This window comes from Taudactylus pleione, unplaced genomic scaffold, assembly GCF_031769625.1.
Source record: "Taudactylus pleione unplaced genomic scaffold, aTauple2 ptg000731l, whole genome shotgun sequence".
In the NCBI taxonomy this organism is placed as follows: domain Eukaryota; kingdom Metazoa; phylum Chordata; class Amphibia; order Anura; family Myobatrachidae; genus Taudactylus; species Taudactylus pleione.
In genome coordinates, this window is record NW_028285133.1 from 2,588,589 (window position 1) to 2,732,767 (window position 144,179).

Consider the following 144,179-nt stretch of genomic DNA (forward strand, 5'->3'; position numbering starts at 1 on the left):
AGTCAGCTGGCGCATCGTGGGTGATTACTATCACAACCAGCTTTCTCCCTGCATTGTCCCAGTTACTTATAAGGTACAGCACCTACCACGGGGCGTCAGTGACTATTTACTGACACGACCCGCTCACTGATTGGATACATGGGACTTCACCTACAGTTTGTAGTGCCCCGGTTTCAAGGTGTAGTACTCATCACGGAGAGTCAGTGATTTATCCCTGACACTATCCCGTTTTGCAGAATAGATATACGGGACTTTATTTACAGCAGTTGTGACAATAAGGGATTGTCAATCATCTTGTGACCTACCACAGATGGCATAATCACCCACTACTGCTACCTTGTCGGGCTACTGTTACCATCTTAATAACTATATATAGGAGAATTGTCACATACAATTTAATTGAAAAGATCTCCGGGGATACCACAACTGTTACATTTCAGTGTATCAATCACTTGGATACAAATCTATCTGAAGACTTTGTAGCTGTTTTTTACATATTTTTATTGTTTCCATTGTTCATTTTAATTTTTTTGAATATTGTTCTTCAAATCTAATTTTCTTTTTCTTTAATAATGCGAGTCTGATCAACTCCATTTTTATGTATTGTATATTAGGCTCATTATATATTTTTATGCATATATTGTGCTGATTTCCAGCTTTATATTCAATAAAATTTATCTTTCTTATTTATCGATGTGTGAGATACTAATGTCCCAGCATAGGTATTAGAGCACAGTATTTTTCTGTATATATATATATATATATATATATATATATATATATATATATATAATAGCCACAAGAAACAGGCGGCACTCGGAGTCTAGTAAACAGAATACCCTCACCGGAGGGATTTAATTTAATTGGACCAATTAAATCCCTCTGGTGAGGGTATTCTGTTTACTAGACTCCGAGTGCCGCCTGTTTCTTGTGGCTATTATAATTTGGGGGTGCTATCCTCCTTGGAGGGCACCGGAGCAAGTTGGGCTATATGCCCCATCACACAGAGTGCAGGAGTGCCGGTGCATTGGATTGTATATATATATATATATATATATATATAAAAAAATATATATTTGCATTGGTCCGGCACTCCTCACTCCAATACTCAGCATGCCTCCGTGTCCTCCTTAGTAGAAAATGATAATGGAAGATCGAGGCAGCAATGAAGGACTTGGGCCCTCATTCAGAGGCGGTCGAAAGAAGCGACCGCTCGTATTTTTTAGTACGGCGTCCTGGTCGCTAGCTAAGCTGTGGGTTACCATCCACAGCTTTAGCAACCAACCAGGTTGATGGTCACGATGGTCAAGACCATCGCGACCATCGGGGCTTGCGACGAGACCCTAAGGTTGGGCCTCCGCAACCGCAAGCCCCAGGGAGCTTCCTGCTCTGATCGAGCAGGAAGCTCCCCACTGACATCACTGCTGATGTCAGTGGGGCCGCCCACAAAATGGTAGACGTTCCTTAGGGAATGCCTCAGTTTGTGTAGCCACCCCCCTGCCCTGCCTACAAAACGTGGCGAGCTGTCGATCAACATCGACAGCCACCCCTTTTGTAGAGAGCCCCGAAGCGAGAGAATTTCTCTCTCGCTCCGGGGTTTGCGCACGCGCAGTACGGCTGCTGCGCGTACGCAGGGCCTTAACATTGACCCGGTTGCGAGCGCTCAGTGCTTGCGACCGGGTCTGAATGAGACCCTTAATCCTCTTTATTAGTAAATAGTAGCCAACGTTTCAGGGCTTCAGCCCTTTTGTATATGATTTTGACAAAAGGGCTGAAGCCCTGAAACGTTGGCTACTATTTACTAATAAAGAGGATTAAGTCCTTCAGTGCCGCCTTGATCTTCCATTATATATATATATATATATATATATATATATATATATATATGACCGGTGAGTGCACCCCATTTTGTCTATTTTTGTGATATGACTAAGATTGGTCATTTTTGGGTTAGCTACCCCAGCGTTTATAAATCATAAGACGTGAGTGTGGACACATCTCTATCTAATATATATATATATATATATATATATATATATATATATATATATATATTGTGATAGGATCACTGGTAAAGTGGTCTGTGGCAGGTACATTTGTCCCAGATTCCTGTCCTATGTGTTTTAAACCCCCAGGAGAAAGTCTGCAGTGTAGCAGGCTTGAGTTTCGGCTTTTTGAAAAGCCGGTTTGGGACCTGGGGGTTGTGGGTGAGAGGAGAGGGAGGGCTCCACCCATGGCCACTCCAGGTTTTGGTTCTCGCAGCCTGGTAACAGGCTTGTTAGGGTTTCCACCTGAGAGTGGCCAATATAAGCCTAGTGTGTTTAGGGCTGAGTGTCTCACCTGGGAGAGCAGGCAGGGAGTTTGCTCAGAGACACTTGAAAAACCTATTTGTGAGTACTGTGCTGTGCCTTGTTGCTGGTGAGGGCATTAGGCCCTGCCAGGTTCTTGTAGTGAGGGAACCACCTGTAAAGTTAGAGCCCAGCCAGGGCTAGGATTTACGTTTATGATTTCTCTATGTTATTTCTGTTTTGCACAATAAAGACTGGCGCCAACCAGCTTGTACTCGAATCCAGTCTGGCGTACTATTTCCCAGCAGCTGTGTGTGTAAGGAAGGAGTCCTCTACCCAGGAGGGGAACCCCTAATATGACTGTGTCACAATATATATATACCAAACGAAGAAAAGTGGCACGCCAAGACTCTAAATCAATTGGAAACAATTGGTGTTTGATTCAACATTTCGGGGTCCAGCACCCCCTCATCAGGACACATACTATACTATACTGTAACATGCACAAATATAGAAATATCTATCTATCTATCTATCTATCTATCTATCTATCTATCTATCAGATAACCTTGTTTTACTTTCATCCACTGTACGCCTATTTAATCCTTATGTACTTGTCTGTTAATAGGGACTGCTGCAGTTCTATAGGAGTCAGCCTCTATCTCTGTGCTGCAGAGCCTATGGATGTGTTTATACCTTATTACTGTTAGGTACATCACAGGCATACATACTAATCATGTTCCAGCCTGGGTCAGAGGGGGAGACAGGTCCAGTAAATTGCTTCAATTAGAATCCCAGTGGATTTTCAGCTTAGGGACCCTTTCACCCATAGGGCTAAATGAGACCTTGGGTTTACATGCAGGGCCGGATTAATCCTTTGGGGAGCTCAGGGGACTTAAGACAGAGGGGCCCTGCCCCTCCTGTCAGCACTGCCCCCTGGCTGTGCCTGCTGTGTACTACTACCCTCCCTACACTTTCATGAGGCAGCAACGCAGACTTCGAAATCTCCTCCAGACCGCCACCAGCAGCAGCATGTCAACTATTGTCATGCTGCTGCTGAGAGAGCTGATGCTGGCAGCTGAGACTGGAAAGGAGGAGAATAGTCCTTGAACCTGGGGCAAACACAGGAAGGAGAGGGTTTCTATAAATTATATATATATATACACACACACATACATGAAAAGTCATGCACACTGATTGGCTACAAGGTATAATATAATGTATTTAGCTGCAATCAGGTTGGGTTTGATGATATAGGAAATTCTACAGCACATAATTCATTCTAGAGAAGAATTATGGAGCATATTGTAGGTAGTGCATAATGCAGCAGCCATTACCCTGGAGGGACCTCCACCTCCCAGACTGACAGCGGAGGAAGGTGCCCACATTACTCACCTCCTGAATTCAAATGGCACTGTGTGCCGCCTCCCATCAACACTGGCTGCTGCATGCGAGTCACAGTCTCTCTGCAGGGTAGACACAGAGGAACTGGCATTCGCAGTGGGTTGATGCTAGATCCGACCTAACCATCAGCCGTCCTCAGGAGCCGGCTGTGATTGGGAGCTTCATTGCTGACATTATCGTGCAATATTGTATTTTTTTTACTGTGCTATTTTCTAGGAGATTTTGTATTAGGTTTATATGTCAGTTAGTAACATTTTGTATTAGATGTTTTTGCAATATCAGTATGCTACTTTACATTCATTACAGACAGTTGTACTAATTGTTCTGGTGGTGGGTTTATTCACGTTCATTGTGCCTGCAAGCTGTGGTTCACACAGACTTCCGGGAACGTCACACATGGAGTTATGTATATAAAGTGAGCACTGTTTGTTTGTCAATTATCCTGATTTATCCTGACGACAGATAAAGAAATACAAGTTCTGAAACGTTAATACACTACAGGTCTCTGTGGCCTTTTTTTGCAAAGCCATCTGAATGCCACCTCTATCTGTGGATTTCTGTGTGTATATATATATATATATATATATATATATATATATTATATATATATACTATAACATGCAGAAATAAAAAAATAAATAAATATATATATCAGATAAGCTTGTTTCACTTTCATCCACTGTACGCCTTTTTAATCCTTATATACTTGTCTGTTAATATGGACTGTTGCAGTTCTATAGAACTCAGTCTCTCTGTTTGTGCTGTAGAGCCTATGGATGTGTTTATACCTTATTACTGTTAGAGGCATACATACTAATCAAACAGACAAGATACAAAGCTCATGTTTTCATTGTAGAAGGGCTTTCTGAAATAGTTAATTTAAATTCCTTCAAAATCAGTTCAATATGGTGCATTAACTCATAGGAGGCTTGTTCTAGAAGAGGAACACAGCCCTCTCTTTTCCACCAATAGGAACTTGGAAACAGGTCCAACTCCCTTTTTTTGGGACTATTTTATGGACAGTTGGTGGCTAACCTGTGATTCATCTTGTCAGCTGTGTGTTGTTGGAGCCCCGAGGGAGGTCATATTGTCTAATCATTTAATTACAAAGGTAAAAGAGTTATAATTTTCTATATTAATCAAACCGTTTGAACATTTAATGTATAAATTGCAAATAAACAAACATTTCATTATATATATATATATATATATATATATGTGTTCCATAATGGTAAAAATGTTATTATTTGTCTCTATGATAACTGACATATTCATTTTTAAAGTTTGCTGTTATTTTTTTTATTTCTGTATTTGTGCATGTTATATATAGTTATATATAATATCACTTTTAAGGGACTGAAATTGCAGTTATTATATTGATTCTATTTTATTTAATTGTATAGTATATATACACTTATACAGTGTATATATATATATATATATATATATATATCACTTTTAATGGACTGAAATTGTAGTTATTGTATTTATTCCGTTTTATTTAATTGTATACGTTATTTATTTCCTATCAAGTTTATTCTAAGCTAATTGTATATGCTATTTAACTCCTATAAGATAACTTTTTCTTGCAATATCTGAATATATTATCAGTTCTACAACAGATCAATTTTAAAACTCTTCTATTAGGTAATATGTATGCAGAATTTATTGCTAACGTATTAGATTTATATAACTACTATAAGTACCTCAAGTAGTACAGATGCAAGGCTATCAATTAAGTAAACTGTAAATGCTAGCAACATAGGAAGCCAGCACTCATTAAAAATTTAGTTTATTACATGTTTGGCATACATAGAATAAAATGCTTTCAATCTTTTAAATTTGAGTGCTGGCTTCCTACCCTGTTAGGATGGACCGTTTATACTGTATATACATATATATACTGCACAATTGTGTTATTCCTTTAAATTATTTTTGTAGCATAACGTAAAAGAATACATTTTTTTCTTAAATTGAAATAAATGTTGTCACGTGTAATATTCAGTTGGACTAATATATGCAGTAATTCAAGGCTTACAAAATGTGCAAATCCATCAATTTGTCAACAAATAACAATAAAACAATAACAATAACAACAAGCAACACAGGCATTATAAGGAATATTTTTTATTACTGAAAAAACTATTTTCAAAAAATTTGATGGTGTTTGCGGGTTAAGATTACTAAAATTTTGAAGGATTTTTCAATGCGTGTTTCCTTGTAGCATGACTATGTGATGGCATGTATGCTGTTGTTGATTTTATTATCTTTTTATATTTGTTTTCTATACAAATTTGCTAGTCAACCTAATGTTTATAACAAGGCTTATTATGCACCAAGAAAATGACTTTGTAGTAGTTCTCTCATTACGATCGTTTTTGGTGTCACTTTAGGAGAAATGCAGACAGATTCCTACGTAATCCAGGTTAATGGATCTTCAGTCCACCCTAAGGTCCTAGACGTACACGTTAATATTCAAGGGCCCAACGGCATCGAGAAGATCAAAAGTCGAAAACCAAGATGGGGGGTTCGGGCTTCAGAAATGTCGAAGAAAACATTCAATCCAATCCGAGCCATTGTGGATACCATGAAGGCCAAACCCAATCCCAACAAGCCAATGATCTCTTTGTCTATAGGTCAGTATCAGGGGTGTTCTAGGTCAGTATCAGGGGTCTTCTGGAAGTTAAAGCAAACTTTTAATAGCATATGACTGAGAAGTTCTACACAAATATTTTTGCAAAATCTCATGGATGAAAATAATATTAGATATAAATTACTTTATTGTTCAGTATTACCAATCTGGCCAGCTACTGACCCCGTCAGCCCAAGGGTGAGATCGTTGATTGACCTAGGAGTGGTAAAGGCCCCTTTAAATCTACCCAATTTGCCATTGCACCTGTATAATAGAATTGTACACAAATACATTTAAGTACTGGGTCATCAGCCTTGTGTAGGCACCATTAGCATACTTATTGGTATTTTATGACTGATGAGAGCAGTATATCTACTTAAGAACCATGTATATATCATGACAATCCACGTCCTAACAGCATATATCATTTATTCTAGGAGACCCCACAGTATTCGGGAACCTGCCGACCGATGATCAGGTCACTAGAGCTATGAAAGACGCTATTGACTCCCAGAAATATAATGGTTATGCTCCAAGTATAGGTAGGAGAATAAAACATCCATCTGCCAATTTCTGTTCCTATGTGATAATGCGCCTCCAGGACTCGCCAAAGGCAGCAACTGAAGTGGTCCTCATACAAATGACCCTAAACATCTGTACATGTATTGTGGACACTTTAAAACCCTTATAGCTTAAATGTTAAGCTTTTATAGATTGAATAACTTGATAAAAATCTGTAATTTAAACTTTTGCATTAATAAATGTGACATATTTGAAAATAATTACATTTCCCCTCTCTTGGCCTTCCAACATTTGCTGACTGATACAGCTGCCCCCGTTATCCTAATTATAGCCCGCCCCTGTGCATTACTCACATGTCCGAGAAACAATTGAGTAAGCATTATTGCCTGATAATGTATTACCAGAATCTGTTCATGATACTGTAACTTGACCACTGTGTTACACTGCTCCATAGATGTCTGCGGTTAATGATTCAGGGGGGTTTGGTATAAAAGATAGACAGGAATTAGATAGAGAGTGTCTAGATAGACAACAGATGTTAGACAGGCAATAGGTCAACAGGGACAAAAGGTTGTCACAGAAAAGGTTGATATGGATAAAGGTCGACAAGGTCAAAAGTCGACACGAAAATGGTCAACACATGATTTATTTTGTTTTCTAACCCTAATCTTCACCCTAACCCACCCCTTGGTGCCTAACCCTAACCCTCCCTCCTGGTGCCTAACCCTAACCAAAAATAAAAAAACCACGTGTCGACTATTTTTATGTCGACCATTTGACCCTGACGAGCTTTTGTACCTGCCAACCTTTATCCATGTCGACCTTTTCTGCGTCAATCTTTTTCCCCTGTCAACCAATTGCCTGTCTAACATCTGCTGTCTATCTAGACATTATCTACTTACTGTCCATATATTGACTGGAACCTGATTCAGTGCCACTGGTATCACATAGCTTCAACTCTCATTAATGTTGCTAATTTTCAGGGAAAAAAAAGCTTTACTCCTCTATTTTAATGATCACAGTAGATGTAAAATGTTGCAGACAGCATATTTGTGCCTTACGCATATTTACAATTCTAATTGTTTTATTTGTAGGATACCAGCCTAGCCGGGAAGTGATTGCTAAATACTACACATGCCAGGAAGCGCCTCTGGAAGCAAAGGTAGGTGTTAGAAAGACATTACAGGAACATTACACTTTAATATTTAGCATTTAAGTATACAATACATGGATTGTAAAACTGTGCTTGGTAACTAAATAAAAGTACTCTTAAGTCTGACAGATACTTTGTTCCAAAGTTATTATGTGGCACATTTAAGCAAGTCATTTGGCCACAAGGGGACACTCCTCTTTTTGTAGCCTATTGCTGCTTTTGGGCATTACCTTGGCAAGGATGCAATATGACTTGTGTTATCAAATGCAAATAAGTAGAATATACAGGATAACTATAATATATGAACTGCTTAAAGACTGATTGTTAGGTGTTCATTTAATATTCATCTCTGTCGGCACTAAAAGTACAGCCCAAATGAACAAGGATAATGTGTGGTCCTTGCAATATAGATTCCTTATCTCAACACCTTTAGGTGGCCATGATGAGATGTGATTACAGCCTTACTTTTCTCTTGTGCTGGTCACATGTGTTACGACTTGTAACCTCTGCGACTATTTCCAAAAGTCAAACTAATTTAATTTAACTGGTAAGAAGACAAAACCCTAATGGTATATGACTGCATGGTCATCAGTTGAACACATTGCACGGGCCTCCCTGTGATCATTCTCCAAACTCCAACTTTTTACATGCTTGAATAAATTGGTGAAAGATCTGGTCATGCAAAGTCCTGAATGACCAGACCATCCACCCACTCGTACATTGTGTTAGGCATCATAGACAGTTGGAGGGGGCAGGTGATGATTCACTGGGGACCCCCTACAAAGAGGTGGAAGACCCACTTTTTGAAGCCACCTTGGTCTCCTCAATAGCTGACATAGAAAAACCTGAAATTAATAGACAAGACACAGACATAGCTGTAAATAGGACAGGATTAGGCGGGCAGCAGAGGTACAATGAGAGGGAATGAGCTGAAGATTGGGGTCCCAAACAAACAGGAGGCTCGGATAACAAGCTGGGTCAGAAATGGACAATCTACAGCACCACAACCAAAATAGTCTGTTGTTCAGGCACAGTGTTATGCACAAGCTAGTTTTTGAAATAGGCAAGAGCTGACCACTTACTGGCATGGTATGTAGGACAGAAGAGTGTGCAAGCCTAAGCAAAACAGAGGCATACCAGGCATTGGGAAAGCTACCACTGAACATTGTGCTATGTGACAATAACACCCTTCATGGATGGTCCTTTACCTGGCTTCAGTGCATACACTAGATGGAACCTTTGGATAAGAACCCAGAATTTGTTTTACTTCAATTCCTATTGACAGTCGATCAGAAGCGGTATAAGAGGAGATTTCCTAAAGCACAAGTTTAAGTATTAGTAGAAGTAGTGACACATGAAAGACTGTTGGAATGCATAGACTAGGAGGTAACATGGTCCTAAAAGGATCACGCTTAACCCTTTCTGGTATCCAATGAAGCAGGGAGCAAGTTTGAGAGAAGGTACTTGGAGTCAGTGTCAGCTCTGTTTTTGGAATTCCGGCACAAAGTCAAATCGATAAAAGTAAAGTAGCAATCTACAGTATTCTGGGAGGGATTCAAGCATTTTGTTTACAGAAGATATTACAGATTTGTATGATCTGTGAATACGGTAACAGGATCTTACAGCAAAAATGCACCTTACAGAAAATCTCTCACTTCTCCCAGGCATAATTATTTTCTGCAAGAGCAAATTTCTAAGAAAAGAATACACTTGGATAGTATCTGCCAGGTGACACTGGGATACCAATATTCAAAGTGAGGGGCCATTAACTTCAAGGAAGAAAGTTAGGGTGATATGGTAGTATCAACAAGGAAGTGTCTTTGATAAATTACTGATAGTACTTCGCAATCCCCAGGCCAATGGTTTGTGGCCGGTCCAATGCCACGGATACTTTCTCAGGGTATTTTTGAAGACTGGATTCATAAACAATGTATTTTTAGGACTGAATCCTTCAACACATCTTGCAGTTTGGTGTATTATCCATTATCACAAAGAGCTGCATGGTTTGGTTGAGAGAAGAAAGTATTGCATTCTAAAAACTATGAGCCAGACAAAGAGACCTCCTCCTCTAGGTTTGTTATCTTACCTGATAATGCTCTCTATATAGGATTAAATCTATTTTGTTACTAACAATAGTAAATGCACTAAAAAATTACTGGAACATCGTGGCCTATAAATTCAAACTGTCCCTGCTAGAAGGTGGCTACCAGAGATCTGTTGAGCATTATACATACTAGGATAGAGGTTCAGGCCAAGGAACAAAGGGGTACACACCCAGCGTCAAGAGGAGAGCATGAATATCTATCTCATACTTACCAATATATAAGTTGTGTGTAGCTGGATCAATGACACAGCCCATGAAGTATGTTTTAACTACCCATACCATGTCATATGTCTTTTATTTAGGATAGAAAAACACTGTACATCTTTAAACCAGTATACTGCTTCCTCTATTATAGTGATGATAATAATTTCTGTTTAGGACGTCATCCTCACAAGCGGTTGCAGCCAAGCCATTGAGCTCGCATTGGCAGTACTGGCCAATCCCGGTCAGAACATTCTGGTCCCGTGTCCTGGTTTTTCCCTCTACAAAACATTGGCTTTATCCCTTGGGGTAGAAGTGAAGCTCTACAATTTAAATGTGAGTTTGTTTAAGACTTTGTTTATAGGGCTCCAGAAAATATCTGCAGTACTGGACAGTGGGCATGAAGATAAAACATAACACAAAGACTTGCACGGTAAATGATATGGGAAGCAAGCAAAAAGACATTGGGAAATGAGGGCCCTGCTCATGAGAGATTGCAAATAAGTTTTGCTTTTAGTATAATCTGTGTGTTTTAGCAAAAACCTAATTCAGGGCGTCTTTGGACGCAGTTGCTGTGCGAAAGCACTTAAAAACCGCAGGACGCGTCTGCATGCTTTTGTGATTTGCTGCTGCCTACAAGCAGTATTGCTTCATCTCCGTGAACATCGGTCAACTGAGTAACCCTCACCCTGCCGGAGACAGTGAAGCGGCGTCCAAGGACGCAGTCACTGGCCTTGGCACACCCAGAAAATGGTGGTGTCACCTGGTCACTTTTCACTCTGCATTTAAAGTGCAGTGTCTAATTGCTCCATATTGAAATAATTCATTTCTAGAAGTAGAGCAGAGGATTTCAGGAGTTTTTTTTAAAACAGCAACAACTTTTTTTTTTTACAAGTGTCCAAAGCACTCCACAAATACCCCAAAAGCATGATATTTACGCAGAACCTATCACACAGAGGGGGAGATGTACTAACGCCTTGGAGAGTATTAATGTGGCGAGAGATAAATTACCAACCAATCAGCTCCTAACTGTCGTGTTACACCTATTTATTTGGTACTTTATATCTCTCCGGTTTATTACACTCCAAGGCTTGGTACATCTCCCCCAAAGCATTCTAAGGGGTCATTATAAATGGTGAGATTTAAAAGTGCTGCCATTTTCCAGCTGCAATAAACACACTACTAAAGTAAAAAGCACTTGTGTGACACTACCCTGAGCAAAGTTGTAGCAAAGAATCTACTCGCTGTTACCTTTGTAAGGTCAGTCCATTTTGGAGGATGTTGGCATCTTTTATCTGCCTCAAAAACATGAAGTGGAAAAAGTCCACTTAAAAGATGAATATTTATTAATTTTGGCCCAAGGCGTGACCTTATGATCTCTCTATACTATACTAATATCTTGTATATACTGCAACTAAGAGATTCTAGGGGGTAAATTTACTAAAGTGAGAGTTTTTAGAAGTGAGTTTTAAAAGTGATGTTGCCCATAGCAACCAATCAGATTCTACCTAACATTTAACTAGCACCTTCTAGAAGATAATAGCTATAATCTGATTGGTTGCTATGGGCAACATCACTTTTAAAACTCACTTCTAAAAACTCTCACTTTAGTAAATTTACCCCTAGGAGGCCGGACCCCAACGTCTGCATTACTGACATTACTATGCTGTATTTCCAGCCAGAGAAATCCTGGGAGATCGATCTGAAACACATGGAGTCCTTAGTGGATGACAAGACAGCTTGTATCATCATCAATAACCCGTCCAATCCCTGCGGCTCTGTGTTCAGCAAGAAACACTTGCAAAAAATTGTGGCCGGTGAGTTAACGATTTCTGATAACAGAGAGCGCCAGAGACTAGTAGGAACATGAAGTCATTCTGCTGGTTTCTCTGTGATTGACTGGGAAAGATTTGTAGATCAACCATCATAAATGATGGCTAGAACCAAAATGTTTATGTGTAATAGTTAATTAACCTTACTGGTATGCATATTGGGTTATCTTATGTGTAGTTGCACAATGTACCCAACAAAATGGCAGGGAAAGCAATAATAGGGACAAAATAAAGCTTCTTTTAGTAAGTAGATTCAATTTCTGGGAAATCCTATGCCATGATTTATTTGCATACCAGGAAGGTAAAGAAAAATATGACCTTAATGATAGGATGACATATGATAGACAAAAAATTAAGATAGCGTGCAACCACACTGGGGAAGCCGCCATTATACCCATCTCAGTATCTATTGATTTATTCTACGTTGGTCTTTAAAATGTCAGATTCTGCTTAATTTCAATAATCTAATTACTTTTTTATTACTTCTTATTGCAAGGAGCAATTTTCAACATGTCCGATCTTTGTTATAAATGTACTACGCTTCTCTCTATAGAGAAATAACCCTTTATTAATAATCTGGCACCAATGTCTTCACAGTGGCCTCCAGGCAATGCGTACCCATCCTGACTGATGAGATCTATGGTGACATGGTGAGTATACTTTACATTAAATGTTTCAGCCACTTTTCATAGGGCCGTAGAGAGCTGTACTAACGGGGGGAGAGCTGTACTAACGGGGCGTGGGCTAATCGCGGGAGACGTGGCCACTCCACCTTAGAAAAAATAAAATTAATTAAACCTCCAAGAAGCCTGGGTAATTAGTACCCGCTCCCCCTCCCCCTCCTCCGAATTGCTCCGGTAATTACGTATCCACCGCTGCAACTTGCGCCAAGTTAAATACTTAATTATTGGGGGCCACCTGGCCCCCGATGATGAATAGGCCTCTAAGGCGTCTATTTACTAAGCTGTGTTAGGAGATAAAGTGAACGGTGGTAAAGTACCAGCCAATTCTCTCCTAACTACCATGTCACAGGCTGTGTTTGAAAAATGTCAGTTAGGAGCTGATTGGCTGGTACCTTATCACCGTTCACTTTATCTCCTAACACAGTTTAGCAAATAGATCCCTAAATCTCTCTTATAAAGACCTTTGCACTATAGTATTATAGAGTCCACTGTTCTTCTGCCCCCTCACTTCCTCTTTTGCATGTTGGGTAAATTAGCATCCCTTGCTGATGTGGGCTCCACCCCTTCCTGTTATTTTGACTGTCCATATGTCACGATGACTTTGCAGATTGCATATCTTTTTGATGTCTTTTTTCTTTTTGTTTTTTGTTTTAATAGGCCATGATGTTCATTTGTTGATCCTCTAAACATTTTCAGATGTGTCTTGATATTTCCTGCAGACAGAGTGACTCACACTATCCAGAGTCTATTAACTCCTATGCACCCAGTCTCACATTTGGTACAAATCACAGACAGTAACTTTAGAAGGACCAACAAAATGAGCTAGCAATGCAAATATGCCTGTAAAAAGTTGTAGTTAAAACTCGCAACGCCCTGCAAGATAACACTAAAGTGCTATATGATTTAAAGTGATTTATCATTAGAACATTTCCTAAATGTACTACAGTACGTCTGCTTATATTTTTAGAACATTTCTCAACATTCTTTGGATTTCTGAATGTGAATAAAACTAGTGATCTGTATAGGCCGCACTTGCCTTTATTACATCAGAGTACTCTGGCATTTATCACTGTCATACTGCAATAGCTGAGGAATTTATGTCTTTATACTGTACGTGAAATGGAGCTTGTTACGTGGCAGGTTTTCTCATTTATCTGTGTTGTCCTGAATGCAGTGTCCTTCCTCCCTGCGGTGACACCCGGTGCAGGGAGTGCTGACAACAAGGGGGGTGTGGCCTTATGGGTAGGGGGCATGGCCTGAACCCCCATTGTAATCACTTTGCTGGGGATCCCGGAGGAGCGGACTGCCCCCGGGGACCACTCTGTGTGCAGCGCTGGCTCCCTCACTGTGTCAGGAGCCGAGTGCTGCACGTAATGCAAGGGTGGGCAATAAGCGGCCCTCCAGCTGTTGTTGAACTACAAATCCCAGCATGCATTGCAACATTTTTAGCATGGCCACATAGCAAAACCGTTCGGCACCCAATCCTATAGAAGCCCAGTGGGAGACGTCCAATACATTGAATCGCACCCTAAGTGTTTTCAACTCTGTTATTGTGTGATGACTAAGATTCAATGAAATAGCCCAGTAAAGATACTCAGCGGTAAATGCAAAAATAAAAGTGATGTTTTGGTAGAAAATTTTATCCAAGTTTAGATTTTATATTCTCATCCTGACAGGTTTTTGAGTATGGAGCATTTCAGGCTCTTGCTCCCCTGAGTACTAACGTACCGATTCTGTCATGTGGCGGTCTGGCTAAACGCTGGTTGGTTCCCGGATGGAGAATGGGATGGATTCTAATTCACGATCGAAAAGAAATCTTTGGCAAAGAGGTGAATAAAATATATGTATACACAAAATGTATAAAAATGAGTGTATTACCATCCTGAGTCCCTGACAAATACAAATGTAAAAAAAATAATTCCATGCTTACAGCAGCCAGTGGCAATACCGTCCTCTAGACCAGTGATTCCCAACCACGGTCCTCAAGGCACACTAACAGTCCTGGTTTTAGTGATATCCATGCTTAAGCACAGATGGTTAAATCAAAATAACTGAGGTAACTAATTAAGTCACCTGTGCCCAGCTATGGCTATCCTTAAAACCTGGACTGTTAGTGTGCCTTGAGGACCGTGGTTGGGAACCCCTGCTCTAGACTGTCACAAAATATAAAGCAATTATTGTTATTATTCTTTATCTATAAAGGGACATTACAATAAACCACACAAATAGTACAAGTTATGCTACACATAGCCAAGGCCGTAACAGGTTATTTCTGCGTCCTGTGCCGGCCACGCCCCCTGAGTGCATGACGTCATGCGTAGGGGGACGGGAGCAAGAGCAGCGGAATTTACAGCACTGGCCGGCTGAGCAGCAGTGTGCACGTCTGGAGTGTCATCGGACGGTCACGGTACCCTAACAGCCAGATGTAGGGGATGTGGGTTGGCGGCGGTGCAGCCCACAGGGCTCTGTGCAGCGGTACTTCTTGCACATCCCTAGTTACGGCCCTACACGCAGCAACAAATCAGCTTCTAACTATCATTTTATAGACTGTGATAGATAAATGATAGGTAGAAGCTGATTGGTTGCACTATGTAACGTCTCCGCTTTATCTCTCTCGGAGGTTTAATACATCTCATCTCCCATGTCTATGGAGAGCAAACAGACAGGTTCAGATCCATACCTCCCAACATGACCCTCTCCAGGAGGGACACAATGCTCGTGTCCTGGACTTCCCTGGTAAGAGGAGGGGCTGCAGCGCAGTTCAAAATTCAAATAGGGGAGTCACGCCAACTCCCCTATTTGAATTTTGGACTGTGCTGCAGCCCCACCTATGGAGCCGCCACCAATCATAAGTTACCAGGGAAGTCCAGGACCAAAGCATCGTGTCCCTCCTGGAGAGGGTCATGTTGGGAGGTATGCAGATCTGCTGAGTAAATGGGGTGCACTGAACACCAGTATAGTACAGAATGAGAATCATGTTGGTGGAGCAGCAACGTTGACTTACCACACCAAACTGAAGCCATTTTGTGTAACAAAAAACAAACAGAAGCCATTTTGAATTATGCTACATAGCTGTTGCAGGCCTATGGGAAGCTCTGTACCCCAACAAGAAGAGGCCATTTTGAACTATGTTCCCTAGCTGTTGCAGGCCTAAGGGGATTGGGGATTACTGAACCAGAACAACAGTGGGTGGCTATTTTGAATGATCTTCCATAGCTATTACAGGTCTATGGGAATTACTGTACAACTACAGAGGCCATTTTGAATTACGTTCCATAGCTATTACAGGAGTATGGGAATTACTGCAGAATAACAAACAGAAGCCAATTTTAGTTATTTTGCCCCAAAAATGGATAAAACATGTTTAAGCACGAAAAGATATTATAAGTACTTAAAAGGCGCCCACACACATACCGATCTGCCCACGATCAGCCGATGTGTACGATTTGTGTACGATTTCCCTTGAAACTCTCCCCGGCAGCTCTGCACACGATCTCCACACAATTTGCACACAATTTGGTGCCCAGTCTTCAAACGATCTCTCCTGCATCCAGACTTTCACAGTGCATCGTGTCCAAGAATGTCAGATCTTCCCTACTGCACGGCAGATCTGAAGATGTGATGTGTGATCAGCGGGTACGTGCATCGCATTGTGATCGTGAGTGGGGACTCACGATTTGGCCATATTTTACACGATCTGTCGTTCCAATGCGTCGGAATCGGCCAGATCGTGTAAAATACCGCTATGTGTGTGGTCACCTTCAGACAAACTGCATATGGTGTAGAGGTCTAGGTAGTTTTGAAACCATGCAATATAAATCTGCTCAGTTAGATCATAAAGGTTATCATTTTAATTTCATTTGTTTCTGTAAAATACTCCTAATAATGTAATGCTTTTTTATTCTTTTATTTTAGATTAGAGAAGGCCTTGTACGACTTAGTCAGAGGATCCTCGGGCCATGCACCATCGTCCAGGGGGCACTAGACCACATAATCAGCAGGACACCCCAGCATTTCTATGATAACACCATAAACTTCATCAAGGTACTTTCCAAGGCTGCTGTATGTCTGCTCCATTGTTCATAAAGGTCCCACATTGACAACATGTATAATATGTGCAAAACATGAACAAATATGTATAGTTAAAAGATATACTGATAGGTTATTTGGCTTTTGACAAAATGAACACAAGTGTCTGTCTGTGTGGTAAGGAATAGACATTATGGGGGCGGGATGTACTAAGCTGAAAAATGTGGTAAACCGGATCCCTCCCATCTCACCCCCCCGCGACGCGCGGCCTTCTTAGCATGCTCTCTTAAAGGGAGAGCCGTCCTTTGCGATATTATAGCCGGTATGTACTTGATAATTGCCGATATGTACAGCATTATGGATGCAATGCTTAGTATATCCTGCCCTATAAGCTCCACTGGGTCAAAGATTGATATGAATGATTAAATATGCTCTGTATAGTGCTGCGGAATATGCATGTTCTAAATAAAGAAACTTGTCAATAAATTAATAATTAGTTAACGTGTGCATTCCAGGGAATTACACCATTACTTCTAGCGTGAAACACTCCTCCTGCCTTCTGGGAAATTACTAGTATATGTGTAGACAATAATGTTTAGCTGAGTAAACAATTCTCTTATCAGTTCCCACTGCTTTTTTTACGGTAATTACACTCATCTTATATATTAGTTAGAAGTTAGAACATAAACATCTAGAACATAAAGGCCTATCCTAAACTTTCAAAACATAAAACCAGGTATTTTTAGTATTTATAATCCCTTAGGCTACTACGTTGTTTCTTGCAGAGACAAGTTCAGATGTTGGGCCACATGTAATAGGGTGAGAGATTAGACAATGTGAGAGTTTAGCAGCAAACTATCACACTATTACATTGGTCAAGTTGTATCCTAAAAATGGGAAAAACATCTGGATGAATTTTTTTAGTCTGGAAAACATGCGAGTTTGCTCTGTTGCTTTGTTCTCAGACTTTATTACATTGGCTGAGTTTAATAAGTATAAGCAAACTCTCCCATCTTCTAAACTCTCACCCTTTACATTTGGCCGGTTACCTTCACACTTAAGGAAAACCTTTAACACATGATGGTCTTGTCATTAAGGCTTACTAGTTATTGAGGCTTAACTGCTTAGCCCTAGTCATCCATCTTGTTGGCCAACTCTGGGGGAGGTACACATAGAATGTAAGTCATTTGTTAGTGGGTTATAACGACCAGCAGCTCTGTTATTAGTATTATCTGGTCCACTCTTACCTCACTGTGTAATTTGGCTTCTCATTGTTTTACGTCAATGAATTTCTGGAACATGCTTTGAAATTAGTTCTTTTTTGTGTACTCTATTTCTGCAGTCTAATGCTGACCTGTGCTACAATACACTCTCCTCTGTCCCTGGACTCTGCCCCGTCCGCCCTGCCGGAGCCATGTACTTAATGGTAAGCAGTGTATTGGCCAGACATGACTATGTCATATTCAAGATAATGTTTGTTTAGGAAGAGATAAATAGTGTAGGCTGAGTTTAAAATAAATGCAAGAATCAAGGCTAATGCAGATGATTAGACAGACAGAGACAGACAGACAGATAATCATATAGTACAGCATAGGCAAACGCAGGGGGGGTTTCCGTCTGCCTGGAAACCCCCCTCCCCAGCCCACACCATTACCACAATAGAAATAGTAATATAATAGAATTTTACTAGTGCTGCATGTTCTTGGAATGGAGCCCACATATAAAATAAAAACATTCAGCTCAGACAGGAAGGACCTACTGCTGCATCTGATGGCTTACTGTGATCACTGGTCCTGTATATGCTAGAATTATGACACACAATACACTTTGTATGACACATTTTAAAGCTGGTTAAGTGCTAATTATGCCCTCTTCACGGACTGGCCACACTCACTCTAAAATCAGGCATTTGGAAACCCCCCTCTAGAAATCCTGCGTTTGCCACTGGTGCAGCTCACTCCAGAAACTCCTTGCCACCAGAGTAGAATGATTCTGAAATAAATGGATACAGGAGAGTGCACTCAGTAATAATTTAAAACACACTCTTTATTTGTGTAAATATCCACATACATTTAAAGTTTAAAACAGCAAGCGTGAAATTTCGGTAGTCACACAGTCCCTGGCAGATAGCAGCAGCTTCAGGAATGAGACCTCTTCCACGAGTTTTGTTAACATGTTTCGTCACTCAATGACTTCATCACCACACCTCCTGATGAAGCCATTGAGTGACGAAACATGTTGAGGTGTGGCTTGTGATGTGGACGCTGTAATGAGATCTGCCTGTGTCCAGAGAGTCGGCGTTACTCGTGGAAGAGGTCTCATTCCTGGAGCTGCTGCTATATGCCAGGGACTGTGTGACCACTGAAACTTCATGCTTGCTGTGTTAAACTTTAAATGTATGTGGATATTTACACAAATAAATTGTGTGTTTTACCTTATTACTGAGTGTGCTCTCCTGTATCTATCTATCTATCTATCTATCTATCTATCTATCTATCTATCTATCTATCTAGATTCAGTGTATATAGCAAAATACTAGCATACCAAAGAGATCACTTAAGAAAGGATATATACCACACAGCCCATTGGGCCCGTATTCAATTATTGCCAAAAAGTCAGAATCCGCAGAATAGTATCACGGGTGACATCATTTCGCCAGGCGGAAAGTTTCCTCCGTATTCCATTCCAAAGACTTATCGCGTACGCGGAAAGTCAATGCAATGTAATCAGCGGAAAAGTTTCGCCTATGAATAGCAGGCGGAAAAAAGAACAGAATTGCGGTTTTGGGGTGCAAACATCGGGAACCCCCCCTACACCCTTGGGACAGTACCCTAAAGATAAACTGTGTCAAATTTTTTTTTTTAAAAGTCTTTAGGACACCTCATAAAAGTACTGTCATTTTGGGGGCGAAAAAGTGCAAAGTTGGGGGACAAACGTAAAAACTAGCAAAATAGACTTCAGGGGGGTCCCCAAGTATGGGGCATGTGTTTTTTTATTTGCAGGTGCTTGCAGCAGGTGGATTTTTTTTGTCATTTAAAATTTCACTTTAGCAACCTAGCACCCATTTTCAAGTACCCCAAATTTACTGGGAGTAGTTATTTTCACCTAACAATACTGCTTAATGCACTAATTGGCACCATTTGTCACATCTTAAGCAACCCAAATACCTTTATTAAGGCTAATCGGGGGCATCTATAGTGATCCTCAATGTTAGTGCATCTTTTGGGGGGTGTCAGGCTGAGTTCCCCATTTTTGACAGGACTTTTCGCCTGTTTCAGTTTTCGCCGGGTGTCGTTTTCGCGTCCTTTCTAATTGAATACGGTGAATTGAGGGAGCGCGCCTGATACTTTTCCGCGTGCAAAACACGCGATGTAGGCAAAAAGTGCGGCAGGCGGAAAAGTATCGCGGGTGCAAAACTAATTGAATACGGGCCGACATAAATAAAATGTGTGTCTCTTTTTAATGAGTGCTCTTGGTACCTGTTTGACAGTATGGATTTCTTGTTTTCTATACACAAAATATTATGTCCAAATGCAGATAGTGTTTACTCGCTTATCCACTCCCTATTTTATCTCATTGGATGACCCACAGCCTCTGTCACCTCCTTAGTCAGGGCAGTGGGTGCTCAGGGAGCCTGCCTCCGTGGCATTCCTATTAGATCCTGCACTCAGGAGATGAAAGCTAGTTCTGTTAATGCATCCCCTAAGGTCCAGGACCCATTGCCTGGACTCAGTGGATGCAGCTATTTTTTGGGCCAAACTAATATTTCTTATAATATAACATCTGTGAGAATACAGCCTATTAATTTACTAGGATCTAATGACATCATTGTGAATTCAGCCTTTCAATTCACTATGGTCTAGTGAAGCAGCTGCTTCTACCCTCTTAGACGAGGGGGCTGCCGCTGTCAGTACAGGTCAGAGGAGAGGAGGCGACTGTGCACTGGATCTGACAGGCGCCAGGACTGGCACATGCGCACAAGCAGTGGTGGTTCTGCTTAAGCTTATAACACCGGCTTCTAGGAACTACATTGGCTGCAGTCCCTAGAAGCCTGGTAAGACTGCCCGATAGGCAGAGGAGCAGCTTCCCACTGGATGCACACTTTATGCTAATCACAGCCCGGACTGGCAGAGCCAGGGGGAGAAAACATCTTTCCTGTGTGTGATTGGCAAGTAGCGCTTTCAATGGGAAGCCACTGCCAGTCACAGTGTAGCCAGTGCAGTCACGGACTGCAAGTGGCTCACTGAGGTGGCAGATTTTACTGGGGGGATGCAGCCCTGCAGCCCATATGTAAAATCCACCACTGGCCTAGTGACATCACTGAGAATTCAGCCTATCAATTCACTATGGTCTAATGATTACACTGAAATTTCAACCTATCAAATGACTAAGATCTAGTGACATCACTGATAATGCAGCCTATAAATACACTAGCATCTATTGACATCACTGAAAATGAAGCTTATTAAGTTATAAGAACTGAGGACCTGATTCAGACCAGCTCGCTAGATGCGTTCGCTCGCACGATGCGTATGCAAATTTGGGACGGCAGGCAATCGCACGGCAAGGCATTAGCACGCCCACTATATCTTGGCGTGCGATGGCTCTGTGTATGCAGACGCCCACCAGCCTGTCTTAAGATGCCCACTTGCGCACGTCATCTCCAGGAAGTGTATGCAACCATCGGTACATCGGGCAACATCGGATGCGATCACAGTGCTTGTGACTGACCATACCCTACCGCAAACACTGCGAGCACTTCAGTGTAAAGACTAGCCAGGTGACATGTACTATAGACGCTGTCTCTAAATTATCCCCGACCTCTGAAACGGCTTTGAGACTCTCAGGCACGCCTGCGTTTCACCTCCACTCCCCCGTTTTTAATGGCCAGTCCCTGTCACCACCCACAAATGGCTTCTCCTGTCACTCACTCTGCTGGGCTGTCTATGCGCAGCGAGCAAACTCTTCCCAATCTCTCACAATGGTTCGTGCATGCACACTGCAATGCGTACGCATGCGCACAATGTGAAAATTGCGTGGCTACGAGCGAACGCTTCCTAGTGAGCGGGTCTGAATCAGGTCCTGAGTGTGATCACTAGGAATGCAGCCTATCAATTCACTAAGTACTAGTGCAGTGGTACCCAAATTTTCTTGAAACACGGCACCCTAGAGTATCAGCATTGTTTTCACAGCGCCCCTAGGCCAAAATATCTTATTGACAAATTTATTATTGAATTAAGTAAATTGTGCTCATCTGTCATCCTTAGGGTCTTGTGGTGGTGGACAGGGTTGTGCTTCTGTTTGTCCAATTTTTATTATTTGCATAATTTGATTTGGTCCTGGAACCACCAATCCCTGCAAGTACTCCGTGGCCCCCCAGGGTGCCATGGCACCCAGTTTGGGAACCACTGGACTAGTACATCACTGAGAATGCAGTAAAGCAATTACTTAGACCTCAATGACATTGCTAAGACACTTTGTGCATCCTTTATGTTAAGTACATCATTAATGTAACTGGGTCTCAAATTAATTGATATTCTGAGTTCTAATTAACACTTATCCAGCCTACAAAATGGCTACCTTCGCTGTGTGTAGGTGACAGATAAACATTAAGGCTAATAGTACAACATTTGCCATACACAAAATAAACCATGTTCTTCTGTTCTGTTGTGTAGGTTGGGATTGACATGGAACATTTTCCAGAATTTGAGAGTGATGTTGATTTTACAGAAAGAATGATCTCTGAGCAGTCTGTCTTCTGCCTTCCTGCTACTGTAAGTATTTAACTCTGAATCTTTAGAAAACAGTTTCCACACAGCCAGCAGTGTACAGTCCAACCTTCATGCCCCAAGTCTACATTCCAGCTTCCATGACCTAGTATCCCCGGTATACAATCCAGTTTCCATGCCCCCCATATACAGTCCAGCTTCCATACCCCCATATAGATGGTAAAGCTTTCATGCCCCTAGTACAGCTTCCATGCCCCCAGTATACAGTCCAGCTTACATGCCACTCATAACCAGTCCAGTTCCTTTGTCCCGAGTATACAGTACAGCTCCCATGCCCCCAGTACACAGTCCAGCTTCCGTGTCCCAGTATACATCCCAGCTCCCATCCTCCAGTATACATCCCAGCTCCCATGCCCCCAGTATACAGTCCAGCTCAAATGTCCCCAGTACACAGTCCAGCTCCCATGTGCCCAGTATACATTTCAGCTGCCTTGCCCCCAGTACACAGTCCAGCTCCCATGTGCCCAGTATACATTCCAGCTGCCTTGCCCCCAGTACACAGTCCAGCTCCCATGTGCCCAGTATACATTCCAGCTGCCTTGCCCCCAGTACACAGTCCAGCTCCCATGTGCCCAGTATACATTTCAGCTGCCTTGCCCCCAGTATACAGTCCAGCTCCCATGCCAGTATACAGTCCAGCTCTCATGACCCCAGTATATAGTCCAGCTGCCTTGCCCTCAGTATACAGGTCCTGATTCAGCAAGGATCGCTTTTCTGCTTATAAGTACGGAGCACAGATGTTAATATCAGCGGGGATATGTAAATGTTTGCATTCGCATTGCAAGTGCAGCCTTTTCCCAACATAGCAAAATAATCGTTAACATCGAGAACCATCGGACCCGCACAATATTGACTGACCAGACCTCACTCATAAATTGCTAAACTTCCTGTGTGTATCTAGAGTTCAAGCTGCGTCCTCCGTCACATGCTCTTGTAACAGGGTTCGAATGCACTGGCACGCCTGCGTTTCATTGCCCCCCCCCCCTGTCAAACCCCCGAATGCTCACTTCCTGTCAATCAGTGTATAATGTGGCTGCATGCTTACTGCGATCGCAAGCCGACCACAGTGAAGGGTTCGCGCACGCGGACTGCGACATGGACGCATGCGCAATACTCAACAATCGGCCAATTGCGTGCATATAAGCAACTGTGTTCCTTGCTGAATCAGGCCCACAGTCCAGCTCCCATGCCTTCAGTATACAGTCCTGCTCCCATGCCTTCAGTATACAGTCCTGCTCCCATGCCTTCAGTATACAGTCCAGCTCCCATGCCCCCAGTATACAGTCCAGCTCCCATGCCCTCAGTATACAGTCCAGCTCCCATGCCCTCAGTATACAGTCCAACTCCCATGCCCTCATTATACAGTTCAGCTCCCATTCCCTCATTATACAGTCCAGCTCCCATGCCTTCAGTATCCAGTCCAGCTCCCATACCCTCAGTATACAGTCCAGCTCCCATGCCCTCAGTATACAGTCCAGCTCCCATGCCCTCATTATACAGTCCAGCTCCCATGCCCCCAGTATACAGTCCAGCTCCCATGCCCTCATTATACAGTCCAGCTCCCATGCCCTCATTATACAGTCCAGCTCCCATGCCCTCATTATACAGTCCAGCACCCATGCCCTCATTATACAGTCCAGCTCCCATGCCCTCATTATACAGTCCAGCTCCCATGCCCTCATTATACAGTCCAGCTCCCATGCCCCCAGTATACAGTCCAGCTCCCATGCCCTCATTATACAGTCCAGCTCCCATGCCCTCATTATACAGTCCAGCTCCCATGACCTCAGTATACAGTCCAGCTCCCATGCCCTCAGTAAACAGTCCAGCTCGCATGCCCTCAGTAAACAGTCCAGCTCACATGCCCCCAGTATACGGTCCAGCTCCCATGTCCCCAGTATACAGTCCAGCTCCCATGTGCCCAGTATACATTCCAGCTGCCTTGCCCTTAAGAGAGTAGATTTTTTTTACCAGCTGTATAAAAGACATTTCTTAAGTATTATTGAAGCCTAATAGTGAATGCCTATTTCGCAAGTAAAACAAAATTGATAAAGCATGCATGCACCTTCCGATAGTTCCACTATGTGTATACATGCCAAGGTATCTGTATTTAAGTGAACACATTTTATGCCTGCTATTTGAGGGCACTAATCCTGATTTTAGATGTAGTATAAAGGGAAATGTTGGTACTGTATTTCTCCAAATGTTGATATGATACAGGCTTCATATAATAAACAGGGTTCCCATATGTTCCAGTTTTCCAAGCACAGTACCTTTTAAGCTGCATACACACACAACGATTTTTTGAACGATTATCGTTAAACGATATCGTTTAACGATAATCATTTGAAAAAAATCGTTCACTTTCTGAGTCAAACGATGAACGATTATCGTTCATGCGTGTTCAAGTTTGTAGTTTGTAGTTCAGTCAGACTTGTCAACTCAACGATTTTCATTAAGTTAATATGCAAAAATCATTTGTAGTTCAAAAAAGTCGTTTATTACACTTTAAAAAATCTGACAGATAATCGTTCATAAAATCTTTCATAAAATCGTTGGTAACAAAATCGTTGTGTGTGTATGCAGCTTTATACAGACTAAGGGCCTGATTCAGAGCCGGACGCTCTGACAGAGCGCTCGCTCTGAATCAGGGCCGGCCTTCTGTTTTTTTAGAGCGGCCTCCTGGCCGCTCGCATAGCTGTGGGTGACCACCCACAGCTATAGCGAGCAGGCAGGAAGATGGTCGCGATGGTCAAGAACCATCGGGATTGCGACAAGACCCTTGTGGTAGGGTCTCATTGCCGCAAGCTCTAGACTGCTTTCGGCTCTGACAGAGCCAACAGCACTCCCACTGACATCACTTGTGATGTCAGTGGGGCCGGCCCCAGATGGCAGGCGTTCCCATGGGAACACCTCCGTCTGGACAGCCACCCCCCGGCCCGCCCACCAAAGGGGGCGTGCTGTCACTCAACATCAACAGCACGCCCCCTTTGGTGCGAGACCCGGAGCGGCGGATTGCCCGTCGCTATCCGGGTCTCGCGCATGCGCACGACAGAGCCGGCTCCATCGTGCGCATTCGCACTGGGCCACCATCGACCCACATAGCCCTCGCGAGCGGGTCTGAATCAGGCCCTAAATCTTTAACTCTGAATATTTATGTTCCCTTGTGTGAAATGAGATCACATAGTTGTTTCAGGTTCTCATTCCAATAGTATGGGAGCCCTAAATAAAAAAAACAGGAGAAGCTTGCTTAGTCTCCACCGCTGATGTTGGTAGGTTACACCTGTCTCAGTGTGGTCCTCCTACAACCCTCTTCTTTATTCCTTCATTACAGTGTTTTGAGTATCCCAACTACTTCCGGGTCGTTCTCACAGTTCCAGAGGAAATGATGGTTGAAGCCTGCCGACGTATCCAGGAATTCTGTGAAGAGCATTATCAGGGTGGAGAGGCCACGCAGGACCTGGAATGTGACAAATAGAAGTGAAGCTGGAACATTCACTATATGAGCTTTCTAGCTGATCCTCAATAACTCCATCACCACATCCCAGGCCTACATCAGCTGGCATCCCAAGTGTCAGTGTGACATTGTTCTGTGACCACCAAGTGTCAGCATGCTATCACTGTGGCACACCCAAATGTCAGTATGACCTGGGACTCCTAAGTGTCAGTGTGCTATCATTGCGGACTCCAAGACAGGCAGTTCCATACTGTGTACCGGCTTTAAACCTTAGGTCAGCAGGTTAGACCTCTCTAGATTATAACTAAGTAAGCAACCTATGGAGCTCCAGCTGCTGTTGAACTACTAATTTCAGCATGCCCTTGTTCCAGAAAAGGTGGAGAGCTGTAGGATGTCTACCTCTACCAAGAATTGTCTTAACTTTACCCACGTCTGATGTTAGTTGCTAAAATACGTTAGTATTAGGTCACAGGACAGCATGTGTTTTATTCAGCCACTTATTATGTAGCTCTCATGTGCCTTTCTTTTATGCTACCGGTTATATCTCTAAGTGGTTTATTACCAGTATATTTATTGCAGAGTGAGAGAAATTATTTTATGTTATTTTGCCTGCTGTCCTGTCTGCTTATCACCCAGCAAGCAGGACATTAGCATGTAGGACATAATATTCTATACAATGTAACTCTTTACATGTATGTGTTATATCACATTCTATAAATGCATGCAGTATTCCTATACTGTATATCTATTCTAAATTAAATAAGTTATTGTGTTTTTTTAATGAATAAATATTGTTTTCATTGTCAATGGTTCATGCGCCCTTCTTGTATCCAGCAATAAAGTAAAAATCCAATAAGGATCAAATGAAAGGTGATATGACGGGTTCCTTAGCTTCATAGGCAGCCATCTCAGCCCACAAAATGGCTTCCTTCACGTGGTAGAGAAAACAGGTGTGATATCCACAGTAGCAGATTTAGCAAAGTAAACATGTCAGTTATCACAATATATAAAACTGCATAGCCGCTGGGTGACTATATATCATGTACATCATTTTACTGACTTACACTGAAACCCAACCAGGCCTCACATTTCACATAAACTTTCTGTGAGTGTCTAGCAATAACTAATAAAATAATTTATTGCTACTGTGATACATATTTAAGAAGCAAGCAACACCAGAGCACATGTAAGCCACTTACTAGGTCGCAGAGCTATTTCATAACTACAAGTGGCAGCATGCCTTGGCATCCAGTGCCTGCTGGGACCTGTGACGCTCCTTGGAAAAATGCTAAACAGAACAATAATAGACACAAAATTCTAAAGACACAACCCTCTTTATTTAATGGGGTACAGATAGTCCTCTTCTTGCAGTCTGCCAAGCATTCCAGGAGTTTATTTACGTAGTCAGGTTATAAAACCCAACACTTCTGTTTGTGTTTGTGCCCGATAATTAAAAGGAAAAGACACGGCTGGTAAAAGCATTGTCCTTTTAAATATTGGGTGCAAACACGAACAGAAGTAATAAATAAACCCCCAGGAGTTAATTAACAAAAAAAAAATCAAACCACATAGGACAATATATGATTTTCTATATCTATGGCTGTTTGCATAAGAATGACTGTTAAGCTGGATACACACTTCCCGACGGAGCAGCTGACCGGCCGTCGCGCCGACCAAGCGGCCAATTTGGCAAGCTATATACACATTTACCAATTTGCCAGTTGAGCATTTAAATTTGCCTGTCCAGTTGTGATGTCAGTGGTCTCTGCAGCAAGTGTACCAATATAACATTCGGCGTTTGAACGAACGATATATATCTATTAGTGTGTACCCAGAATTACAGTGGAGTCCATTTATTTTTATAAACTGGTTATTTCCCACACTCTGAAATGATAACTGGCAGCTATCTATGGCCATTTTGGGTACCACATTTCAGTTATTTGGTATAGCAGGCTATTCTGCTACATTATCCAATAGATGTCCTTGGTCATTACAATAAGAAAATCAAAAAGAATCAAGTGCTAATAAACAAAAATACTAACATATACAAAAATAAAGTGATAAAATTATACAGAATAAAATTTAGCAGCAGTTTCAATAGGAGTGTATGTATCACTCAGGAGGGGCGCCTGGTTCTGCGTGGCCGGCTCCAGGACGGGACTCATGCGCCTGTTACATGTGTGCAGCGAATATGGGGGCATGCCTAATAACCATAGGCCAACACCCTAAATGCCGCTATTTGGGGGCGTGCCTGTATGGCACGCCGCCCATTAACGTCAGGCTGGGGGTGAGCCCAGCACTATGTCAGAAGCTGGGCTGCCCCCAGCACTCTTCCTGCACTGAATGGATGCCGCGGCATTCCTCTTCTCCGGGGCTGGCACTGGTGGAGGTGCCCAACCTCCCGACTGCTTGTGGGACACTTTGTGAATGTAGCAGTCGCTTTAAACTTACAGTACATAGTAGATTCCACAAATTGACCAGATTGGCTTGGTATGGGATGCCAGTGCTTGGGATCCCGGTAGTCAAAATCTCGATGCCGGCATCCCGACAGGGTTAAGATACCGACACCTGACGGTCGGTATACTAATCCTCCCCCTCTCCCTACCCCTAACCCTCCCTTTCTGGTGCCTAAACTTTACCTCCCCCCTAGTGCCTAAACCTTCCCCTCCCCGCACCCTAAACCTAACCCTCCCCCTTTAGGGCTTAACTCTAACCCTAATACTTACCTTCGGGTTGCCGGCGGTCATGATGCCGTCGGCGGGATTCTGACAGGTGTCGGGATTCCGGCACTGGTATTCTAAGCGACAGGAATTTTGCACGCAGGGATATTGACCGAATCCCTATCAGAGGGAGCTCCAAACAGGTCCAGCATTGGATAGGTGGCTACCTGATGGGACCTACACAAGTGATGAATTCACTGATGAAAAACTAAGCTCGGTAAGCAGCAGGGATGTGCGCCGACGGACATGTTTTGGTTTTGGATCTGTATCTCCTTCAATGTTTTGCAAAACTACCCTTAAGTGTTTTGGTTTTGGATCTGAATTAAAAAAAAAAAAATAGCTAGAAAGTTTTAAAAACAGCTAATATCATATCATTTATGCAATCCGAAATTCAAATTTAAAATCCGAATTCCGGACTGCAAAAAGATCAGAACCGCGACCTGGATTTACCCGGATCTCCTCAGAAGATCAGAACCGCGACTCGGATTTACCCGGATTCACAAAATTCGGGGGATTCAGGTTTCTGGAGAACTGAACCGCACATCTCTACTCAGGCCATGATAAACTTTGAAGGCTCACTCCATCAAAGTGGGCCCTTATCACTTCAAGACATGGAGTTGAATTTTTTTCTAAAATATTTCCATTAAAGTGGTTACTTATGTAGGGAGACCCAACAACTACCCCTCCTCCACTAGTTTTGAGTTGTGTTCACAGTCCAGATGCTTCTGTCCCTCCACCATGGCAATGCAAACCAAGTATACCAAATGGGAGCCCTAGAGTCACCCTCAAGCATGGCTGATAGCAGAACCTGCACTTTCAGAGCTGCCTCCATTGTGCAGGTCTCTCTCTCTCTATTGATTGTGGCCACAGCAATAGAAACAACTGGGATAGGTGGGTTGCCTGGTTATCAGATTCTTCACTCCTGGTGGTTGCCCCCTCTAGCTCTCTTAGCTAAAGAGCTGCTGGATCAACTACATCTTCCACTAACTCACTGCAGTGTTCATGGTCCAATTCTGCTAACCTGCTGATTAGCACATCTCTCCCATCCAGCCAGGTGAAGGCCACAACCTTTGCCCAGCACAACTCTTCTTGGTTCTTTGGTAGGGCTGCTTCAGCTTAGACAGTGGAGCTCATTCAGAGCCGGACGCTATTTGCGATCGCTCGTCCAGAAAAAGGGGCTGGCTATTTAAATTGACCGTTCGCTGTTTGCGGTCTGTTGATGCCTCTAGGTCTGAACGAGCGAACAAAACATGCGGATGTTTTTTTGTAAAAAACGCCCCCTGGCCGCTCGCATCATACGTCATCTCCGCTATTTATTAGATTAATCGAGTACATCGAAAGGCGAATGAACTGCTCGCTATTCTTGTGGTTGCATTTTCCTACCGCAATCATGTGAGCAGTTCTGGCTAAAAGACACCCAACTGACGTGGTCGATGACGCTGCTTTGTTAATTATGCACACCCTTAAAACGCCCGTTTTGACCTTTTGGCACGCCTGCGTTCGGATCTCCACTACCCGTTTTCAAGCACCTTCCCCTGTTACCACCCACAAACGCCTCCTCCTGTCACTCAAATTAGCAGGCATTCGCTATATTGCGAGCACACGATTTCTGACCGCACTGACTGGTTCGCGCATGCATACTACAACCCATGCGCATATGTGCGAACATCGCTCGGAACGAACGAGCGGCCGCTTACGAGCGGCTCTGAATCAGGCCCAGAGTCCCAGCTTTAACATCCTGGGACATATTGGTTTTTGAACCTGGAAGTCTTTTAACACTGTGTGGATCCTGCGTGCCAGTAATTATGCAGAAGCCTAACTCATATCTCATATATAAACCCCTGTGATTCTGGGTGAGGGTGAACCAAATTTTGGGATGTCAAGTTTAAAGGTAGCTATTTTATCCACTTAACCTAGTTGGCCTACCCAGTTCCACTGCAAGTTTGGATTTGCAAAGGCAAAGTAAACTTGAAAGATAGAAAACATAATCTATAAGTACAAAATCACACAGGTATAGGAATTAATGGAATAATAGACAAGAGATCCAAAATATAAAGGGACTAAGTTTGAGTTGGGCGCAATGTCGAAGTTGAGTGATATTTTTCTTCTGCGCTTGAGTCTGTGCGCAGTGGATATTGAGACAAATGGGAGACGCACGCAATCAGGACTGTATTGGGAATGGGTATGTTATGGCAGTGTCACAGGCATGTTGCTGTAGTGTATGCAAACTCAGACGCTTAATCACTCACAATGGAGGCCCTACTCTGATGGAGATCCTGCACCTAGCATAGAGCTTGTGCAAGTTTCGATGGTGCGACCAACAATGGTGTCTAAACATTCACCAAGTTGTATTTGAGCGTCTAAAGATGCTCAAGTTTGGGCCTCTCAGTCCTGGCACAATGGTAGGGCTTAAACTACAGGCAGGCCAGGGACACCTCTCACCTAAGCCACACACAATTTTTAACTCCTGGGGGGGGCGGTGGCTTCCCAACGCCGGGGAATACTCTCCGCAGATTACCCCAATCTTGCTTTTTTGGTCTGAGTTCCTGGCTCTGGGTTCCACCAGGGGGCCTACATGATGTTGTGGGCCATAAGTTCAGTGTTATGACATGGCAATGCAGCTGAGTAGAGGTTTCAGTCAATCAAGTCCTTCACTTTGCCAATGGTGCCTGGAGCCCTAGACATAGTACTGGTGTATGTATATTATGAAATACTTTTTTACCCAGAATGCTTGGGAGTTTGAAATCTCTAGATAAGTGTTTTTTTCCCTATAATTTTGAATAAGATGCTCACTCTTTCTTTCCTTCATTAACTAGCAAGTTACTGATATTGAAATACTTTTGCAAAACTTTAAAGCAAAAGCATGTTCCCCTGCTAACCAGCCATACTCACACAATCCCCCTGCCCACCAGCTTTTCTCATGCATGCCCCCCTGCCCACCAGCTATTCTCTCACATACCTCCCTGCCCACCAGTTTTTTTAGCATATGCTTTCCTGCCCACCAACTTTTCTCACTCATGCACCCCTGCCAACCAGCTTTTCTCTCACATGCCTACTTGCCCACCAGCTTTTCTCATCCATGTCACATTGACTACCAGCTTTCTTTACACATGCTGACCTGCTTTTCACACTTCTAAGCTTTTTGGAACTTGTTAAATTGGAGAGGGCTGGTGTTCCCATGCATAAATATAGGGTTTGCGGTATTCAGTGGTGCATGGCTTTAATACAGGAATTATCTGAAATAGTGCCTGTGTTAAGTAGCTCTGCTACTTAAATGTGAGATAATCATACAGAAACAAACCTTGCACAAGGAGTTGACACTTGTATAGCACACAGGCAAGATGTTCCGGCGCACTGTTGAACAATGAGATGACACTTGTATAGCACACAGGCAAGATGTTCGGACGTACTGTTGCACAAGGAGTTGGCACTTGTATAGCACACAGGCAAGATGTTCAGACACACTGTTGCACAAGGAGTTGGCACTTGTATAGCACACATGCAAGATGTTCGGACACACTGTTGCACAAGGAGATGACACGTAGAGACTCAAGGGAATCACGATACGGGAACCTGGAAAGAGGTGATGGCAAGTATACACAAGGTAGCAACAACATTACTCAGGCAACTTCCTGCTGTCCGGAGATTGGCTTTATACCCTGTAGTAGCAGATCATTGGGTAAAGGGTAGTCAGGTGATGCAGACTGTCATGGCTGCATCCATGATGGCGATTGCAGTAACCAGGCATGGCTTTACTGATTTGTGAGGGTATATGATCAAGAGCAGAGGTAGTAGAGAAGGAGGATGAGAAGAGTGCAGATACTTCATCTTCATTTGTGGGGTCAAATGAAGAGAATGTGCCAGCGGGTTCAGGTAAGGAATTTAGCATGTCACTGGCTGAGGAAAAGCCCACCATTTCATTTTGGATATTATCAATCTTGTCCTTGAAATAGGAAGCAAGATCTTGTGCACTGATAGTAGCAGGTGGGTTGGGTGAAGGATGGGTAAGAAGTTATTTAAATGTATTAAAAAGTCGCTTGGGTTTAGAGGCTTGGGCAGAGATGAGAGATTGGAAATATGTTTGTTTGGCAGTGTCCAAAGTATTACGATAAGTGTGGTAGATAGTCTTATATGTGAGGAAGTCACTTGGAGTACGAGATTTACGTCACTGAATGCCACGGTTGACGTCTAAGTCTACGTGGAGTGTGATGGGTAGCTGGAGCCACTTCATCGAGGGCTATTTATAGGGTCTGGTGCAGGTGTGATACAGCAGTCTCAGGAAGTGATCCTAGAAATTGGTAAGAGTACTGTAGTTGTTGAAGAGAGGTGGCTAGTTGTTGAAAATTAATAGCATTAATATGTCTGTGGTTTTGAGGAAGTTTGGTTGATTTGATTGACATTGTGGTTGATGTAATGGAGGAGAGTGTGCAGGTGTTAAGGTTGTGCTCTTAGAGAGGGAAAGGAGCATTAGTTAATTCAGAAACTGAGCATAGTCTGGTGAATACAAGATCAAGGCAGTGGCCTTCTTGATGAGTAGAGAAGTCAGTCCATTGGGAGAGGTCGAGAGAGGAGGTTAGAGAGAGAAGTTTGGAGGCATGAGGAGATTGTGGACTGTCAATAGGGATATTGAAATCACCCATAATGATGGTGGAGATGTCAGAGGATAGGAAGTGAGGGAGCCAGGCAGAAAAATGTTCCAGAAATTGTTGGGGTGGCCCAGGTGGGTGATAGCTAGCAACAATGCACAGAGAGAAAGGGGTGAAGGTCCTGATAGAATGTACTTCAAATGATGTAAATGTGTGTGATGGTACCTGTGGGAGAACTGTGTATGTAAAAGATTGGGACAGTAATATTCCTACCTCACCTCCTTTACTATTACCAGTCCAGGAAGCATGGGTGAAGTATAGGTCACTGTGTGAGAGTGCTGCAGAGGAGGAAGTGTCTGTGTGAGCCATGTTTGTTATTGCCAGAAGGTTGAGGTCATTTGAAATAAAGAGGTCATGGATGGATGTTAGTTTGTTGCAGACAGAGCGTGCATTCAATAAGGCACATTATAGTGACTTGGAGGGTGATGGGCGGCACGTGATGTGTCTGAGGTTTGCTGGATTTATATTTCGTTGTGAGTTGGGCATGTGGATGGGGCCTGGATTTGGTGAGATGTCACCAGCTAATAAAAGTAGACAGAGAGAGATATAAATATAGTTGTGGGAGGTGTATGAAAGTGTTTTTATGGCAACAGGCTGAGGGTGTTATTGTCAACCTGAATAGATAAGCAAAAAGCTCATGAGTGTTCACAAGAGGGGAGTACATTATTGAGGCTGCAAGGTGTACAGAGGGATGAGCTACAGGGAGAGTGAAGGATGTCATAGCCTTAGAGAAGATGCCATGGAGTGAAATAAGAAAAAAACAAGATCTGGTACATGGTGATTTAGAATAAAATGAGACATTTTTAGATTAGTACATAAACAAATGTAATGTTTGATTTAGAAAGCACCTGCCCTCAGAAGGTGTGCAATGTCTGTTCAACTGTTTTTATAACTGTTCAGTTTGGATACTGCATGAATAGAGAGCACAGCTCACGTTGAGCACAGCTCTCCTTGCGGTTACTTCTAAGATATACTGTGGCTGATTAAAGGGACTTATCCATTACACGACTTTGTGAACAATCCGACCAAAACCAGGAGGTTTTGGTCATATCATGTAAAAAGTCGTATAATGGATAAGCTACAAACGTCCTACGACATGCACAACTGTCAGAGTCTTTTGCCATTCGAACATGCTGGTCAATTTCTGTATATTGCTGAATGACTTTAGAAAGTTGTTCAGTGGATATTTATTTATTACCAGTTATTTATATAGCGCATACATATTCTGCAGCGCTTTACAGAGAATATTTGGCCATTCACATCAGTTCCTGCCCCAGTGGAGCTTATAATCTATATATCACATGTGTGCACACACATACACACTCAGGTTAATTTGTGTTGGGAGCCACTTAACCTACCAGTATATCTTTGGGGTGTGGGAGGAAACTGGAGCACCCGGAGGAAACCCATGCAAGCACAGGGAGAATATACAAAGTCCACACAGGTAGGGCCGTGGTGGGAATCGACCTCAGTGCTGTGAGGCAGTAATGCTAACCATTACACCATCTGTGCTGCCCTGCAGTGAACTGATATGCAGTGAACGAGCAACGGTGAATGGCAAACGACTTCTTTAATGAATATTCACTGCACTCATTAAAAATTTTGTCCTTGGTCTATAAAGAAATTGTTCACAAAAGTCTATCATGTTTGTGAAAGACTTTTTGCATGAAAGACTTTTTTGTTGGCAGGAAAAGTCTTTGGTCTCTGGTCTTTCACAAAAAAAATATTCTAATGTACAGGTTCTCAAACTCGGTCCTCAGGACCCCAAACAGTGCATGTTTTGCAGGTCTCCTGACAGAATCACAATTGAAATAATTAGCTTCACCTGTGGATCTTTTAAAATGTGTCAGTGAGTAATGAGTACACCTGTGCAGTAGCTGGGTGACCTGCAAAACATGAACTGTGTGGGGTCCTGAGGACCGAGTTTGAGAACCACTGTTCTAATGGATAGGCCCCTTTACACAGGCTGCATCTGAGACGTATGTCCAGCTGATCTAAGGTGTTAAATTGCCAACAGCCCAGTTCACTATCGTAAACTATGCTTCAATGAAAACATCTCAAAAACAGGTAATAACTAATTGCATCAATTTAAGAAATGACATATTTAGATTAGATTGATTGCATAAAGTTCAGAGAGTGTGAAGCTTGCAATATGATGGATATCACATACATTTAAGCTTCTTGGTTGCCCAATCTCATAGCAATCTGCTTCTCTTTGTTGGAGATTGATTTCATTCTGTTATTCAGTATGTGTGCTCAAGTGTACAGTTTCACTTTGCCTGTAATTATCAGTTATATATTTTATATGTACCAATACTGTTGCTTAGCATACGTAGATGTAGTTCTTTGTTACAGATGGTCTATATCAGGTTCCCATCGGCCCATCCTGAACGTATTCCCTGATCCGATCATACTCTAAATCTATTCCCACCTTTCTCAGCTGCAGAAAATAGATTGAGGTTACTAGCTGGCTGCCAACTACCGTAGTTACACTTTATAGAAATAGAGGGAGGAACAGGCAAGACTCCTAAATTATACCAACCATAAAATGCAAAAGACAAAAGAAGGCGGAACCTGTGAGACAGATACAGGTACTAAAGTTATCTACGCAGAGAATAAGGTACAGACAGAGGTTATACCAGAAGACAGACTATAGCAGAAATACAAAGGATAATTAAGTAAACAGCTTCAATACCTTAAATTAGAAGATCTTCACTAATAAAAGGTAAGACTATTAATATGAAGTTTCATTTTAATTTTGCGGTAGTGAATACCTGTCACTAAAATAACATAAAACCGTTAAGACAGCACATGTTCCATCCGAATGGCTGGTTAGACCTCTCAAACTTTACATAAATGCGCTGTTTTAATTGTGTTGGTATTTATGAAAAACAAAAACCATTCTTGTCATGGAAAGAACGTTTTTCTTTTTACTATACTATAGATAGATCTGCTTATTTATATCAACTCTAGCAAGAGAAGGAAAATTGTAAATGTAAAAAAATAAATAGAATTAAATGAAAACAAGTCAGAGCTGATTCTTATTTCTGACATAGGGGTCAATTCAATTACGGTGAACTAGCACTGCGAATTTCAATTGCGATCCAATTCCAAATACATTCATTTCGCAGAGGAAATTAAAAAAAAATTTGTGTGCAACCCCTGAGCAGGTGAAAAGGTAAGGAAAATATTTTTAGGTAAAAATGTTGGGACACAGGGCCTGATTCCGAGCCGCTCGTAAGCGGCCGCTCGTTTGCTCCGAGCGATGTTCGCATATCTGCACATGCGTATGGGTCGTAGTGCGCATGCGCAAACCAGTCAGTGCGGTCGGAAAACATGTGTTCGTAAAATAAATTGCGAGTGCCTGCTAATTTGAGTGACAGGATGAGGCGTTTGTGGGTGGTAACAGGGGAAGGTGCTTGAAAACGGGGAGTGGAGATCCGAACGCAGGCGTGCCAAATGGTCAAAACGGGCGTTTTAAGGGTGTGCATAACTAACAAAGCAGCGTCACCGACCACGTCACTTGGTTGTTTCTTAGCCTGAACTGTTCGCATGATTGCGGTAGGAAAATCCAACCACAAGCACTGCGAGCAGTTCAGACGCCTTTCGATGTACTCGATTAATCTAATAAATAGCGGAGATGACGTATGATGCGAGCGGCCAGGGGGCGTCTTTGCAAAATAGCGAGCGCATGTTTCGTTCGCTCGCTCAGACATAGAGGCGTCAACAGACCGCAAAGAGCGACCGCTCAATTTAAATAGCTGGCCCCTTTTCTGAACGAGCGAGCGCAAATAGCGTCCGGCTCTGAATCAGGTCCACAGTGCAGAATCTCTTGTACACACCTCCCAATGAATAATCACACACTTTGAGGGGTTTCAAATAGGAAAATTTGGCCAATAAATAAATAAATTTGTCAGTTTTTAGGTGAATTTCTCTAAAAAGCTCAATAATGGGTTAAATGATGTGTGACAGGTATGTGGAGGTGTAAATGATGTGGGACAGGTATGGTGAGGTGTAAATGATGGGGGATAGGTATGTGGAGGTGTAAATTATGTGGGACAGGTATGTGGAGGTACAAATGATGGGAGACAGGTAAGTGGAGGTACAAATGATGGGGGACAGGTATGTGGAGGTGTAAATTATGTGGGATAGGTATGTGGAGGTACAAATGATGGGGGACAGGTATGTGTGGAGGTGTAAATGATGTGGGACAAGTAAGTGGAGGTGCAAATGATGGGACAGGTATGTGGAGGTGTAAATGATGTGGGACAGGTATGGTGAGGTGTAAATAATGTAGGACAGGTATGTGGAGGTGCAAATGATGGGGGACAGGTATGTGGAGATGTAAATGATGTGGGACAGATATGTGGAGGTGCAAATGATGGGGGACAGGTATGTGGAGATGTAAATGATGGGGGACAGGTATGTGGAGGTGTAAATGATGTGGGACAGGTATGGTGAGGTGTAAATAATGTAGGACAGGTATGTGGAGGTGCAAATGATGGGGGACAGGTATGTGGAGATGTAAATGATGTGGGACAGGTATGTGGAGGTGTTTGTAGAAAGGTCACGTGACCTCGCCGCAACTACCGCAATTTGGCATTTTTAATTGGATTTCACATTTCTCAAGTGCCCATATTTGTGCCATGTTTGTTAGTTTCATGAGACAAGGGGGTAAATTTACTAAGATTCGAGACAGGTCGAGATGACCATCTCGGGTGATTTATTCATATTTTTCCTGCTTGCAAATTTACTAGGCAAAAGTCGGGTGAGTTAGAGAGAGATTTCTCTCATCTCACTCGTAAAACTCGGGTGAGATAGCAATCTCGAATCAAATCACCATCAGGCCAAATCGGAAGTACTTTTCGCCTAAAACATACATCTCTCAAATTTACCAAGAATCTGGATCACAAGCTCTGGTGAGCTAGGAGGAAACTCTCTGTCCAAATCACTCTTCAATCTCTCAACCCTCTGAGCTGTGAGATGGTCAGAAACATACACAAATATTTCTGTAAATGGTTAAAATAGGGTTAGTTTTCTAAAAAAAAATGACGTGACCCCCCCCCCCCCCCCCCACAAAAAAAAAAAAGACTAACCAGCCAGTCCTGGTTCTTAAAATTACAGGGAAAAAAATGTGCAGGGTTCCACTGTAATTTAAGAACCAGCACCAGGCAGCTGGTTTTAAATATAGGGAGAAAAAAATGTCGTGAGGTTACGCCGTATATTTAAAACCAGCTCCGGACACTATCTAGCGGGGGGCTGGTGCCACAGCCAGGGGTGCCCTTTCACCATGCCCCCCAGCTGCAGCATCAGCCCTGACCGCTAGTCAGCCCAGGCCAGGGATCCCTGGGGAGTTGAGGACCTCCCCAATAAAGGGGTCCCCCTCTCCAGGGCACCCCTGGAGAGGGGTTTCAACATGCTGTAGCGTGTTGATACATGGTGTCCGGGGCCCTATTTGGATCACTGCGGAGATCATCGTGGGACAAAAGGTGAGTATTGGATCTTTTTTACAGGTAATTCCATTGGAAACTTTACGTTGAGAAGGGGACGTAAACATCTGTGAACAGGTGAGTATGTGCGAGTGTGTATAGATGTAATAAATCTTTATTTTCAGTTGGGCGTGGCCTGGAGTAGCTAGGAGAAAGAAGCATTTTGCCAGCTCTCCTGCATATATCCTTCTGGTTGTTTCTCCCCTAAACCGGATATTTCAGTGTGTTACCTTCTCCAGACTTACTGGGCTCCGAGGTGGAAGTTTGCAAGCAGTGTTTCCCAGTTTATTTCCAGGAGTTTGTAGCAGCCAGGTCCTCTCTCACTGGGGCCTGTTTTTCCTGTCTCCAGCTCCCTGGGCTGACTCCTGTTATTATACTTACCTGTGGACTCTATCCTGGTGCCTGACTGTGTCCTGCGGGATCCGGTGTATGTCTCCTGCCGACTCTTGTCTGTATCGGTTGGGGAGTATTGGAAGCGGACGTCAACCATCTTGTCTTCTTGGGCGGTGGCTGCGAATCTCACTGCGCACCAACATCTCTGCTGCTGCGGCTGATCTGCCCTGTTGTTCCAGACTTCAGCGGTCATCTGAGGATTTCTCCTGGGATTTCTCCTTTATACCTGCTGTCTGATACTGTACCTCCCCAGCTGTTGACCTCCTTGTGGCTGTGTGCTGGTAAGCTCTGGTGGTGTGCTAGCCGCCATCACCTTGCCACTGATTTCCCTCCTGGCTGCTGCTCAGGTTATCCTGTCTTGCTGAGACTACTACACCGGTGGCTATGTACCTCAAAGATGGCTAGTTCTAGGCAGCAAATTATCCAGGCGATTAATGCCTTTACCGTGAGGCTGCTTACCAAGCTTGAGGATGTGATGATCGTGTCTGTGAGTTCTGCAGCTGCTGTCCGCATGTCTCCTGCAACAGTGCAACATTTGGATGTATCCTGTCCGAGGTCTGTGTTTACCTCTGATTCTGATGCCCTCTCGGCTTATGGATGTTTCCAATTTGATGAGGTTTTTACAGAGATCCGTTCTTCACTTCCAACAGACAAGTTAAAGTTCCGGGATTTATCCTTGCAGTACTCCATGACCCTTTTTATCTACTCTCCGCTGGCAGAAAGTTTACAGTATTTATTGCTTCCATGCTCCATAGTGTGTTCTTGGGGAGATGGGGACGGGACTATTTATATCATCCTACAAAAGGCTGAGGCCTGGCCAGATTAAGATTAATATTTTGAAACCTAATATTTTGCTCTAAGGTCTTTTGGATATTTTATTTTTGTTTATTATTATTATTTATCCAGTTGCTGAATTACTTAATTACTCTGCTAATTTGGTTTTTATATATAGAAGTATAATGCTATGTATTTTATATGGAAGAAACACCATTCCTTTAAAATGTGGGAGAGCTGGGCAGAACCTAGCTTAGGGTCATTAGTTTATTGCTCTCATCAGATATATGGGTTTCACTTTCTGTTATCCTGTATTTCTGGTTGAAGGGGGGTTAGGTAGTTAGTGTATGGTAGTTAGGGTAGCTTAGTGTGTTTGGGGGGTATTTAGGGATCCAAGTATGCCTGAGTTGGGGTTAGGTTATACAGGGTGGGGGGTCCAGGGAAAGGGTTGTTTTAATAATTTTTATTTTTTAGGGATATAGGTTTTATTTTGATATTTGGGTAGATGTGGATGTTTTATTATTTTGATCTTACTCAGTATTTTGATATGCAATTTTATGTTTAAGCTAGTTGCGGCAGGTTGTATGTATCACTTTATTTTGAATACTGTATTTCTCTTATCTCCAGATTTATGTGCTCGAATGGCGCCTTTGAGTCCCTTTTGTTCTAAATATAGATGATGAGTATTCCATATATCCTGTTATTCTATACCATAATATAATATTATGTGCAATATTACACACTTGCTCATTGTATCTATATTTATTTTCCATATTTAATCCTGCTTAATTGCTGTATATTCTGTTTTTGTTTTGTATGTATGTTAAAAAATTTCAATAAAAAATGATTGAATTAAAAAAAAAAAAAATCTTTATTTTCACAGTGTGTGTCTTTTTTTACACATTTCTTTACAGGTGAACTACATGTACCAGCGGGCCATTAATGCCCCGCATGCTGGTACTTGTGGTTCTCCAAGTACCAGCATGCGGGGGAGGATTGCTGGGACCTGCAGTTCTACTGTAAAGACAATATTGATGATTCTATTTTTAACACTACATATACACTATCAACCCGCCACCCAGGGGTGGCGGGGATAGCCCTGGGCTATCAGCCTAGGCCAGGAGTGCCCTGGAGAGGAGACCCCTTTATTGGAGGGGTCCCCAACTCCCCAGGGATCCCTGGCCTTGGCTGACTAGCGGTCAGGGCTGATGCTGTGGCTGGAGGGCCCAGTGAAAGGGCACCTCTGGCTGTGGCATCAGTCCAGCACTAGAAAGGGTCCAGAGCTGGTTTTAAATATACGGGGAACCTCACGCCAATTTATTTCTCCATATATTTTAAACCAGGTCTGGCCCTGCTGCCTGGTGCTGGTTCTTAAATTACTGTGGAACCCTACACATTGTGTTCCCTGTAATTTTAAGAACCAGGACTGGCTGGCAAGTCTGGGGCTGGTTAGTCTTTTGGGAGGGGACCTCACATCATTTTTTTAAAAATATTAACCCGTTTTGTACAGGTACAACACAAGCAGCTTACACATATTTCACTGATATGTGCAGACTGCTTGCTAGGGAAAGTTGTGCAGAGAGAATTCACTACAATCTCGGGTGACATAACTCTCTCAAATTTGCTTACTAATCACCCGAGAATCTCGACCTGCTTCACCATCAGTTAACTCGTTTAGCCTCAAATCACCTGTTGGTAAGTTTGAAAAAAAAAGGGAAAAAAAAATCACCCGAGTTCCGGCGATTTATACCGAGATGAATCACTTTGCAAATCGGGTCAATCTCGATTCTTAGTAAATTTACCCCAAACTCTCTTTTGCAAACTCGCTCCTAATAGAATTGAGCCCATACTGCTTTTTGTTTTCCTACGGTTGGCACATTTTTTTGAATTTTCTATAAAGACTTTTATAATTGCTATCCTACATTCCATCAAATAACATCTTTCATTTTAGATATCCTGTGAATACCAGGCTGAGGCCATTGTGAGTCTAATGGCCTTATATATTATAGCAATAACTATAAAGTAATTATAGTAGTAAGTTTCGATGATTTTTTTCAATAATATCTTGAATAAAGCCTCCAATGAAACACATTCTCTTTGATAATTTAAAAATTGGTTGACATTCCTCCAAAATGTTGTAAATCAAGTTTGAAGCCTTATTCCAAATTGTCTGGATGTTGGGACAAGACCCCCATATATGACCAGTATCTTCTTTATCTCTCCCTTTGAAGCAGATATTTGAATTATGATGGAAAGCTTTGTTTAATTTTTCTGATATCCACTACAAAAAATTATAGTTTTGATTGTTCATTGGGGCTGATATATAAAAGCTAGCTTTAATTATTTTTTTTTTTTAAATGTTGAATGAATCAAGTTTTTTCCCTAGAAGTCTATTCCATTTTACACAGGTTAGTCACAATTATTAAACATGTTGTAGATTATTTTGCTCCTTCTTGAAAATTTGTTGTTTTATGGGGTACACTTTCAAATTGAGCTAAAGAGCTTTAATATGCCTCATACCATAACTAACTGATGAGCTTAGATTGAGGTGATTGGACGGTATGCAATCGGGAAGCCGGCGGACCTTATCCCGACAGTCAGCTTCCCGACTGTCATATCTCGGCAAGGGTCTAAAGACAGGCGTTGATATGCCGACGCCTGTCATTAGACATACGCCGGGAGCCCGATGCCCGGCATCCCGATCGAAGGGACGCCAGGAGCCGAGCGCGGTTAGTCGCGGGGGGGGAAAGGGTTAGGTTTAGGGTTCCCGGTGGGGACTTAGGGTTAGCCACCCCCCTGGGAGGTTAGGTTTAGGCTAGGGGAAGGGTGGGTTAGCATTAGGCACCCCCCCGGGGGACTTAGATTTGGGTGGTGGGGAAGGGGGGTTAGGTTTAGGCACTTAGAGGGGGGAATAGGGTTAGGCACTGTGGGGCAAGGTTAGGGCTAGTATATACTTACCTTTGACGATCGGGATTTCCTCCTCTGCTGGGATGCCGCTGTCGGGATTCCAACCGCCGGGCATGGGTCCGGCGGTAAATCATACCGATTCCTATTGGACTACATTTATACCACTTTCAGACAGAAAATCCCTAAAACCCGGGTTTGTTCCATATCTTTCAACCCAGGAAGGACCCGGGAATTTGCTCCTAAATCCCTTTCACACAGCACATTAGACTCGGGAAATTCTCGGGTCGACCCTTTCACACAGAACCCAGGTCAGCCCTGCAATATACTGTGTGTCATAATAAAATGACTGCTTTTAAGGCACACAGAGATGAGGTCATAAAAATTGGGTGGTGACTGTTCACTGCATTGCATTAGCCATGGCTCGCGGATCTCCTCTTCTTTCCAGTGCGCCATGCCTCCCTCTCTCTCTGTTTCTCTGTAGCACAATTGTGACATCAGACGCCAGTGCCACTGCCCCGCCCGCTCAGCCAATCAGGGGCGTATCTATAATTGGTGCAGGGTGTGCGGGAAACACGGGGCCCTGGGTCCAGGGGGGCCCCGCAACGCACACCCTGCACCCATAATAATAATTACCTCTCCAAAGTCCCACGTCGGCGCGGGGGGTCCGGCACTGTAAAACGACTGGAAAATGGCACGGTGGCCATTTTTTACCGTCATTTGCGCATGCGCAGTACAGGGAAAATGGCTGCCGCGCCCATTTTCCCGGTGACCTGTGCATACACTATAGACTCTGGGCACACTCTAGTGCCCAGAGTCTATAACTCCAGAGCTCAGTGTGCCGCCGGGCGGAGAGGAGGGGGCCCGTATTGACGACTGCACACGGGCCCCCTCCTTCTAGAAACACCCCTGCAGCCAGTGCCCCGTTATCTCAGCCAGTAAGCACTGCTTACTATCCCCAGAGTTGAAAAATCCAGGTCGGGCCATTTCAGACAGCCGTAAACCCGTGTAGGGCCCGGGAAAAGCCAAGGTAAATACCTGGGTTGAAGTCCCGGGAATTTAGTACCGTGTTGACCCTTTCAGACAGGAAAAAAACTTGGGTCGACGCGGCTAGAGTCGGGAAATTACCGGGTTGTTTTCTCTGTCTGAAATGGGTATTGGAGATCTAATTGTATCTTTTTTGCTCAAATATTTAGTGCCCCATTTAAGAGTGTACCTAACTACCAGCAGCATATTTGTTTAGTATTACAGTGATACTAACGAATATGCCACTGGTATTCTAGTTGATGAATGGGTCCCTTAATTCCAGTTAATCCATTTGTTAAAGATACTCTAAATCACAAATTATGGGGCTGATGAAAAGTTGAATGTACAGTGCATCTGGAAAGTATTCACAGCGCTTCACTTTTTCCACATTTTTTTATGTTACAGCCTTATTCCAAAATGGAATGAATTAATTTCCGTCCTCGACATTCTACACACAATACCCCATAATGACAACATTCAAAAAGTTTTTTTGAGATTTTTGCAAATTTAATAAAAAAAAAAAAACCTAAGAAATCACATGTACAGAAGTATTCGCCTTTGCCATGAAGCTCAAAATTGAGCTCAGGTGCATCCTGTTTCCATTGATCATCCTTGAGATGTTCCTATAGCTTATTTGGAGTCCACTATGGTAATTTAGTTCATTAGACATGATTTTGAAAGGCATACACCTGTCTATATAAGGTCCCACACTTGACAGTGCATGTCAGAGCACAAACCAAGCATGAAGTCCAAGGAATTGTCTGTAGACCTCTGAGACAGGATTGTCTCGAGGCACAAATCTGGGGAAGGGTACAGAAAAATATCTGCTGATTTGAAGATCCCAATGAACACAGTGGCCTCCATCACATGTACACAAGTATTCACAGCCTTTGCTCAAGACTTTGTTGATGCACCTTTGGCAGCAATTACAGCCTCAAGTCTTTTTGAATATGATGCCACAAGCTTGGCACACATTCCGGACTGACTGTTGCTGCTGGATGGGACTGGAGAGGCGGAGCACTGGGGTGGGGGCGGGGCTGCCTGATGACTCCTCGGTTCTCTCAGCCAGTGATATGAGGAGTCTGATGTAAGTTGAACTGTCTCCTCAATACACTGGCTGAGAGATCCGAGGAGTCATCAGGCAGCCCTGCTCCCACCCCACTGCTCCGCCTCTCCAGTCTCGGCGAGCAGCAACAGTCAGTCCGGACTCAGCAGAAGTTGCCTGTATGTCACAAGCAGGAAGCTCCAGCCTCCAGCAGGTAAATGCAGACTGGGTGAGGGAGGGGGGAACACAAAATGTTGGGTAGGGTTATGAAGCACAGTGGGGAATGGGAGAGAACAGCGTGGGATGGGGGATGGGAGAGCACAGTGTGGGATGGGGGATAGGAGAGCACATTGTGGAATGGGTGGTGGGATAGCACAGTCTGGGATGGGGAATAGAAGAGCACAGTCTGGGATGGGGGATGGGAGATCACAGTGTGAGATGGGGATGGGAGAGCACAGTGTGGGATGGGAGAGCACAGTGTGGGGTGGGAGAGCACAGTGTGGGGTGGGAGAGCACAGTGTGGGGTGGGAGAGCACAGTGTGGGGTGGGAGAGCACAGTGTGGGATGGGAGAGCACAGTGTGGGATATGGAAGCACAGTATGGTATGAGGAGCTTATGTGTATTTGTAAAAAAAAACAAAACAAAATATATTTGTGTGTAATATATACTTATGCAAAGAAGCTAATACCAGCCCTATGCTGCTTAGGTTAAGTGCTTCGAGAATCAAGTAACCGGTGGAGTCAAGCCAGCACCAAGAGGCAAGATAGAATCCGGCACATGGCAAGCTGAGGAGTAGCGCTAACCCAAGGAAAAGACACCCGCCGCGGCAGGCAGACATATAAGGTAAGTCTGGGCATGGAGCAACACTCAGAGGCTCAGAGGGTCCCAGAGAAAAACCACAAATGGGTAAGGCAAACTCTCAAGATACTGGCCTGTACCTGCCAGGTACCCTGGGATGGGGGACCCTTAAAAAAATGGTGTACCGGTCTCCATAATTTCTGTTGCCGGCCCTGCTAGAGACCGCTGTCTCAATGACCTGTTTGGCCCTATGGATTGGGGCAATAGAGGAGCACTCCTTATCCAACAATCATAAACAGATTGTCCGGCAGATTATGAATAGAAAGAGCCCTAGAAGCTTCTGAACAATCATACTGGATGGAGTTCCAGAGAAGGCCAGGGGTGTGGTAATGAACACCAGAGCTCCTTAATGCATATTTGTCAACCAGGGATAGATAGCACAAGAACAACAACAGACATTCAGTCTCTGACGCATTTCTTTGTGTATCAAACAATTCCGAAAATTACAGAAAATGCAAATGGAAAATTTGACCAATAACAAAACAGCGCTTAAACAGTAACTGCTCTAGACACATCAATAATAAAATTACGAGACGGCAGATAAGGGATCTATGCAATAATATAACAATAAAACAATAACAATGTAACTACAAAGCATGTGAGATAGAAACAGGAAAATCTAATGTTCTCATGACTGGCAAGAATTTTAGTTTTTTTCTCTGTATATTTGGATCAAAATGAGAGATAGGGATGACGTTATTACAATACTGTTACTGCATGAATTAGCCTAAATAATATGTATTTCTTGAAGAATTAAGCAAAGCAATCTGTGTACACAAAGCATGATACATTTTCTATATATAAGTAACATGTTAGATTGCGAGCGAAGTGGGTTGATCCAAGATGGCGTTAAAAGGCTGCAATATATTTTTGAAAGAAAAACAGCATTTCAGCTGTTTCTATAGCTTTAATGGAACACAACTGCTAATACGCATGCAATTGGCCGATTGTTGCGTGCTGCGCATGCGAATGCAATGGCTACATAGACCCATCGCTGAGTGATTCACAGGAAGTGCTGTTTCTGGGTGTTGACAAGGAGGGGTGGTCGGTGAAACGCAGGCTAGCCAGTGCGTATGAACGCCGTTGCAGGGGCCTGTATAAAGTCTCTACTGCGATGCCCTATGCAGCCTGAGGCCTGAGAGCGTGCTCTGAAGTTAGCAATTTCTGAGTAAGGTCAGGGCTTGTGCAAGTGTGCGTGAGGGTGCGATGATACTCGATTGTACCGATGGTTTTGCAGTCTTGCTAAACATTACGGATGTGTGTAAGGTAAAGTGGGCGTCCTTATGTAGTGCTGTGACAGCACTGCGATCACAATGAATTAGCATACTATCGCAGTTGACCAGCGTGCTATCACAGTTGCGATCCGTAATGAATCAGGCCCAGAGAGACAGTGAGAGGAGGAAGCTGTGAGGGAAGAGAAAAGCAGCAAGAGAAAGACTGATTGGAACTTGAGAGTGGTGCGAGAGAGATACAACAAGAATCAATACTGAGAACATAGGGAATAGCAGGTATCCTCTAATGCAGAGGACCCAAACATGGTCCTAAGGTACCCTAACAGTCCAGGCTTTAGAGATATCCATGGTTGAGCACAGGTCGCTTACTTCGTACCTCAGTCAATTTGATTTAACCACCTGTGCTCAACCAAGGATATCTCTAAAACCTGAACTGTTGGGGAGCCTTGAGGACCATGTTTTGAGAACCTCTGATCTAATGAGTCAAAATGAGAAATTATCAGTGTGAATTCTGGTGGAGTGAGAGAGGACAGAGAAAACCCTGCATGAAGGTGCAGAGCACAAAAGAGCAGAAGATATTTTCTCATTTATGCTCCTGTGTGAATTGACATACCACTAATGCCAGGTACACACTGGAGCGATGCCTTTCCTATTAGGTCATTTTGGCGAATCGGATCGACAAATCATGCATATTGTGCAGTGTCTATGCACGATGTACGCACTCCCGTGGACGCATGCGATGTTATCAGGTTTGATGTGCTGCGGCGCCATGCATGTTAATGAAGGACGAAATGAATGATCATTCCATCCTTCATTAATCTCTGTAGTGTGTACCGGCAATCATGCAATGTTCAGGTTGTACCTGGACATCGGCACGATTGCCGGTCGCACAAGTGTGTAACCCCCTTAAGAGATAAGTTGGGCTTGGAACATGTGTGTACAGGTGGCGGTGGTATGGCATAGTACACAAAGACGTCTGTGACGCTCTATCACAGTAACAAGATGGCGCCACGCATGCACAGAACTACAGGCGGTGGCCATCTTGGTAAGTGATTGAAGCCTCCCTTGAGGGACAAATATGGATGTATGCGCAGTAGTGCTCTCCATCTTCAACAAGATTATCTAATGTGGATCCTAAAGGGAGATCAATTCAGTTATAAACAAATCCTATACCACGAAGATTTGTCTAGTACAGAGGTTCCCAAACTTTTTTGAATCGCGGCGCCCTAGTGCATCAGAATTGTTTTCATGGCACCCCTAGGCCAAAAGTTTCTTATTGAGAAATTCATAAACAAATGTAGTAAATTAGTAAAGTGAAGTAAATTGTGCTTCCCTGTCATCCTTAGGTTTTGATATATAGTGGTGGACAGGTTTGAGATTCTGTTTGTCCACATATTTACATTACATTGACCATAAATAATTTTATTTGGTGCTGGACCACCAACCTGAGGAACCCCTGCAAGTGTCCCGAAGCACCCCAGGGGTGCCGCGGCACACAGTTTGGGAACCACTGGTTTAGTACATGACTAGCACAAACACTACTCAACTCTCTAAGGGGTAGATTTACAGCTGTGTCCTCATACATTGTGGCTTCAGTTGCGCCAAACAGCCCCTCTCAGCGTGCCAGGTCCCGTGCATTTTATTTGCATAAATACAAAAACTGGGGTGATAAAACTACATTGTACATCTGTATGTGAGTCTGAATCTGTACACAAAGTGCCATGATGCAGCGGCCGCCGCTTTTTGTTGTGCCATTATGCTACATGTGCGACTTTGTATATATTTAAAATGAATTCCTATGTGATTAAAGTCACAGCCTGGGGTCTATAGTCAAGACCCACTATTTCATCAAAGCCTTCCAGCTCTCATCTTAACTTGCTGCTACATAATCCTTCCTCTCTGCCTACCCCATCTGTGTCACCTGTTTGTCTGTCCCTCCCCTTTAGAATGTAAGCTCCTATGAGCAGGGCCCTCTACCCTCTTGTGCTTCTCCTTACTCTACCTTCATCTACTTACTCTCTACCAGGGCACCTAACACTTGGTTACTTTGCATTGTTGCTTATATGGGTGTTATGGTCGCGAATGTAGCAATGTATATTATCCATGTCCTGTATTGTATTGTACTGTACTGTAAGTCACTGTAAATCAAACTATTTGTTTATTATTATTATTATTATTATTATTATCCTTTATTTATATGGCGCCACAAGGGTTCCGCAGCGCATTACACAGTACATAAATAAGCACACAAGAAAAACAGTTAATAGTAATACAAAACAATGCAGGACAAGGACATGGTTATAAACTCAGCTGCAAAACACAAGCAGCAGGACATGAGCAACAAGGTGTTAGGTGCTGTTGTGGGGAATTAGGAGTAAATTATACTATAAGTAGAGGGAGGAGAAGCACGTGAGGTACGAGGGCCCTGCTCGTGAGAGCTTACATTCTAAAGGGGAAGGGCAGACAGACAGGGGTGACACAGAGGGGTAGATAGTGGGGAAGGAGCATGGAGCAGTGGGTTAGGATATGTGCTTGCGGAATGTGTGTGTATAAGATGACCTGATGTTATGTAAAAATTAAGTCCTTCATACATCTATCTCTATGATAGAAAATAGATTGTTTGTGTTATTTACATGAGAGATGTAGAAAGTAAAGTAGAAGCACTTTAATTGTTGTGTTACATTTTAGCATCTATATACAGCCTGACAAGAAATGCAGCTATTATGGGACTGTCCCGCCATCCTAATACAGTAGTGACTACTTTAGTCCCAGCTGCTGGGTGCTATGCCATGCTCCTGTGACTGGGTGCATCTCACATGCTAGACCCACTCACAAATGGGTGCAGCCATACATGATGTGGTCCCACAAGATGTTGCAGTTTATGTACTTTGTAAGGCGCTGTGGAACACTTGTGGCGCCATATAAATAAACGATAATAATGATAATATAGTACACTGTGAATGGTGTTTCGCCGCATCTGCAATGCAAGTAAGACGCAAAATTTTTAGAACGAGACTGTACTCTACTCCTGTTAGACCATTTCCGTTGTGCCTATGGCGCATAGACGCAAACTGTATGAGATCACATCTGTATCAAGTGCTAATAAACACTGGAAAATGCATACCTCCCAACATTCTGAGATCCAGACTCGGGACCTCCGCGCCGCGCGCCGGAAAAGGGAGCGTGGCCTGATCGTAAAAGGGGGCGTGGTCTGATGACACCCCCCCCCGTTTACATTGCTAATGGGGCGTACCCAGCATCTCCGAGATGCTGGGCTGCCCCCGGGCTTCCCCCCATACAGTGAATAGATGCTGTGCGCATGTGCACGGCTTCTATTCTCGCTGTGCATACCCGTTGCTCTGCTATGCTGTGCAGCGGTGTATGCTTCCCCCAACTTCCCACCCACTGCGGGACACTGAGGCCCGCGAGTGGGACAGCGGGACAGTCCCAGAAAAACAGGACTGTCCTGCTGAATGCGGGACAGTTGGGAGGTATGAAAATGGGTTATTGCCAGTTCTACACATGTATCATAAAACCGCCCTCTATAGCCAGCTCTTGTGGCAAAGCGTTCTGTTATTAGTGATGAAAAGCTCAGCTTTTCTTTAAAAACAAAACGCCATCTCTGCATGGCATTATGGAAACTCACAGGGTACCAGTACGGCGCTGTGCTGTCGTGCATGTGCATTGGAGCCGCTTACTAACAACTACAAATTGCTGGAAAGGCGAGTTTCTGCAGCTCCTCTCATGAACTTTTGATACATTCTGGTGCAAACATATACTGCATGACTGCAATGAGCTGCAATACAGGAATTGTCTTTATGTTGAGAATATAGATGTCTTGATAAATCTGCCTGTAAGTCTGATTGCTGGGTAAAGTTATGTTAATTATTTTCTGCAACTGCCAGCTTTGAAAGTCATACTGAATTTCATCAGTAGATGACGTGATATTTTCAGTATATGGGCTAAGGGATGTACTAAGGGCAGAAATGCCGTCAAAACCCCCGAAAATGCTGTTTTCAGGGTTTTGACTGCATTCAGCATATGTATTAAGCGCCAGAATGTGATGCATTCTGGTGCTTCAACCCAGTGGCAGAAGACCGCCAGTGGGTTTATAATATCACCGGTATGTACCCGATAAGTACATCCCGTCCTATTTATGAATTGTCCAGATTTTCGTCTGTATTAATTTTCTCCCTGATGTATTAAGATGGCACCGCAGCAAATATTGGCCCTGATTCAGAGCCGGACGCTCTGACCAGAGCGCTCACTCTGAATCATGGCCCTCCTCCATTAAAATGGAGCGTCCTCCTGGACGCTCGTATAGCTGTGGGTCACCACCCACAGCATATACGAGCGTCCAACAAGATGGTCGCGATGGTCTTGATCATCGCGACCATCGGACTTGCGAGTGAAACCCTGTGGTCGGGTTTCTCAACCACAAGCCAGGGGTGATTTTGGCTCTATCAGAGCCAAAATCACTCCCACTGACATCACTAGTGATGTCAGTGGGGCCGGACCCAGACGGTAGGCGTTCCCATGGGAATGCCTCCGTCTGGCAGGCACACCCCCGGCACGCCCACCAAAGAGGGCGTGCTGTCAATCAACATCGACAGCACGCCCCCTTTGCTGCGAGACCCGGAGCGATGGAAAGTCCTTCGCTCGCCAGGTCTCGCGCATGCGCACGACGGAGCTCCCTCCGTCGTGCGCATGCGCAGTGGGGACCATCGACCCACTTGTGAGCATACTGCCGCTCGCGAGTGGGTCTGAATGACCCCCTTTGCCAATATCTGCCTCGATCCCTACAATAATTAACTTTTCATTGCCGCGATATGCAGCAAAAAGAAATTATAATTATCGGGGCTAAAATGTGAATGCAGATGAATATACCAGATAGTGAGACTGTCACGGCCATAAAGTTACTCTAATCCAATATTTTCCAGAGATAAGCTCTAATGTTCCGCTATGCACTCTGTCATAGTATTGATCTATTAATTTCCTTCATCTAAATAAGTTTGTCAAGAAACCTCAACTACGCAATCAGACAGATCCCAACTGAGAAAGTAACTCTGGGTAAAGAGTTAACAACATTCATCTGAAACATCTTTAATAATAATAGACCCGGGTCAGGCTACAGGGAAAAGTGCACCAACGGGGGTAATATCCATATCTACTAGATAGTAATCATTGATTTATTGCTCAAACTGTTTTATATTATTTTTGTTAGCAAGAAGTGTGATTAGATGGAGCATTAATGGAAGGGGTAGTTCATTTTAGATATGATACTAGAATCTAACTCACTGTTTTATATTATATTTATATTATATGATATTATGACATGTGGTTTATGTAATGAAACATTGCACGGTTTAGATCCCATTAGTAATAAATAAATTGAGTTGGGTGGGGTAATAAAGTTGAATTTAGCTGAAACCCATTTCTATTAGGGTCTTTCTATTGTGTTCCATTAATCTGTAATGGTTTCATGTCAGCAATTTATATGTTCTTATATTTTGCATTTGCCAAAGTCTAAAATTTTTTTCAATTCTATTTATGCTTTTCAAAATTGATTTTAGAATCAGGGACTTTCATTAGTAAAGATATAATTAGGGGGTCAGAAACCCCTCTTTTTATGTATTTATATCCCTATCATATGTTACTTATTTATATAAAAAGATAGTGAATAGGATCAGGTCCACTGTATCTATAATCATACAGTAGACTGTGGGGTTCTCCCAGGCCGACCCGGGGGGGACTCCATGGGTCTGTTTTAGAGGTGGACGCTGCTCCGCCTGCCGGTGAGTCTGTTTCAGGAGTTTCGCGGTTGCGATTATATTCAAATGCTAGCGTCAGACTGAGAATGCAGCTGCTTTTACTGACACGCCCATGATGCTCCCATAACATGCCCATGAGACGTATTGTTTTGCATTCACTTCAGGCCACCTCCCAGTCTCTGCCCAGGAACGCCCATCACTTTGCTGTACCCATATCTCATACCGTCTGACCTAACGACAATAGCGCTTTTGTGGGCACACTCTGTGTAACGCCTAAATTGTTGGGGTTTTCTGACCTTCTCCGCGCATGCGCAGTGTCAAGTAGTCGCTCGACAACGTGAACATTCGAATTGCCTGCGCCTCAGGCCCCATGTCTGTGACAATACCTGTTATGATGAAGGTTTGGATGGAGACACTGTGCCACAGGTGAAACATCTAGTGAGGGAGAGACTGATAGGCATCAGCATAACTATTGAGGGGAAGTCAGCAAGAGGGCACTGCACAAGCTACACCAAATTGGCTGATAATTAGTTACGTTGTGGAATTCTAGTATTTATTTTAATCAAGTCAATCAATGACAGTGGGAAGAGATTGGGAAGTCCTAGTCCTTCTCTGTTTCTGTGTCTACACATCGTAGACCTTGAGATTCTAGAGTACCTGTCTGGCCAGATAAAATGATGGGCTGCATTTAGGAGGGAGTTGAGGCTTCATCTTTCTACTGGGATATTGAGTTCTGCAAAGGTACAGTATATACTATTTCTGCCAATCATGTCATATTTACAGCATATACTGTATGTGTCTTAGCCATGAAATCTGGGTCTTAACCCACAATAGGGCTGAGTCGCCGTCAATTCGGCTGCATCTGCAGCCACATTGCGTTCTCGGGAAAATATCTGGAGCTCTATCCATATTCAGAGTTGGCTACATCGATGTGGCTGCACCTCCCCTATGTGCATCCGCTTGGACAAGTAGCCGTCATCACTAGTATCAGCATGCATTTGCATCAGGCCAATCCTTTCATGCAAAAGATCCTTCTAAAATCAGCCATATCTCTGCATACCATCACCTCTATAGGCCTGCAATTGTGTCTCCATGCCCATGGTACCCTTATCCTATGTATACATATATGCCTCACTTTCTATTTACGCTCGAAAGGGTTAATTCAGAATTAACCCTTTCTAGTGTAAATAGATAGTTCAGGTAGTACGAATAAATCAAGGTTTTTGATTGAGGGCAGCTTAACCCTGTTGCAGCCCACACCAGCCAGTAGAGAAGAGAAGGCAGCAACAGTGACCTCTGTGGCCTCATGACTGCATCGGTCAGGCTGATAACAGGGAAAGTGGCTCATTACCAGTCACAAGTGGCCGCTTATGGTCCTTTTAGTACATTACGGCTATACAACAAATATAGGGCCTGATTCAGACCCACTCATAAGGGCCGGCCGCTCACAGGTAATGTGGGTGGTTTTTTTTGTCTACTGCCACTCGCAAAGCTGTGTGAGCCCACCCACAGCTTGTGCGAGCGGCAAGGATCCCATCACGATAATCGCGACCATCGGCCTTGCGACTAGACACTGTAGTAGGGTCTCGGCTGCCGCAAGGCCGAGTGGACTTCCTGCTCTAATAGATGTTGTGATGTCAGTAGGTCCTCCCACAAATGCCAGGCGTTCCTAAGGGAGCCCCGTAGTGACTTCAGTCGCTCGACGGGGCTCGTGCCGGACGCGGCGCATGCGCAGATCACATAGTCTAATGTGCCACATGCCACCCAGCAACCACCCTTCTTCTAACTGAACATCAAAGAGGCTATGTATCACCTTTTATTCCCCAACAACACAAGACCCTATCTATCACGTCTAACCAATAACCCAAGGTGAGGTCCACAACACAAGATCCAGTTACCTAACAAAGAAGAAAAGCTGCGTATCTAAAATAATTTGCTGCATGATATTATCTTTCTGCAACCATTATGCAAACTGCCTGGCTCCGAGTCCAGCAGAGGACTGTCTCAGAACAAACTTGACAAAATATCAAAACATTTATCAGCTGACTGACCCAAACCACAACCACAAGCCAACAATGTTACAGTATAACCAAAGGGGGGGCTTGCGCACGCTGGATGCAGTGCGTGCGCAGTGGGGCACCATCGAGCCGCTTGCGAGTGGCTCTGAATCAGGCCCTGTGTTTCTTCCCTTTGAACATCGGAGATGTATGTAAACTAGGGGTGTGCACCGGCCACTTTTCGTGTTTTGTGTTTTGGTTTTGGATCTGGATCTTTCTTCGTGTTTTGGATCTGGATTGGTTTTGCCAAAACCACCCTTCCGTGTTTTGGGTTCTGGGTTTTGTGTTTTGGATCTGTATTTTTTTGAAAAAAAGCATAAAAACAGCTAAAATCACAGAATTTGTAGGTTTTTCTATCCTATGCTATTATTAACCTCAATAACCTTAATTTCCACTCATTTCCAGTCTATTCTGAACACCTCACACCTCACAATAGTGTTTTTATGTCCAAAAGGTTGCACCGAGGTAGCTGGATGACTATGCTAAGCGACACGAGTGGGCGGCACAAACACGTGACCCATCTAGGCGTGATACTGCAGTGGCAGACAGGATGGCAGTTTGAAAAACTAGGCCCCAAACTGTACATAATGCAAAGAAAAAAAAGAGGTGCAAGATGGAATTGTCCTTGGGCCCTCCCACCCACCCTTATGTTGTATAAACAGGACATGCACACTTTAACAAACCAATCATTTCAGCGCCAGGGTCTGCCACACAACTGTGGCTAAAATGATTGGTTCGTTTGGGCCCCCACAAAACAAGCTGGCAATTAATCTGTCCCTGCACAAACTGGCTCTACGGAGGAAAGATGTCATCCTCATCCTCCTCATCCACCGATTCCTCACCCTCTTCAGTGTGTACATCCTCATCCTCACAAAGTATTAACTCGTCCCCACTTGAATCCACCACCACAGGTCCCTCTGTACGTTCTGGAGGCTGGTCTCCCTGGAAGAGCTGATAATTAATTTTGATGAACATCATCTTCTCCACATTCTGTGGAAGCAACCTCCTACGCCTTTCGCTGACAAGGTTCCCGGCTGCACTAGACACTCTTTCGGAGTACACACTGGAGGGGGGGCAACTCAGGTAAAATAGAGCCAGTTTGTACAGGGGCCTCCAAATTGCCTCTTTTTCCTGCCAGTACAGGTATGGACTGTCTGACATGCCTACTTGGATGCTGTCACCGATGTAATCCTCCACCATTCTGTCAATGACAGTATCATATGCAGTGACAGTAGACATGTCAGAAATTGTTGCCAGGTCCTTCAGTCCGGACCAGATGTCCAAACTTGGTCCTGCCTGCCCTGCATCACCGCCAGCGGGTTGCTTAGGATACCTACGTTTTTTCCTGGCAGCCCCAGTTGCGGGAGAAAATGAAGAAGGAGCTGTTGACGTGTCACGTTCCGCTTCAGCTGACAGTGTGTTCACCAGCAGGTCTTTGCACCTCTGCAGGCTTGTGTCGGCCGGAAAGAGAGACACCACATAGGCTTTAAACCTAGGATTGAGCACGGTGGCCAAAATGTAGTGGTCTGATTTCAACAGATTGACCACCCTGGAATCCTGGCAAACCGAATGAAGGGCTTCATCCACAAGTCCCACATGCCGAGCGGAATCGCTCCGTCTTAGCTCCTCCTTCACTTTCTCCAGCTGCTTCTGCAAAAGCCTGATGAGGGGAATGACCTGACTCAAGCTGGCAGTGTCTGAACTGACTTCACGTGTGGCAAGTTCGAAGGGCTGGAGAACCTTGCACAACACGGAAATCATTCTCCACTGCGCTTGAGTCAGGTGCATACCCCCTCCTTTGCCTATGTCATAGGTGGATGTATAGGCTTGAATGGCCTTTTGCTGCTCCTCCATCCTCTGAAGCATATAGAGAGTTGAGTTCCACCTCATCACAACCTCTTGCTTCAGGTGATGGCGGGGCAGGTTCAAGAGTGTTTGCTGGCGCTCCAGTCTTCGGCACACAGTCGCTGAATGGTGAAAGTGGGCAGAAATTTTTCGGGCCACCCAAAGCGTCTCCTGCACGCCCCTGTCGCTATGGACTTTGAAGTAGTGGACAACAGCAGCACAGCACAGCACAACACTTCTCTGCACTACACTACACTACACTACACAGCCCAGCCAGCCCTAACTCCCACCCTCCCTCTTCACTGTCCACAGCTGAGTGAGAAAATGGCGCCGACGCGGGTACCTTATATAGGATCCAAAACCTGCGAGACTCGGAAGGCGGGATGATGACGTTTTGCCTCGATTTCAGATCCGAGTCAGGCGGGAAAAGTCGAGCCTGACTCGCATCTGCCTCGGATCGGGGGGGCTCGGGGGGGTTCGGATTTCAGAAATCCGAACCCGCTCACCCCTAATGTAAACCATCGGAGATGTACGTAAACCATTGAGTTTGCATACGTCTCTGTATCAGGCACATGGCACAGGAAATATATAGCACATGCTTTATTTATTCAAACCAAGCAGGTAAATAGTATATGCAATTATAATACATTTGAGTGTTATTAATTCACAGAGAAGCCTATTAAGATGAATTGATAGTGCAGGCAGCTCATTTTAGACACAATGGCCCTCATTAAGACCTGGTCGCAAGCGCTGAGCGCTCGCAACCGGGTTTATGTTAAGGCCCTGCGCATGCACAGCGGCCGCACTGCGCGTGCGCAAGCCCCGGAGCGAGAGAGAATTTTTCTTGCTCCGTAGCTCACTACAAAAGGGGCGGCTGTCGATGATGATCGACAACTCGCCCCGTTTTGTAGGTGGGGCGGGGGGTGGCTACATAAACGGAGGCGTTCCTAATGGAACGCCTGCCGTTTTGTGGGCGGCCGCACTGACATTAGCAGTGATGTCAGTGGGGAGCTTCCTGCTCGATCAGAGCAGGAAGCTCCCTGGGGCTTGCGGATGCCGAGACCCAACCTTAGGGTCTCGTCGCAAGCCACGATGGTCGCGATGGTCTTGACCATCGCGACCATCAACCTAGTCGGTCGCTAAAGCTGTGGGTGATAACCCACAGCTTAGCTAGCGACCAGGAGGCAACACTTAAAAAAAAAAAAGAAGCTGCTGCCCTCATTCAGAACGAGCGCTTGCTTCTTGCGAGTGCCTCTGATTGAGGGCCAATGTTCCTCATAGTAGCCAATTAGCTTCTGCCTATCATTTTACAGAATGTACTAGATAAATGATAGCTATAATCTGATTGGTTGCTGTGGGCAACTTTTACACTCTTTTAATACATTTCCCCCAAAGATTTTGCTCTTCATTTGTGCCTGGATTCAGTCAATGTACCAGAGATCATGCACAGTGTTCTGTTAGCTCCATTATAAAATACCATATGGCAGCTCAGAACTGCTTCATAAATGCAGCACCCTCAGCGCTAGTGTCAGTTCTCCTGGTGAATAAAATCTGTAGTGAATCACATAACGTGACACCCATGTTTAAACACCGCTTCAACCTGTTCCTATAAAACAGTAGAATAAAAGTAATAAAAAAAAAAAAGTAGATACACACATTAAACTCGTCTTGCCTGCAATTGCTTCATCATGTATACCCAACAGCATATGGTCACGGGGGAAGGAGTCTTAACTGCGTAACGCTAACTGTGAGTCACAAGAGTTAATACTCAAAGCATAGTCTGTCCGATGTTATCTGTAACACATCGTCTAACTCAGGACTCAAAGACAAAAACGTCTTCTGACTAATCCCGACCCTCTGAGACTACACAAAGAGACACCAATGCTGCAGCCAATTGCAAAACATACAATTGCAATGAAACATAAGACATAAGTATTAAACTGCCCGTTGCTTGAACCCTTCATTGTGTCTAAAATGAGCTGCCTGCACTATCAATTCATCTTAATAGGCTTATCTGTGAAATAATAACACTCAAATGTATTATAATTGCATATACAATTTATAAATAAATAGAGGATAGCGCCACAGTGTCTAGCCCAGACCAAGAAGACACACAATCCAGATAATAGCATTAATATTTTTATTCTGAAACTTCAGATATATCATAAGATAATCGTATGCAGAAAAGTTATAATCATAAATAGAACAGACAGTATTTAATAACAGATATCCTGCATATGTGAGAAATTATTCTCAACTAGCACCTATAAAAATTGCCACCCGCTGTGTGCCCTGTTTGCAAACAGTATTATTATATTGCGTAGTAAAAAAATTAAAAGAACAAAGTTGCATCTGAAACAGAGGGCCTGATTCAGAGCCGGACGCTATTTGTGGACGCTCGGTCAGAAAAAGGGGCCGGCTATTTAAATTGAGCGCTCGCTCTTTGCGGTCTGTTGACGCCTCTATGTCTGAGCGAGCGAACGAAACATGCGCTCGCTATTTTGTAAAGACGCCCCTTGGACGCTCGCATCATATGTCATCTCCGTATGAACTGCTTGCTATTCTTGTGGTAGCATTTTCCTACCGCAATCATGCGAGCAGTTCAGGCTAAAAGACAACCAAGTGACGTGGTCGATGACGCTGCTTTGTTAATTATGCACACCCTTAAAACGCCCGTTTTGACCGTTTGGCACGCCTGCGTTCGGATCTCCACTCCCCGTTTTCAAGCACCTTCCCCTGTTACCACCCACAAACGCCTCATCCTATCACTCAAATTAGCAGGCATTCGCTATTTTGAGAGCACACGATTTCCGACCGCACTGACTGGTTGGCGCATGCGCATTATAACCCATACGCATCCGCAGATGTGTGAACATCGCTCGGAGTGAACAAGCGGCCGCTTACGAGCGGCTCTGAATCAGGCCCAGTATCCTTTCCGTGGTTCATATAATGCTAATATGTGTCCAATCCTTTGTGTAATCCAGAAACCTGCGTGTTTAAGTGTCAGTGCAGCTTTTGATCCACATGAGATCTCAGTATAGAATTTAGAAAAGGTCAATCAGCATGGTAAGGTCCCATGCTGGCTGTGTGTTTAAGGATAGTGAGGATAAAGGGCCTGATTCAGAGCCGCTCGTAAGCGGCCGCTCGTTCGTTCTGACCGATGTTCGCACATCTGCGCATGCGTACGGATTGTAATACGCATGCGCGAACCAGTCAGTGCCGCCGAAAATCGTTTGTTCGCTATATAGCGAATGCCTGCTATTTTGAGTGACAGAAGGAGGCGTATGTGGGTGGTAACAGGGGAAGGTGCTTGAAAACGGGGGTGTGGAATTAGATCGCAGGCGTGCTTAAAGGTCAAAACGGGCGTTTTAAGGGAGTGCATAATTAATACAGCAGCGTCATTGACCACGACACTTGTTTTTTTTTTTACCCCAAACTGATCGCAAAATAGCGGTTGAATAAACCAGCTACAAGAATAGCGAGCAGTTCATACGCTATATGATGTGCTCGATTAATCTAATAAATAGCGGACATGACGTAGGATGCGAGCGGCCAGGGGGCCTATTTTTCAAAATTACAACCGCAAGTTTTGCTCGCTCGTTCAGACTTAGAGGCGTGAACAGACCGCAATGTGCGAACGGTTCATTTGAATAGCCACCCCTTGTTTTAGAACGAACGACCGCAAATAGCGAGCGGCTCTGAATCAGGCCCAAAGGCTCTGATTCAGACCTGCTCGCTACCGGTGGCAGCTCGCAGGTCTGAAGGGCGTTTTTTTTATTTTTTTGGTTCGGCCTACTGGCCGCTCGTTAAGCTGTAGGTGACCATCCACAGCTTTTGCGAGCGGCCAGTTGATGGTCGTGACCATCGGGCTAGCGACGAGATCCTTGTGGTAGGGTCTCGTCTGCCACAAGCCCCAGTGAGCTTCCAGCTCTAATAGAGCCACTGACATCACTGACATCGGAGCTCCGGAGTTTGAATTGCTTAGGTGAGCGCCTCCGTCGAGCTCCGCTTACCACTCGCTACACCTCCAGCAATACATCCTGCCCCCCTGGCGAGTCAGCTACTACACAGCATACAGCTGGACTACACAGCCCGAGTGGAGCTCCGGAGTTTGAATTGCTCAGGTGAGCGCCCCAGTTGAGCTCCATTCATTATAAGCCAGATTCTGGCATTTACAGCTATCTGCTCTGCATGAGCTAGCTGCTATACAGCATACAGCCAGGACGGACCAGCCGCTACAGACTCATACAGCGATCTTTGATTTCATTACTTCAACGGAGAACTGGAATCTGATCACCAGGTGAGCTGCCTATTTGTTTACATTCTCCACACTGAACTACACGTGGGTTTAAAAGGACTTGACATTTTGTCCTAACTATCCTTAAACACACAGCCAACATGGGACCTTACCACGCTGATTGACCTTTTCTAAATTCTATACTGAGATCTCATGTGGATCAAAAGCTGCAATGACACTTAAACACCCAAGTTTCTGGATTACACAAAGGATTGGACACATTAGTATTATATGAACCACGGAAAGGATACTGTTTCAGATGCAACTTTGTTCTTTTAATTTTTTACTACTGAATATAATAATACTGTTTGCAAACAGGGCACACAGCGGGTGGCAATTTTTATAGATGTTAGTTGAGAATAATTTCTCACAGTGCTCGAAGTGGGAATTTAGAGGTGGGGGTATGGAGATTGAATCTTCCCCCCATTTGGGCCCCTGCTTCCATATCACCCCATTGTACTTCTCACCCCCCCCTCACACACTTCTACCTGCCTGCTCCCCTCTCTCATACCCTGCCCTTCTCACTTACTGATTCCCTCTCTTTCACCCCCTACAATACTAACTACCTGCCTCCCACTGCCTGCCTTCCTCTGTCTGCCCCTCTCTAACACCCTCCCCTCTCTCTAATTCCCTCTGACCTGCGCTGCTGGAATGGAGCCACCGGGAACCTCAGTTCTTCATTGCTGCTGGCACCGATGCGTGCCAATACGAAGCTGCCATGTAGCAGCTTTTCATTGGCTGGCGGCCGCAAGCCCGGCGATTGGCAGGTAGTATAGCAGGCAGTAATGTTAGTAGGCAGTAATGTTAGTATCACTATCAATACTTGCAAAATTTCCCAAAATATATTGTTACTAATGTAACAAGCCTCGTGATTGGCTGGCGGCCGCAAGCCTCGTGATTGGCTGGCGGCCGCTAGCCTCGTGATTGGCTGGCAGCTGCCCAGTGTGTGGTGCTTCTAGTGCAGCCGGGACCTGGTACTTTGTCCCAGCTACATGCCAGCGCCTCCGCTGCCCGATCGAGATGTGTCCCCTGCGGGACACATCTCTACAAATTGTTGCCGCTGTTCCAGCACTGGGATACCATACTGGATCACAGCGCTGGTACATTCTCCTCTGCATCTAAAATGAAGTGGGGCTGGGAAGTGGCGGTATGTCATACCACAGTATAGCGCCCCACTTCGACCACTGATTTCTCACATATATGCAGGGTATCTGTTATTAAATACTGTCTGTTCTATTTATGATTATAACTTTTATGCATACAATTATCTTATGATATATCTGAAGATTCAGAATAAAAATATTAATGCTGTTATCTGGATTGTGTGTCTTCTTGGTCCGGGCTAGACACTGTGGCGCTATCCTGTCATGATTCAACTGTTGATAGGTGGGCTCTTATATTCCTCTTTCGATTTTTGCATATACAATTTACCTGCATAGTTTGAATAAAAGCATGTGCTATATATTTCCTGTTCCATGTGCCTGATACAGAGACGTATGCTAACTCAATGGTTTACGTACATCTCCGATGTTCAAAGCGAAGAAACACAGGGCCTGATTCAGACCCGCTCGCGCTCGCGAGCGGGTCGATGTTTGGCCATTGCGCATGCCGGAGCCGGCTCCGACATGCGCATGCGCGAGACCCGGCTAGCGACGGGCGCTCCGTCGCTACGGGCCTCGCACCAAAGCAGGGCAGCTGTTGATTTTGATTGACAGCTTGCCCTGTTTTGGAGGCGGACAGAGGGGGGTTGCTGGCCAAACGGAGGTGTTCCCAAAGGAACGCCTGCCATTTGGGCGCGGCCCCACTGACATCACGAGTGATGTCAGGACCTCATTCAGAGCTGCTCGTAAGCGGCCGCTCGTTTGCTCCGAGCGATGTTCGCACATCTGCATATGGGTTTTAGTATGCATGCGCGAACCAGTCAGTGCGGTCCAAAATCGTGTGCTCGCAAAATAGCGAATGCCTGCTAATTTGAGTGACAGAATGAGGCGTTTGTGGGTGGTAACAGGGGAAGGTGCTTGAAAACGGGGAGTGGAGTTCTGAACGCAGGCGTGCCAAACGGTCAAAACGGGCGTTTAATGGGAGTGCATAATTAACAAAGCAGCGTCATTGACCACGTCACTTGGTTGTATTTTAGCCTGAACTGCTCGCATGATTGCGGAAGGAAAATCCAACCACAAGCACTGCGAACAGTTCATACGCCTTTTGATGTACTCGATTAATGAAATAAATTGCGGAAATGACGTAGGATGCGAGCGGCCAGGTGGCGTTTTTTCCTAAATAGTGAGCGCATGTTTTGTTCGCTCGTTCAGACATAGAGGCGTCAACAGACCGCAAAGAGCGAGCGCTTCATTTAAATAGCCAGCCCCTTTTTCTGAACGAGCGTCCGCAAAGAGCGTCCGGCTCTGAATCAGGCCCTCAGTGGGTGAGCTTCCAGCTCTAATAGAGCCGAAAGCTCACTGGGGCTTGCGGGAACGAGACACTACCACAAGGGTCTCGTTGCAAGCCCTGATGGTCGCTAGCGCTCTGAATCAGGCCCACAGAGCGCTAGCCTTTGTTGTGTGAAGTAAAATAAACCACTCAATCCCTACTGCAATTATGTATATGTATACCTCTAGAATTAAATATGAGTTGTCTCACAGATGTAATTTTTTTTTATATTTATTAAGAAATAAAAGAGACACAATGCTCCAGTGTATAGATTGGTGGATGGAGTGCCTCATAGGACTGTGGCCAGGTGTGTGGCCCGGGAGGTTAGTCTGCTCTTTTAGGGAGCCTCTAACCGTAGTGTTCCTACGTGTCCCTATGCCACAGTGAACAGCTGAGCGAATAACAACAGACCCCTAGGATGGCAGGTTACTCCAGGTGTGTCTGGGGGGCACCTCTATGTTTGGATGTAGGTGGTAGGAATGTTAAGTGAGCCCCTTTAGGGGGCTACTTGCTGTATAGTGTGAATTACCAACCACCCTCCTAATCCTGATGCCTTGGGGTGGTTAAGGAATCTGGGGGTCCAGTCCCTTTCCATATGACCCCAGATTCCTTAACCACCCCAGGGCATCAGAATTAGGAGAGTGGTTGGTAAATCACACCACAAGGGTAACGTAGGTACATTGTACGGAATCAGTATTTAATGCCGACAGAGGCAGGCTGACATGTCGGAATCCCGATTTGCAGCAGGTAAGTACTCTAACCCTCCCCTCCCCTAACCCTAACTTCCCCCCGTTAGTGCCTAAACCTAACCCCCCCTTCCCCATACCCTAAACCTATCCCTCCCGTGGAGGGGGGGGATGACTAACCCAAAGCGCCCCTAGTGGTGCCTAACCCTAACCCCCCTTTCCCTACCCTAACCCTCCCGGGGGGGTCCCTAACCCTAAGTCCCCCCGGGGTCCCTAAAGCGAAACCCCCCGGTGGCTACACACTAAGACACCCGGCTTACCTTCGTTCGGTAAGTCGGGTGTCGGAATTTAGTAGTGGGGCTAATGATAGGAGTTGGAACTTCGACGCCTATCTTTAGTCCCATGTTGGGTTGTGGGTGTCGGGATATAGGCAGGTGGGATAGCTCCCGCCGGTCCTGACCTCATCCCCATTGTACCATACAGCAAATCTCTGATGCATAGCAGCTCCCGACACTGGGTGAGATTTGTAAACCACGCGCATATCACACCTATTTCTCTACATACATCTCCGATGGTCGGAGATCTGAGCATCCACAGGTTCTGCACTGCAGTCCTCATTCTGCGACTACGGTCGAAGTGCCCCTAAGCTGCAGCATGATTGACCTGCTGCGCCTGTTTCGGCAGGGTATGGGCGGCGTCAGCCAGCATTCTTGAAAACTCAGGGCATGTTGGCCCCATGTTCTTGGACTGCCGTGGCCAGTGTCCGCATCTTCTGGTGCAATTTACTGGCCTCGGCTACGGAGCTGAGACGGCCATTCAGAGTAGCCTTAAGCTCTCTCGGATAGCCGATTCCGCAACCGATGGTCGCAATGGTGATCGCATGCTGTGTCTTTGGATGCACCACTCGGATCTGCGATGACGACAGTGGGCGTATTTTGTCCTCAGACGCCTCCTGCGCAATTAGCATATTTTCACTTTGACTCAGGCCTTATAATAGTAATTACTATTAATTGCACTTATTGTGTGTCTCTGGATAGTTATTGTATGACAGAAAAGAAGAAAGTGGCAGTTTGAGTAAGATGCTCATATAACCCCTGACACCAGAACATGATGATACTCCATAAGGGTTTCACACAGTCATTGTCGCAGGACTTTATTAAGTCTCATAGGACCTTTTCATGCAAATCATAGGAGGTCTCACAGGTCTAACTCTAAGCAATGGCATGCCATGTGAAAGTTCTCAAGGGATGGAAAATCAAAATGAGATATTGCTATACTTTACAGTCCACACTGACCAGCTTGTGCATTTGGGCTTAGTGTAAGCACCCAGGGCTCTATGTATTAAGAATATGCACAATCTAAAAACAGTATCATAGCTTGTTTGGGAAATACAAATATTTGTTATGCCACAAACATAGTTGCCTACACGCCCACATCCTCTGGGAGAGTCCCATTTCAAGCTCTAATCTCCCGATGCCCTGAATTCTAGATCAAAACCCTCAGATTCTATGGATTCTTCACTGCAGCTAGGGGAGCTACCAAGCGGTTTCTGGGCAAGGACAGGGATTTGCTGCAGTCACTATGATTGCAGCCTGTGCTGTTGACTCTCAGAAACTCCTTGTTGGACCCCAGGCTGTAGAGAGCACAGCTTGCCTGAGCCCTGTGATCAGTGTCTCGTATCTCAGTGTCTGCTGCTATTGCTAATGTGAGCTGTGGCTGATGGTAAGAATTCTTTATTAGTAATCTTTAGTTGAACACACAAAAAGGAGATACAACAAAAAAACAATTAGGCGAAATATAGATTCAAAAGTAGTTGAACGATATGGGGTCTATTCATTATGTTAATTATCAGGGTAAGAACGGACCCCGATAATTAACATACTAGCGATTCATTCTAGCAATAATTCACATACTAGCAATTCAGCTGTCTCCGCGGGCCCCTCCACTGCTACTTTTGGATCAGTGAGACAATTGCGCATGCGTGACCTACAAGAGCCCCGACATCCGGCAGAAAGAGCTGGACAGGGACAAAGGGATCCAAAAGGGAAGGAGCGGGTTGCGAGCCGCGAGTGGGTGTAAACGCCATCTGAAAATGGCGAATGCTCTCGCAGTCAAGCTCCGAAAATATTGTATTTTCGGAGCTTGGTGAATACTGTCCCAATCCTAGTGTATGGGGACATCGGGCCATTCCGCCAGAGGAAGGTAAACAGTAGATATCTGTGATATCTCCTGCTTACCTTCTTGATGAATGGCCTGATAACTTAATTTGTACAATTGCAGGTGAAAATGTTCATTTTCACTTGCCTTTGTAGAAATTAAGTGATGATGAATAGACCCCTAAATTTCTAAAACAGAACATCACAGTAATGACTACCTCAATAAGTGTGTTCTTAAGGTGCGTACACACGGTATGATATCTATGAAAGATATGAACGATAACGATATCGCTCAACGATAAATCGTTCATATTGTTCATTTTTATGCAGCGAACAACCAATGATGCACGTTCCCGCATGAACGATAACGATATCTATGGTCGTCCGTACATGCAGGCTAACCTGGACAATATTATTTTTCAGTGTGTACACACTATCGTTTGTCCTGCACTGCAGAAAGTTCAAGGGAAATCGTTCAACGATATCGTTCATTCAACAGATTGTACCGTGTGTATGCAGCTTAAGGGTGCAGTAAGTATATTTTATGCAGCTGGTTAATACAGCGATTTGTGGTGCACTAAAAGCAGCCTGTTTATATACTATCAGGATCCAAAACACAATCCCTCTTCGCAACATATTTCAGTCTACCCGGCAAGGAATATATGCTTAGGGAGGAATTCAAATTGCATTTGGAATTAATTGCATATAGTAGGCATCACATTTATCATGTATATTGTGCTGAGTGAAAAGAAAAGAAATATCACAGATAATAATTGTAAACAAGAAATGTAGTATAGCAGGCAGTAATGTTAGTATCACTATCAATACTTGCAAAATTTCCCAAAATATATTGTTACTAATGTAATATAGAAATATCTCGCAACAAGCATTTAAGCACAGTTACGCCCACATGTGGAGCTAGATACGCCCTTTGGGCGGAGGATAACACGCCCCCTCAATGGCGCAATCTACTACCAGCTATAATCTCCCTGAAACTAGTTTTCAAAAGTAGCCAAGTGCGGGGACAATTCAGCATTCAGTTATGCAGAGATCCAGTCAGGATATTGACATGTTCAGTATGTCAACAGATCACATGACGACATCACAGTGTCGATATTGACATACAGGAGCGCCAAGGGGAGGGTACTACTCATCCGGCGGACCCATGTCAGCTTGCCCCCACCTGTAAAACTTCTCATATGCCCGCCGCCACTAGCCAGGCTGCGCATTTTCAAAATGTCAACATAAGGCTACAGGTAGGGTTAGGCTGCATTTAGGATTAAGGGTCGACTGCAGTTAAGGTCAGGTTGCAATAAGGGTTAGTGTTAGCTTTAGGACAATATATCAGTGTTGACATTTTGGACATATGGCAGCTTCCCATAGTTGGTGAGGAGTTCCTGCGCTATGCTGCAGCAAGTCCACCTCAGAGGGCTTATAGGGTAACGCTATCTCAAGAAGGCGTTACCCTGTGATGAAAGGCAGAACTTTTTTTTGCCTCTTGCTAAACTGCAGTAAGCCTCCATCCCCATATGGGAATGAAGGTAGGTAGCAGAGCACTTTAGAACTCGCTCATATTAATAAATAGACCTGCTAGTCTCCCCTTGTACTCAACATAGTGAAAAAATACCTAGAAAAGATTTCTAGAATTTACCAGTTTTACTGCTGCTGTGATTTATGCCATCAACTAGATGCAAACAGCTTCCCTTGTTGTATTCATTGATAATGCAAATTACAATGTTCGACACTAACTCAATCCAATACTATAAATAACAAAGTTACAAATATTGGGCCTGAGGGTTCTACAATCTCATAAAAATATGCTACTGTATGTATTTATTTACAGTACTGTATGTTTGACCTGTGCTCATCATCACGGAAAGCTGACTTTACCTGCCAACATTACATTTTTTTTCCCCATTTTCTGCGCCTCTGTATGCAGTAATACCACTGGTTGTTCTGGACAGTTCACCATTGGCGCACCATCGTGTCCAGCATTGACGCTTGCCCCTGCCTTAGGCAGGTGCAGTGTCTCCATCTGAACATGGCCTCTGTGGCAGTAGCTGTGCCTCTGAGAACGCAGTCCACTTGCGGTCACGTGCCACGCCCATAACTTGCCCAGGCGATGGATTATTTTGCGCACCCTTCAGGCCTCCTCCTAAACAACACTCGGGAATTCCCATCGCCTTTCCCTGTTGTATCTTATACCAGCGACTCCATATGCAGCAGTACAGCCCAGGTGACGCAGGCGCTGTAGAGGTTTTCAGAAACATTTGCGCATGCGCAGTAGCAATTTAGAGCTCAACTATGCAAACATTGGCATTTCTTTTAGTTAACATCCACCTCTGAATCAGGCCCTTTGTTAGGAAATGAGTTTAAGCACTGCATTAAAAATAGATTGTGGGAGTGATAGTCTTGGTAGAGGAAGACCATTGAGAAGGATTGCGGTATTCAATTCAGGAGATTATTAGCGCATGAATATATATCAGGATGTCGGGTCGTTAGCTTCTTTTGACCGATGGGAAGAAGATTATTAGTTTAGATCCTGAAAGTTGAGGATGAGGTGGTGAGAGGAAATGGAAGAGAGCCAACACAGATGGTGCGAGATCCGCAGAGGATAGATACATTTGGGTGGTATCTTCCAATGCTAAAATCCAATGAAGGGCAGTTATTTGTGTTTTATTGCAAACATTTATCAGATGCTGCAATATTGGGGCATATTATTAGTGCCGAATAATTAAGGTACAGTAACTATGCCAATTTCCTAATCACCTCGTTTTAGTCAGGGAGCCTTTTGCCAATATGCTGTGCCCTGATCCATCACGGTCTGGTATCACAGGTCAGAGAACACAGTTTCTGATGTTGAGACATTGATCATTTGGACATTTTGTTTTACAAACCTATAGTAATTCATAGTGGGCCTGATTCAGAGTTGTACGCTATTGTAGTCTTAACTGTGTTTGTGCTCAGACTGTATTAGCAAAAATATGCCAATGCCTGCTAACAGCCTCCCCGCCTGACATAATGTACGACGGACTCAGCAGATGTTGCTACACACACTTCCCCTATCTGTGTTGTATGCAGATCCTCTGGGGGTTGAGAACACACCACCATCCACACAACATCGGACACATATTGACTCTATAGGTTTATATTTGCTAAAGTGCGGGTTTTTAGAAGTGGAGAAGTTGCCCATGGCAACAAATCAGATTCTAGTTATTATCTTCTAGAACAGTGATTCCCAACCACGGTCCTCAAGGCACACTAATGGTGCATACACACTAGACGATATGCTCCCTGAGCGATATCGTCTAGTGTGTCCCCGGCAGGCTGTGCTCAATGTCGTTCATGACATTGAGCACAGCCGCTGAACGATATCATTAGCGATATCGTTCAGCGCCGGGCTCTCTCACCCATTCCCTGACATGCAGCAACCTGACGAGGTCGTCAGGTTGGCCTGCATGTCAGCCCGATGAACGAGGATGACGAACGACCCGCGGGAACGCGCGTCGTCGTCATCGTTCATCTTTTTTGTGTTAAACATGGACGATAAAGTGGACGACTGAACGATAACGATATCGTTATCGTTCAGTCGTCCACTTTAATCGCCCAGTGTGTACGCACCATAACAGTCCTGGTTTTAGTGATATCCATGCTTAAGCACAGATGGTTAAATCAAAATAACTTAGGTACTAATTAAGTCACCTGTGTTAGTGTGCCTTGAGGACCGTTGGTGGGAACCCCTGTTCTAGAAGGTTCTAGATGAATGTTAAGTAGAATCAGATTGGTTGCTATGGGAAACATCTCCACTTCTAAAAACCCACACTTTAGTAAATATACCCCCTGGAGTAAGTCCTGGGCTACGTAGATTCCTGGTCAACTGTTTCTCTGAAACTGACCACTGAGACTATGGTCCTGTGATTGGGAACGCAGCCATGAGTGAAGACACACTCCTGGAATGCCTAAGGACCGGCCTCCTTTTGTGCACACTTTCGGCCACCTCTCCAACTACACCCAAGAACGCCCATGGATCGCAGAACATTTGCTCAGGACCTTGCGATCATGGAGACATTGCAAATGTTGTCTCAAACTTTAATTTGCGCGTGTGTGCAGTGGGACTTTTCTTGGCATTTTGCGCATGCGCAGTAGCAAACAATCGCTCAACTATGTGAATATCGGCACAACGTAGAACTCAGACCCCGGGTTTGTTAAGATGTGGTTTGCAAAGTTTTATGGAGATTGGAGCTTTGGGCTTGTAAATGGTAAATGAGATGCAATACAGAACAATGGGCCAGAAGGTATGCAGTCAGGAAGCCGACGGTCGAAATGCCGACTGCCAGCTTCCCCACTGTCTAATCAAGGCAAGGTACTAATGACAGGTATCGAAATCCCGATGCCTGTCATTAGACCTTCGCCGGGAGCCTGGCGCCCGTCATACCGAATGAAGGTAAGCCCGGTGCGGACAGCCGTGGTTGGGAGGGTTAGGTTTTAGGGCTCCCGGGGGGACTTAGGGTTAGGCCCCCCTCAGGAGGGTTAGGCTAGTGGAAGGGGGGTTTAGGATTAGGCACCCCCAGGGGTTGGGTTAGTTAGGCACCCCCCCACCCCTGGGAGATTTAGAGTTTGGGGGGGTTAGTTTTAGGCATATAGAGAGGGGTTAGGGTTAGGCACTTGTGGGGGAGGTTAGGGTTAGGCACTCCTAAGTTAGGGTTAGGGGGGAGTAAGGTTAGCGATACTTACCTTAATTAACGATCAGGATCTTCACCCCTGCCGGGCTGCCGCTGTCGGGATTAGAACCGGTATTACATATTGATTCCGGCCAGATGGTTTGCATGCAACTCAGATGGTGTGAGATCTGCAGAGGATAGATACATTTGGGTGGTATCTTCATAATGAAGTTGCTAAAATCCAATGCTGTGTGGTTATTTGTATTTTATCACAAATTTTTATCAGACGCTGCTATATTTGTTTATATTATTAGTGCTGAATAATGAAAGTACGGTAACCATGCCAAATTTCTAATCACCTCTTTTTAGTCAGAGAGCCTTTTGCCATTGTTCTGTGCCCTGATCCATCACTGTCTGGTATCACAGGTCAGAGCACACAGAGCTTGGTCATTCAACATCAGAACTCCGTAATAGCCACATGTTTTGGACAAATTAAACGTACCAAGTACAGTAAGATATAAGTGCAGGTGGAGTGTGAGAGATTGATCATTTGGACTTTTTTTTATTGTATTCTGTTCTGCCATGCTTTGCCGCCAATGCGAGGTTCTGCTACAGAACCGCCGAACTTTTCTCAAGTTTTAAGTGCTCTCAACAGGTTGCCATACATAAATCTTCGGTACAGCAGTAGTAGCTAAAGGCAGCTTCATACACTTTCACAAGATTCCTAAGGACACATCAATCACCTCTCCAGTGTCGAAGCCATATGGTTAGCTGAGACCTAAATTGTAACAACAATAACTGCACAATGCCATTTTGCGTTGTCCGCACGACTACATTTTGCGTTGTCTACACGATACTTCGTGTACAGCGCTGTTATGATTATTAGCGTCGTGCGTCTGCCACTGCCCCAGGTTAAAAGTCCTCATTATACAAATACGTACATTTATTACTACATATAATATGAACAACCCAGCAAAGCACTACCATGGTGTACTCCACAAACACGTAGACGCACAACGCATACTAGCGTCTTTTCTTAATATCCCCACACCGACACACTACATACTTACACATAAAGGTTCCTTGGCATTAAGGTTAATATTAAAGGTTTTATTCGTTATCAAGTCTATTGTGAAATACATATATTTGGTATCTAAGGTTTAGTACATGATAAGCAGACCATGTTTGGTGCCATTCTAAACCACTGTTTATTTGCAGATTTCTGGTTCCATCGGCAAGGAAATTGCAACATGCGTGTGCAAGTTATGGATCATAGAGAGATAGGCATTGAAATGTACTCCGTAATGTAATGTTTATTAGCCAGTTTAGACTTGTTCTTCGGCGGGAAAATGCACACAAAGAGCCATTGGAGGGCTGAAATATTACAATACAAACTGACCTATGAACTGTATCGTAACAGAAGAACCAGGAGGAAGAACCAATGGGATTATGCCAACTCGTTCTATTGTATTGCCTATCTCTGTAAGGGTATATATGCAAGCACTCTATATCTGTAGTTAGTCATCTTTTTCTTTCTGTTGGCGGAGGTTCTACATTTGATGCCGGGAAATATGGATCCAGAGCGCATGCATATGTATCGACTGTACCTTGTATATGTATCATCTTTTGCGCTAAATTGTGTTTAGATCAAGGCGTGTAACTGAATGCTTTTTATATAATAATAAGTTTTTGTGCTTTGGAACCACACTCAAAGTCTGGAAAGCAATTATTTCTTGTGCAACTTGCAACGCTAAATTGCGACTTTAGGGTATAAAGATTATAGGAATTCATACCAGGCAATCCGCAAGCTGGATACAGGTACCACTAGGGCAGCGTTGTTGCCTCCCACTTTGACTTGCCCTGGTCACACACCTCGTTACGGCCCTGAACTAATGTTGAATCTCAAGTGGTGGAATTAGCACTATATGATGAGCAGAGGTATCATGAAAGTGAGAGATGATTTCCTCAAACGTTGGCTTATTATGCTCTTATAAACTTTTGTTTCATTATTTACCTAAATGCAGGAGTTAATTATTAGGCTATTTTTCTACTCTCAGGATAAACATGACAACTACGCATTTGTCACAATAGAAAGGTGACCATCACAGTCTAATAAGTCCTTAAACCAAGGAATGGGATCTCTGGAACATAAACACCAGGGCCCATTTTGGTAAACCTCATTTCATGCACATGTACAGTATGCCAACTTCTGATGTTGGATAGTGTCTTGTGTCTTCTTGCAAACAAGCAATGGGTAATTCATACCCCTTTCAGACATACTGAGATTCCCGGGAATTTGGCCTGCTTCGGCCAAATTCCCGGGATCTCATGTATGTCTGAAAGGTACCTACCCAGGAACACATTACCGGGTAGCCGACCCTCCAATTGACCAGGGAATTTCCCGGGAGTTAAGTCCAGGGAAATTACCCTGCTTATATCTGAATGGAGCTACCCGGGAATTTACTCCCGGGCTGTACCAAGCAGCTTTCACATTGAGTGGGCAGCGCAGAGCGTCCTATAGGATGCTCAGCGCTGCCGCTCACCACCCCCCACACCGGTGGCTGTGTCGCTGTAGATCGAGTCAATGACACAGAGGACCCCAGCCGGACGCCGGGGACACCCGCTGGCACTGGAGACCGCCGATGGGTGTCTGCCACAGTGGGCCACCCACACTCCCGCTGGACCACCAGGGCAGTACATCTATGGAAGGGGATCTATCTCTTCCCCACGGGGGTGCAAATAGAGAATAAAACAAATAATTTATTAATAAAATATGTAACCCCCCTTCAGTGTGCGGTGTGGTACATAGGTGCATTTGGGGTGATACACCTCCTATTGCCTCAGGCTAGCTCTCCAGGGTGTGGGCAATACCTGAGAAGGGGCTCCCTGCCCATGCAGGCTTTATAACAGTCACACATACAGATTTACACATGCAGCAACAGTTCTTTTGAATAGCGCCAGACCTTCTCTTATAAAAATATACCACTTTATTTCTCTCCGCCTGCACATGACTTTAAAGGTCAAGAATATGGTTATAACAGCTTCTCCTCTCCCTCCAGCTCAGATACTTGGCATGTCAGATGGGATAGGACAATCTTATGGATATGGTTACATTACATCACACTCTCTTCTTCACCAGCACAGTCTTTAAGCACAGTCACAATGAATGCTTTGCATTTTGCACACACAGGTCCACCTGACCCTTTGCTGGCTGCTGCCTGTAGTTCTCCACTTCATACATGCAGGTCCACCTGGCCCTCCGCTGGCTGGTGCCTGTAGTTCTCCACTTCATACGTGCAGGTCCACCTAGCCCTATGCTGGCTGGTGCCTGTAGTTCCCTACTTCATACATGCAGGTCCACCTAGCCCTCTGCTGGCTGGTGCCTGTAGTTCTCCACTTCATACATGCAGGTCCACCTGGCCCTATGCTGGCTAGTGCCTGTAGTCCCACAGCTTCACACACATCTCACATAACTTCTTTTGCACTCTGCCTCTTCGTCTCTTCCTAGACAACATACAGAGTGTCTCATACCCAGTCTGCCATCTCTTTCACATGGGACTGTAATATACAGACTTTTCTATTGTAGCTATCACACTCTCAGCAGCAGCCCATCCCTCTCTTACAGGAATGGCTCCTATAGCCACACTGCTACCACAGTGACACCCCCCTTTAATGGGCTGCTGGGGGGCTTTTATGCATAAGGGACTCCTCTTGTCCCCTAACAATACAACTCCTGGGAAATTCCTCTTCCCCATCTCTCCAACACATATATACTGACATCTCTTACCCCTCTCATGGGCGCTAAACACTTCACTGGGCTGCTCACGCTGCAACATTCCAGCTCTTTCTCTGTGGTCTCTCACAGACTTTATCTCAGTGGTCTCACTCCAGACCTCTCTCTCCTTTGGTGTTAGATGGGCATTGTGGCAGCCACCACGGCCTCTCCAATCTCCCCCTGCCAGGGGAGCACGAGGGCTACATTTCTGCTTCCAGCTCTGACTCTCCCCAAAGATGTCTGCTCTCTCCCAAATTCTTCTTCTCAATCCTTTTGTTCTTCCTCCCCCTCCTTCCTCTGCTCTGATAGCTACACACCCAGTCTTCCCACCCCTGCGTGTCTATCTCTCCAGCCCCTCCTTTACCTGAAAACTGATCCCCAGGGTTTCAGGAATGTAATATATACAACAGGAAGCAAGCTTTAACACTGAGAGTGGTGTATTTCCAAATACCATCCCCTAGAGGGTGTTACAAATAAAATAAAATTAATGGCTGGATTGTGATTGGCCGGCTGCCTGCTGCATTTTGATGACATCATCAGCGGCAGCCGGAGAGGAGATAGGCTAGGAAGGGCAGATGGCAGAGGAGAGGCAGGTAATCTGAAAAACCCAGCTTATGTCTGAAAGGGGTCTACCTGGGAAATTCCCAGGTAGACACTGTAGTGTGAAAGGGGGGTCTCGACCAAATACCCGGGAATTTGCACAGGAGAAATTCCCCATCTGAGCATGAAATTTCCCGGGTCGAATGTCTGGAAGGGTATCAGTCAGGTCTTCTAATGAATTGACAAGCTGCTTTCTTCATTCATTAGTTCAGCACAAAACACCACTGAATCCATTAAGTGTTTACTGTAGCTTGTACATTTATATATAATTATTTCCTTCTTTTAACATGAAGATGTCAGTGTTGCTATTGCTCTCTTTGAACATTTTAATTGTCACGACAATACTTTACTATTTTATTTTCATATATATTTTTATTGAAGCAATGAGTATTAAAGCACAAAAAGTACAATGAAGTAGCAGGTGGTTTGTATTACATACAATAGCTTCTCCAGTATTAAACTAAAAATAGTATAATAAGACATAAAGGGGTTTATGTATCAAGCAGTGAAAAGCATGGAGAAGTGGACCAGTGGAGAAGTTGCCCATAGCAACCAATCAGCTTTAAAGTAGCATTTATCAAGTACAGACTATAAAATGATAGGTAGGAGCTGATTTGTTGCTATGGTCAACTTCTGCACTGGCACCCTTCTACACACTTTTCACTGCTTGATACATATAGCATAAGGGGCCTATTTATCAGAGCCGTAACTAGACTTTTTGGTGCCCTGTGCCAGAAAGAGCATTGGCGCCCCCCTCATTTTCAAAGGGACATAATGCACCCAAAAATGGGGAATGGCCTCATGGGGAAGGGCCAGGGAAGAGATGGGAGAGGCCAGGAGATGCTGGGGATGAAATAAGAGGAAGCTACAAGTGAGAATGATAATAGACAGAAATTTGACAGACCCAAACAGCGCCCCCTGACCTGTGGTGCCCTGTGCGATGGTACCGGCCGCACTACCCTAGCTATGGCTCTGCTATTCATCATCACTTATTTTTCACAAAAGCATGTAAAAATTAAGATTTTCCCATACTTTTGTAAAAAACAAGTGTCAGGGCTATTCGTCAAGTTCCGAAAAAGCATTTTTTCGGAACTTGATGGTGTTACTGAACGCCATTCTGAGATGGTGTTCAGGCCCTGATAACCTTCACAGGCTGCTGTTTACATGGCAGCCTGTGAAGAAATAACCTGCCAGCCACAGCAGAGGGATCTATTCAGATCCCTCCCTGTTGTAAAAAGAGAAAAATAGGTGTCTGCGCAGGTGTCAATACACAATAAAAAACTATATGATAATTGTACATATAAATTTATTAAACATAAAAATGAACTGCAGTCCAATAAAAACATATATAATCATAACATATAAATAATCACTAGGACATAATCGTTACCAAAAAAGCAACTTTAAGATAGACTTGTATATCCTAGTGCATATATGTAAGAGATACTCCTAAATCCCCTCTATAGGATGTGAGGGTATATTGCAAGGGTAAATGAAATGTGTATAGTCACAAATGACGGCCCACAGCAAACACAATATGGATATCCCCGATAGCCAGGCAAATGGTGTGTGAGGCACTGATTAAGATGGAAAATGTGCCAAATAGGTTCTCCTGGTAATATCCACAATCTCCTGTCTCCCTTCTCAGTGGGATCCTTAATAATGAGTACCTTACATAAACACCGCTCCGGGAGCTCCTCACTGATAGAAAGAGAGTGTATGTGAATCGTCGATCTCAGTCTATAGCTGCTCCAGCGGCTACCCCTTGTACGGAGGGGGGAAATAGTTATCCAGCTGTCAGAGCAATAAACGCCCTGATAATTCCCCCGAAGTTGGGCCGCTCTAGTAGGGAAAATATCTGGTCCGGCTGCTGGTATAGCGCCCCACTCTGCTGACCAGCGGGTGTGGGATGGAGAGATAATGTCAATAGTGAGTCACTCAATATCAGCTGTCACAAGGACCGAGGCCATTAGGAAAGTGCAGCTGGTGTGCCTTAGGCTGGATGGATATGTAGATGAAAACAGAGGAGAGGCAGTGGGTAGGAAGAGGGGTAGACCTGGGCCAGAGGCTGCGGGCTAGGAGGGAGACAGCATAGAGTAAGGGGAAAAGTATCACAAGTACGAAAAGCTGCTCCGCAAAAAGAGCAGCTTTTCGGAAGTGATACTTTAGTGAGGGTGGTATGATGAATTGCTAAATTTTTTACAATTTATTCTCTAACAATTCAAAACTAAATTGTCACAAGAGAAATCTATTTCATGATGAATAGGCCCCAAAGTGAGGACAATATGAGCACAGGATTCCAAAACAGTACATAAATGTGATATAGGTACGAACAATATACAGTACAATATATGTACAATGATGGTTCCAAAAGTCAGTGTCCTGACAATGAATAACAGAGAAATTTAAGTTCAAATGCCATTTATTTTTTGACATATTGTCCATTTACTTCAATACACTTCTCCCATCAGTGCTTCAACCTCTTGATTCCGTTCAGGAAAAGGTCATGTGATTGGTCCTCAAACCAGTCCTGTACAATAGTTATGACATCATCGTCATCAGACGCAAAAGTCTTCCCACGTATGTGCTCCTTTAGCTTAAGTGTAAATTTCAGTAGCGTCATCTTCTTCCTTTGCAGATATTTAATGATGGCTCCAATTTCACTATTCTCCTTCTTTCAGTATTCTCCATTTTCCAACTTTTAATGATGTTGTTCCCAACTGTTAGTGATGTTGTTCCCAACCTTTAGTGATGTTCTTCCCAACTGTTAGTGATGTTGTTCCCAACCTTTAGTGATGTTCTTCCCAACTGTTAGTGATGTTGTTCCTTATTCCTTATATTATTCAATATCTGCAAAAATAAAAGAAGAATTGTGCTGTCATTTTCCAAAGTTCTGCTAAGACCTCTAGTGCATACAAAGGGAAAATCTGCCACGACCAGGGTTTCATGGCGTGGAGGTTTGTGGTCCTTTCCGATGAGGGTGCTGTGGCACGGTCCTTCTGGCAGGGGAGCTGGCGTGTGGAGACTGGCATTGTGTGTACGCAGAAGTGTGCCAGTGTTGGGCCATCCCGGCAAGGTTTAGTCTAGTGGCGTCTCCGCGTCATGGCTGTCAGGGCACCACCATCTTGTCTTTGGCCATGTGACATAGCAGGCCAATCGTCTGTGGGTCAGCTGCTCTCTCTGGCCTATCATGTTCCGTTACTGGGTACTTAAGGGTGTTTGGAGCACCTTGTAGTTGCCAGTGCAACGTGTTCACAGAGTCAGCTGTGAGAGAGTGTTCTCTGGGCTCCTGAACCTTAGACTTGTGCTCCGGTGCTTGCCCTAGCTCCTTGTCAGCCTCCGGCTCCCTGCATAGCCTGCACCGCTCTGCCTTGCCTTGCACTCCGCTGGAGATCAGTCCTGCACCTTCCACCAGACCCACTCCTGCCTGAACCTGGCTCCTCAATTAATCTATTCCTGCACAGCCATCATCACAGCATTACCGGATGCTCCTTTCAGCCATCATCACAGCATTACTGGATTCTGCTTTCAGTCATCATCACAGCATTTCTGGATATACCTCTCAGCCACTATTCAGCATACCAGGATATCCACTTCACTCTAAAGGTGCATACACACACAACGATTTTTTGAACGATTATCGTTAACGATATCGTTTATCATTCAATCGTTGAAAAAATCATTCACTTTCTGAGTTAAAACGATGAACGATTATAGTTCATGCGCGTTCACGTTTGTAGTTCAGTCAGACTGACCAACAATTTTAGTAAACGATTTTCTTTTTTTTTTCCCTTGAAAAAAATGAAAGAAAATCGTTTACTAAAATCGTTCATTTACTAAATCGTTGTGTGTATGCACCTTTAGGGGTAAATTTACTAAAGTGAGAGTTTTTAGAAGTGAGTTTTCAGAGTTGCTGCCCATAGCAACCAATCAGATTCTAGCTACTTAACATTTAACTAGCACCTTCTAGAAGATAATAGCTAGAATTGGATTGGTTGCTATGGGCAACATCTCTTTTAAAACTCACTTCTAAAACTCTCACTTTAGTAAATTTACCCCTCACAGTCTATCTGGATTCACCTCATTCATCTCTGTCACTGATCTGGACATTCGTTTATTCCCACTCACTACAGTTCCCTTCTGCCACATATATTAGTTTGTTTATTACTGGACTTTAGTTTATCTTATTGTTAATGTCTACCAACATTCACATTAAACAACCCACCTTTTAGTTTAAACCTGTTCCGGTGTCTACTCCTGTTATCACCTCGGGTCCACAGCAAACACAGGACCTGATTCCGGCAGAGATCGGGTCTGAATCAGGGCCACAGGGCCTGATTCAGACCTGGTCGAAAGCGCTGAGTGCTCGCAACCGGATCGATGGTGGCCCAGAGCGCATGCGCACGACGAAGCCGGCTCCGTCGTGCGCATGCGCGAGACCCGGATAGCGACGGGCAATCCGTCGCTCCGGGTCTCGCACCAAAGGGGACGTGCTGTCGATGTTGAGTGACAGCACGGCCCCTTTGGTGGGCGGGCCGGCTGCCCAGACGGAGGTGTTCCCATGAGAACGCCTACCGTTTGGGGGCAGCCCCACTGACATCACAAGTTATGTCAGTGGGAGAGCTTTCGACTCTGTTTGAGCCAAAAGCTCTCTGGGGCTTGCGGCCACGAGACCCTACCACAAGGGTCTCGTCGCAAGCCCGATGGTCGCGATGGTCTTGACCATCGTTACCATCATCCTAGCCACTCGCATTAGCTGTGGGTGGCAACCCACAGCAATGCGAGCGGCCAAGAGGCCGCTCCATAAAAAAAAAAAGACGCCCTGATTCAGAGCGAGCGCTCTCTCAGAGCGCCTGGCTCTGAATCAGGGCCACAGTCTCTAACAGTTTGCACTGGCCAAATGGATTCGGCTCCTGAACAGGAGTCCAGAACATATTTAATTCACGGCATGGCTTCCCGCCTGGAAGGATTGGAGACCATGCAACAGCAAATAGCACAGTATGTACAATAAATGGCACTCCATCAGGATACCTTACATGCTACACTAACTACTCCAAGTATGCCTGCAATTACATCTGTCTCCACTTCTGTGGTATCTGCCTCTGGAGTTCCTCCTCATTTATATTTACCTACACCTGGCAAGTTTGATGGCAATCCTAAACTGTATCATGGATTTCTCAACCAGTATGATGTACTGTATATTTTACCTTACAACCCTCCAATTTCCCTATTCCTAAAATCAAAGTGGCCTATATCGTGTCTTTGTTGTCCAGCTCAGCCTTAGATTGCGTTTCTCCAGTCTGGAAGCGATCAGATCATTCAGGAGGATTTTTAATGAGCCCAGAAGAACCACTTCTGCTTCATCCAGTATTATGAATCTGAAACAAGGTATCCGTCCTGTCAGTCAGTACGTTATTCAGTTCCAGACGTTGGCATCAGAGTTCAGATGGAATGAAGAAGCCCTAACATCGGCCTTCTGACACGGACTATCAGATCGTATAAAGGATGCTCTAGCCACTCGTGATTTACCCTCAAGTCTTAATGATCTCATTTCCCTCTGCAACAAGGTTGATATATGCTTTAGAGAGCGCCAAGCTGAGAAGCACAGAGCTGATTGTTTTAGGCCTCATCCTCAACCTTCTCCTACCTGTTCTCCTCCCTTGTTTACAGATGAAGAACCCATGCAGGTTAATCATACCCGTCTTACTAAAGAACAACAACAGAGATACATTCAAATGAACCTTTGTCTATACTGTGGAGACATGGGTCACCTGGTGGCTTCCTGTACCCGCAAGCCAGGAAACGCCCATTCCTAACTAGTCCTGGGGACACTCAGGAGTAATACTTCCATCCCCAAAGCAGAACGACTTTGTCTTGTCCATAGCTCTGGACATTAAGTCTAGTCCTGTATTTATATCTGCCCTCCTGGATTCTGGGGCAGCAGCAAATTTCATGTCCTCTCGTTTGGCAGATAAATTACAAATTCCTTGCATCACCTTGGATCATGCTATCTCCTTAACCTCTATCGATAGTAGACTTATTTCTAATGGAACTGTGTCTAAAAGTACCCAATCTATTCTAGTTTGTATTGGAGCCCTTCATGTTGAACATATCAGCTTATTAATCATAACCAAGGCTTCTCATGAGAGTATACTCAGATACCCATGGCTACGTAAGCACAACCCCAGAATTGATTGGAACACTATGCAGGTTCAGTCATGGAGTGAGGAATGCCAGGGGTCTTGTCTCCCGAATATCCGACCTGTGAGAAAAATTCAGATGTTAGAGGTCCCATCTATACCTAAAGAGTATCAATCATTTACCAAAGTTCTCTCCAAAAGACAAGCTAACGTCTTACCTCCTCATAGAGAATGGGATTGTCCTATCGACTTGTTGCCTGGGAAGACGCCTCCCCATGGTCGGACCTATCCATTGTCCCTACCAGAAACCAACACCATGTCGGAATACATCCAAGAGAATTTAAAAAAGGGATTTATCTGGCCATCTACATCACCTGCTGGAGCAGGATTTTTCTTTGTTTCTAAGAAAGATGGAGGCGTGAGACCATGTATAGATTATAGAGGCCTGAATGATACTACAGTAAAGAACAGATGCCCTCTACCACTGGTCATCAAATTATTTGACAGAGTCAAGGGATCCACTATATTTTCTAAGTTAGATCTCCGAGGTGCATACAACCTCATCCGTATCTGAGTAGGTGACAAGTGGAAAACAGCATTCAACACAAGGAACGGTCATTTTCAATACTTGGTCATGCCATTTGGCCTGTGTAATGCACCTGCCGTTTTTCAAGGTTTTGTTAACGAGATCTTTAGGAATCTCTTATGTCTCAGCTGTTGTCTATTTAGATGACACCATAATCATGTCAAAGAAGTCTTGTCTCGTCTGATGAAGAACCAACTGTAATGTAAATTGGAGAAATGTGTGTTCGGTGTGCCAAGTGTTAATTTTTTGGGAATATCATTTCAGGATCAGGTTTAGATATGGACCCCAAGAAAGTCCAAGCAATATTGGATTGGTCCCATCCCATGTCTTTGAAACTTCTTGGTTTCTCCAATTATTATCGGCGTTTTATTAAGGGATTCTCCTCTTTGATTGCTCCCATCACAGCCCTAACTCGTAAAGGTGCCAACCCTGCTCTATGGCCTCCTGAGGTGGAGACAGCCTTTCTACTTCTCAAACAAGCCTATACAACAGCTCCAGTTTTGAGACAACCGGATGTCAACAGCCCTTTTTTACTGGAAGTGGATGCTTCATCTGAGGCAGTGGGAGCTGTCTTGTCCCAGTGCTTTGAGGATAACCGGATTTACCCATGTGGTTTCTTCTCCAAGAAATTCTCCCCTGCTGAAAGAAACTATGCCATAGGTGAACAGGAGCTATTAGCTGTCAAACTGGCCTTAGAGGAATGACGGTACTTCCAAGAGGGCGCTAAGTTCCCTTTCACCATTTTTACAGACCACAGGAATCTTCTTTTCCCAAAAAAATATTCAATGTGTAAGTCCTCGTCTGGCCCGATGGGCAATATTTTTTGCCCATTTCAATTTTAACCTGTTGTATCACTCTGGGGCTCTCAAACTGAAGGCCGATGCCTTGTCACGCTCACCATCCACTGACAGTGGTCCACAAACACTGCGGAACACTCCTGTGCTGGAGTCAAAGGTTTTCACCACTATGCAACTGGAACCACCTGTTGGAAAGACCTTTGTGGCCCCAAAGTTGAGGAAACAGCTGTTGACATGGGCCCACTCTTCTCAAATTTGCAGGTCATTCAGGCATTCATAAGACCTTGGAGTTCCTGAAGAGATCCTACTGGTGGCCATCGATGAAAACCGAGGTAACCAAGTTTATCTCGTCTTGTATTTAGTGTGCCCAGCATAAATCTCCTCAACAGTCTCCAGCTAGTGAATTGGTGCCTCTTCCCATACCATCTCGTCCGTGGACACATCTGTCCATGGATTTTGTGACAGACCTGCCAAATTCTAATGGATATACCACCATCTGGGTTGTAGTGGATCGTTTCTCAAAGATGGTCCATTACATTCTGCTAGATAAATTACGCTCAGCACCTGATCTGGCTCACCTATTTGTTCACCATATATTTCGCCTTCATGGACTTCCTTCAGAAATTGTCTCAGACCGGGGTGTCCAATTTGTGGCAAAATTCTGGAGAGCCCTCTGCTCTGTTCTGCAAGTGAAACCTAACTTTTCCATTGCCTATCACCATCAAAGTAATGGGTCCACTGAGAGGGTAAACCAGGACCTCGAGACCTTCATGAGAATCTTTATGTCCTCATCCCAGGACAACTGGTCTGAGTCCCGTCCCTGGGCCGAATTTGCGCACAACGCATCATACCACTCTTCTACTAACCAAACTCCTTTCTACATCGTGTATGGTCTTCATCCTAGGGTCCCTGAGTTGCGAAGTTTACCTGCTTTTGATGTACCAGATGTGGATACCACTGGACAGAACTTTGCTTTGGTTTGGGCTCAAGTGTGGGCTGCTCTTGTTAAAACCTCCCTGTGGTACAAGGATCAGGCTGATAGGAAGCGAAGAAAAGTTCCTCATATGCGGGTTGGGCATCAAGTATGGCTTTCTACCCGCAATCTTCTCCTCAGGGTACCATCTATGAAGTTCGCTCCCCGATTTATTGAACCATACTCCATTACAGAGATAATCAATCCAGTCTCCTACCGCCTTCAGCACCCGTCTTATTTAAAAATCCCTAATTAATTTCATATATCTCTGCTCAAGCCATTAGTTCTCAATAAATTCCTCTGTGTTCTCCCTGTTCCCCCCAAGATCCAAACTGAAAAGGGGGTGGAATTTGAGGTGTCTCAGATTCTGGATTTTCATATCCATCATGGTCATTTGCAATACCTGCTTGATTGGAAAGGCTATGGTTTAGAAGAGCATTGTTGGACCAGAGCTGAGGATGTCCACGCTCCCAAACTCATCAGCAAATTCCACTTGGCTCATCTCGAAAAGCCTAGAAGGTGTCCTGAGACCACTCGTAAGGAGGGGGGTACTGTCACGACCAGGGTTTAGTGGCGTGGAGTTTTGTGGTCCTTACCGGTGATGGCGCTGTGGCGTGGTCCTTCTGGCATGTGGAGACTGGTATTGCATGTACATAGAGGTGTGCTAGCATTGCGCCATCCTGGCAAGGGTAAGTCTAGTGGCATCTCCGCTTCACGGCTGTCTGGGCGCCACCATCTTGTCTTTGGCCATGTGACATAGCAGGCCAATCGTCTGTGGGTCACCTGCTCTCAGGCCTATCATGTTCCGTTACTGGAACATGTTCACAGCGTCAGCTGTGAGAGAGAGTTCTCTGCGCTCCTGAACTTTAGACTTGTGCTTCAGTGCTTGCCCTAGCTCCTTGTCAGCCTCCAGCTCCCTGCATAGCCTGCACCACTCTGCCTTGCCTTGCACTCCACTGGAGATCAGTCCTGCACCTTCCACCAGACCCACTCCTGCTTGAACCTGGCTCCTTAGTTAACCCATTCCTGCGTAGCCATCATCACAGCATTACAGGATTCTCCTTTCAGCCATCATCACAGCATTACCGGATTCTCCTTTCAGTCATCATCACAGCATTACTGGATTTCCCTTTCAGCCATCATCACAGCATTTCCGAATATCCCTCTCAGCCTCTATTCAGCATACCAGGATATCCACTTCACTCTTACAGTCTATCTGGATTCACCTCATTCATCTCTGTCACTGATCTGGACATTCGTTTATTCCCACTCACTACAGTTCCCTCCTGCCACATATATTAGTTTGTTTATTACTGGACTCTAGTTTATCTTATTGTTCATACCAACATTCACAATAAACAACCCACCTTTCAGTTTAAACCTGTTCCGTTGGCTACTCCTGTTACCACCCCGGGTCCACAACAAACACAGGGCCTGATTCAGACCCACTCGCGAGTGGGTCGAGGGAGATCCGTCGTGCGCATGCGCGAGACGCGACGAGCGAAGGACTTTCCTTCGCTCGTTGTGTCTGATCAAAGGGGGCGTGCTGTCGATGTTGAACGCCTACCGTCAGAAGCCGGCCCCACTGACATTGCTAGTGATGTCAGTGGGAGTGATTTTGGCTCTGATAGAGCCAAAATCACTCCGGGCCTTGCGGTTGAGAAACTCAACCGCAGGCTTCGGCTCACAGTGGCGATGGTCGCGATGGTCAAGACCATCGCGACCATCAACCTGCACGCTCGTATAGGCTGTGGGTGGTGACCCACAGCTATACGAGCGTCCAGGAGGACGCTCCATAATTATGGAGGTGGGCCCTGATTCAGAGCGAGCGCTCTGGTCAGAGCGTCCGGCTCTGAATCAGGGCCACAGTCTCTGCCCAAATCTACACGGGGTGACATCTACACAGACTTTTGGATCCACTCTCGTCTTATAGAGTTTTATTGTACCGGTAATAAAAAAAACCCAGTAATACAGAAGGTATATAATATCATCAAAAACACAATATGAAAAATAGCTAATATCCAATCCATAGTGGATATGAGATAAAATTGACAATTAGACATAAACAAGTAAAGAAAAGAAAAAAAAAATTTGCTCACCTCACCCCCCAAACCGTACGATAAAATAAAAGGAATGAAAATCATAGAGAAACAGGAGGACCACCCTCCACCATACGCAGCATTAGCCAATAAGTATTTGAGAAGGAGTTCCGTATCTAGGACCTAACAGCTATGGCATCAGTTGCTACGCAACTCTCCCACATTTCAAAGAATTGTTCGACTCTCCCGTCTTTGTCCAACATGTCTACCACCCACTCCATTCGGACAGATAGAATAGTTTAGAGGGTGAGTCAGGGTATATCTGTACAGCTTCATGAGTCGCTGCACTTACTACCACCCTTGGAGAGACCCTGTGGAAGAATGCTGAAAAGCGCCCAGTCCAGTGTTAGGGGCAAGTAATTTACTAAGTGTTTGACTGAATAATTACGTATTATTGGGCAGAGCCAGAGACACAGATTACGGCTTATTGGGCAGAGCCAGAGACAGTGGAATAGGTCAGCTTGAGGTGCGCCACATTTAAAACATAAATGAGTAGTGGAAAGGCCGGTCAAAAACCTTCTATGCAGGGAGAGATATGTTCTATGGAGCATGTTAAGAAACATTTCCATATACATCACAGAGGAAAGCGTCCTACATGATCTAGAGCAGTGTTTCCCAACCACGGTCCTCAAGGCACACTAACAGTCCAGGTTATAGTGATATCCATGCTTGAGTATAGATGGTAAAATCAAAATAACTTAAGTAATAATTAAGACACCTGTGCTCAAGTATGGCTATTTTTAATACCTGTACTGTTAGTGTGCCATGAGGACCATGGTTGGGAACCCCTGATCTAGAGTGACCCTTAAGGAGGTCTATAATATTTAAACCTGGGATCTGTGGGGGCCAGACCGTAAGACCTTTCTGGGATTTGGAGTCTTCCAATTGAATTTTAAAGTGTTTGTAGGTTAATGAGATTGCCCCCCTGCTTATTGGCTGTTATTGGAGCAATACATCCACTGGATGTCTGATAACTGAGCTGGTGTAGTGCTGGGCTAGAAGGAACACTATTTACTATATAATTCAATTTTTTTTTTTCCTCCAGGTTTTTCAAAGAGTATGATAAAGATCAACAAATTCAGGTTCACTGCATTAATCCTGGTAACAACACAGACTATAGGGTTTATTTGCTTAATGATGCAACGGCATCATTACACTGCCCCTCCTGTAAATAAACCTAGTCGTACACACATCCTCATACTTTCTTCCTGGAGATCGGGATCTTCCTTCACGGGGCAACTTTTCAGTCAGCACCCAGATGTCTTCTACTTGATGGAGCCAGCCTGGCATGTGTGGAGGGCAATGAACGAGAACACTGCTAAAGTCATGCACATGGCGGTGCGGGATATGGTTCGTTCTGTCTTTTTATGCGACATGTCAGTATTTGATGCATATATGCCACAAAACCATTTCATATCATCTTTGTTTCAATGGGAGACTAGCCGGGCATTATGTACCCCTCCTGCCTGTAACGCCTTTAACCGGAGCGATATCATACCACAACTTGCCTGCAAGACGCTATGTAACAAATACGCCTTCGACGGTATTGAAAAGGCATGCAAAACCTACAGTCACATTGTGCAGAAAGAAGTGAGGTTCTTTGATTTGAAAGTGCTCTATCCTCTGCTCCAAGATCCGGCTCTAAATCTAAAAATCGTCCACTTGGTGCGGGATCCACGTGCCGTGTTTCAGTCTCGGAGTAGGACATCTGAGCAGCTTTCACAAGACAACAACATCCTAATAGGAGTTGATAGTAACCAAAAGCAGGATGGACCTTATAAATTGATAAAAAACATTTGTGAGAGTCAAGTACAGATGTATCAGATTGCCACCAATGGCAGCTTCAGCAGACTGCTTGACCGATACATGATGGTGCGTTACGAGGATATTGTCCGTCAGCCTATTGAAAAGGCTAGCCATATGTATAATTTTGGCAAGCTTAGGTTTACCCCCGAACTTAAGAAGTGGATCCACAATTTAACACACGGGAAAGGGTATGGAACTAGTTTTGTCATCTCCTCCAGGGATGCAGTAAATGTCTCCAAAGCATGGCGGAGCTCTCTACAATTTGATACTGTTCAAAGAATACAAGACCTTTGTAGAGAGGCTATGGCCGTGTTTGGCTACAGATTTGCTAGAAGCGAAGATGAGCAAAAAGACTTAAGTTTAGATTTATAACTACATATCCCAGACTGAGATAAGACTAGTGATAAATATGTGGCATTGTAAAGAGACAATATAAATACTTCCTGGAGCTACTACTACATACTACTCCCAGAATTACTACTGTGTATCATTTCCTAAGTTACTACTACTACTACTACTACTAGATATTCTCTAGATATTCTCCTATATTGTTCCCAGAATTACTACTGTGTATTGTTCCCAGAGTTACTACTACTACTACTAGATATTCTCTTACTATAGTACAGTGTATTGTTCCCAGAATTACTACTGCGTATCATTCCCAGAGTTACTACTACTACTACTAGATATTCTCCTACTACTATACAGTGTATTGTTCCCAGAGTTACTACTACTACTAGATATTCTCCTACTACTATACAGTGCATTGTTCCCAGAATTACTACTACGTATTGTTCCCAGAGTTACTACTACTACTAGATATTCTCCTACTACTATGTATTGTTCCCAGAGTTACTACTACTACTAGATATTCTCCTACTACTATATATTGTTCCCTAAATTACTACTACTACTAGATATTCTCCTACTACTATACAGTGTATTGTTCCCAGAGTTACTACTACTACTATATGTTGTTCCCAGAGTTACTACTACTAGATATTCTCCTACTACTATATATTGTTCCCAGAGTTACTACTACTACTAGATATTCTCCTACTACTATACAGTGTATTGTTCCCAGAGTTACTACTACTACTATATGTTGTTCCCAGAGTTACTACTACTAGATATTCTCCTACTACTATATATTGTTCCCAGAGTTACTACTACTACTAGATATTCTCTGACTACTATACAGTGTATTGTTCCCAGAGTTACTACTGTGTATCGTTCCCAGAGTTACTACTACTACTAGTACTACTACTACTAGATATTCTCCTACTACTATACAGTGTATTGTTCCCAGAATTACTACTGTGTATCATTCCCAGAGTTACTACTACTACTAGATATTCTCCTACTACTATACAGTGTATTGTTCCCAGAATTACTACTATATATTGTTCCCAAAGTTGCTACTACTACTAGATATTCTCTGACTACTATACAGTGTATTGTTCCCAGAGTTACTACTGTGTATCGTTCCCAGAGTTACTACTACTACTACTGATACTGTGTATCATTCCCAGAGTTACTACAACTACTAGATATTCTCCTACTACTATACAGTGTATTGTTCCCAGAATTACTACTGTGTATCATTCCCCGAGTTACTACTACTACTACTACTAGATATTCTCCTACTACTATACAGTGTATTGTTCCCAGAATTACTACTGTGTATTGTTCCCAGAGTTATTACTACTACTAGATATTCTTCTACTACTATACAGTGTATTGTTCCCAGAATTTATACTGTGTATCATTCCCAGTGTTACTACTACTACTACTAGATATTCTCCTACTACTATATATTGTTCCCAGAATTACTACTGCATATCATTCCCAGAGTTACTACTACTACTAGATAATCTCCTACTACTATACAGTGTATTGATCCCAGAATTACTACTGCATATTGTTCCCAGAGTTACTACTACTACTACTACTAGATATTCTCCTACTACTCTATATTGCTATATATTACCACCACTCCCGCTACTACTATCACCACCACTGCTACTACCACCAGCTACTACTACCACCAAAACTACTACCACCACTACTACCACCACTACTACAACTCCTGCTACTACTACCACCAATACTACTACCACTACCACTACAGCTACTACCACCAATATTACTACCACTAGCACTACTACCACCACTACTACTACCACTCCTACTACTACTGCTACTACCACCACTACTACTACCACCACCACTACTACTACCACTCCTGCTACTACCACCACCACTACCACTACTACCATGACCACTACTACTACAGCTACTACCACCAATACTACTACCACTAGTGCTTCTACCACCACTCCCACTACTACTACCGCTACTACCGCCACCACTACTGCTACCACCACTACTACTACAACTCCCACTACTACTACCACCACTACTACCACTCCCAATACTACTACCATCAATACTACTACCACTATTGCTTTTACTACCACCACCACTGCTACCACTACTACTACCACCACCACTACTACCACCACTACTACTACCACCACTCTCGCTACTACTACTACCACCAATACTACTACCACTACTGCTACCACCACACTACTACCGCTACTACCACTACTACTACCACCATTACTACCTCTACTGCCACCACTATTCTCCTACTACTATATATTGTTCCCAGAATTACTACTGCATATCATTCCCAGAGTTACTACTACTACTAGATAATCTCCTACTACTATACAGTGTATTGATCCCAGAATTACTACTGCATATTGTTCCCAGAGTTACTACTACTACTACTACTAGATATTCTCCTACTACTCTATATTGCTATATATTACCACCACTCCCGCTACTACTATCACCACCACTGCTACTACCACCAGCTACTACTACCACCAAAACTACTACCACCACTACTACCACCACTACTACAACTCCTGCTACTACTACCACCAATACTACTACCACTACCACTACAGCTACTACCACCAATATTACTACCACTAGCACTACTACCACCACTACTACTACCACTCCTACTACTACTACCACCACTACTACTACCACCACCACTACTACTACCACTCCTGCTACTACCACCACCACTACCACTACTACCATGACCACTACTACTACAGCTACTACCACCAATACTACTACCACTAGTGCTTCTACCACCACTCCCACTACTACTACCGCTACTACCGCCACCACTACTGCTACCACCACTACTACTACAACTCCCACTACTACTACCACCACTACTACCACTCCCAATACTACTACCATCAATACTACTACCACTATTGCTTTTACTACCACCACCACTGCTACCACTACTACTACCACCACCACTACTACCACCACTACTACTACCACCACTCTCGCTACTACTACTACCACCAATACTACTACCACTACTGCTACCACCACACTACTACCGCTACTACCACTACTACTACCACCATTACTACCTCTACTGCCACCACTATTCTCCTACTACTATATATTGTTCCCAGAATTACTACTGCATATCATTCCCAGAGTTACTACTACTACTAGATAATCTCCTACTACTATACAGTGTATTGATCCCAGAATTACTACTGGATATTGTTCCCAGAGTTACTACTACTACTACTACTAGATATTCTCCTACTACTCTATATTGCTATATATTACCACCACTCCCGCTACTACTATCACCACCACTGCTACTACCACCAGCTACTACTACCACCAAAACTACTACCACCACTACTACCACCACTACTACAACTCCTGCTGCTACTACTACCACCAATACTACTACCACTACCACTACAGCTACTACCACCAATATTACTACCACTAGCACTACTACCACCACTACTACTACCACTCCTACTACTACTGCTACTACCACCACTACTACTACCACCACCACTACTACTACCACTCCTGCTACTACCACCACCACTACCACTACTACCATGACCACTACTACTACAGCTACTACCACCAATACTACTACCACTAGTGCTTCTACCACCACTCCCACTACTACTACCGCTACTACCGCCACCACTACTGCTACCACCACTACTACTACAACTCCCACTACTACTACCACCACTACTACCACTCCCAATACTACTACCATCAATACTACTACCACTATTGCTTTTACTACCACCACCACTGCTACCACTACTACTACCACCACCACTACTACCACCACTACTACTACCACCACTCTCGCTACTACTACTACCACCAATACTACTACCACTACTGCTACCACCACACTACTACTGCTACTACCACTACTACTACCACCATTACTACCTCTACTGCCACCACTACTACCACTGCTACTACTACCACCAATAATACTACTACCACTACTACTACTATCACTACCACTACTACCACCGCTACTACAATTACTGCTACTACTACATATTGTTCCCAGAGCTGCTACTATGTATTATTCCCAGAGTTACTACTACTGTGTATTGTTCCAGGAGATTTAACTATTACTATGTATTGTTCCCAGAGTTACTCATATTACACATTATTTCAGGAAATTCTACCATTACATATTGTTCAAGGAGATACTACTACTACTGCTGCTGCTACTGTTACTACTGCTACTGTTACTACTTTGTATTATTCCCACAGTTACTACTACTGTGCATTACTCCCAGATTTACTACTATTGCGTATTACTTCCAGAGTTACTGCTACTGCGTATTACTCCCAGAGTATTGCTCCCAGAGTTACTGCTACTGAGTATTGCTCCCAGAATTACTACTACTGCGTATTGTTCCAGAGAATTTACTACTAATACATTTTATTCCCAGAGCTATTAATGCTCATTGTTCCAGGAGATTCTACTATTACTGTGTATTGTTCCTAGAATTACTGACACAAGCCGCAGTCACGGCTTGTTATCTGCGCAGGTTCAGGTGGTCGCTGGGCATCCAAGATGCTGTGTCTTCCGGCCGCAGTGTCTGACAGTTTCCCTGATCACCAGGCAATGGGGACACTGAGCTGGGATGGAGCCTGCGGTTCCAGGGAGACCAAGACCCCAGGCGGCTGCAAGTACTGCTGGGTCTGCCGGGTAGACCTGCAGAGCTGCAGCTGTTGGCCATTTGCTAATTTCCAAGTGGTGTTCCTTTTTATAAAAAGAGAGTGTTGCAGCGCTGCACCTTGGTGCAAAATGATATAATACTAACTATTAGTCTTAATCATACAAATCAAATGGTATATATGTCAGAATAGAAAAACTGCAAGTAGCTGGTGACAAGTGTAAATGCCTGTGTTCGTGCTTAATGGGTATTATAAATAATCATGGAAGTGGATACCATAGCCTGAAAGATGGCTAATAGCAATAAAGTTATAAAACAGTGGGAAATAAAGTTAAATTAATTTATTCAGTATGCGCTAAACCAGAGTAAGCCAGAAAAGATGCACTTGTAGGATAATCAATTTGTCAATAGATGTATCTCAGATTGGTGAATGATGCATCCGTTAGGAGTGAAAAAAGTAAAAAACAGGGGGAATGTGTCCATAAGCGGTGTCCCGCTAAGGTGATGTCTAGTTGGGATGGATGCAACAGATGCCCGGGGTGGTCTTCTTTGGGACAAAGAGTACGGTCGCTGTTTATGGGGAGAGGTTGCCTGGCTCCAGCACGAGAATACCAATTGGCGCAGCTGCCGAATGGTGCCTGAATGAACAGGCTACCTCCGGCAAGCCGCACCGCACGCTGGTAAGTGCTGTAGTCTGCGGGGGGGGGACGGCACGGATGCAGCGCTAATGAAAGCAGTGCACCGGGCGTACTCCACCACAGATGGGGGACTTACCTCTCTACCCACGCGGGCACCGCTCCTGTCCTGCCGGCTCGTTTCCACTTGGTGGTGAGGCTTGCTTCCGGGGTTGGTCACGTGACTTGAGCGTTCCAAATAATAGCGTCCTGCCGTGTAGCGGGGAAACTTGATAATAGTTCCTAGTTCCTGCATGTTGATCTGGGGTCTCTGGTAGTAATAAACAATAGGTGAAAGAGGATGAAGTTGGCTAATAGTGCAATTGTCTCCAACGCGTTTCAGCCTTTAGGCCTTTTTCAATAAGGCAGCCAGAATTCTGCCAGACCTGCTGACTTTACCTACTAATATTCTTAATGAAGATGGAGATCTGTCTGACAGACACAAGGAATTCCTATCATATTCTTAATGAAGATGGAGATCTGTCTGACAGACACAAGGAATTCCTATTAGATTCTATTCACTTTATTCTAACTCACAATTATTTTCTTTTTTCTAACACTTTTTATTTACCAACTATGGGAACGGCCATGGGAACCAGGTTTGCACCAAGCTACGCAAACCTCTATGTGGGCAATGTCGAGGACCAGCTCATATGGGGGGGCGGGCTTGGAGGCCACCTGGTTCTCTATGGCCATTACATAGATGACCTATTTTTTATTTGGGACGGGGATTTGGACACAGCCCTTAATTTTGCATGTTTTCTCAACACCAACACTTTTAATTTGACCTTCACTCACAACTATAATAAGAGTGTTATAAATTTTCTTGATGTGACCCTCGAGATCTTGGGAGATAAAATCATTACCTCTAATTACATCAAAGATGTTGGGACAGATGCCTATCTGCATTTCTGTAGTGCCCATTATTTGCCATGGAAGACTAATATTCCTAAGGGACAACTTCTTAGGATTAGGAGGAATTGTTCGACAGAAAAGGGATTCCAGGAACAAGCAAAAAGGTTGTTAGAATCTTTCATGAGCAGAGGATATCCTAAACATATTCTAGAGCCTTTAAAGAAGTATCGGAAATAGATAGAGACTCTCTATTGCATCCCAAAAAAAAGATAGTGTTTGAAAAAAATGATAAAAACCAAAAAGGATCTAGAGAGTTGGCTTTTATTAGTAAATTTAATAATCAGTCAAATGCCATCAAACAAATTATTAAATCCAATTATCACATATTAAAAGTCAATCCCATACTTAATCAAGTCCTTCCTAGTTATCCCGAATTTATTTTCAGGAAAAATCGCTCCATAAAAACCATTCTTGCTCCAAGTTTTATGAAGCCTGTTCCTGTGGTCAAAGACTCGGACGACTGTCATAATTCTTGGCTAAGCAGAAGAACAATAGGTTTTTTTTGGTGTGGAAGCATAAGATGTACAACCTGCAAATATGTATTGAATAAAACCATATCTGTTGTTACTATGTCAGGAGAGGAAAAAAGAATTACCATCTTTATTAACTGTAACTCTAGTTGGGTAATCTATCTCCTCCAATGCGATTGTAATCTTAAATATGTTGGTCGAACTACGAGACCTCTTAAGGTGCATTATATGGAACACCGTAGGAATATTTTAAATAAAAAACATAATCATAGTATTCCTAAACACTTTATGGTGAAACATAACAGTGATCCAAGCTCACTAAAAGTTATTGGTTTAGAATTTATTCCACCAACCCCACGAGGAGGGGATAGATTCAGAAAATTGTGCCAACAGGAGATCTACTGGACATTCCAACTTAATTCTTTATTTCCGAGTGGACTCAATGAAGCCTTAGAACTTAATGCCATTTTATGAATTAGGGCATACAGGCGCCGTCCTTGGGTGGCTGTTGGCTTATACCCTTTTATGGTTAGTAGATGTATGTTTTCAGTGTATTTTCAACACTGTCTTACATCTGCCGTGTGTTACATTTATTAGGTTCAGTGATTTACTTGTATACCCTATTTAGGATTCAATACAATTTATGACATATATGTTACACAGAGTGGATTTAAGAATTTTGTATCTGTCTTTTGTTATATTTTCCTCTGATATACTTTATTGGATTGAATCTCTGTCTATTCAGTTTAGATTATTTAGTACGGTGTTTTTTTGCTATATTAAGATTATTTACTCAGTCATGTTATATGGTCTTAGCTATCATCCATTTATAGTTTAATTGATTGTTTGTCCCCCTATTTTTCATTTACATTAGTGACTTAGGCCCTCATTCAGAGCCACTCGCTAGCGGCAGTACACTCGTTCCGAGGGATGTTCGCACATCTGCGCATGCGTACGGTTTTTAGTACGCATGCGCGAACCAGTCAGTGCGGCCGAAAATCGTTTGTTCGCTATATAGCGAGTGCCTGCTATTTTGAGTGACAGAATGAGGCGTATGTGGGTGGTAACAGGGGAAGGTGCTTGAAAACAGGGAGCGGAGATCAGAACGCAGGCGTGCTTAAAGGTCAAAATGGGCGTTTTATGGGTGTGCATAATTAATACAGCAGCGTCATTGACCACGTCACTTGGTTGTTTTATAGCCAGAACTGCTCGCAATATAGTGGTAGCAAAAACCAACCACAAGAATAGCGAGCAGTTCATACGCTGTTCGATGTACTCGATTAATCTAATAAATAGCGGACATGACATATGATGCGAGCGGCCAGGGGGCGTTTTTATCAAATAAACGAGCGCATGTTTTGCTCGCTCGTTCAGACATGGAGGCATCAACAGACCGCAAGGAGCGTACGGTTCATTTGAATAGCCACCCCCTTTTACTGAACGAGCGAGCGCTAATTGCGAGTGGCTCTGAATCAGGCCCTTAGTCCATACAATTGCAGTTTTATACAGAAGATTGTTACCATTTTTCTTTGTGTAATTTCTTGCTATGATACTTGGGGAATAAGGAGTTAAAAATTCTTGATAGCTGACTGGGTACGTGATGTAGGAGCACGTGGTGTTCCCGTCTAGGGAAACCATGTGATGAATATAACAAATTAAATGGGGAAGTACAAGGTTAGACGTGTGGAACGCAGCGCCTTATGACGTAGCGTTCCATATGGAGAGGTAATCGGGTCACGTGACCTTCCGCCTAGTAGAGATCGGCTATTAGACAGAGGCTTGGAACGCAATATGTGAGTTCACAGCGCTCCATACGGTCACGTGACTGTTTCTGACCAATAATCACCTACCCACATAGAAAACACCTGCGGTGATTCTTTAGATCGAGTACCGTATCTCATTCTAAACAGTAAGTTTACTATTCGAACTAATGTATGTTAGTGTCTACCTCCTATTGTTTATATTGTTTGTCTTTTTATGCCTTTTGATTATTATGTAGTTTTTTATATAATTAATTGGATTCACCTGATGATGACTGAGCCTAATGAAAGGTAGTATAAGAGGGCTGCATATCAGCCATAGAGACACCTTGAAAAAGCTACCAGGTGGTAGCGAAACGTGTTGGTGGTTCTCCCTATACCAGGCACTCATCAATTGGACACCATCTATGAACTGTACTGAAGCATCTTATTGGATTTGGGACGCTATTTTTGGTTCCAGCATCAATCTTCCAGAGGTTATTTCCGTGCGTTGGATGTTTTCGCCGGTGTGATACCATCGCTAATTTTGGGACCCTCGTTTCATCTAATACAAGCTGGTAAACCATTCTCCCACTGTTGGATCTACAACCTTATTCCAAGTTTCCTTTGCAAGACTTTATATCAGTGTCCATCCTTTCTATATAGCTGCAGCAAACAGTGCCTATAGGGTAATATCATGCATGTATTGTGAGGTTGCTATTTTGACCTCTACTCACCATTGTAGTGGATCCAATTATCAGTTTTATTTTTTGTTTTTATTCATGATGTATTGTTAATTAATTCATTCTATAATAAATTGCATCTATTATCAGCGCTGCATATTTTCCTCTTCATATTGTTTTACAGGAGGTTGACCACCTCCCTTTTTGCAGCTGCTGGGTAAACTGCTCACCACAGCGCCCTATATACTATATATTTATAGTTTTTTTCCTGCTGACTTTACCTCCCTAGTCTATTGCGGAGACTCCAGCTCACAACCTCGCCGCTCATACCATCTACAGTAGCGGCTTCTTACCGCGGCCTTGCCTCAAGCAGTGACTCCTACTCATAGCCTAGCCACTTCAGCCTTGCATTCATACCACATAAAGCAGCGGCTTCTGCCTGTGGCCTTGCACTCCTGCGACTTCCACCTCAGAGCGGCGATTTTTGCTTGCAGCCTAGCCTCTTATACCATCTAGAGCAGTGGTACATTCTCGCGCCCTTGCTGCTCCGGCGACAAGCACTTCTGCCAAATGCAGCACCTCTGCCAACTTTGTTGCATCTCTGCCAACTTTGTCGCATCTCTGCCTACTTTGTACTGCGACCTCAGTCTCACAGTCTCCGTTCCTCACCCAGTCTGATCATCGTTTGCAGTCTATCATACTCCTGATCTCAGCTGTCTTCAGTTCCTGCCCCTACCACCAGCCACTCAATACCTAGCGATCACCTGAATTGCCGTGTAAGTCTCTACTGTCCCGAGCATAAGTCCAGGTGGCAATCTAAGTACACATCATCACTCTACACTCTCCAGCGTCACGGTACTGACATTGACAATATTCGCCAGTACTACCGGTAATCAGAGACTGTTGCTGTGTCTTAAAGTTATACCTGCAAGATCTGTTGGTAATTAAGAACTGTTGATGAGTCTTTACGTTATATCTGCCAGTCCTATATATATCAGAGACTATTGCTGTACCTAAAGTCTAATCTGTCAAACCTGCTGAAAAAAAGATTATTGCTATGTACTTATTTGTATTCTGGGCCTGATTCAGACCCACACGGAAGCGGGTTGATGGTGGCCCAGTGAACACGCACGGCGTGTGCACTGCGCGTGCGCGAGCCCTGGAGCGAGCACAAAAAGCACTCGCTCCGGGACTAACTACAAAAGGGGAGGCTGTCGATGTTGATCATCGCGACCATCATCGACCGCTCACGACCATCATTATGGCCGCTCACTATAGCTGTGGGTGGTCACCCACAGCTATGCGAGCGGCCAGGAGGGCGCTCCTAAAAAATAAACCAGCGCCCGCCCTGATTCAGAGCGAGCGCTCGCTTTTTGCGAGCGCCTCTGAATCAGGCCCTCTGTTTCCTATTTTATTAAGATAAAGCTGCTCAGACCTCCCAGTTTTCTCTACATCTCCAATCACCTATTGGTTCTTGCCATGAAACCAAACAAACCTGAAACCTTGATTATGTATTGTTCCCAGAGTTACTATTACTATGCATTATTTCAGGAGATTCTGCTACTTCATATTGTTTCCAGACCTACTATTATGCATAATTCCCAGAATTAGTACTGGTCCTGGAGCTAATACTTTTGGCAAGTATTGTTCCTATAGCTACTACTACATATTGTTACCAGAATTTCTACTAAATATACTTTCTAAAGTTACTACTATGTATTAGTATTGGCCACTGATCTAGGCCTAACTCAGGTTGGTTCGCAAGGCTGCGTTCGCATGCACCTTGCTCGCTGCGAAAATATGCTAATGAATGCAATCGCATGGCAACCGCAGCTCTATAACAAGATACCCATCACTGTATAAAGCCGCCCATCCACATGTCAGCGAAAACATCGGTAACATCAAGTAACATCGGAACCATCCGCACTGTTGTGGGTGACCTGATCCTACCACAGAAGCTGCTAAACTTCCTGTCGCCATCTAGACCTCTGACAGCGTATGCTATCGCAGCAGCTTGATTATGCACGCTCCTGTAACCACGTTTAAACGCCCAGGCACACCTGCGTTTCTCTAACCAACCTCCGTCAAATGGTTACTTCCTGTCAATCACTGTGTGAAGACTCTGCGTGCTCACTGCGATCTCTTCTCGATCACTTTGGCTGATTTATGCACGCACACTGTGTCTTATATGCATGCGCAGAATGGAAACATTGGCTGGCTGCTGTGATGTCCTGGTTTTGTTGTGGGCCCTGGGTGGTGATAGGAGCAGACACAGAAGCAGATTTAAAACAAAACGTGGAACTTTTAATAAGTGGTTTGGCAGACATGAACAATGGAAGAAAATAAGTCCTGGGATGGCACTAAAGTGCAAATGGGAACTGAGGTGAATGCAATGAGTAAAAGTCCAGGTAGTGGCAGATAGGAGTAGTCCAGTATCCGGGTCTTGTGAGGGTGGTGAAAAAAAAGATTTGTCCAGCAGTGTGAGGTTCTGGTTAATAGGGAAATGTCCAGTTAATGACAGGCAGGGGAAATCAGGTGTGGTTGAAATTAAAAATGCAGGCTGAGGGAAAATCATCCAGCAGAGTGTCAGTGGAGGCAAGGTGCAGGGTGAACAGCAGACTCAGGTTCTCAGGCAAGGGGAAGGTAATGGAGGATGCAGGGTAGTCCAGCGGGGTAGGAGAAGACAAGCAGGCAGGCAGGTAGCTTTTCACAGGAACAGATGGTGAGCACAGGGAACTCTCTCTCAGCTATGCTGAGAAACACGTTGCACTGGCAATGAAGTGAGGCTCTGAACCTCCCTAAATACCAAGTGCTGTGCCGTGACTGGCCAGAGAGAGCATGTGACAAACCAGGATTGGGCGATTAGGTCACGTGACCGGAGGCAAGATGGCGGCGCCCATGCCGGAACGGAAGCACCACCAGGCCTCACCAGCCCAAATTGACATGCCCGCACAGAACCACGCACAGCCAACGCCCCTCGCCAAACACCAGTGCCACCGCCAAACGCCCCCCGCCAAAGTGACCTCACTGGTAATACCCGTCGACCACCATGCTGAGAAACTCTGGTCGTGACAGCTGCGTGTGAACGCAGCCTTGCCAACCAACCTGAATCAGGCCCATTGTTCACAGATTTACTACTACAATTAGTACTACTACTATGTATTGGTCATGGAGCTACAACTATGGGTGGGACATGTGTTTTAAACATTGCAGGTGCAAGTGACAGATGTATTTTTAATTTTTTTTTAACAAAATGCCCTATAATGACACCAAAATATACTTACAACAATTTTAATGTACCCCTAATTTAACTACAGCAATTATTTTGCCCCAAATATAATTTTCCACTGTTAGAGAAAAATGGTTATAACAGCTGTCAGGTTTCAGCCTAGGATTGGCCATCTCTTACCTCCGCGCTGGCTTCCCCTGACTTCTGGGTGCGGCAACAGGTGCTGCGACGGGTGATGCGCTGAATATTTTCTGCCTTAGGCGCTCGCGGACTGCCATGGTCGGCCCTATGCCTTGGGGATCGTGGTTTCTGTCATGGGCACCGCCATGACAGTCCTTCTCATGTGACTGTATCTCCAACCAATGGTAGCATGACTTCGGTCAGCTGACGCTGTTCTCCTATCAGCTGCTACCAGTGGGTATATAACCGGCTCCAGGAATCCAGGAAGTTTCCTGAACATTTGTTCTTCCTAGGGTATGCTAGTTCAGTCCTCGTTCCAGGTTCCTCTGAGATTTCCTCTGTGTTCTCTCTAGTGTGTTTGACCATCTCTGCCAGAGTGCTACCATGTGCTATCTTCAGTGCAACAGTGCGTTATTCCATCTCAGCCTGAATTACCATCTCTGCCAGTGAGCTAACTTCATGCTATCTTCAGTGCAGCAGTGCGTTACAACATCTCAAGCCTGTACCCAATACTAAGGAGTCATCCTTCAGGAATACATCTCACATCTGCCTGTACCCAATACTAAGGAGTCATCCTTCAGCGCAATAGTGTGCCTCCATACTTTTACCTGTTGGTACCTCAAGTACCAACTTCTAGTGTAGTGGTGCCTCCTAGGGAGGCATATTACTAGGGCCACTGTCTGTGTGTTTTTCTATTCCCACAGGGTTTGGATACCATATCAAAGGACCGTGACCTGCCTGCTGGGTGCAGCTAAACCAATATCCTGATTGGTAGGGGTCACTGGTGAACACCTCCCAGCAGGTTAGACTCTGCACCATTGATAGGGTCTCGCTAACATCCAAGCCCTGTGGATGAGGAGATTGTACATTCAGGCCCATTGCCTCCGATTTCTTCCCCAAACTCTGATCTCTCTTCCAACCCCTCAGTGGCAAGCGTGACAACAGCCATTTGACACAATTTAAGAACCCAAACCCCTTGGATTGTGGCCACAAACACATTTCTATACCATTACCGTACCTTAGTTTACCTTTGTTTGGGGCTGATTTCCCCATTTTCACCTGTACTTATCGCCTGTCATCTATGCAAGAATTATCATGCGAATTGGTTATCTCTGGTTTGCAATAGGCTAGCACAACAAACAGGAGTGTGCAAACATGCGATAAGCGGCAAATTCGGGCGAATGGTCTGAAAAGTCTTACCATAATCGCAGCTAATTGGATACCCCCCTATGTATGAGTTTGTGCTCCATCTCTGTATCGCAGACACATATATAAGAAGGGATGTAGTCAAGAAGCCGGTGGTCGAAATGCAGACTGCCGGCTTCCCGACAGTGAAAGCCCGCCATGGCACTAATAATAGGCGTCTAAATACTGACGCCTATCATTAGCCACATGCCGAAATCCCGACACCCGGCATACCGAACATAGGTAAGCCGGGTGTCGGGAATTGTTAGCAGCAGGGGGGGGTTAGGTTTCGGGACTACCGGGGGGACTTAGGGTTAGGCACCCCCCCGGGAGTGTTAGACTAGGGGAAGGGGGGGTTAGCATCAGGCAACCCCGGGGGAGGTTAGGGTTAGACACCCCCTGGGAGGGTTAGGTGTAGGCGCCTCTGGGGGAGGTTAGGCTTAGGCACTAGGGGGGAGAATAGGGTTAGGCACCACTAAGGGAGGGTTTGGGGGGGAGAGAGGTGTAGGGATAGGGTTAATACTTACCCTGTTGGGATCACCATCTGCCGGCCTTCCGGTATCGGTATTTCATCCGCCTGGCTTTGATCCGGCGGTATAACAAACTGATTCCATATAAGAACATTATATAAAAATAATAACAAGAGCAATAACCAGAGATATAAGAGAAATAAAGGCTTTCATATGTATGGTAAATAGACTTTATGGAATGTCTTACTCTCACTTTTATAGACTGATATCCCACCATGCAAATGCCAAAACAGAGGGTACTTCTCACAACCTCCTAAAGACACAGAGCACTATAAGAACACTAAGCTGATCCTAGTGGAATGCTGGAACAATTAGTGTGCCCACTACCTAACATTGGTATACACTATTAGGTCCTGTTCAGTTCAGCACCTGACTGCAGATCTGTTTATCTGTAGAATGTTTGAAAATGTTGGCAATATTTTGCTTTATTTCTCTATTTTTTTATGTTTTTTTATTTTCTGTATTATATATTTCTTTTTATTTTACTTATTCCTATTTGATGCCATTTTTTATTTCTATACTTTATTCATCTACTGAGGCTTCTACCCCCCTTGAAATTAAGACATTTTATCTCAACCTATAGCTTGACGCCCCATCCCCCTAATCCTTTGCATCTAACACTGTTTACCTACTATTATTAATCATTAGTGTTGGACTTCTTTGAATATATTGGGCTGCATTATCCACCTTGACAATTCCAATTTTACTTGAGCACTGTTTTTTTCCTATCTACCCAATATCCAAGTGTTATAACATTATTTATGAAAAATGAAAAAAAAAAGTGTAAACAATGTAAATAAATGTATATATTTAAGTGATAGTTTTAATTTTTAAGATTAAAAGAATAATTTAATTCATAACCATATCTACTGTTTAAATAATATATTCAATAGTCTTCTTGCTTTAGGAGACATAATTTGCATTTCCCTCTTTGAGTATTGGGCATGATTCATGTGATGCCAGTACATTTCTATTTTGAATGATGGCAATTATGAAATATCTAAAAATGGTATAAAAAATGTTAAAAGATTTATTGTCCATTTTAATGTTGGGAATATTTAAAATAATATGTTTATGTTCTAACAATTTATCTTCTTTTTTCAAAACTTGTTCCCATGTATTGCTCAATGTATGTACGTAAATAAATTGCATAAACACATTGTCCTTTACAAAGTGTCCATATTTGGTTACATGATAAGGAGGGGAGTGAAATTTGCTGAAATGTTGTCAGTTTTCAAGTCAAACTCACTGGAGAATAACAGATAAAGCTTGATTTTTAAGCACAACTCACTAAAAATAGCCATCCAATTTGCTTTTTGTTCGGAAATCAAATCACCAGATTTTTTAAGCTGCAGCAGCCACCATACATGCCACCCCCTCAAAACCAGAAAAAAAGGTGCCTCTGGCTAGCAAGACTGCATGCAGCTCGAGTTATCTGTTCAACCAGAAAGCGCATTAAACACATGTCTCATGTCTCTAATTAACACTTAATTATAGACCCCCAAAAATGTATATATTTATGTGGTACAATTACTTAATGTAATGAACTATTTTGGTGGGGGGATAATAATAAACAATTTAAATAAAATTTTAATGAAGACAATTAAATATTTACCAAATATTAATGGCCACTATTATGTATACATTAAATAGTAGGGATAATGATATATTAATGTTAATTAAAGCTTCAAGTGTGTAAAACAATGGGCGCTTCAATCGTCAATTGATGTCTCCATCATTATTTAAGTAAGATGGCCAAATTAACATAAAAATTCCATTGGCTCTTAATATGTATTTAATATTATATTGTCCGCTTAAGTCAAACATTATTATTTTTATTTATTAATTTAATTAATTCATTAAATTATTGTTCCACATAAATACATTTATTGTTTGGGCCCCTTAATTGTTAATTAGTGACAACTTAATACACATTTAATGTGCCTTATATTATTTTCTTATATTTTCTGGTTGGCTTTTGGCTCAAATCATCAGGGATTTTGACCTTTTAACCTGTTGAACATTGCTGGCAGTGAGCATTTTAGGCATACAAACCGCTGGGTATTAAATTAACTGGTTTGGAGGCCAAAATTGGCAGAGATTTGCAGCTAATTTGAACTTACTGACATGCACTACATTTCCCACAAAATGTTTCTTCACATAATCGATAATGGTACTGACTTTGCAATGTGTACAATTAAAAAATCTGAACATTTAATATGATTTGCCTATCATTTGTGTTACTACTGGAATCTCTTTTGTAAATAGCTGTGTTTGTGTGGCACAAAAAAAGTTGTAAAATTGTACCCAAAATTGATAAATTATTTTCTTTGACATCACCTTATGATGTAACTGTTTTTTGTCTATCTAATGATTATAATATTGTACATTTCTGTAAAATTTTTAGCTAAAAATCTAGATTAAAAAAATTCTACCTGTTGTAAAGTGTATGGTCTGATGTAGAATAAGAAAACATTTTACTTAAAAAAAAAAAAAAAAAAAAGATGTATTTGCCTTTCTTAATTAAATTTCATCTTTTGAAGATGATTTCCTTCCCGAAACTGTTGAATGCTCCAATCCCTGCTCATTTTATTCAACAATTCAGAACGATATCTTCACGATTTCTCATATTGGAATGACAAATCGTGAAGATCATTTAGTGTGTACCCACATTTGCGCAATCCAGTGGGTCACATATGAGATCTTCTGGTTGGCCATGCTCCATGGCCAATCAGACGATATCATATGCGGGAATGTGCAGCTTAATGAAGGATGGAACAAAGTATTGTTCCGTTGTTCATTAAATTGCATAATGTGTACGGGCAGTCTTGGATGGTCCGGGGGTGAAGGGAATTAGTCCCGACCAACGACAAGATTGCACGTTGTTTAGATATGTACCAGGCATAAGGGTCTGATTTAAATGTGCAGATGCTAAAGGGCTGATTCAGAGATGCATTTGCAGCCGCTGGTGCGTTTGTTTGCGGTGTCGCGGGGTGATCATATGCAAATACTAGTTCTAGCAAATGGGGGATGTCTGGGCAGCAACCAATAGGATACCCTTACTCCTGCAGCCTTAGGAGAGAAAAGGGTTTGCCATCCAACCCCATAGAATAGCTGGAAAAAAGACAAATGTCTCAAGCGATCGAGGGAGTATATCAACAATATTTGTTATAACCTGTTAAAATGTGTCTGTGACACAGTGCTGTGACAAGACTGTCCCTTACTCTCCTGAAAGTAGAGCTATACAGTGTTCTGTGACTGTCCTGATAATTGTCTCAGCTTCAACCAATATAATGATCAACCATTTACTCACACAGTGAGCTATATTAAACAATGCCCCCTAAGTACATAATAATCCACTCGGTTTTCCCTGTACACAATAACACAATAAGCCTATCAGTGTTATGAATACCTAATGATCTATCCACTCTAAATGTCGCTATTTAGCGTTTTAAGTCGCACAAGAAATAATTGCTTTTCAGACTTTGACTGTGGTTCTAAAGCACAGAAAAGATATTATTCACCAAAAAGCATATAGTTACATGCTGTGATCTAAATACAATTAGCGCAAAGAAATTATACAATCACTAGGTACAGTCGAATACATACGCATGCGCTCTGGATCCAGATTTTGCTTGCTTATGTACCCTTACAGAGATAGGCAATACAATAGAACAAGTTGGCATAATCCCATTGGTTCTTCTTCCTGGTTCTTCTGTTACGATGTAGTTCATAGGTCAGTTTGTATTGTAATAGTTCAGCCTCCAACAGCTCTTTGTGTCCGTTTTCCCGCTGAAGAACAAGTCTAAACTGGCTAATAGACATTACAGTACAGAGTACATTTCAATGCCTATCTCTCTATGATCCATAATTCACAGACGCATGTTGCGATTTCCTTGCCGATGGAACCGGAAGTCTGCAAATAAACAGTGGCTCAGAATAGCACCAAACACGGTCTGCTTATCATGTACTAAACCTTAGATCTTAAATACAGTCAATTCATAACATAATTAATAATGTATATAACCTTGAATATTAACCTTAATGCTAGGGAACCTTTCTATGTAAGTGTGCAATGTGTAAGTGTAGGGATATTAAGAAAAGATGCTAGTTAGCGTTGTGTGTCTACGTGCTTGTGGAGTGCACCGTGGCACGTGTTTTGCAGGGTTGTTCATATTATATGTTTTAGTAAATGTATGTATTTTTATAATGAGGATTTTTAATAGTGTTCTATTGCGTAGGAGTCGCACGTTGCTAAATAATATCACCGTATGTACTGATATTATGTGAGATTCGATAAAATGGCGTTGGGCGGCCATTCGCAAATGGTGTCTTGTTGCCATTCGCAAAATGGCATCATGCAGATTTTGATTTTTAACAGATTCTGTCTCAGCCAATCATCGGGCTTCTACAGTGTTCCCACAGTACACAATGATACACATTGCGCCTCCAGTACACAATCTACCACACAATGCCCCGCCATACATAATATGCGACCCAGTGCCCCTAGTAGATAATATGCCACTCAATGCTACCCAGTACATATTATGACATACAATATTTCCTTTTCACTTCTTTCTTATTTACTTCCTTATCCTTTTCTAGCTCCTTTTTGTTTTATTTCTTCACTTACCTAGCTGTTCATCTTCCTGCAGGCTTCTTGCGATCCTCCTCACAGGCTCCATGCTCTCTTTACATGCAGCACCAAAGCAGGGTCGGCTCAAACCCAAATTGTTTAGTAAGCGTTTATGGATTTTAGCTCTATTTCAACTTACTCATCCCCCCCCTTACAGCACACACGCTGACCCAGTTACTGGCCACCTCACAGCACTTACTGACTCTCCTCACAGCACCACATAATGCCCCTTCACTGCCCACTTTATAGTCCCTAATACTGACCCTCATTGCACACCTTACAGAACCCCTCTAACTACAGCACCCCCCTCAGCACAGCACCCTTCACAGCACCCTACACCCTTCACAGTACAGAAACCCTCACAGCCCCCTTCTCAGTACAGCTCCCCTCTAAGTACAACATCCCTCTCCCCTCACAGCATAGCACCCATCACAGTACAGCACCCCTCTAAGCACAGCACCCCTCTCCACATGTCATGCTTCTCCCCTCACAGTACAGCGCCCCTCTCCATATAGCACCCTTCTCCCCTCACAGCACAGCACCCCTTTACCTGCTCAGCACAGCACCCCCCTACCCTCACAGCACCCATAGCACTCTTCACCCATCACAGCACCCCTCTCCATATAGTACCCTTCTCCCCACGACCCCGCACCGCACACCTATGCCGCCATGCCCCTTGTTGTGCTGACCTGGCTGCCCCCCCTCCCAGAGGGGGCACAGAGAAAGTCGGCAAGTATGCATAATATAGATATATAGATATTTTTTTCAAAATATATTTTTTAAATTATTTTATAGCATGTTTAAAAAGAAAAACAAACATACATCAAGCAATTTTAAAAAGAAAAACGCCAAAACACAGCCGGATATAGTGGTTACACACATTCATTTAAAAAAAGACTTGGTACAGAACTAAAATAGACTTGTTAAAAGATCAAGAAAAGTAACATATAGCAATGGCAATTGAAAAAGGCGTAGTACCTTAGTTATCACTTATAAATTAGAACAAATAATCATTATACCATATCAACAATAACACACTACATAATATGGTTTTCAGAAAAACAGTAATTGCAATTACAAGCAATGAGACGAAACAATAACAACAGAAAAATGATATCCGTATAAGTGGCTATATATCTCACTTTAAGGAGCATTGTAAGAACAACTTGTCAAATACTTTGATATTCAAGGTCGACACAGTATCCAACCTTGTCAAAAGTAATTGTTTATAGTACCTTAGAAGGAGACCTGTATTAAACAAACCAAGCATTCAATTCTACACTTAGATGTGATTGACTATGACAGGAGTGTTTCTATTTTGTCATGCTGCACATTTACTATTTACTTTGTTATTACATTGTGCTGTGCCTTCTAGGGAGCGGGAATTTCGGAATTACTGTATTGTACATGCTGATCCTTAGGAGGTTTGCTTTATGAGTTAAACTTTATTATCTACACTTATAATAAAGTTGCAATGGTTGTGTATGTACATAGAATTTTTTTTGAGAAATGTACTCCTTGGGACAGTGGCCCTGATTCAGAGGCGCTAGCTATTTGCGAGCGCTCGCTCTGAATCAGGGCGGGACGTTTTTTCTTTTACCCCGGCCTCCAGGCCGCTCACTAAGCTGTGGGTGACCACTCACAGCTTTAGTGGGCGGCCTGGCGATGGTCGCGACCATCGGGCTTGCGACGAGACCCTTGTGGTAGGGTCTCATCCACTGCAAGCCATCACGTGTGCGTACGCGCGCATGCGCACTCCCCAGCCATCAACTGACTTGCAAGCGATATGCGCTCACTAGTGGGTCTGAATCAGGCCCTGTGTATGAACTAAGGAGACAAAATATTTTATTTTTCAGAATTTTTTTTGCTTATTTGTTCCAGCATCACACATAAACTACGGGATGAATTTGGATTGCATTTTCAATATTGTATAGCTTAGTCACCTAGTAAGAAAGTAAGGTTTGTATTATCTCAATGGAAGAGGAGCAATAAAGGAAAAACCAGAAGCTTGACACTTGGCACATGCAGTGTGCAGGCTTCTTAGGTGCTAGATGTATATAAATATACATTTTTGGGACAAGATCTTTTTTGGAGGAAAATCCAACTATATATTAAGCACTAATTAGGCATCTTATCTTGACTCAGTATACACGTCAATCCAGTAGATGGCACACCAAGTCAAATACTACATATCATAGAGTCACTGCTCATGTTACTTGCAACCTTTTCAGTGTTACTGTAAGTTAAGTGGCTTGCTCATGAGTTAGTAGCCCCAAGCTTCTTTTTGTGTTAATCCCTGAAGGAAAAACTGCAAATATTGTTTCCAAAGACATTTTGTGATCAATGTCTACAATATAAAATATAAATCACAATATTACATGCCACTGCTGTCTTTGTTAAATTAGTTCTGCTGAGCAATAACAGACATCCACGTGAGCAAAGCTGAGGGCAAACGCTAGTCAACAATTAAAATTATATTATATGGCAGTCACTGCGATGCTCTCTGCATTATATGGCGGTCACTGATGTTCTCTATGGCGGTTACTGATGATCTCTGTATTTTATGTATTTGCGCTTGCCTGCTCCATTTAAATATGAAGAAACCTCAGGACCACAGAATAAATGCAGCACCTCAATGTAACATGTCTATTAAGATGTGTTTTGCCCTTACCCTACAAACATTTCAATCTGTACAATGTTACAGTACATCTGTATTCAAGCAGTTTAAGGGTGACTATAATCTACTGGGTCTTTGCTCTGTGTGAGAGAAAGGTTGGCTTCACCCCTGCACAAATGCCTTTGTTTCTATGGTAAATAAATACATAGATCTATGCATTGAGTTGATGTGTTATGGTAATCAGGATTCCTCTATATCTGTACCAGCAGTCATGGACACCAATGGCTTGCCTCCAACACTCAACAGGCCACTGATTGCAGACATTCCCAATTGGAATCCTTAACAGAACCCAGCTGGGCTCAGCCTCAGGCTAGAGATGACATAACACCTCTATCAGATGTTAACCAGTAACCACCAGCACCGATGACTCATTTGGGGAATCACCCACCAATCAGCCTCTATAGATCCTACTCAATGCACTACTTCAGTGCCTGAGTATCAATTGTGTTCTACATACAGTAGGTGCTACCGTTCCAGAACTATACTCTCCAGTATAGTTTCCTTCCAGTGTTGTATAAACTTCAGTGTTCAGTTTCCTTGACGGCAGCATTTCAATCCGCTGTGTTTATAGTGTTCCCGCTAGGCTGTTTTAGCGGGCCCTGCACCCTGCCCAATCTTAAAACTGTAAAATGTGCCCTGCCCTAATGGTGGCGCCCCGCTGAAACAGCCAGCCAGGTGCCGTTTTGACCCACTGGCCACAGTGTCCCAAGGGTGGGAAAAGTTACGGTGAAACAGTCACTGTCAGGCATCTTTTCACTCTGCAGGGGCTGCCCAGCATCTTCGTTAGTGCTGGGCATGCCCCCTACAGTGACGAAAAGGAGGCGCATCTTAAGGTCACATCCCCTTTCCAGTTACCAGGCCCTTTTTTCAGACATGCCTCTGCGTCGCATGCAACATTGACTTTTTTCATGCCAGGCGCCCTGCCCCTCTCTGGCCCTGGCGTGAACACTAGTTTACACCTCATATAAGCTAAGTATTCTCTTGCTCTGATGGTGGGAGTCAACTACGCTGTGCCGCAACCTGGGCTTTCACTGAGTAAAGTTCATAACCTCTTCAGAGGGTTGCTGATAAAGTGTGGTGGGGGTCTTAAACTCCATGCCAGGGTATTTGGTTGTGCCAATGCCACTTGTTTTCATTTATCTGCTGTGGGGGGATGTACACTTTCTGCCTTTTTTGAGCTCCAGGGTTATTGCAATTTGTACCTTATTGCACACTACGTACTCTACAAACAGTGCCAACACCTACATATACCCTATTGCACATTACGTGCTGTACAAACAGTGCCAACACATCCGTGCCTTTCATTGCATGCTATGCACTGTTCTCACAACACATCTGTGCCTCTCATTGCATGCTACGCACTGTTCCCACAACACATCCGTGCCTCTCATTGCACGCTATGCACTGTTCCCACAACACATCCGTGCCTCTCATTGTATGCTACGCACTGTTCTCACAGTGCCAACACATCTGTGCCTCTCATTGCATGCTACGCACTGTTCCCACAACACATCCGTGCCTCTCATTGCACGCTACGCACTGTTCCCACAACAAATATGTGCCTCTCATTGCACGCTACGTGCTGTTCCCACAACACATCTGTGCATCTCATTGCATGCTACGCACTGTTCCCACAATACATCCGTGCCTCTCATTGCATGCTACGCACTGTTCCCACAACACATCCGTGCCTCTCATTGCATGCTACGCACTGTTCCCACAACACATCTGTGCGTCTCATTGCACGCTACGCACTGTTCCCACAACACATCTGTGCGTCTCATAGCACGCTACGCACTGTTCCCACAACACATCTGTGCCTCTCATTGCACGCTACGCACTGTTCCCACAACACATCTGTGCGTCTCATTGCACGCTACGCACTGTTCCCACAACACATCTGTGCCTCTCATTGCATGCAATGCACTGTTCTCACAACACATCCGTGCCTCTCATTGCATGCTACGCACTGTTCCCACAACACATCCGTGCCTCTCATTGCACGCTACGCACTGTTCCCACAACACATCCGTGCCTCTCATTGCACGCTATGCACTGTTCCCACAACACATCAGTGCCTCTCATTGTATGCTACGCACTGTTCTCACAGTGCCAACACATCTGTGCCTCTCATTGCATGCTACGCACTGTTCCCACAACACATCCGTGCCTCTCATTGCACGCTACGCACTGTTCCCACAACACATCCGTGCCTCTCATTGCACGCTACGCACTGTTCTCACAACACATCTGTGCGTCTCATTGCATGCTACGCACTGTTCCCACAACACATCCGTGCCTCTCATTGCACGCTACGCACTGTTCTCACAACACATCCGTGCCTCTCATTGCATGCTACGCACTGTTCCTACAACACATCCGTGCGTCTCATTGCATGCTACGCACTGTTTCCACAACACATCCGTGCCTCTCATTGCATGCTACGCACTGTTCCCACAACACATCCATTCCTCTCATTGCATGCTATGCACTGTTCCTACAACACATCCGTGCTTTTCATTGCATGCTACGCACTGTTCCTACAGCACATCCGTGCTTCTCATTGCATGCTACGCACTGTTCCTACAACACATCCGTGCCTCTCATTGCATGCTAGGTGCTGTTCCCACAGTGCCAACACATCCGTGCCTCTCATTGCATGCTATGTGCTGTTCCCACAGTGCCAACACATCCGTGCCTCTCATTGCATGCTACACACTGTGGCCCGGATTCAGATCTGCAGGCAGCTCGCAGGTTCTGTGGGCATTTTTTTTTTCTCCAGGCCGCTCGCAAAGCTGTGGGTGTCCACCCACAGTTTGTGCGAGCGGGCTGGAGACCGTCACGATTATCGTGACCTGGGGTAGGGTCTCAGCTGACGCAAGCCTGAGTGGACTCCCTGCTCTAATAGAGCAGGAAGTCCACTACTGACCTCACTAGTGATGTCAGTAGGTCCTCCCACAAATGCCAGGTGTTCCTAAGGGAACAGCCACCCCCCCACCTGCCTACAAAACGGGGCGAGCTGTCACTCACCATCGACAGCTGCCTCGTCTTGTAGCGAGCCCCGCAGTGACTGAAGCTCAGTCGCTCGTCGGGGCTCGCACATATGCAGAGCCCAGGCATCGAGCCGCTTGCGAGCGGCTCTGAATTAGGCCCTGTTTCCACAGTGCCAGCACATATGTTTCTATATAAATACAGTCAGGTCCATAAATATTGGGACATTGACAGAATTTTCAGATTTTGGCCTCTATTCACCACCACAATGGTTTTGAAATGAAACAAACAAGATGTGCTTTAACTGCAGACTTTCAGATTTAATTTGAGGGTAATTACATCCAAATCGGGTGAACAGTGTAGGAATTACAACAGTTTCAATATGTGCCTCCCACTTTTTAAGGGGCCAAAAGTAATGGGACTATCAACTCAAAAGCTATTTCATGGACAGATGTGGGCTATTCCCTCATTATTTCATTATCAATTAAGCAGGTAAAAGGTCTGGAGTTGATTCTAGGTGTGACATTTGCATTTGGAATCAGTTGCTGTCAACTCTCAATATGAGATCCAAAGAGCTGTCACTATCAGTGAAGCAAGCCATCATTAGGCTGAAAAATCAAAACAAACCCATCAGAGAGATAGCAAAAACATTAGGTGAAGCCAAATCAACTGTTTGGAACATTCTTAAAAAGAAAGAACGCACCGGAGAGCTCTGCAACACCAAAAGACCCAGAAGACCACGGAAAACAACTGTGGTGGATGACAAAATAATTATTTCCCTGGTGAAGAAAAACCCCTTCACAACAGTTGGCCAAATCAAGAACACTCTCCAGGAGGTAGATGTATATGTGTCAAAGTCAACAATCAAGAGAAGGCTTCACAAGAGTGAATATAGAGGGTTCACCACAAGATGCAAATCATTGGTGAACCACAAAAACAGGAAGACCAGATTAGAGTTTGCCAAACAACATCTAAAAAAGCCATTACAGTTCTGGAACAACATCCTATTGACAGATGAGACAAAGATCAACTTGTACCAGAGTGATGGGAAGAGAAGAGAAGGAAAGGAACTGCTCATGATCCAAAACATACCACCTCATCAGTGAAGCATGGTGGTGGTAGTGTCATGGTGTGGGCATGTATGGCTGCCAATGGAACTGGTTCCCTTGTATTTATTGATGATGTGACTGCTGACAAAAGCAGCAGAATGAATTCTGAAGTGTTTCGGGCAATATTATATGCTCATATTCAGTCAAATGCTTCAGAACTCATTGGACAGCGCTTCACAGTGCAGATGGACAATGACCCAAAGCATATTGCAAAAGCAACCAAACAGTTTTTTAAGGCTAAAGTCCAGGAATGATGATGTTCGTCCATGTAAGATGACGTTTAGCCTCTTTCTGAGTTCCGTTTTTTTGGAGGGAAAAATCCGAACTCAACGTGCAAACTCGAACCTATCCTATATATATATATATGGGATGTAGTTAGCAGTCCGGCGAACGGCATGCCGCCATTCTGAATCTTGATTTTTTTAAACTAATAACGATCATGAGCATTGTGCTGCTATTATCTGCTTTATCCACTAAATGTCTTATATGCCCCTCTTTTTAATAATATTTTTATAATATATTTTTATATGTTGATTGATATGCAATTGTTTCTATATATATACATATTTTAAAATATTTATTGGGATTTAGATTCCTAGCATAAGGTAATGTAGCTTTATGTCTCCATAATGAAATGCTGCAATAAAATGGGCGCCAGGTTTTAGAATACCTTCTACTTAGATTAAGAAGGTCTGAGCAAATCTATTTGAGGAAAACATTCCTTTTTTATAAGGCTGAGCTACGAATATTATGTCCTAAATAGGACACTTAACCTTTTCCCGAGCATAGTTTTCCTGCTGGTCCGCGTGGCTACAAACACATAGGGAAACACAATATGGCAGACTCATCCGCGCATGCGCAAGAAAACAAAAGATGGTGACGGACTACAGACACTGGCACTCTCGCGTGTCAATAAGGATTCCCGCGCATGCGCAGTGGCATGCAAAATGGCAGTGATTACCGGAAACTCCGTACATGGAGATCCTGTAATTACCCTTAGGGTATATAAGACAGTCACATATGTTTTAACTGTATCCTCCTGAAGAAGTCCAGAAATATTACAAGGGACGAAACGCGTTGAGGACTAGAGTGTACCCCGCTTTTCTATGACCAGCGATTATCAGATAAGCCCAATGCCTATTTTACTAATGTAATTATTCATTTTTTTTGTGTGTGTGATTTTATGATTAAACCTTTTTTGAAAATTACTACACCATGAGAGTACTCCTCCTTTTGCTCTTTTTTATGGCTCTGGAGTAAGTGTGATGTGCACTGGAGTATGAGAGGAATCCTCCTTGTGGAACAAGAGAAGGCTCATATACACATAACCCAATGCTCTTATATGTGGGTTAATACGGTACGCATTTTCTATACAGAGTGTGCCATTGATGCCCTAAACTACTACACTATACGGCGCTTTTTCTCACTTTTCTTTTACATATATATATATATATATATATATATATATACACATATATATTTCTCCCCCCCAAAATATACTATATGTATATATATAAGCTGAAATCTCTAGTCCCAAAAGAAATATAGGAGATTCTAGGTAGTTCTAGCAACCCTTCACCTGTGGCTTGAACGAGCCAGTGGGAGTATACAGAATCAGAAGCTGCTTTGAGTACAATGGACCCGTTTTATATAAGGCTTTGAAAATCAGTCAGCTAATCTTGAAACAGATTCACCATTTTAAGGCACTCTTTTTTGTGCTAACATTAAAACAAAACTGTTACATCATAAATAAGTAGCAAATAATAGTCTGGGGCAGCTGGACATCATGACAGAGTACCCCCCGCTACACTGTCTCTAACCCAACCTGTCAAAGCCTAGTGCTGGTAGCGGCTTTTTGGGGACTACACGATAATGCTGCTACCAGCCTAGGCTTTTAGCACTAGTGCTGCTGACAAATTGGGTGAATACGTGGAGAATGGGGGGTGTTTACATTTATTTTTCTATTATTTTATACAGGTTATCGGGACATTTTTTTCTGCCCTTGTTTTCGGCGACTTGTATTTTGAAGACTGGAATAGTAGGGATGGCACTTGGCTACTCCATGTCTCTCAACATATGTGATATTAAATTGGGGACTCATTGCATGTGCCGAAGAAGCATACTCGGAAAAAGAGGACTGTCCCACCCAAAGAGGGGCAGTTGGGAGGTTTGCTAATCTCCCGGGATATCTGTGAGACTTACAATTTTGGGGGAGTTCTCTATGACCCTGGAAAAGTAGTTTACCCTTCAAGATCCTGCCAGCTCCTCCAATGAAGCAGGCAAAGCAGTGCTATGCTGGCACAATGTGCGAAGAATCTTATCATCATGGCCTCGCCGCCACAACATAGAGCCATGCCATAAAGGACGGGCCAGGCCATGAAGATGCAATTATCAGCACGATAGCCTTTCCCCTACCCCCTTGACTTTCTTCTCCAGTGTTCCCGGGAGTAAAACTTGGCAAGTATGGGGCAGTCACTTGCAGCAAACCGTGTCTTTGGAATACTGGCTTTTAGGCATTTTTAGGGTTATTAGTGCTCTATTACATGCTGCGACTATAAAATCGCCATAAATACTTAAATATAAAATTGAGGGTTATTACACACTGGCTTTGGTCTCAATTTTCTAGGTAGAAATGCTTCAGAAACAAAGTAATGATGCTGAGGCCCTCTAGTGGTCTAAAAAGATATTATACTGTTACTGCAGAGACATGCAAAGGCTCATTAGATAACAGAGAAAATAAGACACTAGGGAGAATGTAATAAAATAGCCAACGTTTTTGAAAAAGAGGCACAACTTTTTTGGGTTGCAAATCTCCGTATGAAATTGAATTTGAATTAATGTACAAATTAATGATTATAAACAGAAAATTGATCTTACCTGGTCGCAAGTCGCTGTTGTACAAATTACAAATAGAAGTCATCAGATTTAATAGTCAGATTTTCAACTCACCAGAAAAAGTCGCCAAACAATATCAGTCCCTATGACCGGCAAGGTGCAGCTTATATCGCCTGGCACCGTATATGTTAAAAAGAAAGGATTAAACAAATAAATGAAAAAAAGTGTTGGGTCCCATTGCCCTTCACAAATTTAAAGCCAGCACTACGACTTCAGCCTAGGGTGGTATTGTAGAAATCTGGGAGACAGAGAATGTGGGGGACCCCTGAATTCTTCATTACCAGCACTAGGCATTACCAGCAGGGCTTCAACTAGGGAGGCGACACCTGTCAATTTTCTGTTATAATCATTCTCAATTGTAGCTTCCTATTCTTTGATCCCTAGCATCTCCTGGCCGCCCCTATCTCCTCCCTGGCTGACATCCCCTCCAGATGGACAAGCACCTTGAATCACTTCCTCCTATATTTAACGCACATATTTTAAAGCACTGTCATACCCGGGACTCGAACCCGCTGCTGATATTTGCTGCATATACACTACAAGCAGCACTCTTTCTGTACCTTCAGTCTGTGATCTACACCTCCGGCTCCAGACTTGTGCATGGCTTTTCTGATGGACAAATCCTGCTGCAGGTGCAGCTTCACCAGCGCTCTCCTACATCTGGTGAGTTATACTATATAATTACTGTGTATCATCACTGCAGCCATTGGATTCTCAATGTATTTGGCAGTGACACCAGCATAACAGTGGTACAAAGAGATTGATAACCCTTCATCATTGTACGGGACATATCAGATTTGTCATGCCCCTTCCCTATGAGACCATGCCTCTTTTTTGGGCATGCACCTTATGTCCATATTTCAAAAATAAGGGGGCAGGGAGGGTGCCAATGCTCTGTCTGGACCAGGGAGCCAAAAAGTCTAGTTACGTCTCTGATTACCAGCCAGGGCTCATGCTACTAGAGCAAGCCAGACTACAGTGTGGGTAGGGGTCTATTTATAAAGGGTGCAGGGTGTGCATGGTCACAGTGTATGGTGCACCACACTTATTCTGTTTCCAGTTGGTCTGGGAGGAGGCATAAGTACCATTGCACCCCTGAATACTCAGGTGTCTAACACAGGTTGCAGTGTGGTGGCGTGGATAATAGTGCAGTGCATGTTGGTAGATTGGGCGCCAAGCCATCTCATGAAAACAGGAATTAATTTATTTAAAATAAAAGCAGGGATAACATGAATAAACGTACTCCTCCTACAGCACAAAGCATAGTGGTTACATGTTACTATAGGTCACTTATATCTCTCCATTCTCCAACTCCACATGCACATTAATCATGTCCACTGTGGGGCACTCTACTGTCTCCAGCACAATACAGTGGCACATGTTGTAAAACAGACAGAGTAGTACATGCCAGTTGTGCCACAGCATCAGAGGTTGCTACCTCTCATACAATAAAGCACATGAGGTTCCTGCACCATGGCCCTGATTCAGACCCGCTCGCTGCCGGAGGCAGCTCGCAGGTCTGAAGGGCGTTTTTTTTTTTTTTTTGACCGGCCTTCTGGCCTCTTGCTAAACTGTGGGTGACCACCCACAGCTTTAGCGAGCGGCCAGGTGATGGTCGTGATGGTCCCGACCATCGCGGCCATCGGGCTTGCGACAAGACCCCTGTAGTAGGGTCTTGTCTGTCGCAAGCCCCAGTGAGCTTCCAGCTCTAATAGAGCAGGAAGCTCACTACTGACATCACTCGTGATGTCAGTAGGGCCGCCCCCAAACGGCAGGCGTTCCTTCAGGAACGACTCCGTTTGGCAAGCCACCCCCCGACCCGCCTACAAAACGGGGCGAGCTGTTGATCAACATTGACAACCGTTTGTAGCGAGCCCCAGAGCGAGTGAATTTTTCACTCGCTCCGGTACTTGCGGCTGCACACTGCCCGGCCATCGACCTGCTTGCGAGCGCTATGCGCTTGCGAGTGGGTCTGAATCAGGCCCCATGTCCCCTCCAACAACCTCTCATTCTCTGAGCGTACAATTCCCTTTTTGTTGTTGACACTCACAGTCTCTACACTGCTGCGTCCGAGACTCCATATAGCCACGCTGCCCATGCAGCGACCTCCCCTTCACAATGGAGGCACTTCTCAGTGGGCTTCTACTAATACCAGGACTCCATCCTAATGGAGGGCTCCTAATTATGCCACGTGGCCTTATAGCTACTCACCCATCCTGTCCTCAAACACGTCATACATGTGAATCACTTCTTCTCTAGATAGGGATCCCCCGATTGCTGGACTCTGGTTACTGCCAAGGTCCCCCACTCTGATGCCCTTTTTTAAGGTGCCCCTTTCCTGTGGCTGGCAGCACTCCCCTCTCATGTGCTTTACAGGGCTCTCTCTTCATCTTCTAAGCCTCAGGCATTGGGTTTGTTCCCTAGGGGACCCTAACTTAGTGTCTGTGCCACAGGGACTAACTGCTTAGGACCCCTTATTGACATAGGGACAGGGACCCTGAGCCTTTATAGACTCAGGTCCTGACCTGATACCCCACGTTACTGCCTCTCTGCCCCTATCAAGCCCTCCTGGTGACCCCCGCCTACGTCTCCGGGGGCAGAGATTAGGCTCGGTAGGAGCCGGGTCCTACACAAATTTTAGTATAGCTCATGTGGCAATGCAAAATAGATAAGCTCCATTATTCCACTTATATTCATATATGTGTAAGAGGCACTAAGTTTCCGCAGTACAAGCCCCATGAAAGTTAGGCTGCTGGTGTCATTTCCTATCTGTCTTTGTATTGATCATGTCTCACTGTATTGCATTGTACTATTGTCTGTACTGTTGGGAAGCAGAATGTTAGGACACTTATTTAGTCATATCCCCCGATGGTCCAGCTTTGGGTGGGACAGTCCCATATTTAGATGACTATCCAGCTGCCCCTCCCATGGGCCACAGTGTCCAGCAGGGGGGTGCACTCATGCAGAGCAGTGGATGAATAGATGCCGAGCGCATTCACATGGCATCTTTACAGTATGGGGAGAGCCTGGGGCCACCCTCGCATCTCCTGGACTGCTGGGCACCCCCCCACAGTGATGACAATGGGCATGCCCCTTCCCATGAGGTCATGCCCCCTTTTTGCATGGGGTCCAGAATTTTGACTTCAATATGTTGGGTGGTATAATTTAATGATAGGATAGTACATAGCCTGTTATATTGTTTTTTTGCATACACTAGGGCCAGTTAATGTTATAGGCCCCCTGAAATACTGTTATGTAGTCAGGCTAGAGTGGGTGGCCATTGGCCCACACAGTCTAAGAAGCCATGTTAGGCTAGTTATTGTAGGAGGTTTGGGGTTCTATTATTTTGTAGTTCAACTGTCTGCACAGTGAGATTCCTATCAAGGGGATAAATGATTAACCTGGTGAGTAAAGTCTATGTTTTATGTGTCCCCAGAGCCGTAACTAGATATTTTGGTGTCCTGTGCCAGAAAGAGCATTGACGACCCCCTCCCCATATTTTAAACAGGGATGCGTGTCCACAAAAGGGGTGTAGTCTCATGTGGAAGGGGCGTGGACTTACAATAGTACCAACAATTCAAATTACGCCACAGAGTTTTTCTGCTATTCGATGACTTGTATTTTGAACATTGGAATAATAGGGATGGTTCATACCTGTCTACCCCATACCTCCCAACACAAGTGACTTTAAATTGGGGAAGTAGGCGGTTCCTATCCCTTGTTGTGTCTACGTTGTATTTGTCTGGTCCTCACATCTCTTTCTCATTGCAGAGTAGTACAACCTGCCTTCCAGGACAAGCTTCACGACAGCACAGCGTTCTAGGGTAAGAGCAGGTGGAGCAAAGTAAGTGTCTGACTTCCCCGCCCCCCTGCTCCCCAACCCCTTACCTCTCAAAGTGGATGTATCTATAATGGGTGCAGGGTGTGTCACTTTGCAAGAGATATGCTCAGTAGGGCAATCGCACTGGTGCCATTTTCCCGGAGAAATGCACATACACAATAGACGGTGACCAGTGTGCATCCCCCCAAATTACAGCTGTAAGGGGTTGATGTATCAAGCAATGGAGAAGTTGACAATAGCACCCTGTCAGCATCTACCTATCATTTTATAGAATGTACTTGATAATTGCTACCTCAATGGAGATTGGTTGCTATGGGCAACTTCTCCTCTCGTCCATTTCTCCACTCTTTTCACTGCTTGATACATCAACCCCTTAAGTCTCCCTGCTCTAGCATGAATTTCTTCTCTCAGCAGCGCTGTAACAGGGCTTTCCTGCGCCCTGTGCCAGCCACACCCTCTGAGTGCATGACATTATGTGGAGGGGGGGAATCGGAATGGAATCCTGGCTGCCACATGGCCGGCAGTTCGCTTCCCGGCAGCGGCAGCCCGACAGATGAGCAGAGCCCGGCAGCGGAAGCCCGACAGCACTGGAAATCCCGATCGTCTTAAAGGTAAGTAAAAACTATCCTAACCTAACCCCCCTAACTCTAACCCTCCTTAGGGGCGCCTAACCCTAACCTCCCCCCCAAGTGCCTAACCCTAATCCCCCCTCTAAGTGCCTAACCCTAACCCCCCCTTCCCCGCTGCCTATACCTACATCTCCCGGGGGGATGCCTAACCCTAACCCTCCCTCCCCCTAGCTTAACCCTCCCGGGGGGGTGCCTAACCCTAAGTCCCCCGGGTGCCCTAAACCTAACCTTCCCCCCCTGCGGGTGTCTGCTCGCGGCGCCCGGCATCCCTTCGATCGGGATGCCAGGCGCCTGTCTCCTGGCATCGGGGAAATGACAGGCGTCTAGATATAGACGCCCAGCATTTCACCCTCGCCGGGATATGACAGTCGGGAAGCCGGCTGCCGGTATTAAGGCAGCCGGTTTCCCGATTGTATACCGGAGGGGGTAGGGTGGGGCATAATCAGGATTTACAGCACTGGCCAGAGCAGATGCAGTGGTAGGATCGCAATCACATGATGGCTGGGCTTCCACCATCAAAAGTATTAGATGAAAAAAACTATACCATTGATATTCGCATGCGCAAAATACTCTTCGTGCGCATATGCAATAGCCCTATTTCAGGGCTGGCAGGGGACGGCACTGGGGAAGGGGGTTGTCACAGAGGGTGGGATTGGGAGCTGGGTAAAATGCCCGATGCTGAGAGCTGCAGGCAGGGACAGTGCAGCTCACAGCATTAAAAAAACAACAAAAAAAAAACAACCATCAACTCATTATCATTCGATGGCAACAAACATCGGAATTCTGCCATCGAATGGTAAAAACTACCATCACAAGAAAAACATCAATGGTTGACAAACACCGACCATCTCACGCAGCACAGACATTATGGGCCATATTCAATTCCAGGCAAAAAGTCAGAATTCGCGGTAAAGTAACGTTATTTCGCCAGGCGGAAAGTTTCTGCCATATTCAATTCTAGCGACTTTTCGCCGCTGCGGAAAGTAAATATAATGTACCAGTTGAAAAAGTTTAGCCTCTGAATAGCCGGTGGAAAAAAGTGCAGAATTGCGGTTTTGGGGTGCAAAGGTGCGGAAACCACTCTGCACCCTTTGGACGGACCCCAAACGGATAACTGTGTCAAAACAACGCAAAAAAAAGAGGAAAACCCCAAAAAAGCACTTTGAAAAAGGGGGCAAAAACGTACAAAGTGGGGGTACAAATGCAAAAACTAGCGAAATAGACTTTTGGGGGGGTCTGATAGTATGGGGGAGGTGTTTTTTTTTATTGCAGGTGTTTGCTGAAGGTGCGTTTTTTGCAGCACTTAAAACTTGACTTTAGCGATTTCTTAACCATGCTTGCACCCATTTTCAAGTACCCCAAATTTGACAGGACTACTTATTTTCACCAAAGAAAACTGCTTAATGCTATTCTTCACCACTTGTGCAAAGACGCTATTTTGTAGCAATTGACAGCACTTAAGTACCCCAAATAGCTTCAGTAGGGCTAATCGGGGACATCTACATTGATCCCCAATGTTCGTGCATCTTTTGGGGGGGTGTCAGGCTGATTTCTCCAATTCTGCCAACACTTTTCGCCTTTTAGAGTTTCGCCGGGACGCGTTTTCGCGTCCTTTGGAATTGAATATGGTGAATAGCGGGGACGCGCACGATAAGTTTCCGCGGCTAAAACACGTGAAGTCGGCAAAAAGTGCGGCATGCGAAAAAATATCGCGGGTGCGAAACTAATTGAATACGGCCTTATGTGTAAATGTCAGAATAGGGGTAATGTGACTTATTAGTGTGGCTGGGTCATGTGGTGCACGCATTATTTTCTTGTGATTTTATTAGTAACAGATTTGGAACTGCTACCAGCATGCATGGCACACGCATGTCACATAGATTTATTTTATTCACATTTACTTATATAGCGCCAGCATATTTGGTTGCGCTTTACAATAGGGAACAAACCAGTTATAAAACAAAACCGGGTAATAACAAACAGACAAAGAGGTAAAGGGGTCCTGGTCACAATCTATAGGCTCTATGTCCCTATAGATTGTAAGATTATCCCTTACCCCTTACCACTAGTAATAAGTCACAATACATTACCCCTATTCTCCTTACACATAATGTTTGTGCTGCATCAGATCTCCTGTCTGTACAGCCAACCAAATAAATCTGATTGCAATGACGTCACATAATACTAGAGCAGCATGAAAATCATTTGGCTCAGCCTTGGTGGAACTACAAGTACGAGGCATGCTCTGCCACAAGAAGTAGAGCTATAGGATAATGATCAGAAATGTAAAAGTGGAAGAAGTGAGTGCACAGAGCCAGCTGGCCTTGGATAATGCTTGCCACTCACAGTCTGACCAGAAAGCAGCCCTGCCCCCTGTCTGTGGCGTGGTAATCATGCGATCAGCAGTGGAGTCATGTGATCAAAGTGACAAATCACACAGCAGATCACAGAGACTGAGTGTCCTGTGACCAGTGAGAGGAGCAAGATGGCGGTGTGTGTGGCTGTCATAGCCAAGGAGGTAAGGCCCGTCACGTAGAAATAGGGCTGCCAGGGGATTATACTGTATGTGATAACTTTATTATTGTACGAGGGTTGTTCAAAAAGTAATGCCTAAATGCTCACAACTCAAATTTTAGTAAATATACAGATTTAAACATTTGCAGTAAAATACTTTGAAGTCTTAGGGCTCTATTTATTAACATTATTTTTACTAAAATAAAGTGAAAAAGGGTGTTTTCACACCCTTTTCACATTATTTTAGTTTCACCTACAGTTTCTATAGGGCAATTGGAGTAGAATTCGTAAAGTTCTACTCCAACCCCTAAGTATCACTTACTTTTAGTAAGCAGATTGCATTTCCCATAATTGTAATGGGAAATTTGATCCGACCAGAGTTACTAAAAATAAATTGTAAAAAAATACCGGGGAAAGCCCTGTGATAATAATGGAGGTGGCGTTATCCAGGGTCTCCCCCGGTTACCGGACTCCTGCCCTGCTCTAATGGGGAAAGCAGAGCTGGGAGTCGGCCCCAGTAATTAGCTGTGTGGTCTAAACAGACCAAACGTTGGTTCACTGTAAACAAAAAAGTAAAAAAAAAATGTACTTACCTGACTCCAGGGACCCAGTGCAGTATGCGATATCACCTGACTGGAGGACATGGAAGACATCACCGGAGCCCGGATCATGCAGCTAAGTGTAAGTAAGGGAGAGGGGGGGTCCGCGACCACAGGGGCAGGGCTTAACTATGGGGGCGGGGCTTAGCGCTGGGGGGGGGTAGCAGCAACGGTCGGTTGGCGCATGCACGGGGCACTGGTCACGGTATTTGTTTGCGAAAATACCGTGACTAGTGTGCGGAGGGGATTCGCAGGGACAGAGCTTTCTCGCAAACTTTGTCCCTGCAAGGGATTTGTAGTAAATCCCTGTGATATTGCCTGAATTCGCAATGCGAATTCAGTCCGTAATATCACACTACAATCTGCACTACCAATGCGTATTGTAGTAAATAGAGCCCTTAGTAACAGAATGACTCTACTCAAAAAATTCACCATCTGCCCTTAAACATTTTCTCCACCTGTCAACTCAAGCTGTGAATCCACTTTGGAAAAATGCCAGTGGTTGGTGTTTGACCCAGGAACGTATGTAGTTTTTAACAACCTCTATGTCTTCAAAATGTTGACCCTGAAGACAGTATTTGAGAGGGCCAAACAGATGAAAGTCAGAAGGGGCCAAATCAGGACTGTATGGTGGATGTTGCATTGTTGCCCACCCCATTTTGGCAATGTCCACAGATGTTGCCATCGAAGTGTGAGGTCTGGCATTGTTGTGGTGTAAGATTACATTTGACGTTTTTGGCCTGGGTGAACTTGGGTGTTTCTATTGCTTTGATTGGGCCTTTGTTTCTGGGTCATAAAGGAATACCCAGGTCTCATCTCCTGTAATGACATTTTCCAAAAACATCTCAGGGTTGGCTGCAAAGTTGGTCAAAAGGTCATCGCACACTTCCACCCTCTGGACCTTATGATCCCTGGTTAATTGCTTTGGAACCCATTTAGCCCACACTTTATGATATCCCAAATAATTTATTAGTGTTTCTACAGTGCCATGGCTTCATTCAAGTTCATCACTGATATCTCTGATGGTCTGATGGTCACACGACAGTCTTTCTGAATCATGACATCGACTTTGTGTTGGTTCTCTGCTGTTCCTGCAGTTGATGGTTTGTCGCACACAGACGATTCTCCACCTTCTGACATTGCTATAGTAAATTGTACGCTCACAATACACTTTTTTCAGTCTTCTATGGATTTCTGTAGCACTGCAGCTTTCTTTTTCCAGAAATGCAATGACGGTTCTTTGTTTCATCTTGGATTCCATGGTATTTCTTGTACTACATAAACAAAAATACATATATAGCTAGCAGACATATTACACTACAAACTGACAAAGTTTCAAATAAAGGTTGCATATTATTTCAGAGTTATAAGCATTTAGGCATTACTTTTTGGACAACCCTCGTATTAGGGAGGAACTGACAATAATAGGGGAATTCAATATGAAACGTAAACTTCGCTGTCGAAGTTTACGTTTCATATCGGAGCTTTTACCTGGGATAAAGTATCGGGCGCGCGCCCGCTTATCCCCGTATTCAATATGAAACTAACGAAAACGGGAGCCTGCGAAGTGGGATTTGCGTAAAGTTACGAAATTTTCCTTAAAAAAATTGTAGAACTCCCCTAAAGTTGTAAAAACATGGGGGATTACTATGGGTACCCCCGTTTTAGCCTGTAAATGAAAGTCGGGGATTTAAATAGCCGCAGCAGGTGTTTTTTTCCCGACAATGAAGAAGTGTTGCAGAAGAGCACTTAGGTTATTTTTTTCATTTTTTTAAGTGGCGCCATCAAATTTGGGGTACATGAAAATGGGTACTGGTATATTTTGATGTCCCTAAAGTAAGTTTTTAAAAATTCTGCATTTGTGCACCTGCCGCTATAAATCTATTCTAGAATACACCTGCCGCATACTTGCAGGATAGCCCTGAACCTATTTCCCTATTGTTAAACAATTTTTTCCCTTTTTTTTTTTTACCCCAATTTTTAAAATAATTTTTTGGGGTGTCCCTATTTTTTTTTATTACTTTTTTTGACACAGTTATTTTTTAAATGTCATTCCCAGGGGTGCAGGCTATTTTTTTTTAAGCCTGCACCCCTAAACCCCAATTCTGCACTTTTTTTCGCCACCTATTCAGTGGTGAAAAGTTATCCCTGTTTTTTTTCAAAGACTTTTCGAACCTGCGAAAAGTCTTTGAAATTGAATACAGTGTAAAACTAAAACCTGCGATAATGATGTCATAGGTGCGATATTAAAGCAAAAACTGAGTTTTCGCTCCATATTGAATTCCCCTATAATTCCTGATTACATAGTTGTGTCTGAAGCTATTTGTATACATGAGGGTAGGTAGCTGGTCAGGCATAAAGCAAGCCTAGGCATAATCAACCTGGGTGCCTGCAGTATGCTGGGGCTTGTGTTATGGTTACCCCAACTAACTTTAGGCTTCACAGTACCTAGCATGCTCATTTCATGTCTGCCATAGCATGCTGGGACTTGTAGTTCAACAATACTTGACAAATCATAGGTTTATGGTCTATGACAAGTAGGCAACATGTGACACTCCAGCTACTGTGGAACTATACATCCCAGCATGCCTTACCATGGTTTTAGCATGCTCTAACAGCAATACTGGGGAAGGGCATGCTGAAATGTGTAGTTCCACAGCATGCTAGTGTCTGAACTGTTTGATTATTTTCAGTTGAGAACTTACAAGTGACCACATATTTATGCATTACCATATAGAAATGCTTGTGAGAGCTGTTAGATGAGCGCTCTCACCTTATACTATAGAGTATCTGTGGCTCCTGCTGATGATGTAAAATGTAATTGATGCTTTGTTTCTCTATGTGGAATGATTGTGTCACTGATATATGAAAACTTCCAGCATGATCCCTTCAGCTCCAACCTGCAACTACTGAGTAACTCCATGTATTGGCCCTGATTCATAGTAGTACGAAATGCTGATGTTTTCACAAATGGAGCGATTGTATTTGCCACTGCGAGTGTGCCTGAGTCGCGCCGTGCATGTATCGAGGTACATTACTGTAGTCGCAGTGTGATGGCAATGGGGAGTGTCAGCTAAAAATGTAGGCGTGTCTTGACCGTTTTCGTGGAGCCCTGTACGCAGAATACAGGGCTCCAGGGTCAAGGTTATGGCGGCCATTCTGAGTGACCATAGATTCACCTAAGTAGTGGATGTTTGCATGATCTGCGTTCGATGCTGTGTATGTGTACGCAGTTGTAGACGGGTGCGATGGCTCAACTAGGCGTCTCGGTACAAGTCCCGGTGGCTGCTCCATTAGCATATTTTCACAAATCCTCAGCTGCAAAAACGGCAGCTGCGGCAGCAATGGCGTGCATCCTTGAATCGGGACCACTGTCTGTTTCCTGCTGCCATGATGGGGACGGATATATCATTTGCTGTTACACAGACACAGGAAATACACCGTTCGGGAGAGAGATTTGTTTCTACCTGTGAACTGTGGGCCTGATTCAGAGCCGGACGCTATTTGCGCTCGCTCGTCCAGAAAAAGGGGCTGGCTATTTAAATTAACCGTTCGCTCTTTGCGGTCTGTTCACGCCTCTATGTCTGAACGAGCGAACAAAACATGCGAACGTAATTTTGGAAAAAACGCCCCCTGGCCGCTCGCATCATACGTCATGTCCGCTATTTATTAGATTAATCGAGTACATCGGACGGCGTATGAACTGCTCGCTATTCTTGTGGTTGGTTTTTCCTACCACAATCATGCGAGTAGTTCTGACTATAAAACAACCAAGTGACGTGGTCGATGACGCTGCTGTAGTAATTGTGCACACCCTTAAAACGCCCGTTTTTACCGTTTGGCATGCCTGCGTTCGGATCTCCATTCCCCGTTTTCAAGCACCTTCCCCTGTTACCACCCACAAACGCCTCATCCTGTCACTCAAAATAGCAGGCATTCGCTATTTAGCGAGCACACGATTTTCGACCGCAATGACTGGTTCGCGCATGCATATTAAAATCCGTACGCATGCGCAGTTGTGCGAACATCGGTCGGAATGAACGAACGGCCGCTTACGAGCGGCTCTGAATCAGGCCCTGTGTTAGTAATTAGAACCGTGTTGTTCTCTGTTGCAGAATTATCCCCTATACATTCACAGCATCCCCACTGACAACCAGTTGAAGTTTCATTACACCATCCTCACCTCCCTGGATGTGGCGGATGAGAAGATCTCTGCTATGGGGAAGGCTCGGGTGGATCAAAGAGAACTTTACTTGGGTCTGTTGTACCCCACGGAGGACTACAAAGTGTATCCTGTATTTGTGTCTCATTTTGTCAGTGTGGGTCATGCTGGCTATCTATAATAAGGTAGTCTCAGGTATAGGGATTACAGCACCACATGACAAGGCCGTTGTGTGAGACATTGTACTATAGCTGTGTATGGCAACCCCCACAGTTCTCACACAGCTGCTTTTGGTGTATAGATGCCAGCATTAATGTAGTGTATGTAGTGCAGCAAGTTGCAGGCATCCCCTCTGCAGACCACACATAGCGAGAGAACTGATGAAGGACAGATAGACCAGATAGAATTGTATTTCCTGTGTGACATTAAAGATTTTCTACTAATAGGAAATAATTTCTTTGTAATTGAGTTGTCCCTTCCCCACAATCTACTTTCTCCTCTGGACGTTCCATTTTCATGTTAGCAAACAAATACACATGTTCTTTAACTGCCGCTCAGCTATGGATACGTCACCAACTCCAAAGTCAAGTTTGTCATGGTGGTGGATTCCTCAAACACGGCTCGCCGGGATAATGAGATCCGCAGTGTGAGTGATGGATGGGAATTATATTGGGGGTGGGGTGGTCACAGCTTATAGCTGACATTCCTATAGACCAGTGCTAGCTGTGAGTTGTCTGCTACAGATCGCAACCTGCTTATCAGAAACGATCTTCCAATATGTCCTATAGGCCCTAAAAAAGGGAACTCTGCCTTCAGGCAATTCTGTTATCCTGGCAGATTTGTGTGTGTTGCCCTTGGATATGACAAGAGATCGCCCTTATTTAAAGGCAAAAAAAGTAAATCCTCCCAGACATTAAAATTCTCTGAACGCGTAATTCCTCTTTAACGTTTTTTGATGCTACTGTATATAAGAAACTAAATCTAATTTAGCTTTTTCTCTATTGCATCTGTCTCCTTTGTTCGTAGAATAAGTACAAATGAGCCATTTTGTGCGCTGAACCAGTATTTGTTAAAAAAGCCGCCTGTTCCCTAGTAACTAGTCAGGCCTTATGTGATGTCACTGGTTCCTGGTGAGCTGATTGGCTGTCTTCTTATGAACATTGGTTTAGCCCAAAACATGGCTGCCTCCATTGCATGAAGACTGCTCTATTATATTTAGAGCCATTGGACTGTCGTAATAACTGTTATATTGCACTTTTCCTTCAGATGTTCCGCAAGCTACATAACTCCTATACAGATGTGATGTGTAACCCCTTCTATAACCCTGGAGACCCTATTCAATCACGGTGAGCGTCCAACATAAAGCGACACCGTATTCACTAAATATTGTTTCGTTAGAGGGGAAATGTATGAGAAAGTATTGTAGTATCTAAATATGCTGTGTCAGATGTAATAATTATAATTATTGTCTTCCATTTACTGCTGGAAAACCGTCTATGTCTGTCAATATCCAATAAATGTCATTGGCTTCTGCCATTATATAGATCAGGGGTGGGTAATTATGTCATCCGGGGGCAGTAAACAAGCTTAAGTAACATGTCGGGGGCCACACACAATTTGTTAGTTATATAAAACTTAAATGGTATTTATTGTATTTTCCAAACAGTTACATGAAACCCTTCCCCATATATAGTGCTGGGAATAGCACTTGGCACTCTTGTGCCTCTCTCTATCAGTAACACTTAGCGCTTCTCAATTATACTGCTATTAGCAGCTTGCTTCTCTTTGTCTTAGTTTCTGTGCTTTCCCCTGCAATATGTTTCTGTGACTGTCCCAATCTATAGCAGTGATCCGCCTCCTGCTCCTCCATAGCCCTCACAGACCCCCCTGCACTCTTTACTATATCACTCCCCTGTGTCTTATGTAACTCCCTCTCCTGCACCATAAATGTCTCTCTTACTTCTCTCTTCATGCGTCACAATCTCAGGCTCCGTCACTGGGGCCGAACCGAATTGCTCTGCAGATGTCAAATTTTGCCCACACTTGATATAGATAAATGCCTTCGCAGTGGTCTGGGCAGATGTCTCAAATGTAAGAACAACGGCTGCAAGTTAGGAGCCAACACTCAGCTAGCGGGTTGTTACACAAGTTAGTGGTATGGGGGGGATGCATGGACAGACACTGCAAGCACCTAATGGCAAGCACACTTTACTTGGTGTATTAGATCTATAAATGCATGTCATATAATTGCTTCAAATTACATATTATACAGCCCAAATGACTATTATACCCATTATTGCCCAGCTGTGCCCAATAATATTACACCCTCCTATTATATACCCATTATTGCATATTTTGTCCAGTTGTCATTAATAATATAACATTGCCTATCAAATACCATTAGTGTATAACACAGTATACCCATCAGCATTCTAATGTATTATGTTGTGTACTGCATGGTTATTAGTCACATAGATCACCAGTTACATCAGTATGCGGTGACTGATTATACCAGTTATGTGATCACATCTCTTAGAGAAAGTATTATTGGTTATGGTTAGGGGAGTAATGATCTCTACACTGGTCTTGTTTGTATGCTGGAGTCAGAAAGATTTATGAAGCAGAGATATCACAGTGTGTAACAGTAGAAGGTCTGTGTGCACCAACGTATGACAATTCATTTTCCTAGCACAGAAAGCAGTGAGTCAAGCTGTGCCTCACATTTGTCTTGTGTTGGAGGATTCCTCTAGAGTCTAGAGACCATTATAATATACTAGCTGATATACCAGGTTTCACCTGGGTAGACCTTAGGTATTTACCTTTTATAGTAATGGATCTCCTCCCTCACTGCTATAGTAAGACATTACCCTCCCTCACCTGTGCCTACCCTCCAACATGACCCGTTCTATCAGGTACAAAATGCCCTGCTCCCGGACTTCCCACCTAATGTATCTGCCCAGCTATTTTGTTGCTCATGGCGTGGCGTGAGTCGCGCCACAGACTTGTGGCATCGCGTGCAGGCCTCTGAGTCGCGCCATGGACTTGTGGAATACCGTGGTATTCTTCAACGAAGGATATGGTACGGCATGTAATACAGTGCTTAACCGCTGGGTGGCGAGTGCTCCACTTTTGTAATTGCATGTAATATAGTGCTTAACCGCTGGGTGGCGAGTGCTCCACTGTACTGAATGTCTATCATATTCACAGCATTTGCATGAACGCACAAGCCATACTGTATTTTTAATGTCGCATAATATACTGTACAAATCACTGCACATACTTTATTGTACATACGGTACGGTGCAGTAACTGAATAGTAGAGAAGTTGCCGGAGTTGTTGTCACGGTATAACCGATACTGTAGAATAATTTGATGCACGCACAGCATTCACTGATATGGGATGCATTACAGTATGACAATTTTTTTTTTTTTTTTATTAAAAAACAGCAGCGGGAGGAGTGCACAAGGATGAGGCCACTCTCTGTGGTTCACTGTAGCTGTCGTGTGGGCTAGTGGTTAGGTGATCACTTTGGTAGAATTATGGTCCGGGGTTCGATCCCTGGAAAAGAATATACTGTACCGTACTGTATATTTTTTTTTTGTCACTGTCTGCTCTGGACACTGTAGTGCCCAGAGAGGGCTCTGTACTGTACTGTATTTCACTGAATAGTGATTTCATACTGTGGCTATGGTGCGCCCAGAAACCGCAAAACGCAAACATGCGACAACGCATATGCGGGTACAATGGGATCTGTGGCGCCAAGCCATATGCCATGTAGCGCTATGCTATCACTGAGCATGCGCAGTTGGCTGTATTACTGCAGTTGGTACAGTATTGTATTCTGTTGCATTTCCATCTCTGGCGGGCGCATGCCCAGTAGGAGGGTTGCGATGGGATTTCTGGTGCATGCCCAGTGGGCCGAGAGTCATACACAGTGCATCAGGTCCCTTCCACCAAAGCAAGCCAAGAGCCTCACATTACCATAATAAAGGAAGCTTTGTTAATCCATTTACTGTAAGCAGTCAGCTCTGCCCTAGTGTCCTGAAAAATGCTACGAATTGTCACCATTGCCAAAGACACCATCCCCCGTCTGCTAGGACAACTAGTGTGCCGCTATGAATGTGCCTGTACTGAATATTCAAAACTGACTTTGCCACTACGGTTATGACTACATTACAGTGCACCACAGATGCCTGCCGTAACAAGAGAATTAGTGTCGGCGTGCGTCATGCGTCACTGGCTAGTCAAAATGGCTTCTGTCAGGGCAAGACGCTACTCGTCCGGCGAGCTCTTTGTCTTGGTTAAGTGGCGGGACCAAGTGTTCACCACTAACCAAGACAAAGTGCTCGCCTACAGAGCCGCGAGTAATGAAATCTATAGCCTATATGGCATTCGCCGCTCAGGTCGCTCACTGCAGCGCAGGTGGAGTGACCTGCTTTGGAGGGACAGGCCTCGCCTACAGCGAATTCGGAGGTGAATAATTCGTGGTAAGTACAGCATTGCTGTATAATCACATGAATTACAGTATACTGTACAATAACGAATACAGTACAATGCACGACTCTGACATACTGTACATTACTGTACACTGCACTGTAGGGTGTTGGATAGTACAGTATCTGACGATGACTGACAGTTGTTAACACATACTGACATGACTGGCAGACATTTGATTGACAGGCTGATTAAATCTACAGTACTGTACATGGACTAAAGGGTTACACACTATTGGTCGACATGGCTTGTTTGATTAACAAATTAGTAACAAAAGGCAAGTTGATTGATCCACCATTCTAATGTCTGTCGACCAAATTTGTTAACCTACAGTACTGTACACACTATTTTTCTGTGCTGGGCCTGCCCCCTTTAAGTCTGACATTATTACTGTACGTCATGGACAGATTCAGGGGTCTCCAATCAGCTCCCAACTATCATCTCACAGGCTGTGTTTGAAAAATGATATTTGGGAGCTGATTGGCTGGTATCTTATCACTACTCACTTTGTGCCCCATTTACAGTACAGTACAAAAGAAGGGAAATACCAGGGCGAATTTTCATTTGGTATCACTGTGATACAAACGAAAATTCCACCGGTACTGTATTTATTAATACAGTACTTACCCCTCCGGCGAGGTCTCACAAAGTCCTCAGCGGGGTCCTCCGCTGGGTTCGGGCTCCAGTGTCATGCGCATGTGCCATCTTGTAAAGCTCGTGGGGTGGCGACAGTGCCACCGACATAGGTCTGAAATCTTGTTTTCAAATGCTCCTTAATGACGACATGTATTTTTCCCCACAGGGCCAGCAGCCCCCCCTGCCCCGGCAGCGCCACCACCGCCGCCACCACCACCATCACTGCCACCACCATCACTTCCACCACCCCCATCACTGCTAGCATCTTCTGCAGCCTCCTCAAATGACAGTGGTAATGATTACAACAGTTACAGTATGGACACAATAGTGTCATGCTACTACCTTTTTGATTTTTTGTACTGCATAATATATTTTTTTCTTATACTGTACACACAGACAGACTCGTCATTGATGAGGAGGCTGCAGGAAGCCCCCTGCCCTGTAAGTAAAGTACACCTCCCTCTCCCTCTTTCTTTCTCTTTATCTTTCTCTCTCTTTCATTTTCCTCTCTCTCTCTCTTTTTCGCTCTCTTTCCCTGTTTTTCTCTTTCTTTTCTCTCTCTCTCTCTCTCTCTCTCTCTCTCTCTCTCTCTCTCTCTCTCTCTCTCCCTGTCTCCCTCTGTTTCTCTCTCTGTTAAAACATCTCCAACGTCTTCTCCTTACACAATAATTGTTTCTGTCCTTGTGTATTTTAGTTGAAGAAATTGAAGTGCCTCAGCCCTCCCCAGGGCAAGAGGAGGACCCAGACTCCCCTCCCCAGCCAAGTAAGTACTGTATACAGTTTTATACTGTAGGACATTTTGTATTAATACTGTACTGTAATACAGTACAGTATACTGTATACTGTAGTAATGTTACAGTTGAGTATGTTTACCCTCTACTTTCCCACTGAGTACTGTACAATAGTGTATTATTATTTTTTTTATGCAGAACACCTCCATATAGTGATAGTGGAGCTGGAGAGCAGCGAATCCAGTAAACCTTTCTTTGTTTTTCTCTCTCTCTTTCTATCTCTCTCTCTCTCTCCCTCTTTCTTTCTCTCCTTCCCTCTCCCCCCCCTCTCTCTCTCTCCCTCTGTCTTTCTCTCTCGCCCTCTCCCCCTCTCCCTCTTTCTCTCTCTCCTTCCCTTTCCCTCCTCTCTCTCGCTCTCTCTCTGTCTTTCTATCTCTCTCTTTCTCTCTCCCTGTCTTACTCTCTCGCCCTCTCCCCCTATCTCTCTCTCTTTCTCTCTCTCCCTGTCTCCCTGTGTTTCTCTCTCTCTCTCTCTTAAAACATCTCCAACGTCTTCTCTATTTTCTGTAACATACTGTACTGTCATTTTTTTCAACAGCATCACCAGAGACCATACCCCCACCCAGCCCCAGCGACAGTTTGCGTAAATACAGTGCATTGTTCTCTCTCTCACTTTTCATTCTGTCTCTCTGTCTCTCTCTCTCTGTCTTTCTCTCTTCCTCACCCCCTCCCTCTCTCTTTTTCTCAACCTGTCTGTGTTTGTTTTTTGTTGTTATAGAGGCTCTATTCAAGATTTATGGTGCGTACACACTAGGCGATAAAGTGGACGACACAGGGAGCATATCGTGTAGTGTGTACGCACCATTACAGTTTACTGTATGTGTTTCCAAATGGTTTTGATGGAAACTGTTCTTTGTCCACAGTCATACCACCACCAACGGCGGCACCCCCACCAGCATCCCCACAGACTGGCATCTCCGTGCCGCGTAAGTAAAGTACAACACATTGTTTTATACAGCACTGTATCGCTCTCCTTTTTTACCCTTGTCAGTCTCTCTCTCTCTCTCTCTCTCTCTCTCTCTGTCTTTCTCTCTTCCTCTCCCCCTCCCTCTCTCTTTTTCTCAACCTGACTGTGTTTGTTTTTTGTTGTTATAGAGGCTCTGTTCAAGATTTATGGTGCGTACACACTAGGCGATAAAGTGGATGACTCAGGGAGCATATCGTGTAGTGTGTACGCACCATTACAGTTTACTGTATGTGTTTCCAAATGGTTTTGATGGAAACTGTTCTTTGTCCACAGTCATACCACCACCAACGGCGGCACCCCCACCAGCATCCCCACAGACTGGCATCTCCGTGCCGCGTAAGTAAAGTACAACACATTGTTTTATACAGCACTGTATCACTCTCCTTTTTTACCCTTGTCAGTCTCTCTCTCTCTCTCTCTGTCTTTCTCTCTTCCTCTCCCCCTCCCTCTCTCTTTATCTCAACCTGTCTGTGTTTGTTTTTTGTTTTTATAGAGGCTCTGTTCAAGTTTTATGGTGCGTACACACTAGGCGATAAAGTGGACGACTCAGGGAGCATATCGTGTAGTGTGTACGCACCATTACAGTTTACTGTATGTGTTTCCAAATGGTTTTGATGGAAACTGTTCTTTGTCCACAGTCATACCACCACCAACGGCGGCACCCCCACCACCATCCCCACAGACTGGCATCTCCGTGCCGCGTAAGTAAAGTACAACACATTGTTTTATACAGCACTGTATCGCTCTCCTTTTGTACCCTTGTCAGTCTCTCTCTCTCTCTCTCTCTCTCTGTCTTTCTCTATTCCTCTCCCCCTCCCTCTCTCTTTTCTCCCTCTGTCTGTGTTTGTTTTTTGTTGTTATAGAGGCTCTGTTCAAGATTTATGGTGCGTACACACTAGGCGATAAAGTAGACGACTCAGGGAGCATATCGTGTAGTGTGTACGCACCATTACAGTTTACTGTATGTGTTTCCAAATGGTTTTGATGGAAACTGTTCTTTGTCCACAGTCATACCACCACCAACGGCGGCACCCCCACCACCATCCCCACAGACTGGCATCTCCGTGCCGCGTAAGTAAAGTACAACACATTGTTTTATACAGCACTGTATCGCTCTCCTTTTGTACCCTTGTCAGTCTCTCTCTCTCTCTCTCTCTCTCTCTCTGTCTTTCTCTCTTCCTCTCCCCCTCCCTCTCTCTTTTTCTCCCTCTGTCTGTGTTTGTTTTTTGTTGTTATAGAGGCTCTGTTCAAGATTTATGGTGCGTACACACTAGGCAATAAAGTGGACGACTCAGGGAGCATATCGTGTAGTGTGTACGCACCATTACAGTTTACTGTATGTGTTTCCAAATGGTTTTGATGGAAACTGTTCTTTGTCCACAGTCATACCACCACCAACGGCGGCACCCCCACCAGCATCCCCACAGACTGGCATCTCCGTGCCGCATCAGTAAAGTAAAACACATTTTTTTATACAGCACTGTATCGCTCTCCTTTTTTACCCTTGTCAGTCTCTCTCTCTCTCTCTCTCTCTCTCTCTGTCTTTCTCTCTTCCTCTCCCCCTCCCTCTCTCTTTTTCTCAACCTGTCTGTGTTTGTTTTTTGTTGTTATAGAGGCTCTGTTCAAGATTTATGGTGCGTACACACTAGGCGATAAAGTGGACGACTCAGGGGGCATATCGTGTAGTGTGTACGCACCATTACAGTTTACTGTATGTGTTTCCAAATGGTTTTGATGGAAACTGTTCTTTGTCCACAGTAATACCACTTCCAACAATGGTGGCGACACCACCACCACCATCCCCACAGACTGGCATCTCCGTGCCGCGTAAGTAAAGGACAACACATTGTTTTATACAGCACTGTATCGCTCTCCTTTTTTACCCTTGTCAGTCTCTCTCTCTCTCTCTCTCTCTCTCTGTCTCTCTCTGTCTTTCTCTCATCCTCTCTCCCTCTCTCTTTTTCTCCCTCTGTCTGTGTTTGTTTTTTGTTGTTATAGAGGCTCTGTTCAAGATTTATGGTGCGTACACACTAGGCAATAAAATGGACGACTCAGGGAGCATATCGTTTAGTGAGTGCGGACCATTACAGTTTACTGTATGTGTTTCCAAATTGTTTTGATGGAAACTGTTCTTTGTCCACAGTAATACCACTTCCAACAATGGTGGCGGCACCACCACCACCATCCCCACAGACTGGCATCTCCATGCCGCGTAAGTAAAGTACAACACATTGTTTTATACAGCACTGTATCGTTATCCTTTTTTACCCTTGTCAGTCTCTCTCTCTCTCTCTCTCTCTCTCTCTCTGTCTTTCTCTCTTCCTCTCCCCCTCCCTCTCTCTTTTTCTCAACCTGTCTTTGTTTGTTTTTTGTTGTTATAGAGGCTCTGTTCAAGATTTATGGTGCGTACACACTAGGCGATAAAGTGGACGACTCAGGGAGCATATCGTGTAGTGTGTACGCACCATTACAGTTTACTGTATGTGTTTCCAAATGGTTTTGATGGAAACTGTTCTTTGTCCACAGTAATACCACTTCCAACAATGGTGGCGACACCACCACCATCATCCCCACAGACTGGCATCTCCGTGTCGCGTAAGTAAAGTACAACACATTGTTTTATACAGCACTGTATCGCTCTCCTTTTTTACCCTTGTCAGTCTCTCTCTCTCTGTCTTTCTCTCTTCCTCTCCTCCTCCCTCTCTCTTTTTCTCCCTCTGTCTGTGTTTGTTTTTGGTTGTTATAGAGGCTCTGTTCAAGATTTATGGTGCGTACACACTAGGCAATAAAGTGGATGACTCAGGGAGCATATCGTGTAGTGTGTATGCACCATTACAGTTTACTGTATGTTTCCAAATGGTTTTGATGGAAACTGTTCTTTGTTCACAGTCATACCACCACCAACAGCGGCACCCCCACCAGCATCCCCACAGACTGGCATCTCCGTGCCGCGTAAGTAAAGTACAACACATTGTTTTATACAGCACTGTATCGCTCTCCTTTTTTACCCTTGTCAGTCTCTCTCTCTCTCTCTCTCTCTCTCTCTCTGTCTTTCTCTCTTCCTCTCCCCCTCCCTCTCTCTTTTCTCCCTCTGTCTGTGTTTGTTTTTTGTTGTTATAGAGGCTCTGTTCAAGATTTATGGTGCGTACACACTAGGCGATAAAGTGGACGACTCAGGGAGCATATCGTGTAGTGTGTACGCACCATTACAGTTTACTGTATGTGTTTCCAAATGGTTTTGATGGAAACTGTTCTTTGTCCACAGTCATACCACCACCAACGGTGGCAACCCCACCAGCATCCCCACAGACTGGCATCTCCGTGCCGCGTTAGTAAAGTACAACACTTTGTTTTATACAGCACTGTATCGTTCTCCTTTTTTACCCATGTCAGTCTCTCTCTCTCTCTCTCTCTCTCTATCTTTCTCTCTTCCTCTCCCCCTCCCTCTCTCTTTTTCTCAACCTGTCTGTGTTTGTTTTTTGTTGTTATAGAGGCTCTGTTCAAGATTTATGGTGCGTACACACTAGGCGATAAAGTGGATGACTCAGGGAGCATATCGTGTAGTGTGTACGCACCATTACAGTTTACTGTATGTGTTTCCAAATGGTTTTGATGGAAACTGTTCTTTGTCCACAGTCATACCACCACCAACGGCGGCACCCCCACCAGCATCCCCACAGACTGGCATCTGCGTGCCGTGTAAGTAAAGTACAACACATTGTTTTATACAGCACTGTATCACTCTCCTTTTTTACCCTTGTCAGTCTCTCTCTCTCTCTCTCTGTCTTAATCTCTTCCTCTCCGCCTCCCTCTCTCTTTTTCTCAACCTGTCTGTGTTTGTTTTTTGTTTTTATAGAGGCTCTTTTCAAGATTTATGGTGCGTACACACTAGGCGATAAAGTGGACGACTCAGGGAGCATATCGTGTAGTGTGTACGCACCATTACAGTTTACTGTATGTGTTTCCAAATGGTTTTGATGGAAAATGTTCTTTGTCCACAGTCATACCACCACCAACGGCGGCACCCCCACTACCATCCCCACAGACTGGCATCTCCGTGCCGCGTAAGTAAAGTACAACACATTGTTTTATACAGCACTGTATCGCTCTCCTTTTGTACCCTTGTCAGTCTCTCTCTCTCTCTCTCTCTCTCTCTGTCTTTCTCTCTTCCTCTCCCCCTCCCTCTCTCTTTTTCTCCCTCTGTCTGTGTTTGTTTTTTGTTGTTATAGAGGCTCTGTTCAAGATTTATGGTGCGTACACACTAGGCAATAAAGTGGATGACTCAGGGAGCATATCGTGTAGTGTGTACGCACCATTACAGTTTACTGTATGTGTTTCCAAATGGTTTTGATGGAAACTGTTCTTTGTCCACAGTCATACCACCACCAACGGCGGCACCCCCACCAGCATCCCCACAGACTGGCATCTCCGTGCCGCATCAGTAAAGTACAACACATTGTTTTATACAGCACTGTATCGCTCTCCTTTTTTACCCTTGTCAGTCTCTCTCTCTCTCTCTCTCTCTCTCTCTCTCTCTCTGTCTTTCTCTCTTCCTCTCCCCCTCCCTCTCTCTTTTTCTCAACCTGTCTGTGTTTGTTTTTTGTTGTTATAGAGGCTCTGTTCAAGATTTATGGTGCGTACACACTAGGCGATAAAGTGGACGACTCAGGGGGCATATCGTGTAGTGTGTACGCACCATTACAGTTTACTGTATGTGTTTCCAAATGGTTTTGATGGAAACTGTTCTTTGTCCACAGTAATACCACTTCCAACAATGGTGGCGACACCACCACCACCATCCCCACAGACTGGCATCTCCGTGCCGCGTAAGTAAAGGACAACACATTGTTTTATACAGCACTGTATCGCTCTCCTTTTTTACCCTTGTCAGTCTCTCTCTCTCTCTCTCTCTCTCTGTCTCTCTCTGTCTTTCTCTCATCCTCTCTCCCTCCCTCTCTCTTTTTCTCCCTCTGTCTGTGTTTGTTTTTTGTTGTTATAGAGGCTCTGTTCAAGATTTATGGTGCTTACACACTAGGCAATAAAATGGACGACTCAGGGAGCATATCGTGTAGTGTGTACGCACCATTACAGTTTACTGTATGTGTTTCCAAATGGTTTTGATGGAAACTGTTCTTTGTCCACAGTCATACCACCACCAACGGCGGCACCCCCACCAGCATCCCCACAGACTGGCATCTCCGTGCCGCGTAAGTAAAGTACAACACATTGTTTTATACAGCACTGTATCGCTCTCCTTTTTTACCCTTGTCAGTCACTCTCTCTCTCTCTCTCTCTCCCTCTCTCTCTCTGTCTTTCTCTCTTCCTCTCCCCCTCCCTCTCTCTTTTTCTCAACCTGTCTGTGTTTGTTTTTTGTTGTTATAGAGACTCTGTTCAACATTTATGGTGCGTACACACTAGGCGATAAAGTGGACGACTCAGGGAGCATATCGTGTAGTGTGTACGCACCATTACAGTTTACTGTATGTGTTTCCAAATGGTTTTGATGGAAACTGTTCTTTGTCCACAGTAATACCACTTCCAACAATGGTGGCGACACCACCACCAGCATCCCCACAGACTGGCTTCTCCGTGCCGCGTAAGTAAAGTACAACACATTGTTTTATACAGCACTGTATTGCTCTCCTTTTTTACCCTTGTCAGTCTCTCTCTCTCTCTCTCTCTCTCTCTGTCTGTCTTTCTCTCTTCCTCTCCCCCTCCCTCTCTCTTTTTCTCCCTCTGTCTGTGTTTGTTTTTTGTTGTTATAGAGGCTCTGTTCAATATTTATGGTGCGTACACACTAGGCGATAAAGTGGACGACTCAGGGAGCATATCGTGTAGTGATAACGGACCATTACAGTTTACTGTATGTGTTTCCAAATGGTTTTGATGGAAACTGTTCTTTGTCCACAGTAATACCACTTCCAACAATGGTGGCGACACCACCACCACCATCCCCACAGACTGGCATCTCCATGCCGCGTAAGTAAAGTACAACACATTGTTTTATACAGCACTGTATCGTTATTCTTTTTTACCCTTGTCAGTCTCTCTCTCTCTCTGTCTTTCTCTCTTCCTCTCCCCCTCCCTCTCTCTTTTTCTCAACCTGTCTTTGTTTGTTTTTTGTTGTTATAGAGGCTCTGTTCAAGATTTATGGTGCGTACACACTAGGCGATAAAGTGGACGACTCAGGGAGCATATCGTGTAGTGTGTACGCACCATTACAGTTTACTGTATGTGTTTCCAAATGGTTTTGATGGAAACTGTTCTTTGTCCACAGTCATACCACTTCCAACAATGGTGGCGACACCACCACCATCATCCCCACAGACTGGCATCTCCGTGTCGCGTAAGTAAAGTACAACACATTGTTTTATACAGCACTGTATCGCTCTCCTTTTTTACCCTTGTCAGTCTCTCTCTCTCTCTCTCTCTCTCTCTCTCTCTCTCTCTGTCTGTCTTTCTCTCTTCCTCTCCCCCTCCCTCTCTCTTTTTCTCCCTCTGTCTGTGTTTGTTTTTTGTTGTTATAGAGGCTCTGTTCAATATTTATGGTGCGTACACGCTAGGCGATAAAGTGGACGACTCAGGGAGCATATCGTGTAGTGAGTACGGACCATTACAGTTTACTGTATGTGTTTCCAAATGGTTTTGATGGAAACTGTTCTTTGTCCACAGTAATACCACTTCCAACAATGGTGGCGACACCACCACCACCATCCCCACAGACTGGCATCTCCATGCCGCGTAAGTAAAGTACAACACATTGTTTTATACAGCACTGTATCGTTATCCTTTTTTACCCTTGTCAGTCTCTCTCTCTCTCTCTCTGTCTTTCTCTCTTCCTCTCCCCCTCCCTCTCTCTTTTTCTCAACCTGTCTTTGTTTGTTTTTTGTTGTTATAGAGGCTCTGTTCAAGATTTATGGTGCGTACACACTAGGCGATAAAGTGGACGACTCAGGGAGCATATCGTGTAGTGTGTACGCACCATTACAGTTTACTGTATGTGTTTCCAAATGGTTTTGATGGAAACTGTTCTTTGTCCACAGTCATACCACCACCAACGGCGGCACCCCCACCAGCATCCCCACAGACTGGCATCTCCGTGCCGCATCAGTAAAGTACAACACATTGTTTTATACAGCACTGTATCGCTCTCCTTTTTTACCCTTGTCAGTCTCTCTCTCTCTCTCTCTCTCTCTCTCTCTCTGCCTTTCTCTCTTCCTCTCCCCCTCCCTCTCTCTTTTTCTCAACCTGTCTGTGTTTGTTTTTTGTTGTTATAGAGGCTCTGTTCAAGATGTATGGTGCGTACACACTAGGCGATAAAGTGGATGACTCAGGGAGCATATCGTGTAGTGTGTACGCACCATTACAGTTTACTGTATGTGTTTCCAAATGGTTTTGATGGAAACTGTTCTTTGTCCACAGTCATACCACCACCAACGGCGGCACCCCCACCAGCATCCCCACAGACTGGCATCTCCGTGCCGCGTAAGTAAAGTACAACACATTGTTTTATACAGCACTGTATCACTCTCCTTTTTTACCCTTGTCAGTCTCTCTCTCTCTCTCTCTCTGTCTTTCTCTCTTCCTCTCCCCCTCCCTCTCTCTTTTTCTCAACCTGTCTGTGTTTGTTTTTTGTTGTTATAGAGGCTCTTTTCAAGATTTATGGTGCGTACACACTAGGCGATAAAGTGGACGACTCAGGGAGCATATCGTGTAGTGTGTACGCACCATTACAGTTTACTGTATGTGTTTCCAAATGGTTTTGATGGAAACTGTTCTTTGTCCACAGTAATACCACTTCCAACAATGGTGGCGACACCACCACCATCATCCCCACAGACTGGCATCTCCGTGTCGCGTAATTAAAGTACAACACATTGTTTTATACAGCACTGTATCGCTCTCCTTTTTTACCCTTGTCAGTCTCTCTCTCTCTGTCTTTCTCTCTTCCTCTCCTCCTCCCTCTCTCTTTTTCTCCCTCTGTCTGTGTTTGTTTTTGGTTGTTATAGAGGCTCTGTTCAAGATTTATGGTGCGTACACACTAGGCAATAAAGTGGATGACTCAGGGAGCATATCGTGTAGTGTGTACGCACCATTACAGTTTACTGTATGTTTCCAAATGGTTTTGATGGAAACTGTTCTTTGTTCACAGTCATACCACCACCAACGGCGGCACCCCCACCAGCATCCCCACAGACTGGCATCTCCGTGCCGCGTAAGTAAAGTACAACACATTGTTTTATACAGCACTGTATCGCTCTCCTTTTTTACCCTTGTCAGTCTCTCTCTCTCTCTCTCTCTCTCTCTGTCTTTCTCTCTTCCTCTCCCCCTCCCTCTCTCTTTTCTCCCTCTGTCTGTGTTTGTTTTTTGTTGTTTTAGAGGCTCTGTTCAAGATTTATGGTGCGTACACACTAGGCAATAAAGTGGACGACTCAGGGAGCATATCGTGTAGTGTGTACGCACCATTACAGTTTACTGTATGTGTTTCCAAATGGTTTTGATGGAAACTGTTCTTTGTCCACAGTCATACCACCACCAACGGTGGCAAACCTACCAGCATCCCCACAGACTGGCATCTCCGTGCCGCGTTAGTAAAGTACAACACTTTGTTTTATACAGCACTGTATCGTTCTCCTTTTTTACCCATGTCAGTCTCTCTCTCTCTCTCTCTCTCTCTCTCTCTCTCTCTCTCTCTCT

General features: G+C 44.1%; 3 protein-coding genes across 3 annotated transcripts in view; all 3 read left to right on the forward strand.

Moving 5' to 3' along the window:
- Positions 1 to 4,712: 4,712 nt before the first annotated feature.
- TAT (tyrosine aminotransferase) lies at positions 4,713 to 26,901 on the forward strand. The gene is made up of 12 exons (XM_088457015.1): positions 4,713 to 4,803; positions 6,086 to 6,328; positions 6,762 to 6,866; positions 7,941 to 8,008; positions 10,482 to 10,640; positions 11,983 to 12,121; positions 12,734 to 12,786; positions 14,496 to 14,648; positions 16,735 to 16,863; positions 18,191 to 18,274; positions 22,524 to 22,622; positions 25,972 to 26,901. Exons 2-12 carry the CDS (start codon positions 6,091 to 6,093, stop codon positions 26,113 to 26,115), a joined length of 1,371 nt encoding a protein of 456 aa, XP_088313141.1. The 5' UTR covers positions 4,713 to 4,803; positions 6,086 to 6,090; the 3' UTR covers positions 26,116 to 26,901.
- Positions 26,902 to 34,893: 7,992 nt separating this feature from the next.
- CHST4 (carbohydrate sulfotransferase 4) lies at positions 34,894 to 88,232 on the forward strand. The gene is made up of 2 exons (XM_088457016.1): positions 34,894 to 34,904; positions 87,100 to 88,232. Exon 2 carries the CDS (start codon positions 87,114 to 87,116, stop codon positions 88,230 to 88,232), a length of 1,119 nt encoding a protein of 372 aa, XP_088313142.1. The 5' UTR covers positions 34,894 to 34,904; positions 87,100 to 87,113.
- Positions 88,233 to 123,803: 35,571 nt separating this feature from the next.
- LOC148477261 (trafficking protein particle complex subunit 2-like protein) overlaps positions 123,804 to 144,179 on the forward strand; it is a 171,170-nt gene continuing 150,794 nt past the window's right edge. The window contains exons 1-5 of the mRNA XM_088457020.1: positions 123,804 to 123,836; positions 128,547 to 128,719; positions 129,152 to 129,239; positions 129,860 to 129,939; positions 133,891 to 133,985. Of these exons, the coding sequence (XP_088313146.1) occupies positions 123,804 to 123,836; positions 128,547 to 128,719; positions 129,152 to 129,239; positions 129,860 to 129,939; positions 133,891 to 133,985 (469 nt within the window). The remainder of the gene's footprint in view (positions 123,837 to 128,546; positions 128,720 to 129,151; positions 129,240 to 129,859; positions 129,940 to 133,890; positions 133,986 to 144,179) is intronic.

Excerpts from the sequence above, each read along its gene's own strand:
- TAT (XM_088457015.1), top strand. The coding sequence starts at position 6,091 with ATGCAGACAGATTCCTACGTAATCCAGGTTAATGGATCTTCAGTCCAC. Across the intron at positions 10,641-11,982 it reads TGAAGCTCTACAATTTAAAT|CCAGAGAAATCCTGGGAGAT; the intron begins GTGAGTTTGTTT and ends CTGTATTTCCAG. Across the intron at positions 12,122-12,733 it reads CTTGCAAAAAATTGTGGCCG|TGGCCTCCAGGCAATGCGTA; the intron begins GTGAGTTAACGA and ends ATGTCTTCACAG.
- CHST4 (XM_088457016.1), top strand. The coding sequence starts at position 87,114 with ATGATAAAGATCAACAAATTCAGGTTCACTGCATTAATCCTGGTAACA.